The sequence below is a fragment of the Gallinula chloropus genome, assembly GCF_964237585.1.
Source record: "Gallinula chloropus genome assembly, chromosome: 19".
Taxonomy (NCBI): Eukaryota; Metazoa; Chordata; class Aves; order Gruiformes; family Rallidae; genus Gallinula; species Gallinula chloropus.
In genome coordinates, this window is record NC_140104.1 from 4,141,095 (window position 1) to 4,258,065 (window position 116,971).

General features: G+C 41.2%; 2 protein-coding genes across 2 annotated transcripts; one reads left to right on the top strand and one right to left on the bottom strand.

Annotated features, from left to right (window-relative positions):
• Positions 1–3,953: 3,953 nt before the first annotated feature.
• Positions 3,954–78,367, top strand: USP32 (ubiquitin specific peptidase 32; the record flags this gene model as incomplete). The annotated part of the gene is made up of 34 exons (XM_084273333.1): positions 3,954–4,011; positions 26,065–26,192; positions 32,936–33,041; positions 33,635–33,753; positions 36,703–36,862; positions 46,536–46,667; positions 48,150–48,257; positions 49,050–49,165; positions 49,546–49,608; positions 51,409–51,492; positions 54,197–54,258; positions 54,380–54,482; positions 56,179–56,371; positions 57,238–57,413; positions 58,167–58,307; positions 61,171–61,288; positions 63,539–63,693; positions 64,394–64,475; positions 65,479–65,553; positions 66,139–66,277; positions 66,547–66,652; positions 67,203–67,376; positions 67,889–68,063; positions 68,695–68,846; positions 69,597–69,708; positions 70,264–70,475; positions 71,892–72,076; positions 72,655–72,741; positions 73,571–73,691; positions 74,363–74,554; positions 75,130–75,421; positions 76,075–76,508; positions 76,839–76,931; positions 77,844–78,367. 34 exons carry the CDS (start codon positions 3,954–3,956, stop codon positions 78,015–78,017), a joined length of 4,827 nt encoding a protein of 1,608 aa, XP_084129459.1. The 3' UTR covers positions 78,018–78,367.
• An 18,472-nt stretch (positions 78,368–96,839) lies between these two features.
• Positions 96,840–113,565, bottom strand: CA4 (carbonic anhydrase 4; the record flags this gene model as incomplete). The annotated part of the gene is made up of 8 exons (XM_084273241.1): positions 96,840–97,028; positions 98,051–98,214; positions 98,716–98,779; positions 99,048–99,140; positions 99,719–99,876; positions 102,258–102,428; positions 103,174–103,227; positions 113,508–113,565. 8 exons carry the CDS (start codon positions 113,563–113,565, stop codon positions 96,840–96,842), a joined length of 951 nt encoding a protein of 316 aa, XP_084129367.1.
• Between the last annotated feature and the right edge of the window lie 3,406 nt (positions 113,566–116,971).

Consider the following 116,971-nt stretch of genomic DNA (forward strand, 5'->3'; position numbering starts at 1 on the left):
GGCAGTTTCAGCTTTAGATTGAGGATTCTGGAAGCTTTCATCTTTGTGATGAAAACCCCTTCAGCCCTACTTTCTAGTATTGAAATATTAGTACAAATATTAGTTAGCTTAATGTTTTGTGTCTTTATATCATTCCCAACATCAGGATTACAACTATTCTGGAGAACAGGGTGCAGCATTTAGACAGAATAGGGTAATGCATTTATAGGTTTTGAAGTAGTTTGCAAACATTAAAATTAATAATATCCCAGGGTGGGGAGACAGATTCTGGGGAAAGAGAGGCAGAGATTTAGAGGTAAAGAATAGAGCAGGGCCTAGAACTTGCATTTTTGGTTTCTGCTTTTAGTGAATTTTGAATCAGTAAAGACCTTAGGGACTTGTACCATTCTCAGAATGGCTCCTCATTCATTGCAGCAGTTCCACAATTACTTGGCTTATCTCTTTTGAGTTCAGGCATTTTCAAAGCACCTCAAAATGCTTTCTCCTTAGGAGATGCCCACTTCAGCCTGAAATCTGAAATCATTTGTGGTAGCCTTATGGTCTGCCAACCACCCTCCCTGGCTGGCAGCTGCTCTGCCAAGAAGGCAACATTGCTGCAAGCTGCCTGCAGCTTCCACACAGCAGTAAATGTCTGTTTTTCCACATACTTGACAATAATGCAAAGACTCTTAAAGTTATTTGCTTTGTGTGACTGGTGAATAATTAAATAGATCACAGCATCAGAAGGACATGTGGCCAGTTACAGTTAGATTTGCATATATAGCACTTTTCCACCAGAAGACAGGAGCTCCATTATCTAATAGAAATCTTAATTTGATTTACCTCTGACATAACATTTAAATAGTAGGAACATCTGTAACCTTACGGTCCCCAATAAGGCTTCATTAAAAACTTACTGCCAGATCTAATCCACGGTTAGCATACAATGTCTTATCTCTAGGTTCCTGCTTCAATGCCTTTGAGAACATGCTTAATTTAATCTGAACAAAGACACTGCCATCATAAGCCTCCAGTCTGATTTTCCAATCTAGAATATCTTTGTTATTAAATCTGGTGCAAGCCATGATGCATACAATGGGTCAAGTAAATGATTTTAAAGCACTTCTCAAGGAAAATTTGACTGCTTCAGACATCATTTGTATCTCTGCAACACAAAAGAGATGTCACTTCAGTTTTTGGATTTTTTTTTTAAAGTGTCATACAGAAAAGCAGTTCAAGTCTGAACAACTTAGCTGCAAGCTTTAATGTAATACACATTTTCAACCATTTTGGAAAGAGCATTTTTAAAAACATGGACTGGTAACCATCATTCCAAATCCATTTTCCTTCCTCCAGAGGAAGGCCCTCCTCACTAGAGGTTTCTGCTTCCTTGTTTGCATCAAATACCAACTCAGTTGTTTGTGCCTCTAAGCTGGTGGCAGCATCTGACTTGTAATTACAAACTTATATTCATTTTTTTATGACTTGGCAAGTGAGCTAATGGCCATTAAAAAGCCCCTCACTGCCTTAATAATCTCTGCAGCCTGAGAACAGGGTTTTCAATACGAGTAGAGACTCTGTCAGGACATAGCTGATAAAAATGGAATAACAAAGTGCTGGTGAGGCCTCAGCTGAAAATGGAATAAGAAGCTGGTTATCCATACTTGAAAAGGTTGTCTGCAACTGGCATAGAGGCAGTCTGATAAGAACTGGTGGAATGATGTACTTCAGAGGGGCAACTGTAGAAGAACTGAATGTGTCAAGGTTTTTGGAAAGCTGAAGAGAGAGATGGGTTTCTGTAAATATACAGAAAGGGACGTGGGTAATTCATCCATATTGCAACGTGGAATTGGGTGGATGCAGGACAGTTATAAACTGGGGGGGTTGCAGTAGCATGGGATGGGAATCGTCATTGTGGCAGGCTCCTTCACTTTGGTGTGTCTGGAGTGCGCTGACAGTGCTGTGGTGTGCCATGTTACTCGGGGTTTTGTTGTTGCTGTTTAATAACATAACTTACCAAAAGTAAGAGACTTAAGGGAGGTGAGGCAAGGATAAATAGCTGTGGAGAAATCAGGATGAAAGCTAGAAGAAATTGGCGTGAAGCTGTCTTACAACACCATTGTGGTTGCTTCCTGCTCTAATTGCTTTCTGTAACTGCTCTGCCAGTCAGGGTCTGGCTGTGTCCCAGTGCAACTTGTTCCAAGTGAAATGGGACTCTCTGTGTATTGTTATCTTTGAAATTCAGAGAAACCAAAACATGAAAGGGTTATTACTGGGTGTAAGGTCACACAGGAATGCCACAGTGAAGTGAGGAATTAAACCACGTCTCCTCCATCGTTGAGGGTTGAAATACTTCATTTAATCACAAGATAAAATGATTTCTTCAGCTGTTTCTAGTACTGCCAGGTTATGCTTTTGATTGACATGTTGCCACATTTGTCAAATTTATTCTCTCAAATATTTTAAAGAGTTTATATTGTATCTAAGTTGAAAGCCGCTTGGGAGAGTGACTGTATTGAGAAGAGACATAAAGGTAGCATAGGAGGATTTAGGGGAGCTTATATCTACTTTAAAAGGTAAGAATGTACGAAGTGGGTCAAGTATGTTCCCAACTATTTTATTTATATTTTTAAAAAGCACTTAAGCTCTGCCTTTAGCTCCATAGTCTGTATTGCACGGATGCAAAGGATCCTTTATGGCAAATCTTATGCTTGAGTGTAATAATTACATTCTTTCTCACAAACCTGAGCTAATAAACAATTCAGATGGCATCGGGAAAAAATGTAAGGAGGCTTTACAAAGCTTAATTCATTTGTAGTGTCTTTGCGCTTGAGTAGTGTTACATGAGGAGAAATTTGGCCTTCAAGCTAGCTTCTCTGCAAATTGCATTCCTGGCTTTGCATAGCAGATATGAAATTTGTTTGGAATGTTTGCTGTAAAAATACCCAGGAGTGAACTTACATCAGTGAGAAAGGAACTTCAGCATGACCTTTCTCCAGCTCTGCTGTGGTAAGACCAGAAACTGTAACTCGGGGAATGACTAGCAACTGCTGTTTTCACAAGCTTTTTATTTTTTTTGCTGTGCAGGAGCAATCCTTGGAATGAGCTGCCCTTGGAAATCAATGTTTTCTTTCAAACTCCTTACTTTCTGCTCGGGAGTGACCCTGGGCACGTTACCAGGCTTAATGTTGTAACGAAGCCATTTGGGAAATCCTCCTGTTCTAAGTATTGGACTGAATACTAAAAGCAAACACGCTCAAGAGCAGCAAAGGACAGAGGTATCTTTTTGATCCTTTTCAGTTCAGCCCGTGTTTCTGTTTCAGACATTGGAAAGACATTTTTAACGGATCAGGAACCTCCTCCTGTCACCCCCTGCTTGCAGTACTTAGAGGGGTCTGAGGAGAGCTGCTGCCCCCTGTGAGGTATGACGGGGGGCTGAAGGGCCGACACGCAGGGTGCAGACGCAGGGCCAGTGCAGGAGGGGCCGTTTGGCCCTGTACACCGTGGCCTTGTTCCTCTCGCCCCTCTCCCCGGCTCTGTCAAGGGAAGGGCCCCGCCGCTGCTCCCGGCAGCCGCTGAGGGAAGGCGGGAGCAGCGCAGCGCACGCCGGCGCCTTTGGCGGGCAGCGCGTGGGAGGCGTGCGCTACCGCCTCACGTGACGCGGGCCGCTCCCCTGTGGCGGGAGGCGCGCGCGCAGCGCCCAGTAGGAGGCGCCGGGGGGAGGAGGTGTGAGCGGGTGGCGGTGCCGGACCGTAACCGCCCTCCCCGTCACGTGACGCTCCGTGCGGACTCCTCACGTGACCCGCCATGGAGGCGGCGGCGGGGAGGGCGCCCGGCCGCCTCCTCCCCCCGGCCGGCCCGGCCCGCCCCGCCTCCCCCCGCCCGCGCCCTGCGCTCCGGAGTCGCTAGCGGCGCAGCCCGGGCTCCGCGGCGCCGAGCCGGCCGGCGGGGGAGGCCATGGACTGAGAGGCATCATGGGCGCCAAGGAGTCCCGCATCGGCTTCCTCAGCTACGACGAGGCCCTGCGCAGGGGTGAGGGCCGGGGATGGGGAGCGGAGGCCGCGGAGCGAGCCGCGGGCGGGCGAGGAGGGGGCGCGCCGGGCCTGCGGGGTGTGTGGGGGGGGAGTGGGTGTTGGTGGCGGGAGCCGGCCCCGCGCTGCCCCTGTCAGCGGGCGGCGCGGCGCCTGGTGGCTCCTCGCACCACCATGACAGACCCCGGCGCGGAGGCACTTGCGCCGTTCCTCTACCTCAGGCTCCTTCCCCGCCCCCTTCCTCTTCTCCTCCTCCCCCCCCCCCCCCTTATTTATTTATTTATCTCCCCTGTCTTAATAATGGGGCCTGGGCAGTACCCGCGGGGAGGACCTCCTCTCCTAGCCGCCTCCACGCCTTGGCAGCCCTCGGCGGTACCGTCCAGCTCCCACCGCTCAGCCGGCAGCCGGGCGGGGAGGGCGGCGGGGGCAGAGGCACCCGGCGGGCGCTGATGCCGCCAGACCCTCCCGCTGCTTCTCAGCCGTCGGCCTTGCCTTTGCCGGCCCTCAGCTGCCCAGGAGAACGGCGTGGGGAAACGAAGCCGCCCCCGATGTGACAGGAGTCGCCGGGCTGGTCCTCTCCCCGCGCTGCCTGTCGGCTCACGGCTTCCTCGTACCTCCTGAACCTCATGTTTACTTACTGCCGGAGCACGCATCTGCATCTCTGGGTTGAAAGATGGATGTAGCTTTTGCGGTTTATTACACACCTTGCTGCTTTAGTCCGTTCCTAGATTCCTCCTGGAGAATTTAAAGACGAACTAGCGAAGGGAAAACATAAACAAGCTAAACGCTGAGTACTTGCAGCTGCAGAGCTCCAAGGCGAAAGGCAAGCTACACCCTGTCAGCTACCTTGCTCTAGGACTGATATCCAAGTCCAAGGACAAAGAGGGACAGGAATTTTCAACAGTAAATGGCTCTCAGGGAGGATAGTTTTTATAGTAGTGGGTCGGTTGAGAGTTAATGTTGTGTAGCACAGGATGTTAATGCAGTTCACCTGTTTGATATTTAAAGCATTGGTGAAATTCATAAGCTCAAACCAAGGGATGGCTGCCCTTTTTATTTCTCCTTAATCTGAGTGTGCGGTGATTAATAAGGGAAAACTGGGAGGAAACATTGAACATTAGTTGAAGGAGAAACAATTTAATGAGAAATAGGATTTTTATTAAATATTTTCTAATATTTTTTAAATGGTTGAGCCTCTGAGGGATGCCATGTCAAGTAGGAAATGGAGCAATGTACTGTCAAGCAGAAGAAACAAATATGTGATTCAAAATCACTTCCATTACAGATCTTAAGTGTAAAAGCCTTCAAGAATTTCACTTCTAGTGAAAGTATAGGAAGGCTTTAAAAGCATTGGTGTATGTATTATTAGAGGAGCTGGAGTTATAAATGTACCTTAGTAGAGATGTGAATTTGCATGTAACAAGAAGCATTTGGAATAAGCTCTTTGGTAGAAAATGCATTCATTTGAACAAGAGGTACATTAGAAAGTTTGTAATTAAGCAAAAAAAAAATGTTTTTAGCTTTGAAGTTAGGTTTAAACTTACCCTGCTTCAAAATCTAAGAACTTGATCTGGATGTTTTGTAATTTAAAAAAAAATCTTATTTTTATGTCAACTAAACTTTTAAAGTTACTTAAAATTATTTCTTGCACAGCGTATGTAGTGTTTTCCTTAGTGTTATTCTATCCATGTGAGGCATTTAATACTGTTTTTCTGTAGGAGAACAGAAAGGTTGTTTTAGGCTCTCTAATATAAATTGATGTTTTGCTAAATAACTATGTAGTTTACTTAACCAGTGAATCATTGTATGTATGAAACAGTGTAGTTATCAAAACATTAATTGTTAGGCCATTCTTGCACAGAACTGTGCTGGTACTTGGGGCATTTCTGTGGACCCAGATAGCAAACAGGTATAATGGATGAGCATTTAAAAAAAAAGAAAACTAAATATATTTAAGTCCAATTATATCTATTTTCTCTAATACTGTGTCCTGGTCATTAAATGCCAAGAAAGTTTTATGTTGGATGATACTGTACAAATTCTTCAACGGAATTCTTCATAGGTAATCAGTAGTGGTTGAGTATACTTGTAGAAGTATTAATCATTCAGAATGTTATGATCATATTTTTGGGACACTAGTTTTAACTTCAGACTATTTGGAGAAATTCAGTGAGTGCTGCTGTTTCTGTAAGCTCTGGAAAATAAGGCTGACTTCTAAGTTGTGAATCACTGCAATTTTATTTACTGCAGTTCCATTTTGGGAGTAACCAAAGGTTGTGAAGATGAGGAGAGTTTTTGTGGTTAAAGTCTCACAGTATAAATAACTGTAGCTAAAATGTAACTTCTATTCAAGGAGAAGAAAATGTGAGAGCAGTCTAGTGTTAATGGCCTTTTTCACCCTGGAGCATGAGATAGTACTGCAGTTTGACTTATTTTTTTTTTCCTGCTGGTTGGCACAGGCAGCTGACTGACTGCACTGTGGATGACGTGGCTTTGTGGATGGGCATGATGGAGCTGTCTTGTGTCCACCAGTGCAGGTCACACTGAGTCTTTTTAGTCTCTTTTTCCCTCCTGTGACCTGTAAAATCTCTTGTCTGGTTTCGTAGTTTGGGAGAGAAAAGTAAGGGATGCTATTTTAGGCATCTCTTGACCATAATTTGGCAATATTCATAACATCTTATTTATAGTAGTAGCCAGAGGCTCAGCTTTGCCTGTTGCTGTGGGAAAGGTATGGGCTCTGGACTTGCAGTGAGAGCTTTTCTCAACCCTGTAGATCACCTTCTGTGGATGACTTCTTCGTAAGGAGGTGAAATTCATGGACGGGTCATAAGTAACAGCAATGCTTCATTCCAAACTGGGCATAATTATTGGTTATTTTATCAAACCCAAGTTTGTGATAGCATAAACTGGTAATGTGACTCTTGGCTTTGTCGCTTTTCTTTGTTTTTCCTCCTTAGCCCTAAGGTCCAGCAGCACCTTTCCTCCTAGGGCAGAGCCACACATCAGGCAGGCTTCAGTGGTTATAATACTCAGTGGGTATTCCTTTTGGTTTGGTGCCTTTTCCAACATGTGCCTCTGATTTCTGACTCCTCCACTACCCTTGTGTTCATCAGGCTGGCAGGCTGCTTGCTCTTCCTGAGACGTGCCCAGCGTTAGGTCTTGTGTTATGCCAAGGAGGTTGCGCTCTAAAGTCTTCCTTATCTTTTACTTGTTCTGCCGGCAGCCTTGACTCCCAGGTCCTTAAAGAGCTGCCTTTGGGCCAATAAAACCTGATAAGAGGAAGAACATTGTATTGCTGTTGTATCAGCTCCTGCACTATGCTGTGCTGTGTGTGGAGTATTTAAATAAGGATTCCCCAGGAAAGAGACGGCTACATGGTATTGATGGCCAGTTCATTGCAGATCCCTAGGGACTGTATTTTCCAGTGACTGTTCGTGTGTTGTGCTAAAGTAACTTTCATCATGTAATTGTGGACTGAGCGTAAACTTATGAAGGTGCTTGAAAATGATGAAATTATAGAATCTATAGGCAAAGTTTCTGTGAGCACTGCTTAGAGCATGTCATGCTAACTCAGGCCATTTCCAGCTTAGGTATGCTAAATATTCGGTCACGTGACCACTTAAACAAAGTAAATGTCAGTGAATAACCGTGGATCTGTCAAACTCGTGACAGAGAGGAAGGGAGCCTTTTCTTTCTGCTTAGAGGAAGGTAAATTTTGTTTGTTGCATGTATGTTGGGATGGAAGAAGGGGGAACTGCCTCAACGTCAGCGTGGCCAGTGAGTAGACTGGAGAAATGAGTGGCTGCTGATAGATCCGTGTCATTCTGTTTTGTTTTGTGCACAATGATCTCTTAGAAAAGGGGTGGGGGGAGAGGAGGAAGGAACAAGAAAGATAGTGCTGTCTATCAGAAATGTGCATACTATTAAAATGCCAGGTAATATTGAGGAAAAACCTGCAGGTGTATCAATTTCAGAGGCTCTGCCTCTGGAGAGGTCATGAAACAGTCATTTTTAAAGGCAGTTTTCTTTCCTGTGTGTGCATCTCAATTGGAGATACAACTGCCAGTTGGTAAACAACAAGCCTGTCAAAGCAATGAAAACCTGCTTTAATCCACAAAAGTGTTAGTTTGTGTATTTTTCAACAGTAAGTAGTGTTAGGTGATGGGCAGAGGATATGTTTTGCAGAGGATAATCTTTTGTGTCCTGATTGAATTTAAAAAATAGCTACATGTGTTTTATTTAAATCAAGGGATGTATTCCTGGTGTCTGATCGTTAACATCCTCAAGCATGGAGATGTAATAAATCTGACAAAAGGATGCTAGAGAACTTGTACATATATATATATAATCATCTATTTGAGGTTGTCTTGATCTCAACCTGGTGACAAAATCCACAGACTCAGCCCTTGAGCCCACAGAAGACTGGTGTTTATTACTCCAGGTGATGAAATTAACTTCTTAAATCCCAGATGCATGTTTAGGAAAAATTATGAGGGAACCATTCTACAGATTTTTTCTCTGCTTTCTGTGTCCCACAAAGCCAATTGTTCTCAGTTCTGTTCTCTAATTTCTGAAAAGCAGTTCTTGAGCGTTATAGGTAGGTGAATGTTCTTCAAGATATGTTGTTATTTAGGGGCATAAACCCATGTACTGCTGTTTAAGGAGCTTTGAGTTTTCAGGTTCATGTGATGAAAATGCCCAGATTTTTCTCAGCATTGTGGCATGGGGGTTTTTTATTTTTTGTGTGTGGTTTTTTTTTTTAAGCAATCAGAATGAATAGGATCCACTGTTGAGACAGTCTAGATTATACAGTGAGACTTGCTTTGTCAGCCAGTATTTGATGGCTTTAGGGCTCTGTCATATGATTAAAGCAGGTATGAATGCAGAGCTTCACACTTCCTGTTTATAAATCCATAGAGCTGCAAGTAGCCGCTCAAATTCACAGAGCAGTAATTATTTCACAACTTTGGCATTCAGTTCTGATGCTTGTTTTGGGAGGATACCTCAGCAGTCTCTGCTGACCATGTACTACAGTGTGCAAGTGACTTGGGGAATTCTACTTAAGCTTCCACGAACTGATGAAATGAGGCTACTACCAGAAGAGGGGTTACTGATCTGCAATTCTTCATCTGCTCAGTTGCAGTGACCACTTTCTTTTCTTTTACTTCACGTTCCAAGTTTAGAGAAGTGCACTCAGTGGTTTTCAGCCTCTTCTTCCTTGTAGCTGCCCAAGTTATTTCCTATTGGAAATGCAGAACATTTGTATAGTGAACTTAAGTCAACCAACTGTGAGCTTCCTTTCCTGAGATGCCTTTTGCGGTCTTTAGAAGTTCTTTATGAAATGCCAGTTGAGAACTTGAGAGCTAAAGGAAAATGTTGCCTTCTGTTTAGGCTTCTGGGTGCTGTGGTTCTGAGGGAGCTGACTGTATATCTTTGAGGGAGTTTTTAGTATTTCTTGCATGTTTCCCAAGTCCAGTTGTACCAAGTGTGACAGTAACTTGGTGAGTGAATGCTCAAATGTTGGATCTGCAGACACTGATGTTAGTCTGATAAAAGAGGGTTTAAGAATGTAGACATTTCTTAAATAAGACATAGTTGAATGTCTTGGAGAAAAAGCCCCCAAAACCTCAGAATATGATTTAGTCTGTGTTGGGAGTCCTCAGGTTACTCACTTGAACAGGTGAACTGTGTGTAATAGTAGTGTCGTTAGATGCATTTTTGTCCTGTGAGCGTGTTACTAGAGATTGAAATCAAAGTGGTTAGGAAAGCTGCCAAATGAGTGTAAATAGGTAATATCATTCCAGCTATGGTGGCTGGAAGTTAAAGTAGAAGGGGAACAAATACTCACTTTGAGTGTTAAACATATTGATGTAAGCTAAAAGTACAAGTTGTTATATATAATGTATTTTCTAGTATTGATGCAGACTAAAACAGTACTCAAAACATTTGTTTTATAGATTATATGCCTATATATCTCATGGCTCATCTAGCTCTTGCTTGTTCTGCTTTATTTCTTGTATTTTCATCAATGAAATTTGTTAATTTCCCGGTCACCTCTTTCTAATCAGTTTCTGGTTTCACAGCACACTCTTTCTTTTTTAAAATTTTTTTCTTTTTTTAATTTTTACTATTATACATGCCCAGGTCAAGTATTGAAGTTTCATCCTTAGTTTTACAAGACCTGTCTGGAGTTCACTGTTGACCCAGTTTCAAGTGCAAGGTTGAACTAGGTGACTTCCTGAGATGCTTTTCATCCTGATAGATTCTGTGAAGTATTTCTGTTCATCTTGAATTGTGTAAAGCCTTGTTTTTATGAAACATAACATCAGGGTCCTAAATCTACCTGACAGTGTCTTACAGAGAAAATAAAATAAGAAAAAAAATAGGAACTAAGAAGCTTTTGAAAATTATATGAAGCATCTCTAATGAAATGTGAAAAGGAAAAAAAAAAAGGGGGGAGGGGGGCACACTTCTTCAGTCCTGTTGTACTTGACCTGTAATATTATCAGGCTTTGTGGCTGCTGGCACTGTGGGAGAAATGAGTAAAACCACCCTCACCCCTTCTGCTCACAGGGAAGCCAGCGTACTGTCTCATTGCATAAAATGAGGAAGGCATTCAGTTCTTTAGTACTCAAAAAAATGAATTCACGTTCAAAAAATGGCCCTGTGAAGGGATGACAAGCTTTGTGAGCATAAAAAAAGAACACCGCGTTAGCAAGTTATGTGATTAGGTGAGGCATGAGATGTCTATTTAATTCTATCAATTAAGGTTATTGTACAACTGCTGCTTTGTGATAGGACTGATTATGATTTTTCTGTATTTGAAAAAAAACAGATGTTACCAATGTCTGTCATTTTACAAATGACAGGGTATCTTCTGAAAAGCAAGGATATTTTTGGTTAGGCTGTGAATTCATGCATTCGTTCTAAATAATTTGGTATATGGGGAGCGCTAGGTAGGTCTAATGAGTTGTATGTCATTCAGCTCTTACCGTGGCGTCTGTATGACTTAACTACTAATTATTTTTAACATTATACTGCTCTTTTTCGCTCCAAGAAGAAATTCAACATACAGTGAGCATACAAAAAAAACAAATGGAGGGAAGGGTAGAACAAGGGTTGCATTTTCAAATAGCAGAATTGTTGCTGTCCACTAAGTTATTTCAAGGACTGCTGGAAACCAGAGCTACCCAATTGGGGTTTTTATGACCTCCTGGGTTATTTAACAGCAGCCTGTTAATTTTGAAGATTTGCTTGTTGGGGAGCTGTGCACCCACCTGACATCTGCTGTGTTCCTCCTTGGGTTGGGAGCTGCTGTGTTGTCTCACTGCTGCTGACTGGGGGACTGGGAGTGCACCAGCAAATGTCTGATGTTTCACAAGGTATTTACAGGTACCGATGGGCTCTGAACAGGTAGAAGGCTCCAAACAAGTGAGCGTTGTTCTGCCTGTCCTTGAGTCTTTTCCTTTCTAACGAGCGTGGTGGTTGCTGTTTGCTTTGTTACTGCATCCCTAGGTAGCCAGCCGTGCTAAACTATTTGCTGGTAACTTATAAAATTATTGTGAATAATCTGTGGAAGCCTCAGTGGAGGCTACCTGGCAGCACACAGCGTTTGATTTGAACTCCCCAACCTCTCTTTAGGTGAGCTCTGGTGGGGTATTCACTGCTGGCTGGGTTCTACAGGGACCAGCCAGTGAGGTGGAAAACATGCTGAAGGTCTATAGGCAGGACCTCAAGCTCTGCATGCATACATGTTTTCAGAAGTGCACTCTACAATCTAGCCTTCAGTATTGTTTTTAATAAAACTGATAAAATACTGTTCATTGTAAAACTGATTATTTCCTAGTTTAAGTTTCTTTATTGGCAAGTAAGTCCTGGAGGTTAATTCTAAATAAGACTACCAATTTTTAAGTATTTTAAAACCAAATTATTAATTTGTTAGGTTGCTTGAAGCAGTTGCTTTTTCTTTTAGTTATACTTAGTCTGAATTACTGTGAATGTCCATGTGATATTTGCAGTATTGAATAACTACAAAAAGCATCCTTAACATTTAATTTTCATATGAAAAGGTCATTTGCATAATGAGACAATAAAGCCTTTGGGCAAAGATGAATGTAGAAGAAAAATCCATTAATGTTGATTCTGCCTAAGAGTTTGAAAGGGTCTAATTCACAAAACTTTGAATACTATATTATTGCTAGCACTTACTGGAATAAAAATACCCTGCTTGCCTAAAAAGTGGCAAAATCCTAATGCACATTCTCTTTTGTGATTCCTTCAGGGACATCTTACTTTTGTTAGTGATGACTGTGTCTGTATCGCTTTAGTGTCTTCAGTTTAGCTATGCAATAATACTTAGCATTTCTTTTTTAGGGAATGCATTTTAACACCTCTGAGAAGTGGGGTTTTTATGAGCTTGTGTTTGCAATTGTTCAGGATTAGCACAGCCCTTATAGGTGGGAACATGTTTGGAAAGAGTGCATGTCTCTTAGCTGCAGTTTTATTAAGCTCTTCTGGATATCTGATTCATAATGGGTATAAGCAGGGCTCAGATCTTGGTCTGTAGTAAAATGTGTCTGCAGATAGCTTTTGTAGTGGTTCACCAAATCTGTATTAAAAAAAGATGCAGGTTACAATCAGTCACAGCATTTTTCTGTGTAGATTGTGAAGCCGTTTGTCACGACAGTAAAAAAAATCTTTCATTATTTTAGTGCAATATGTAAAAGTAGGAGCCAGAGATGTGTGTTTCTTGAAAGTAATTTCAGTAAACTGTTTAATCTTTTAAAAATATGCTCACATTTCCAACAAGGCCTTTATTTGGTTTTGAGGCAAAATAAGATATGCCTGAGAGAGGTCTGGACAAATGATAATCAAGGCAGTTTGTACTGACCAGGGGTTATTTCCTGGTGTATACATTACTTAATGTAAAAAGGGTGAAAGCACTGAATTAGTTACCTGAGTCATTACCTCCACTAAAGTGATTAGCTATCACAGGTAGGGTGACTTGGTGTATCGAGTGACATGCCGTGATCTCTAGGATGTGTAAATCCTCCTCTCCCTTCTACTTTTAGCCTATCACAACACATAACAAGCCTCTCCAGTCACATGGAAATGTGCTGATGAGCCTAACAACTCATTGTGCTTAACCATGTGGTGTATTTGGGGTGGAATAAGGATCTCTTTTCTGGAATGGTATTCATAAGCTGCGTGAATACCAGTGTGGTAAGGTGGAATGCACTGTAAACTTTCCAGAGTTTCTGGGACTAGGATGCTGTTGAAACAAAGAAGACAGCCCTGTAATGGGTAACGCTGGACAAACTGAGAAGACAGGCAGAAATACCTGTCTGGCTTTACATGTTGCCATACACTTAAATTTTGATGTCTTAGAATGATTTTAAACAGTCAGGCATTCTGTACCTTAAGAAGGAATTTGACTTCACTTCTGGTCAGGTTCTCTACAAGCTCATGGCATGATACAGGAGATCTGGAGTGAGGTGGCCACATGAGTTCACAGTGCTACGTGTGCTTCTAACCATCAGCTACAAGAGGCAAACAAACCTGTACTTTCCAGTGTCCTGTATAATGCTTGTTTTGATGACTATTTAACGTCCAGATCTGTTGGAGCTCTTTTACTTAGCTTAGAGTCTGAATTGGACCCAGAAGTTATGTGAGGTCATGTCACCAGGCCAAAATTAGAGATAATTGCACTCTGCATAAAAATGTATTCTTCATCTTTTAAAAATAAAACCCACTGTAAACCCTTTAGAATTTTTCCTCATCAGCTGTGGGTTTTATTTCCATTCTATTTGTCTTTTGTTACCTGGTCTTTCTGTTGTCATCCACTCGTGCAATTTAATTTCATGTTAAGTATTTAATATAGGATGTATGCTTACATTTCTCTTATGTTATGATTGATATTCTTTATCTTAATTTATACTGATAGTGGAAATGCTCAGGCAGTGCAGCAAGTCATGAACTTACATACTCTAACAGGTACACGCTGCTGTCTCAGTGGAACTTCACAAATGACCATAGGACTGGTTTTGTTGGGTTTTTTCCACAGTGGTTTTACGTGATCAATCTTACTGCATTAGTTTGGAAAATTGTTCTTTTAAAATTCTGAAACCTTAAATGAAAAAGTGGGAAGAAGCTCAGAAGTTTAAGCAGAACAGGAAGTGCCAGATTTAATAAGTGTGGATGTAGAAAAAAAGAACTGAAAGTATTGGGATAGTAATTATGAGAACTTGAGTTTTGCAGATTAAATTTGGTCTAAAAATGAACTTGAATGTGGCATCATGAATCTATTTTGGGCTGAAGAGGCACTTCCTTTCAATCCATGTTTCTAGTTGGTAGGTGTTATCCAGAAGCAGAATCGTGTTCTGCACTGGAAATTTCCTAGTGTTGTAAAGAAAACTGTTACTGTGGTTTCCCTAACAGTGTGTGATACAGGTAAATCCTGGAGCTGAGTTTTAAAAATGACTAAAGTGAAGCAGCATTGCTTTAACAAAAATCAGCAGTCAGTCCAGCCTGCTATGTATTTCACAAGGAAGTTAACGAAGCTGTTATCAGTGGAAAAGTAATACCAGCACCTTTTGGTCCCTGTTTGCCAATCTTGCAGCTAACACAATTTTTTTTTCCCTAAAGAACTATAATCGATCTTCTTGCTACTAACAAATTCCCCGTTTTTGTTGTTACCTGCAATTCAGTGTTGTCTTCTAATCACCTTGCTTAAAGCATTGCTGGGGAATGTCTTGTGCAAGCTAATCTTGCTCTTTAAATAGTGAGTAGATTGCAATGTAGGTAAGTTAAAGGAGGAAGGAACTGTAATATACACGAATTCTAGTACAGGGCGCTGGCTAAATATCTGCAGAAACCAGAGTATTAGAAGAAGAGAGGTTAAAAAGCAGAATATAAAATGCTTGATAAATTTGTCTTCATGCAAAATGTTTGCAGCTTGGTATGTAAATGTACTGCTTCTAATGGGGACTGGAATGTCCTTGGGGTTATCTTGGAGTCCCTTCGGGGAGACGTTCTCCCTGCCGACGCTACTCACGGCATTGTAGTTCTTTGGTGTTAAGGCATTCTCATACCTCTTCTGTTTTTGTATTTCTCTTCTGTGAAGCACTGGACAGTGTGTTTATACAAAACCTTGAAATTTGAGTCCTCACATCAATCTAAGCTGGTCAGTGTCAGTAAAATGACTGGAAGACGTTATTCCATACAGCTTGTTACATGGTGTATCTAAATAACACTGCTTCATTCTTTTGAATGTAGCACCTTAGGAATACTGTACATCTAATGATGACTATTTTTAGAGATATATTTTGTAATGGAGCACAGTTATAATTAAGACTAGTATGGATATTCATGGCGAATTCTCTTAACAGGAGAATTAACAGCAGTGGAAATGGAGTTTGGAAATAGTGATGCTAATTGTTTGCTATTGTCTGTTAAAAACCATCTCAGAATCAGTTCTTGATGTCCTACCAAACATGTAATAGGGTCCCAGAACTAACCACATGTTAGTTTTTATTTTATTTCTTGCCTGGCTAGGCTAGTGTCTCTATTTGTGATTCTGCTTTTATTTTTTTAGCCATTCACAGATTGCTTTGCAAACTTGTTAGTGTGTAACAGAAGACATTAATCTGTGACCCGACACAAAAATAGTTCCCTTTGGATCTGAGTTTGAGATTATATTTTGGACAGATGTATCCCCAAGAGTTGAGAACAAGGAGGCTTGAAATACAGAGCCTTTTATTGTCCTTTAGCTGTATGGATACATACGTGTGTGATGTTTTTGTGCCAAAACACTTGCCAGTGTTTTTCTTCTAGCTTTAGAACTTAAGATTTAGAAGTATATAAATATTATCTGAATCTTTATTATTCTTTACTTATCATGGCATTTAAGTACTACACTTAACTGGAGTTAGTTGTTTTAGCTGCCAGAGACATAATGCTTGAGTAAATACTTGATCAAAACCATACCAGGAATTGTGAATTAGAACTCCTTGTCTTTTGTCCTCACTAAAGGCTATAGGAAAGATTGCTTTCCCATGCAGAAGTTGTGGATTATGTTTAATTTTCAGGCGTAGACTATATATGTTTTTTAAAAATTGAAGAGCAATCCACAGTGTAGCTGCATATTTAGTATCTTTGACTCTGTTGGGAGATGGGATATGAAATATTTGTTACATTGCAGTGTATTTTATAGCAAGGTCCTTACGTGGTGTTTGCATTTATGTAGTTTGCATGTTGCCTTTCAGTTTAGTAGGTTGTTTATTTCTTGGAAATTAGTTATATAATGTAATTTTGTATATCCTAACAACCATGAATGTCTAGGTGATTTTTGTGGTGGTAATAAAGTGGAAGAAGCTTTTCCAAATTGTGACAGAAGCTGTTCAGCTCACCTGTGGCAATATGGTCTTGCAGAGTATTTGCCAGGAAAATTGGAGGGACACTCAGAAACATGAAGGAGGTTTGTTTCTAATCTAAATCAGACTAAATATCCATGCTAAATACTGCAAGGATAAACCCATCACCCTGGGAAATCATGTACAAACTATGTAAACTATGAAGAAGCGTCAGAAGAAGATAGTAGTGAAAAAGGGAAGAAAAATGAGGAATGAAGGGGTTGGGAACTGGGCAAAGAGGGATGACTACACTCAGGTTAAAGGTAGGCTTCCCAGATAGGGCAGCTTACTTTTAGGACTCCCCTAACTCCTGGTTCGTTTTTGTCCATACATGTGTCATTTGGAGGTGGAGTTCTGGGCTCTTGTTGCTTCAAGGTGATGTATGGTCTATGTTTAAAACCACTTAAACTTTGTACCTCTGCCTCCTTTCCATTCCCTTCTTTGTACTGTTTCCATGCCTGGCTGTGCTGGTCACCTAGCTGAGTGTTCTCTCATCCCCAGGGTCTGCAATAATTTATTCAGAGCATCTGGAGCAGTAACAGCACCTCATCTTGGAAGAAGCAGTAGGTGCTCTGACAGGGGTCTGTGGCCAGGAAAGGTGATGTCCTGCAGTGAATCAGGGCTGGAAGTAGCTTTGCTCAGTTATTGAGAATGAGTGTACCAGTTCTTTAACTGGTAGCAGTAATTACTTCTTCCCCTAATATTGCAGCCTATCACACTTAAATTTGTGGTCATAAATACAGTAAAAGTTATTTTAATCATCTGCAGAGGTTTCTGAATTTTCTGCTTCTTTCAGGTTTCTTCTGTGGCTTACAGGGTTGGGGCTGGTAAGCATATAAAACTAGGCTCCCTTAATTCCAAGGATATAAAATATAGCCAATAAGATTTAAGTGTTCAGATGGTGGGAGGATTATTTCACTGTTGGGGCTATTATGTAGCAATTCCTATCCACACTAGTCTTACGGGGAGGGTTGTCACAGAACCTGGACTGATTAGCTTTGCTTGAAGCAAACGTAATCCAAATAGCAATATGACAGTGTGTGCCCTGATGGAGATACTTTATAGATGGATAAAACAGGCTAATAATACTTAATGGCATTCTTTTTGAGGATGGTAACTATGAGAAGTAAGCTCTTTGAAGATTAAAAGCATCACATAAATGCTAAGTATCCGTGTTACAGAGAATTGGCAAATCCTATTGTAATAACTAAATCTTCTTCCGCTTTCCACACACAAGATGTTAAACCTTTGATATGCATTATGGTTCGGCCTGATAGAACCAAGAGAAGCTTTATCCCAAGATGAGCCACTACTATCAAAACCCAAAGAATAGGTAGGAGGAAAAAAATGCAAATGGATTGAATTATTTTTTTTAATGCCAAAACTGTGTTGCTGTTATTGTTAAACTCCTGGTATTGATAAATGTCACGTTAAGACTGTTAAGTCTTTATTGAGATGCACAGTTTAATTTGAATAGGGCCATTTGTGATACTCTCTTTATGAAAGATTCCTTCAGAGTAGAGTAATTTTTTTTATTAGGTGAAGCAGAACTTCTTTTGTTTGTGTTTTCCCCCAAAATGATCTCAAGTGGATTCCTTTTTGGCAGGAATGGGTGGGTGTGGAGGTTGTATTTTTGGTCATAGCTTGTTCATTTATCTCAGTTGTATTTTGCAGTTTCTTCTCAATATTTGGGATTGTTCCCAAACATACTTCAGGTTCATTTGCACATTTTACCTCTTTCAAGGTTTTTAGTAATTGCTTTGGTTCTTGACAACTTCATAACCACAGCCATTAAGTCACAATAAAGACTAATGAAAAAAGTAATAAAATTTCCATGTATAACTAGGATGAAGATTCCTCAGGGAAATATTGAGCAAGTGATTACAGGGAAGATAATTGTCTGGTTAGAGAATTATATGCCCTGTGAGTTAGATATTGAGCCTGTAAAATTGTCACTTAAAAATCAAAATAGTAGAATTATTAAAACCCGAGGTGAAAGTCAGGAAGAGGTTGCGATGGGTGAATTTTGCTTGTTTGCTTAAGGATGATCAAGTTGTCTGTTTTATTAAGATTCAAGTTTGGTTATTTTTAGTGAAGAATAGATGCAATGTTATGCTGATGGTTGCAAATTATTGCTTGTTCTGTATACTTGAGATCTGCAGGGCTGATGGGGTTTTTTTTGTTGGTTGAGTTTTTTTTAAGGCACTGACATAGCAAGCTGTTCCTCACCCAGTAGTGACATTGAAAAGTCAGATTCTGAGGTTCTGTTTGTAGAGTATTATGGGCATATTTTAATGCTTATAACTCTGGGAAAGAGTACCAGCCCTACTAGATGTGCTGTAAGATACTTTAGTCAGATAAGCTGTTTCTTGACCCTTCACCTTAACTGAACTTTTTATCCTCTCCATTTTTTTCTTCCTGCTTATGAAGTAATTTGTTTCCTGCTCTAATTTTCAGTGTTGTCAATACATTGTGGTCTTCTGTCTTGATTTGGCTTTTTTGTTTTGCTAGTCATCTCTCAACTATAATAAATAATTTATTTTTGTGTAGTGAAAGCTTTTTAGACATAAAGATTTTATCAGCTTTTTGGTGCTGGTACTGCTGCTCATACTAATGGAAGCAATGGGTTGCATGTTTCTTTTGTGATTCTGGTGTAAAGAGAGGTTACCAAATCACTGATCTGTTTTCAGCAGTCACTACTCTTCTGTAGTAAGTTGAAAGGAAAGAAAACCTGCATTGTTTTGGTATCCAGTTCATTGTATTAACTGGCTGTCAGTTTGTAGTAGCTGTGCAGATTAACTCCACCTACCCAGAGTTTATTTGGATTCTATCCTTTTCACTGATTAAATCAGCTCCTTAGTGTTAGCTTATAGTACTTTTATTGAGTATCTCTGCTCATTTATCAAACATCTGTCTGTGGCAGACTAGAATTGATATTCATTTTGGTGTTCAGACAAGTAACGCGTGGAGAGGTTAAGTGTCTCTTGCTTGAATGTCTCGTGCGGTATTAGAGGAGTTCAAATGTTGGGCTTTTATTCTTGTCCTTTCCTTCCACAGACAGCTGTATGCTTTTGAAAGCTGCATTTTGTATCTCATTCTGTATCACCACAGCGTTTTACGTAGTTGTGCTTGGATTTTGAAGGGTAGAGGAAGAAGCATGGTAAAGGAAGGTATTTTTTGTGGCTGATTTGACTTTCTTAATAAATATTAAATAGAATGTAAAATACATTGACTGTGCTCACTCTCTCTGCATGTCATAGGCAAGGTATGTAGTAATTATCTTACATAAGCTGTGATAAATCCATTATGCCTGACTAACCACTTCTTTTAACCTTTAGACAAGCTCCCTCCAAAATGAGCATTTCATTCTTACAGTGTTTCACATTCATGTGCAACTGTTGTGGTTTTAAGCAGCAGTGCTTGCTTGTAAATTTTGGTGTTGCTTTTCTTTATCTTTGAATCTTTAAACTTGTTTGCAAAGGTGAGGGAGAGCAGCCACATGCTGAAAGATGGGAAGATAAGTTACTCTGGTTCTTGTTTTCGGTGATAGTTACTGGTGCATGGCAGAGACTGTGGTGCATGGCATTTCTTAGGCTCTTGGACTCAATCATGTTCCTAATGTTGCATCATTAAAGGAAACCCAAACAAAACCCCAAATGAACAGAAGAGTTGAAACATTCTGTTACAGTATGTGCATAAAATGTACTATTGAGGTAAGATACACAAACCTTAGCTTAGATTCATTAGTCTCTTGCCCTGGTTTCGGAATCTCTAAGTATGGTAGAGTATGCAGTTTAGCTACTTAGATTAGTGAGGAATTGGCTTTGATGTCACCATTTTCTTCTCTCTTTTGCAAGACCGGAAGCAAACACACAAAAGTACTGGTATTGGGTATACTTAGTTATGTAGTCATATTTTTATGATGACTCTTAATACATTCACCAACAGCCTTGTAACAGCAGAATAACTTGCTGAGATGGGTTATTTTCCTCTCTGCTTGCTGAGTTTTGCACAGGTATTTGTTCTATAATGTCCTGTGCTTTTCAGTACAACCTTTGCTTCGTAGTGACAGACGTTGAGCCATATGTAACTCACAATGCATTTTAAAACTTTCCAAGATAAAGGCAAGAAGATGGGGGTGGGATTAGTGCTACAGGATGTAGAAAGAAAAAAAAAAGTTTCTAATGTGAATAGAGAATGTATCTGCAAAGCTTGCCAAAGCTCTGCTTGTGAGGGCTTATTTCCTCCAGCTTAGTTAAATGAAACTTAAGGTACCTCTGAAGACAGATGTAATGTTGTGGGATGGGTAAGCAAAAAGAATGGTATCTGCTGCTGGAAGAGAAACTCGGGGATATGTAAATGATGGCTTTATGTACAAAACATGGGTGACAATTTTTATAGAAAACAGACTTTAAATTTGAGAGTAGTTGATGGGGCACATGCAAATATTACAGAATTTGAGTACCCGACAGTAAGTCCTTCAGATAACTAACTTTGGTTTTGCACATCCCCCTTAGTTTTAGGGAGAAGGGCAGTAACTTTAGCCGTGTTCCCTGCTAAGGTTCAGAATGTAGCCAGCACTAGGCTCCTACATAAAAGGAGCGTATTTTTTCTGAGACTGATTCCCTGCAGATCCTGTTTATATGAGTGACACGGCTGGTGGGGAACCCCTCTGACATTCAGGTCAGTTTGATGTGGGTGGCAAAATGAAGCTTCAGTCTCAAGTTAGGCCTCTGGGCTTGCCTTGTTTGAGCTTCAGATACAGTTTTATTCTAAATGAAAAACTCCAGGATGACTCTATGTGCACTGAAAACCATACAGAGAGTGAGTTTTCCAGCACAGGACTCATTTGGAAAGCACTGCACAAATCATTACCTGGACAGATGCAAATTTAAAAATAAATCCATATAAACAGCATTAAGTTTAAGTAACGCCATTAAACTAAAAATATCCCTGGCAGCAGGGACGAGCTGAAGGTTTGTTACAATTACTGTAAGTTGTGGTGACATTTTTAGCAGAGGTTGCATGGTTTCATTTAAACTTTATTAAACAAATGGGAACTAGAATATTCCCTGGAGAGTTAGATGCAGCACTAATCTTCTGTTAAACTGTCTTTAACTTTATTGGAAACCATCCAGCTAGGGTGGCATTGAGGAGGTTTGTATGAGTAAAGTTACCTAACAGAGTGGCAGACTTTTCATTTTGTGGAAAAGACACAGTGGTGGGTTTTTGGAGGTATGTAGGCACAGTTTTAAGAATTAGAATACGGTATCTAACCTACTGAAACTTGGTTTTATTAGCTTGAATTACAATCTCACAATAAAAAGCTTCCATAGTCCTGACGTGTACAGAATTAGGTGTGCAGATCCAGTTGCGTTGCTTTCACTCCCATACTGCTGAGGTTGTGCCACCTGTTATTATTGGTAGGAGCTCTGTGGACGTGGCTTTTGCTGTGTTGGCTTCCATAAGCTTATTTTGGGAAGTCTTACGCATTCTGTTTTTCACTGTCAGGTTATGAATGCAGCAGCAGTGTGTCCGATAGCACAGTGTCTGTCTGTCTAATGAAAGCAGCTTGTGAATGGCCTTTTCTTAAGGGTTGGTAGACAGCTGTCTGATGAACATGTCTGGTAGGACCATGCCTCTGGAAAAAGTGAATATACTTAATGAAGCAACTTTAGTCAGTGTAGGAAGCAGGGTTATTAACTACATTTACATCTAAAGGTAAGATTAAAAATATCTCCATGGTCTGTGACACTTCCTGCACAGGACTTGGGGAGTTGGGAGAGAAAAGGGAGCTTGTGGGTGTGTAGGTGTTCTAATCTTTAGTGTTAGTATAGTAATAGATGTATTGCTCCTGGAAATGTTACTTTCATAATTTAACACTTAGTTTTATTTCCTCTCAACACGCCACCATGTTCTATTGCTGTGTTGAGTAATTGGTACTTTGGTGTTGGGATTTTGTATTTGAATATTTTATTTGTCCTCCAGAGCCGTAGTGAACATTGATAATATCTTTGATTTATACTCTGCTCATTTCAGTACTTCTTTCATGTGCCCGGATCTAAATGTATAATGAACTTATTTTTACAGAGCTTTGCAGATGATTTTAAATCACCAGCATCTGTCATTTTAATGTGGCCTGGGGAAGGAATGGGAAGTAATTACCATTCCTGTAATTCTGTGACCTGTTCTGCAGTTTGTGGATGAAAACAACAATAAAATTACATGGTCTCTAACACTGATAACTTGATTTTGGAATGTAACATGGTCTAGCAGTATCAGCTTACCCACTGTTAAATGATACACTGACAGTTCTTTTTGAAGGTGTTTGTAATATTGCCGCCCAGTCCTCTCCTCACCAACCCCTCCTTCAGGATTCACTTCTGTGTTTCATGGCAGACAGATCTGCATGGGCTTTTCCTGTTCCTGAACACCACCTAGGATATGCTCTTGGCGGTCTTATGTGCTTGAGGAAGAGCCACTAACTGTTGCCTGCAGCACTTCTGGGTGTATTGTGCATCTCCAAGATGTAGTTGGCCTGTTCCAGCGTTGTGCCTGTTGTCTTGGCGTGTGATACAGTGAGACCTATTTATTTAGAGACCTTGTCTGTCCTGTGAAACTACAAACCAGCCGCTCTACCAAGGTTCAATTAATTCATCACTCTGCGGTACACCAGAGCTTAGCACAGGAGAAAATGCTGCTCCATGCAGTGCTGTCACTGGAGAGGTGGCTGCAGTTTGGTGACTCCCAGAGCTGTGTAACTTTTGTGCACTTAGGGGTGTAAAATATCCCTGGAGTACTACTATGGTGTCCAGTTAAGGTTGTCAGGTTACAAATTGCTTTAATTTCTGTTAATACAGGTAAATCTCATAAAGGAAGGGCCAGTAAATTTTATGATTATGGAAGTACTTGACTGACTAAAGTAAGTTTATATTCCAGCCTGTTACATATAGTCAGTTTGCATTTATTGGATTAATAAAATTTACTATTAAACCAGTAATTGGAAGTTTTACTTGACTACAGACTGTTGTGTTTCTTTTAATTAATCCTAGCAAAAAAATAGCTCACAAGTATAATTCAGGGAGATTGCATCTGTGCTCCTGTTGAGCTGCTTTTGCAGTAAGCGGCCTCGGCAGTGCCAGAGGTGTGGGAAGCTGCTCTGCCCAGGAGCAGTGAGCATTGTCCATACAGCAGGAACACAGCACTGTGCTGGTGTGCAGCTGAGTTTGTATGGAGCCCCCATCACCCTTCCCACCGTGCTACTGTGCTGGGGAGAAACTGTAATGAGCTGGTGCAAGGGACACAGAATCTGTAGCTAGGATTGAATGCTGGCATAAAAGGCATTTCCTTCATAATTCTTTATTAAAACTACTGAGTTTTCTGTGCAGCCAGGAAACTAAACCTAAAAATGTTGATAATAACACAGTAGCTGTGTATGTTCTACCTGTTTCAGGCTTATTTTTGCAGTAAGCAGTAATGAGGTTACTGCAAAGTCCGTTATGATGCACGTAAAGCTGTAAGCACCTCATTAGTTAATGCTTTGTTTGTGTATAAACTTTTTTGCTCAGTGACCACAAACCAGATTGGATTAACTGGTGAGGAGTTAAAAAAAATTAACTGAGGGGGAGAAAAAACCAGAATGCAGTCTATTTTTGTTAAGAGCTTGTGCATATGAAAATGCAGTGCATTAAAATATTTTCATGAGAGTGCTTGTCTAGGATCTAGTTTGTTTTGCTTTACCTTGCCAAACTGATGAAGCCAGTAGCATCCTCTTTTCATGTCCCCTTAGCAGTCCCAAGCTTTTACTCATTAAACACGTGGTGGAGAGTGGTTGCTACTGGCTGGAAATTTGTATAAGAGGTATGGAGATGAAGCATCCCTCTGATGTGAAGCGCTTCTGTTGATTTCTTGCACATGTTTGGAGGAAAGGCTGGGGCGTGAGGGTTGGTTTCTTTGCAGAATCTTTATTTTGCTTTCTGTTTCCTAATTCAGAAGAGCTGAGAGTGTGGAGAAGGTCACAGGTTGTAATATTGTATCAGAGAGTCTATTTCTAGTTAGCTGGGGAAAATCTTGGAAAAAACCTTAAAGTGGTGTGCCTGATGGTGTTTGAGTGTTCATTAAAGTATCACATGTAAAGAAACAAGGACAGAAAATGTCTCTGTGGACAGATGGTGATGTGAAATAGTGAGATTTAAACACCATACAGACCAGGTAATGCTACCGTAACAATATTCTTCCTCCACAGAGTTGAAGTATGCTTGTTTTATTAAAACAAGGTTATGTGGTGATGGCACCTTCAGTATGTTCTTTGCCAAACCCATGTTAATTGCTGGCACAAGTGTATGGGTCATGCTGTAGGTTTATTGCTTAGATACTTGGATTACTTTTTTTCTGGTGAAAAGTACCCGGAATCTGTAATAAAATTTGAAAAGAAACATGACCCAATTTCTTTTTTTACCCACAGTTGTTCACTGGAGCTGCTAGTCCGTTCCAGTGATGCCCAGGATTAAAATTAGGGACGAATGTTTCAATGTGATTTACTTTCAGGGAGTGATTTTTCTTTTGATGAATGAATTAATTGAAATGTAGGAGTTGAGAGTGCTGGATTAAGCTCTCAAGTGTTCTGTTTTATTTTGGCTGACAAAAAGCTTGCCAATCTTTTGGCCATGTCAGTGTTGTTTCAGCCTGGCTTGTTATATCAGGGTAAAGAAAATACCTTACTATAAATAGAGTGGAATAGCTATCATGTACAGCATCCTCTTGGCTCCTGGGTGGTAAATAGCTCTTTCTGCACTGCGTGGTAACTTACACGTGATCCGGGTTGCGGTGTGTTACTCTCTGCAGTTTGAGTTTTGACCCAGTACTCCTTCTGTTCCCTGAGATGCTTCACTTGGGCACTTGGTTAGAAAGTTACTTTATGCCTGTAAAATCTGGAAGCACGGCCTGCTTTTCAGGAAGCCAGTGTGCAAGTGTGAACGGGATGTCATTAAACTCTTCACGTTCCCAGACTGTGGACAGGTTTAAGCTGGCAATCAGATTTGGACTGTGCAAGAAAATCTTAGGTGCAGAATGATGTTTAGCCCGAAGTTTTACTGTAGTAGTCCTGTTAAATTTATGCTTCACTCTACTGCCCTGGGACTGTGTAAATGGTGATGAATTTTTATTTTTTAATACCAAAAATGAGACCCTTTGCTCGATGTAAACGGTTGAAGCATGTTGCTGGAGTTTTTCTTAGTATTCACCCCTGTTGGTTATAGATCATTTTTTTGGCTTACCTGCAGTGTAAAACTGATAATAAAGTTAATTTATTTTGCTTTTTTGTGACAATAATGGTGTTTAATTGCAACAAATTATAATACACTGTTGTAGTCAGAGAAAACTTAAGCAGTGAACTGTTGTAATAATTGATATTAACTTCAGGGCTACTTCACTCTTTTGGGGGGGAAGATTAACTAATTAGATTTCATTTCCTCATGGACAGATTTTCCCACTATTTAGGTGAAATCATGCTTTTAATTTCATCCTATCTTTTTATTGTAATGGTAAATGTAAGGTGTGTAATGTTTTAAGAGTCCTTAAACCATTACATTTCGAGGATGTCCTTACTGACCAAATCTTTGTTTTTCTCTTCTCACTCAACACAGTTACAGATATAGAGCTAAAGCGACTGAAAGATGCTTTCAAGAGAACTTGTGGACTCTCATATTATATGACTCAACAGTGCTTCATCAGGGAAGTTCTTGGTGATGGAGTCCCTCCAAAAGTTGCTGAGGTAATATATGAACTTGCTGTTTTTTTGGGGAGGTAGATGCAGTTGATGACCTGTGTCTATAGATGTGCATGCACAAATCTGCCTATACAAAAAGCCCCAGCTAATTCAATTTCTTTTCCATCTTTAATAAATTATCACGGTGAGTTGGATCACAGGTCGTCACTGGTGTGCTTGACTGAGCTACTAATTCCAACCTAGATATTAGGTGGTAGATGATTTGGAAGTAAACCTGAATATCTGGATGTAGATTTGGGGAAGAAAAGGTTTTAATGCTAAAAACTTAGGTACAATAACTACAGGATACGTAGGCATAATAAGAGAGGATTTTATTTACTCTGGAGATGCATTTTGCTGCTGGTTTTTCTGAGATTTAATTGGCCTTTACTTTGTTTTCTAAAGAGCTGGTTAATCTTTCCAAATTCATAAAAGAATTTTATGTATAAGAAGTGTATAAATTAACTGAAAAGTATCCAGAATCAAAATGTGCTACATGGACATAAATATTATGTGTGTATATAATGTTTAAAAAAAAACCACAAAAAATCATCCTGCACACGTGCATGGTTAAAAAAATGTTTTCTTTTATAGTCCTTCCCCTGTCTTGAGAGAGAAATTAAAATATTGTTGATAGAGAAGGAAAAGATTAGCCAGACCTTTCAAATGATATCTTGCTCCATGTCATATCTAATCACAGCTTCTATTTCTAGTATCTTCAGTGTTGTTGACCTCACAGGCAGCACACAAGTCTTCCAGTTTTATTTAGATAATGTGAGTAGTGAAGTGTGTATTGCAAAAGGTTTAACACTGTAGTGGAGAGATACTTTCTTCTCCAAGCTTAATCTTTTCTCTGTTATTTTTCCCATTTTTTCTGAGGAGTTGACAAAGGGAAGGATATTACTTGCAGTAATGCAGTTGGCAGTGTGATTTTTATGTGGGTATTCAAGCGCTTAACAGGAGAAATTGCAATGTGTGTTAGCACTATCAAATCAAAGTATGTCACTTGCCCATAGCCTAAAGCAGTATTAATTTCTGTATGTTGTCTGGATGCTGTGGCTGTTAGTAGCCCATAAGATTAAACAAAAAGAAAAATCCTACACTGTATATGATTAATTTGAAATAATATGAAATGGTGACAATTTTACATTATGAGTTAACATGTATATATATTTTTTTATTCCCTTTTATGCCAGCACTAAGGATTAAATAACTGATGTGGACGAAGCAAACTTTTGGTCATAGAGACTCCAGGTTTCAAATGTCTGCTGGTTACCTTCTACTTTATTTTTAAGAAAACTGCCTTAAAGACAAGAGTTTTGGTGATGACTCTCTTGTTGCCATTTAACCCAGCTGGCAGCTAAAACAACCACACAGCCATTTGCTCCCCCCCCAGCCCAGTGGGATGGGGGAGAGAATCCACATGTAAACTTTATAAAAAAATTATGACTGCACCATGTAATTACACTAAATTTTACATTCTGAAATTTAAATTGGTATGATGCTGTCTGGGTGTGGCAATAAATAAAGCTGCAATGGTATGAAATAATTTTGGAAAATACAAAATTGCATCATATTTTAACATAGTTTGTATTTTATTGGAAGGTTTACAAATAACCTACATGAAAAATTGTGGGGCTCCCTCCTTAGAAATGCAAACTTAATTCTGTTACATTGTGTTACATAACATATTCCCTGTTTATAAACTGTTCCCAAAGAATGATTAAGCAGCTAAATCAAATTAAAGCCAGCTGCTAGTAGTTGTTATTACGTATGTTAAATACTAATACCTTGGGCATTATCTGTAGAATTCCTTTTCTGTGTTTAGATCATGAACAGTCACTGTGTTGCTATATAAATGTAATGTTTGACATGCAATTGATATCATAGCTGAGATGTACAAAGTTCAACAGTGAGTGGAAAAACTCTGAAAGGGCTTTGAATTAGAAATACACTTTCAGATTGGTGAAGAAAGGAAACAGCTTTATTCAAGATAACTTATAAAATACCTCTTAAAAAGTTTGGAAGCACAGAAAGGTTGAATTTGAGTGATGGAGAAGAATAAAGTCTAAAGAAAGATTGTATGTTGCTAAAATTTGTGAAGGAAATCCAGTGACTTCTATTTTGTTTATTCACATATATGTTTGTCTTACGTCCTGTTGATCTGAAATGTAAGAATTCTCTTCCTTTGTGTGCTCTCAGTGGGGATTTTTTTGTTCAGAAATGGTTATATTAAGACTTAAACTATAGTGTTCAGCAGAGCTAAGTGCTTATTAAAAGAAAAAAAAAAAGAGAAGTTAATGATTCCAAGGTAATATAAAGGTAAATTGCTTGCCTACACAGTGTAGCCTTGAAGGCATCTTGTAAAATCAGAATGATTGCAAGGAGAAAGTGTGGAATTCAAATCTTTGCCATGGCAGTGTCCATGAAGCATATACAATTATTGTGTCCAAATAGAGCACAAATTTAGTTCTAATAATTTAGCCCTTCAAGCATTTGTAAATGGGTTAAACTTCAGTAATAGGATGATTTGAGCACCCTATGGGAACTTAAGGTATTTAGGTAGCACTGAGTCTTATGGTATAATGAAACTGCAGGTTCTACATTATGTTTTCTGTAGAATTAGGTCCTCCTATGTTATCAGACTCATTTACATTCACTTGCCTTCAGACATCATTTTATAGTCCCAAATTGATAGCAGTGAAAGTGCTAGCTAGATGTGTGGACAAGGAGCAGATTTACCGCAGGTAACACACAGAACTTTGTGGAGGTGTCTTGAGGGAATCTGGCTGCTTCAGTGTGTCTGTCTGGAAATAGCTGGGAGAGTAGAGAGGCAAATAAAAATGCAGGAGTTTTTTTTACTCCAAAGTGGTACTTTGGAGCTGGTCTAGAACATGTTCTGCAGATGAGTCCTGCTAGTCTGCTTCTCATTGCTGGACAGGCAACAGTGGTAGAGCTTCCACACCTTGTTACACAAAGCACACAGGGCAGATCCTGTTGTCAGTCTGACATAGCCGGTCTGTCCCAGGCATTTCCTTTTCTCCTCTCTGCCACTGCAGCACTCTGTGGCTTAGCCAGATCTGTCCAGTGCCCTTGAAGGCCTGTGACTGGTTTTGTTTGGTCCCTCCCAGTCCTGGCTTCATTCTTGGTTGAGGTGGAAACCACACCTGAGATAGTAAGAGCAGTGACTCATCCACATGGCTCTGGTGTTCAGCCTTCTTTTTCCATCCTTTCCTTGTCCTTGAGGATGAAGCTCGGTTTTGATCCCCACAGAGTCATCCTCAGGAGACCAAAAGGAGACGTGTGCCAGCCTGTGCAGATGTGATAGTCAGGCATGTAGTATATTCTTTGGGAATTTTCAAGTGATTCCCTCTCTCTTTTTTTTAAATAGGAAAAACTGCAGGTTCAGAGCCTTATAGTGATCTTGTTGCACATACTTGCAGAGGTTTTCTCTTACTGATGTCTGTTTGATTCACCTTTACAGAGAGCTGTCTCTGAAAAGGGTCAGATTAGTGTTAGTTTGTGATTTACAAGTAATTCAGTAAGACGCATTATTGTAAGTGATTAAACTACTAAGGAAGCTACATTTTCTTTTGTTAATGGCAAACAGTGGTCAGCAGGTGATCTCAAAAGCTGTTCTTTTTAACAGTGTGGGATGATTTTATTTTCTCTAGTGTCTGTTTCCAGGTTCAGCTGTTTGTTTGAAGATAAATCTTTTTGGCAACAATTCTGTTATGTTTTGCTTTATCAGTGTAAAAGGCACACATTCTTAACTGATTTTATTGATTTCTTCACTTACAGTTAAGAGTAACAAATACTTACCTTTGTTAGGTCTTTAGTAAACAATCTCCTGGCACAAAGACCTGGGTCAGTGAGATGCTGTCTTATTTTGGGAGACACGGCACTCACATTCTGCAAAGGGATTTCAGCCTCTTGCAAATCGTTTTCCATCTTACTATGCTTCATTGTAATATTGTAATGATAATAGACTGTACTTGACTGCACAGAATCTCCTAGGTGGCTGTGGTAGTGTATAGATGTTCTCTTGTAATATTTGAAATATCATTTATGTAGATATTTCGTACCAGTTTCATAGTTGGATTAATCCTGGCTACTTATTCCCATGCTGAAGTCGCCCACTTTGAGCTGGATTAGTGAAACTGGATAACAAAAATGGTTAATTCAAACCCAAATTGGTTCCCTGATTTCATAGTCCTGCTGCATGAATGCTTGCTTTGGCATAGTTGTCAGGATTGTGGTTGGGAATGAGTTGGTGGGGACAGGGTAATGTCTAGCATTGAATTAAACCAGCATGGCAACTACAGTGGTAAGAGAGAAGATGGAAAGTGCTTACAAAAAAAACCTAAACCAGAAAAGCTATAGGCTGTATTTGTCTGCAAAGAAACAGGCAAAATTCTAATCCTGCTTAAATGTAGTTTTGATTTATTATTAAGATCTGGTTTAGAATTATTTCCATGTTTTCTCAAAGATAAATTTATTATACTGGAGTGTTGTCTGGATGCAGGCAAGCATCAGGTCATCACCCAGTTGTAGATTGTGTGCTGTAATGACTGTTAGGCTTCAAAACTGAAGTCCTAATAAATATGAGAGTTTGTCAACCCCTTACACTGATTGTATTTTCTGATAGTTTAAAAGTAGATTGTATTGATGGCTTTAAAATTGTAACTTGCTAGGTAGCTTCACAGGATGTCACACAATAAAGATAATATTAATGACGTGTGAATTTTCCAGATCTGCTGATAGTCTAGAAGTGTCACTCCAAGTGCACCTACCATCTCTCACTGTTGTTTTCTAATCAACTGTGAGTGTAAAAGTGTCCAGATGGTTATCTTGGGAGTTTCAAAACATTTAAAAGGGTTTTAATGCTGTAGATTGGTAGATTGTTGTCAGTGGGCTCCAAAGTGTTACGGCTTCTTTGGTGGGCTTGCAAAAAAAAAAAAAAAAGGCTAAAATTAATTATGCAAGTGTTTATAGCTTCAAAGAAAGAAAGAAATGGAGCTTAGGAGGTCAAAACAAGTTAAAAATGCTGCTTTAGCTGTTGAGAATTGTGTCTGGTTGTAGTTCATATGTTTAAGAACAAACAAAATGCTGGGGGAAGGTGTTAAAATCTGTGGGTTTCTTCTCATGGTTTACTCATGATTCGCTCTGCTTTGTGGGGAATACACAAAATAGTGAATCTGTCCACGGTGAGTCTGAAGCGCTGCTGACTTCTGAAGGCAGCTGTTGCTGTTAGGTTATGTTCTCATACAAAGAATATACACAAGGTTTTACTGGGCAAAGATGAAAAAGCAGCACAGAACTGCGTGTTAACATCCTGGGTTTGGTGTTGTTCAGTTAGAATGTAAATCAGGTGCGAGCAAAGGAAATACAGTTTGAAATGTGCACAAGGCTTTTCTTAATGGAAACTGATTTCTATTCCTTTATCTTTCCCTCCAAAAGAGTTATATTTAAAAAACCAAATTCAGCAGATACATCTGCTATCCAAACCATGATCAGTGACAAATCACTCTGCTCTCATCTTTCAGAGTAATAAGTACCCCCATCAGCTAGATTTAATACTTGCTTTTTATGGTTAGATGCTCGGTATGATACCTGTAAGGAAATCAAATTAAAAGACAGAGACACTGAAATATTTCTTCTATGTAAGAACAATTTATAAATTCTGTCTGCTTTAAATTCTTACACCTAATGCAGATTTCTGTCTTGTCACACTAATAAAGTACTGGTGGGATTACGTGTCCCAGCCTATGGCAGAGACTGGGCAGTTACAACTAGGTGATCTTTAAGGTCCATTCCAACCTATCCTGTAATTACAGGAAGAGTCCATGAGCAGAGCAGCATACCTATTTTCCCTTGTGCTCTATGGCGTGGGAGGCAAGGTGAAGTCATCTATTGCAACAAATGAGTTGATAGTTCTTGTTTCATAAAAGTAAGTTGCTGTTTCTCCTAAAATGACTAAGTGTCTTGTCTGTCAGCGTTGAATCACCATTAGATGCTGATAAGGAAGTTAAGCTGCAGTGTACAGACCTTTCATGTGAAAGGTGAAGGCTTCAGCCCTTCCGTTGGCTGCGGTGTTCCTGGTGGCTGCTCTGTGGATATTTGAGTAACTTCTGAAAAGCAGTCTTCATTTCTAGTGCTTTCTGTTGGAAGAAAAAATCAAGCATTTTTGTCAGAGCAGGCTGCTAAACTGGAATAGTTGTTCTGGCTACAGTGGCAGAGTTGAGTGAAGGTGTAGTTGGTGGAAAGGAGTTTGTGTGTGTGAGTGTGCATCGCATATTTTGAAGCAGCAATTTTTGATGGCTTGCTGGAAGTGTGTTTCCTGTGATTGGGAGAATGAAACACTTGATGCTCCAGCAACCTCTTGAAGGCTTTGAGAGTATCGAAGCTTAGTCTGGGGGAAATTTTGTCTTCATTGCCTTGATAAAGAAATCTGGGGAAACAGTACTATTGAGCAAGCAAGAAGCTGTCTTGGAGGATTCTAAAGTTTATTTTATATTGCTCTTTATGATAAGTACCCATGTTCCACTAAAAAAGCCCCTGGAAAGGCTATTTTATAGCTACTGGAAGAGCTACAAAAGTGTAAGAGAATATATATCAGATGTTCATAGCTGAATGTGAGGTCACTAGCTGAAAAACCACAGAGTCTCAGTGTAAGTTTTGCTTTTGGTTCTGAGATCTCCATTCTCCCTGTTAACTTTTTGGTTCACGTCTCTGTTTTATTCTCCTAGGTTATCTACTGTTCATTTGGAGGAATATCCAAAGGGCTGCACTTCAATAACTTGATAGTCGGATTAGTTCTACTTACAAGAGGCAAAGAGGAAGAAAAAGCAAAATGTAAGCTGTGTAACTTATAACAGTGACGTCAGGGTAGTGGATAGTGAGTGTAAAATGCACGTAGGCAAATCAAAGATAAAATATGGGATAGTAAGTCATTTTTATATGTAACAAGGGCATGCATTTGCCACTGGATATAGTATCTTTTTAGGTGGTTTTAGCTGTGTATTTTGAAATTCAGTGCACTTCTGTTTTCTATACTTACCAAAATTAAGTATTTGATAAGTCATCGTGAATGTAAATGTTAGGATCCTACAGAAAGACTGTTGATCATGGTATGTGGGCAGAGGGAGGGGGACGGCATCGATGGTTTTCAAAACAAATGAAAGCATCTGCCTACTGACTTCTGTTGTTTTGTCTTTGTTGTTAATCTGACTTGATAGTATTTATTTTCCTTTTGGTTAGCAGACAGTGGTAAAAGAAAAAGGACGTGGTTTTGGACCCAAACCTTGTTGAGCTATATTGAAATTAATCAACCTGTGTTATTAGCCCTTTAGTTGTAGCCCAGCCTTTGGCATTCTCAGCCAGTTGTAAACTTGATATTTGAAAAATGTAACTAAAATAGTTGCTTAAACATATCTTTATTTCCTCAGACATTTTCAGTCTCTTTTCTAATGAGTCTGGGAGTTATGTTGTCCGTGAAGAGATGGAGAAGATGCTGCACGTCGTTGATGGGAAGGTCCCAGAGTCACTCAAGAAGTGTTTCTCTGAGGTATTTCTTACAGGTTTTATCCTATTGCATTTACAACAAAGTGAAAATTGCATTGGGTAGTTTGTTTTTCTCTGACATATATATACTCATGCATGTATGGGGACAATTTGACCTAGCTTAAAGTAGGTAAAAGCTCATAGTTTTTTATGCTGTAACATTACATGTAATTTGTATTGATGGGAATAGTAGCTTGGTATAAAATGTAGGCATTCTCTGTGCTGCTTTACTTACTGTGCTAGCTTGAAAGATCATTTCCCAAGGGAAATCATGTTATCAAGTAAATTTAAATACTAATAGGGCTAGTGGAAATTTATTCATTAGCGTGGACATTTTATTGCAATTGGGGAAGAAATCTGGAACACAGATCTGAGAGGGAAAAGAAAATCTTCATCATGGATTTATAAATGCCTGGCAGCAGTGGTTGCTTAAAAATAGTAGTTTTATACTATTGCTTTTGTCTCACTGTGCCTGCCAGGAGCTACAACCTTTATTTATGCTTTAGGTTGTTTGAGACATGTAATCTTTATGAAGCTTGCTGAAGTCCTCCTCTGAAACAGGCTATTGTTACTTTTAAATAGTTTCAGAAACTCTTTGGCAGTAGAGATTCTGATGAATTGTCAGATTTTTGAGCTTTGATTGCTTCATTTGTTATCAGAGACTGGAGATCAGCAGAATCCAGTCGTCATACATTTCACTGAAAAAATGATTGACTAGAAGCTTTATTTGTGTATGTCAGATTACTTAATTACCTTAAATTTTATTGTACTGAATTGAAGATAACTTTGGTTATAGGCATGGCTGAGGCAGACTCATTTAATCTGGCAGTGATACAATCTTGGCTTTGTAGGCAATGATTGCATTCTTCATTCTTGGCTGGAATTGTAAATTACATGTATACTGCAGGCTGGTTTCTGGAGCTGACCCACTTCAGTATTCCCTATTTATAATTTCCCATCAATACAGTGTGATGAATTATACCCTAAAAGTTAATTGCACGCTGTCCAAGAAATCAAGAAATGCTTTATGAAGACTTGCAGGAAGAGAAGTGCCGATCTGGCTTCGTACCGTTTTCCTCTTCAAGAAAATGCCCTATATTGATTTTTCTTTTAAAATGAAAATAGTGTAATAACCTGCTCAGCAGGACTTACTGGCCTGTTAATCATACTGGGTCATTGCTGGAGAGTGAGAACGTTTAATGTTCCTGCTGTGGGTCTTCCTTCCTGCCGTATGGCAGATGAGTTTATGCTTTCAAGGATGGTGTCCATAGGTATTGCTATTCCTCAGAGTTATTGCATGGACTTGTTTAGAAATGTAAGCTCTAAAGTATAGCTGAGTTGTGCTCGCTCTTGTTTCTGAAATACAGGAAACAAGTGCAGTGATACCTGTATCACTCTAGTCACTCAAGTCCCGTTGTGGCTCAGCTGTGAACATTATTTGCTTCAAATGCTTTCCCCCCCCCATCTCATCCAGAGTTTTCCTGTCCCTCTTCTTCCTTGTCCTTCCTCTGACCAGTTGGAACAGTGCAGAGTCTGAGTGAAAGGTGACCCAGCTCTTGCTTTGTTTACAGAAAGCAGTGCAAGAAGCAGAGGGAACGTAGAGTGGAACAGGTAGTAAGAAAATTATCTTGTCCCTGATCCAAGCTGTTAGAGAAATTAAAAAAAAGAATTGTGAGCTGCTTTTTTTCTTGTCTGGTACTGTGGCATTAGGGAGTAGGGTGGGGTTTTTTTTGCTTAAGCAAGTAGTTCTGTAATGGGTTAAATCCTGCAGAGGCCACGTCATTGTGACCCTTTTCCTCACTGTCATTCATTCTTCTACCTTTGTGCTGGCTCAAGTATTTACTCAATGCCTTGATAAACTGGATTGGGAAGCTGCTCTGTCTGAGAAGCAGGCCCTTTTTCTGTAGCTCCTAATCCGTTATGATGGGAGTAGAGGCAGATGTTTTAACAGTGCTGGTGGTGAACCATTTGAGCAACCTGGCGCAGGAAGTAGTGGATTTTCAATTTTCTGCTCTTGGCAGTTGCAGATAGTCTGTGGCCAAATGCAAATTGCTGGATTCTGCAATTTGATTCAGTGAAGTTTAATGGTCTGTGATATTAGGGAAGTTTAAATAATCAATGGCTTGAAACCGCTTTCACTTTCCAGACCCCTGTTTATTTCCCATGAAGATTAGGATCTCCATACAATGAGTTTGTCTACTGATAATAGGTTTGCTTATATTTTAGTTTTTTAGGTCCTGTAGAAATTAGTCTGCTCGTCCCTACGGTTTCATGACCACAGCTTGGAAACTATTCAACTAAATAGATTAAACAGCCTCTCCAGCACTTAAAACTCTGTGAATCTTTGGGCTTTCTGTATTCCTGACCAGGCAGTTCCAGGAAACATCCAGCAAGAGATACTGAGTTAGGAGATACTGTGAACATCATGTTTATGTGTATGCTCCAACGTGGGTTTTGAGGCAAAAAATGGACTTGCTACTGCAGTGATTAATCTTACTATTAGTTATTCAGAAATCTTTTCTGTGCTGTTTGTATACGCGCATAAATATAATAATGTTTATGATTTGATAGCACCTGTTTTTTGGCACAGAAGAGCTTTTATCTATCACAATAGATTTAAAATCATAAAAATAACCTCTGTTTCTTTGAGTTACAAGTAACGGTTTTTCTTCTAATCCCTTTAACCTAAGGTTCAGAATAAATGACGTTCCAAAGGCCACTTGAGTAGGTGGTAGAAATGCAGAGAGCACTGAGGAGTCTAATTTCCCTCCCAGTGCTGTATTTCAGAGTGAATTGGAAAACCAGGCATGGCTCCAAAGAAAAAAAATAAAATAGTGGGACTTACTTGTATCAGAGATTATCCCAGTTCTTGTTCCTACAGCTGGATTGTTCCTGTGTGCTGGTACTGAGAAAGCAGAGAAAAGTAGCTCATGTTTTCTTATTTTTCTTACAGGGTGAAAAGGTGAACTATGAGAAGTTCAGGGTTTGGCTGTTGCACAACAAAGATGCTTTCACGTTTTCCCGTTGGCTGCTGTCTGGAGGTGTGTATGTGACACTCACTGACGATAGTGATACCCCAACCTTCTATCAAACCCTGGCTGGAGTCACACATTGTAAGTAAATGATGCTTGTTACCTATGGTTTTTAAAACACAGACATAAACTGTTGCCTTGCTGTAGTTGTTCATTAAATTGCTCTACTCTGATGAGATACATTCAGTTCTGTTGAGAAAGATACATTTCTTCTCTCTGCTAATTTGTTCTCTGCTTTTTGCGCTGTGACACCTAGGTACAGGGACACCGTGGGTCATTATTTTTATAAAGAGGTAACAATACTGAGATTACAGCACTTCTTATAGCAGAAGTTTGCTGCTGAGCAAATTTTAAAAATGTAAAAAAGAAAATATCTTCTCTTAGACACCTTTGTCTGAAGTGACTTGACGATAATGCTGGGTTTATATTTGGTCTCTCAGATATAGAGGATTGTAAAGCTATTGAGACAGTTCTGGAAATAATGTTTGTTTCAGAAATAAGTATTACTTCTTAATTTACTCTCTGCAGTAAAATAAGTAATATTCTTGGTGTGTGATATAGTCAGGAAACTAAATTAACTAAAGGGAAGCCTCCTTGGGATTTGCACTGAGGAATAATCTCCAAAGAACAAATGCTGCTTATATCTATATTAATGCGAAAGAAGGAGCAGCTGGTTTTTAAAATAAATGCAAAACCAAAAAGCTGATAAATTATACTCAATGTGCAAGTATAATGTAAGCATATATTACACTAAAGCAACTAAGGGGCTTTGGTGTCCCTAGGAGTAGGGTGTTTGATATTGAGTTTTCATTGAGCTGAGCGATCTGGCTGTGGTTTATGCACTCATAGATTTTTCTTTCTTGGTGTCAGCATGGCATTTAATCTCCTTAATGGGTGGGTTACTTGCGTAGAGCAACACACAGATTTTTCTCTTGATTTTAACTATGAGCATTTAAATTCTATTCTGACCATCTGAAAGGAAATGCATAGTAAAATTAAAAGTTGATAGGTAATTTATTTGCATTGTGTGAGAGTTTGCAGTAGGCATTGAGGTTACAGAAGACACCTAAATACTCTGAGCTCAGAGAGGCAAGGTAGAAAAGAAAAACCCAGCCCTCTGAATTTTCTAGACTTTGGTCTTGAGAAAAATCTCTCAAGCTCTATCAAATTGACATCTGCCACACGTCCTAGCTGGTGAAATCCCCATTGCCCAGGGTGTTCAGAGGAAGTCTCTTTTCTATTTAACAACCACTGTCCCCTCTAACTTCTAGTTAGCTCTCTGACATTTTCAACTGTGCAGCCTCAAATCTGGCTTAATTGCCCTTATGTATACTGACACCTTCGTGAAGCCACTGTTTAAATTCTCACAGCATACTCCATGTTCCTACCTTAGCAGAGCCCCACTGTCTTCGGAAATGTCAGTCCTGAAATCTGCTCACTCTGCCTCTTAGCTCTGTCTTGTAATTCTTCATAGTTTAAGGTTAAAAGTTCATATTCCTATATTTCATTTTGATCTCTCTGAACAAGTTGGTTTATAATTTCATGGCACTCCTGTGGCATCTGTGTCCATAAACAGAATTACAGAGAGAAGTGTTTAGTCATCTTTTCTAGGAAACATGGGTGTGTGGTTGCTCTTTTACATGTGCTGCTTCATATGGCTTTGTGTTCTGAGGAAGTTACCAGATTTTTAAAGCCTCATGAGATCTGTTTGCAGAATTTTGCATCTCTGCTGGGTGTTCCAGCACAACCTGTGTTCTCAGGGGAAATAAATTTAACTTCTAGGGGAAAAAAAATAAATTCTGGTGCTACATCATGCATTGGACTTCTGAGAAGTTCAGAGTTCTGAGAGTTGGTGGAGTTCTCTTTTCCTTACTAACAGCTTGCTTTTATAAACCATTGTCTGGGTGTAATGAAGGTAGAACTGAATGAAAAATTAAGTTTTTTGTTAAAGTTAAAAAGACGAATCAAAATATTTGAGAGTATTTGAAGTGATCATTGAATCTTCAAGTGCAGGTCAGATCTGGGGTCGGGTTTTTCATTGTATTCTAGAAAACTCCAAAGCTTCGGTGTTATCTTTGACTCAGTAAAGCCTTTCAAACCGCATACTCTGCACAGGCTCAGTGTGCTTACCCAGATTTGGAAAGTTCATAGGAGAGTTATGTTTGGACCTCTAGATAAAACTAAATTTTACTATATTTTTGTTATTTTCCACTTAAATTTTGCAATAAGAAAGCCAGAAAGTGGTTGTGCTCTGTTAGGATGTCTGAAGCCTGGTATCTTTTAAATGATGGATATGGAAAACTGACGGGAATTTAAGATAGTGGGAAGACAAAGTGGTGAACTAACCTGCTGGTGAACTAAGCAGCCTCCCCCAGCTCTGGACACATACTTTCTTTATGATGTATCCCATGAGTTCCCTTGTGATTTCAGATGGTATAGGAATCTCATACAACAGATGGTGAAGGAAGGAGTGCAAGTAGTCGAGCACTTGGAAGTAATTGTAGTAAAGTATGAATTCTTGGGGCCTTCTGTTTTATTTAAGTTTAATAATTGGAATCTAATCAGGTCAATATAAAAAAGAAGTAATGTAGTATAGGAGTATTCTTAACACACCTGAATGTGTCTCCCTTTTGGGAGAACAAGTAACTGAAATAATGCTTAGTAAACCTTGGCAAAGGCTGTTGGCAGAATACAGTGAAAGACTGAAAGGTTTTCAGGTGTTTGCTGTAAAATTAAATCTAATTTGTGAAACTTGCTGGGTCAATTAGGAATTTCTCACCTGGCTGGTGGACTGTGGCTGGGTCACAGCTCTCCTGGCTCGAGTGTCACATCCTCCTCCCACAGTGTGCCTCCCATTAACCTGCTTCAATAACATGGCAGAGATCTGAGAAACAGCAGTGATGACAAAAGTTACAAGTGATTTAGAAACAGGCAGCAAACTTTACTGCAGAGCACCAGTGACTCTTGAAATTTGCTTAATGAGCTGAGCTATCAGAGAAACAAAAGGAATTCCAATCTTTCATTTGTAAACAACGTTTATTTTGGTATGCAGATGACTTTAATTGTATTTCTCAACACATAATTAGAAACGAAATTTTAAAGTTACAGGAAGTTGCACACGCTGCTTTTAATCAAATTTTGTTCCATTTCATTTAAGTTGTAAATATGAGTAATTTCTTTTGAAAGCCAGTAAAAGAGTTTAAGATTCTCTTGGAACTTAATTCCCAAAAAGCAGTTTCAGGGATATGAGACTGCTACACCTGAGTACTGACCCAGTGCTGAGCAGTAGTTTGGAATTTCTCAGTTTGATAGTATGACTGGGTACCCTTTGATTTCTGTTTTTTTTCAGTAGTGGTATTTTAAATCATCATATTGAATAGCACTGTAGTGGAGCATGTAAATCAAAGATAAATCCTGTCAGGGACTGTTACTAACACTAAAATTCTCTGTAGGGGAATATTCCCCCATATCATTATACATCCTTAATAATTACAAATGAGACTCTGCATCTGCTCTGGAACTCTTAATTCCAACTGCAGTCATTCAATAACACAGCAATTCCCAGCCACTGGAGGATGCCGTTTAGTTGCCTCCTCTGGCTGCTTGGCACCAGACCAGCACTGACTCCATCCTGCCTGCAGAGTGCAGCTTTCGGTACTCGTTTGGCAGATGGACATACAGAACTTGGGACGCAGGGAAGGGTCTCCTGTCCCACTGAGGACAGACACTGGAGTCATAATCTCATTTCGTAAGATTCAGAGACTTAGTGTTTGGGGTTTCTTTTAATCCAGTTGGGAAAATTATTCCAATACATCTTCTACATGTATTTGTGGGCAGTTTGTGTCTGAATTTTCTGTCAGCGTTGTCCTTGGTTTCGGACAGTCTCTGCTCTCCTTCCTTTTTACCATTCAGTACAAGTCACTCCTATATTTCTTCTTGACCTTGTTGTCTTAAGTAACGTGAGCCTGGTTCAGGCCTGTTTCAGACCAGGTGCTTCATCCCCTGTTCATCCCAGACTTGGTGGTACACTACTTCTGGACTGACTCTGGGTGAGACCTCATTGCTTTCCTTCATTTGACTGGAAATACTCCTGCTGCTGCAGCATAGCTGGTGCCTTTCTTGTGAGTGGGTGGTTTTGGTGTGGCTCAGTGTCCTGCCATGGGTTTTCAGTCCTGTTTATCAGAAGGGGTGCTGGTTTCAAATTGACGGGCCGTGTAATTTGTAGCACTTCTCCAGTTCTTGTGTAACTGAGTTCTTACTAAATAACATCCAAACTCTCCTTTGAATTGAAGAGTCTCTTCTGTCATCAGAAAAATTCATCAAAATGCTTCCACTTTTTCAGGCTTTTATGTACTTGGGGTAAGACAGTGCATGGCCAGTGTAGTAATTGCATTTTGGAGCATACAGTTACCACTAATTTAACATAATAAATGAGAAAAGCCTGGATAATGAGGCAGCATGGTTGAAATGAAAGATCTTTTGAAACAGTGTAAGGTAGAAGCTGAATGTGGTGGCAGTAACCTCTTTATAAACCCGTAGGGCTTTATGGTAAGATGAAGATGTGGGTCTGTAAAAGGAAAGTGAAATGAAGTGACCACTTCACTTGGCTCACCTTAAAAGGCTGGCTGGATGTAAATACACATTCTCTAGCTTGCCCACTTCAGCTGTGGCACCCATTTATGAAACACTGTCTCATAAAGATGTATGGAAGGCCACTAGAAGGCAACTCTGAAGATCTTAGATTTATTAAAGGTGTCTTTAACAGCACATTTCACACACTGCTATTTTTTCCCAATTGTTTACAAACACTTGTGCTTTGAGAGGAACTGTAGGGTTTAATACCTCTTCTGTATGTATTCCTGTCTTAAGGCACTGCTGATCTGTATCCTGCTAGATAAACGTCTGGGTAGTCATGTCTGACACACGAGGATCTTGCTTGAAGTTGCAGTATTCCCTTCTCTGTGTGTCCACCTTTTGATTAGGGAAAGAAGAAAAGAAAAAAAAAAGAAAGTATTACATCAGACTAGGCCAATAAGAAGAAGCCTCAGTGTCACTTAATCTGCATCTTGCCACTTCGTTATCCTCTTAGTTCCAAGACTGCTTTATGTCCTGGAAGCAGCTCGCTCTGCCCACGTCCTGGAGTCTTCTCTGTGTGAATTTGAAACGACAAACAAGTGTGTTTAGGCAGAAATCCTGTTTGGTGGTCGGTCGTTCAGGCTCCGGGTCGGGGTTGGGCTCGGCCGTTGCGCTATGAAGAGCGCTGCCTGTGCCCGGGCTGTGCGTGGAGGATCCCATGGTAAATGGTAAACCCAAGTTTTGGTTAAAATGTTGGGAATATGGTATGCTTCTACTGCTGTGAACCAGAGAGGATTGTACCAATAGGTGGGTGAAAATTTAAGTTTTCATGTATATTGAAATACATAGTTAATTCTGGTTGTATGAAGAATTGTAATGAGTAGTGCCTGAAATTAAAACATATTTTAAGAGGTTTTTTCTGAGACAGAAGGTAATTCATGGCTTTCTACCTGTGTTGTGTTTAAGAAGGGCATCCATTTCATGAAAGGGGCATTAAAATGATGGATGCTCCTTTTTAGTATTTATCGCTGTCAATCCCAGTGTGGCAGCAGGTTTTGAATTAACTCATTTTTAGTACATTCAGAGTTTCTCAGATGCATTTTTTTGCTGAAAGTGCTCATCTGTTGATCCTTTAAAATATGAAGACTCTAATTTGAGGTGTACTTGACATTATCATTCCTCTAAATGTACTTGTCTAATTCTTAGAGGGTTGAACTACAAAAAGTATTTGTAATTTTACAGACCTGGAAATTTTTCATATTTTTAATAAGTGAGTGATGAGGGAAACGTAAAATGACACATGGTAGTAAACTGGTAGTATATAGTTAAATTTCAGCAGTGCAGAGCATCTCTGTGTGATCTCAAATAGTCATATCAAATATTGACTTGACAACAGTGAACACTTCCTTGGCCTAGAAAGCCAGTCTGTTCTGATGTCTCAGCCTATATTGTATGTATGATACATTTTTTGTTAAAATAATTGTAAGTTATTTAAAATTTGAACTGCTGGATGAAAGCCCAGTTCACGCTTCCTGATGTGATTTGAACAGGCATTAGGAAAAAAAATTGTACCTTGAAAAGGTAAAATCCTTTATCTGTATAAAACCTCTTTAGAAATGGGCTTTTTCCCCCCTCTCTCTCATTAGTATTTTTGGGTAAATACAGTCTGCTTTTATCACACTTCATTTAAGCTTCAGTAACAAAACTTATATATCAAAAATTGCAAGAGATTTGTTTTAGTTTACATGTATGCAGGAATAGGTGGTGCACTCCATATACTGAGGTTTATGAGATTATGTGCAAAAAAGTCACTCTAAAAAAATCAAATTACATAACAGCTGGCTTTTCAACTGCAGAGTTAAACTTTCACATGTGCTGTAATCCAGTAAATCTGTACTTTATCCAAGTGAACCTATTGCAGTGGGCTGCAATCCATTGGTACTATGAATGAAAAATACTCTTCTGTCACATTGTTACATGTATCCAACCTCAGCTGTGGAAGTCTACTCAGTATGAAGATTGTTGTTTACTAATTGTCAGTTTTACTTTGTAGAAGGTTTGGCTCCTGTGAAGGTTAGTGGGCTGGACCTGCCAGGCTGTAATGTCACCCTTGCACTAACACTTACCAGTTACTCTTTTTGAAGATGATTATTTGAAAATACTTTGTCTTTTAAATGACCGTGTGATTCCAACCGCTGCTTGACAGAAATGCAGATGAGCTGCTTTCTGATGGCCTTACTTCTCTGAGATTAAAGTAATAAAGCAGTGAAGTTGGCACTGTAGGAGCTGTCTGTGAAGCTGCACTCCGTTTTCTAAATTGTACTACCTTCTAGTACAGATCCTTGAGAATATTTCCTTTTAATATACCTTTGACTAGGAAGAATAACAAATGTGCTAGCTGAAACAATGCTACACTAGGTTAAAAAAAACCCATAAGGAAGCACACACTGTCTTTACTGCAGAGCATATCTGCAGAAAACTGCTTTCACTGGAAGGGGCGTTATTTACCTTCAGTAATTAAGGTCCAAAAGATTAGAAAGGTTCTCTGACAAATCAAAACTGATTTACATGCTCAAGCCCAAGAGAGTTAGCATAATGCTTTTGTATTTGCTAATGAGAGCAATAATGTGTATATGCAATTCTTCTAAATGACGGTACAAACTTGCCCTTTATGTGCAGTTGTTTCCCTTAATGTACTTCAGGGTCTGTCTCATAAAGTGGCTTTTACCTTTCATTTCTTGGTTTAGTTTTGAAACTCCACAAATACACTTTTTCTCTATTTCCTGCAGCATACTGGTACTCTCTTCCTAAGGCCACATCTAGTGAGCTCTTTGTTATCAGTACTCCAGCACCCTGAGACCTGTAGAGGCAACAAGATTGAGGGAAAGCCTATTTTATTTCCTTGATTTTTCTCGTCTGTTGGGATGCTGAGCAGTGTGTGTGTGGCAAGTACATCGTTAAAGCATGAAAAGATCCCTGTATTTCTTGGAACATAACCAGATACAGTTCTGCATCACATGACTCTTCTGCTTAAGGTCATGAAGCAGCTTACATCTCTGGCACTTCTGAGCACCTTTATACTGATCTTCGAAGAAATAGCTTCTCTGGTCCTCTTTCTTGATTTCCAGTAGAATAATGTTCCTTTATGGGTATGGATTATGGCTTCCCATGTGTTGGGGACAGACTTTTTGGTAGGGCCTGTGGAGATAGGACAAGGGGCATTGGTTTTAAACTAGAGGAGGTTAGATTCAGACTAGATATAAGGAAAAGATGTTTTACACCCAGTGGTTAAACACTGCACAGGTTGCTCAAAGAGGTGGTAGATGCCCTGGGAAATGCTCAAGGACGGGGCTCTGACCAACCTGATCTAGTTGAAGATGTCCACACTCAATGTAGGGAGGTTGGACTCATTTAACAGTCCCTTCCCACTCAAACCATTCCATGATTCTCTGGTTACCACCCAACCAAGAGCCAGGAGTTGGTAAGCCAGATAAGGGAATTGATCCATCTAGGAAGGAGAAAGGAAATCATTTTACCTTTCCTTCTGGATCAGCTCTTTTATCTCACTTCCAAGGTAAATGCACAATAGCTGATAATGATGCAAGTGAGGAAGCTGCAGCATGTGCCTGGGGTTAAGGAGGAAGATGAACTTTCTCTCAGCCTGAAGGCAGCTTAGCAGTGACCCTAGAGCTGCAGCCATGGTGTGGGTGTTGTGCATGCAGTCTGTCTGTCTAGTGCTTGTACTGAGTGTGCAAAGGAAAAGGAGGACATGTTTTCATGGATGCTGCTTTTCTAGTTAGGCTGCCTAGAAATATTTTATAGGAGGATGCAAACACCTTCCACTCCTGCACCTCTACTTCAGACAGTAATCTGAAGGAAAGTAAGGTATTGTGTAGTTAGTGATGAGTTATGATGTGCCTGCTGGTTAGTTAGAACTAGCAAAAGCTTATTACTTAAGTCATTGATTAAATTACTATTCCTAATTACAGAAAGGGGAAAACAAATCAATACCATTTCAATTTGACATAAAACTTTTTTTGGGTCTCTTCTGTTCTTAAGCCTTACGGGATTATTATTGTTTCTGTGGACTAAACCAGGCCAAATAGCTCAAGTTAAACCTATTAGAAAGCTGGCATGGATTTAAAGGCTCAGAACCATCTGGGAATGGGATCACACATAGTGGTTCTTAATATAGACAGCTTTGTCATTACATATCTATTTGAGAACCAATTAATTTGCACTGACCTAAAGCAGTGTTGTGACACACTTACATATGTAAAAAGGTTAAAAGTATTTTTGACCAGAAACATAATATTTTTATATATATTTAACTTCAAGCATAAAATATAAGGAGACCAGCATTTCTGTGTAAGGTTTTGAAAGAAAACTCGAGTTTTTCCTTTGGCTTCTTTTATGCACCTTTAACTAGCACCTTGTTTTACTCATTGGTGGTTTTGGGGCTTTGGTTTTTTTCTCTTGTTTAAATTAGCTTATAAGTTCCACTGTATGAAATGTCTTCTAGGTTTTTGTAGTCACTCCCCAGTATTGACTGGGACTCTAAATGCCTTTATAATACAAAATATTTTGTTTCATTGTATTATTTATATTTGGAAAAAACTAATGCTGAGATACAGTGTTTAAATGTTGCATAAAAAATTTAGCCTTATTACTGAATAAAAAGGCTAAACATTTCAACTAAGAGTTTTTCAAGAGTTGTCAAGCACTAATTTTTTTATTTCTTTCTATAAAAGTACTGGGATTTATTTAAAATGCTACTTCATGTCCTTTCTGAGGATTTAAATACTGGATACCTTGGGAGAATTAGGATATTGCACATATCTCCCTGCCTGATTCACCAAGAAAGAATATGTGAAAATGAGTGTGCTGGAGTCTTTAGCACTAGAAGTACATGTCTGTATTTCTAAATGCTTGTGATTATGTATTACTGATGTTGAAATTCTAGATGGAGAATGGCAAGATGATTCTGTAGATTAAAAAAAAGAAGTAAAATAAGACCTTTATTTCTCAACTGATGATATATTTTTGTATTCAGGAGTCAGGCATAACTAAGTTAATATCATTTTGCTTTGTGACAAACTAAAGCTGCATTTTTACTTGATACAGAATTTTAACATGGTCTGAATATTACCAGAAACTTGTTTTGTTTTTGTTTATACAGTGGAAGAATCTGACATTATCGATCTTGAGAAACGGTACTGGCTGCTAAAAGCTCAATCAAGAACTGGACGTTTTGATTTAGAAACATTTTCTCCCTTAGTTTCCCCTCCTATTCATCCATCTCTGAGTGAAGGTATGAAACTTCAGTCAAATGTGGGAGGAATTGATCGTGCTGTGGTGTTCAGTACCTGGTGGTCTGCTGAGATACAAAGTTTATGGCTTTAAAAGTGGGGCTGTTTAAAACTGGATTTTAAGCTTAAATTACAGAGGTTGATTTCCACAGAGCTCTGAATGTTTGAAAATGGGAAAAGATGCCTGAGAAATCTCTATTTGTTGGGAAATCTGGAATGACCAAGTGTGTGGCATCCTGCTGGTTGTCAGGAAACATATCAAACTTTTATGTATTTTATGTGAAACTTTATTTGCCTTGTAGCTGTTTCACATGTTTTCATTTGGTTTCTTAACGTTCCATAATGATAAAATATAGTTCTGTCCCTGAATGAGGGAATGAGTTTCATTTCTTAAATGACAACTCAGCCTGCAAGCCAGAAACTCTGTCATGCAGTCAGTGAAACAATTGTCCCTAATAGTGTAAGTTAAGGAAGACTTTGGGAGACGTGATCAAGCGAATCATGTGTTGCAGTGCTGGCATATTAATTACCAAGCTGGTCCTAGAAGATGAAGCCACTCTGGTAACAACTGGAGGTTGGGTTACAGTTGTCTGATCCCCATTTACAATATAGGGAGATGAAGTAACATTCAGTTTGGGTGCCAGTTTTTTGTCTGTAGTCCTAGAGTGACAGTTTTATATCAGCAAATGGTCAGCTTTACTGACAAGTGGCAGCAGTAAGGAGAAAATGGGAAGTTCATCTGTCGTGGATGCAAGCTGCTAAAACACCAGAACTTATGTTCAGTTCAATAGGGATATATCCCCACATCTTTTTGCTTGTGTGTTTTATCTGCTCAGTGATATCATTTTGCACAGCTGCTGTAGGGAAATGAGAGCGCTTTCTGGTCATTCTGTATGTCTTCTGTGGGTAGTGCAACCGAGTTGTCACTAAAAAAATAAATACATAGGGTTTTATGGGATAAAAAAGCAATGTGTTCTGAATGACTAAAACCCTTAAATCATTTGAAGGCTGGTAACTAAAACCCTTATCTCCCTTAGGACCAAATTTGCAATGGTATTCAATGATTTTCATCCATCAGGAACTTTGGAAAAATCAAAGCCTTTGGCATCTGAGTACCTTTGCTATTTCTCAGTCCTTTAGCCTTTGTGGAGATGCTTCTCCTGACCATGCTGGTTTAGATGTACACTCTATAGATCCATCATTATAAGGCAGGCAGGAGAATAATGCTGCTGGCTGGAGCTCTCGATTTCCTCCTCGCCCTGCCCCTGGCTTTGTCCAGCCATACATGAGTCATCTAATTCACCTTTAAAATCATGTTAGTAGTGCTTGCTTATCTTTATTACACATTAGTAAGAATTAGTTACAAACATAAGTGTCAGTACATCTTCCAAATGTTAACCATTAACCCTTCGTGTAACTGCCAGGTGTGACTGTCAGCTGTTTCAGCCAGATGCTGTAACAGGAGATGCTTTTGTGGTTTGCAGGTTTGTTTAATGCTTTTGATGAAAACCGTGACAATCACATAGATTTTAAAGAAATTTCCTGTGGGCTCTCAGCATGTTGCAGGGGACCTTTGGCAGAAAGACAGAAGTGTAAGTATGCGAAATTTTAACTATTGATTTCTGGGAAGTTTTTTGGTTTGAGCAAGGAAGTATAGTTGTTTCCACCTTTTTAGAACTTTTTTCTTCTGAACAAGTCTGTGTATGTGAAAGGTGAGAGACTTCAGAAGTTAAAAAATTAAAGGAATTTTAACTATCAAGGTTTCCTTTTATAAAGGATGATTAAACCTAATTGTGTATATATATACCCATCTAAATATATGTGTATATATCCATATATTTATATGCTTCATATAAATTATCAATGTGTTTGGAAAAAAATATTTCAAAATACTTTTTGCAGTGTTCTGCCTGATAATGCAGAAGTTTATATCTCAAAATCTTAACACTTATCTATTCATTGTCTATAACAAACCGAACATCCTATTTGATTGTCTTGTGGTAAATAGCACGTTCTGGCTTGTTTACTGTCCCATTTTAAGCTGGCTTTCTGCAAGGTGCTTGTGTCTTAAAATACCTTTGTTCCTTACTTTTCCAAAGCATATTGCTGCAATTTAAACACCATCATTCACGGGAGATTTCTGGATGCACATATGTTCCTTTGTGTCACATCAGAAAACACGGCACAGAATTGCAGGAATCTAGATTCCAGTTTATTAAACACAGCTGCTCCATTTCCTCACTACCACACATGCATCCTGCCTCATCAAGACTGTCAGCACTAAATCATGTTCCTGTGGCTCTGCAGACTAAGATTCTGGAGGGGGGTGGGGGAAAGGTGCTGAGTAGTTCTGCCGTAGAAAAGTAATTTCCTTTTTATCTCAGTTTGCTTCAAGGTTTTCGATGTCGACCGGGACGGTGTGTTGTCTCGCACTGAGCTGAAAGAAATGGTGGTTGCACTTTTAGAGGTCTGGAAAGATAACCGGACTGATAAAATACCTGTAAGTTGTATTCATTCGTTTGTTTCTGTTTCATAAAGTCATCTTTCCAAAGTAGGAATAGAAATGTTGTGTGAACGTGGTTTCGGTGAAACACAGGCTTGGTTAAACTACCATAACAGAGTAGTGCTGGTTAACTGGATGTTACTTACCTTCTGTAACTTTGACCTGTCAGTAGTCAAAGCAGAGTGATTTGACTGTAAAGGCTCCTGCTGTGTAGAAAGAAACCTTAGGTACAAAAGCATAACTGTCTGGAAGTGCTCAGTTGCGAAATGCAGAGAGAGATCATCAAGGTGTCTGAAAGTTGTATTTTGATTCTGAACACCTGTGGCTCCAGAGAGTGGTCTGAAAGTTTAACTATGTTTTCTCATCTATTTGTTAAGGAATTGGACATGGATTTGCCTGAAATTGTAGAAGATATTTTGAATATGCATGATACCACAAAGGTAGGAATTACTCTTCTTTCCTTATCATTTCTATACTCTAGTATCTTCAGTTTATTGATGAGAAAGGAAAACCTTGTGCTCTCTGTAAAGCAGAGATGTGTCACTAAAAGCATCTCTTCCAAGAAATGTCATTTGTCATGAAAATTTTCCACACTGTTTTGCAAAAGAACATCTTTGAATTTTAGAAGTAATTTCTATACATGAAACTAAACCAAAAATACATAACCAGATGAAATAAATTTGAAGCATACTACCATTTGCAAGACTTTGCAATGCATAATTAATACCAGTTTTAAATCTGATGCTTGACTTTTTCTTCTGGAGAAACTGTTTTCTTGTTAAAAATGGTCTTATGAAAAAAACCATTAGCATACCTTTTATTTTGTGCTGTGTAAAGCCACATTATCCTCCTATGCTGCAACAGAGCTGTATTAATGGAGTAGTAACTTATCATTATCAAACTGATTTACAATAATATTATACTCAACCAGTGAACTGTTTCAGAAAAGCCAAGTATCTGTGAAACTATGGAGGCATCTGTCATGACTGTCGTGACACACAACAGAAAGTCCTAGTAGTTTATGTTGCACTTAGTTAGCTGTGTGTAAATCTTCCACTGCACTCCTGTTTTTTTGAGATCGGTGCTATCATCTGCAAAAAATACAGGGGAAACTTGTTTCCATTATTTCATTCTTTGCTTCAGTAATTAGGAAGAGTGTTTGGAGACTGTAAATAATTTAGGAAAAACTAGAAAGAATGTCTAGAAATGTTTAATTACTTGTTTTGAATAGTTGTCTTGCCTGTTTGTACTCCTGCAAAGTGGTGGGCAAATACTTCATTGTAATTCTCTCATGACCAAAGCAGTAGAAAGTGCAGCTTCAGCGAGCTTTTTCTTTCACCCTTGGAGGGTTTTCTTGGTTGCTATCTTAAAAAGGGTAGTTTCTGAGCAAGCACATAGCAGTCTCATTTCCCCAAAGAGTTAAAAAAGACAACTAAATCTTCAGAATCTCTTTCATAGTTTCATCATGAACACAGTGCTGGAAGGAGAGCTGATGGTGCAGTAATTATGTAAATTACTTAACCTCCTCTCACATGTTAGATTTGACCTGTGTGAACTGTGGAGAAAATGGTCTGTAAGAAGAGGTGGAGTAATTGCTACTGCTGTAAAAATGGCTGTGAATGATATTACAATAAAAACCATTCCAATTGATCCTACCATGGAATTGTTGAAAATCAGAAGGCCCTCTGACACTGCTCAGTGTTATGTGCTACAGCAGCTATGCAGGTGATTAAGAATTAATAGGACTTGTGTTGTAAGGTGAGATCGTAAGGGCTTGGTCATCCAAAATAGTTTTTCCCAACCCACAAAAGCAGATAGTGGGTTTCTGACTGGATACAATATCTGTATGTGCAGAGCTTATTTGGACAAAGTCTTAGATCCTCTTAGTCTTGTTTGGTTTCCTACAAAGTGATCAGTTCCATACTGCTTCTGCTGGTTTCATAGTTTGAGGAGGTACGCCTGCTGCACTTGAGCATGAATGTTCAATCTGAATTACAGAAAGCAGGAACAAAGATTACATGCCATGAGTTTTTTGATTCTCTAGGTTGCTTATGTTATGCTAAAACTGGATTTTTCCTTCTTTCATTGGATCAAATTTTATTATCAGAGTGATAGATGCTAATTTTAATCAAACCACTGGCTTTGTCATGCATTGTGTGACACATTTAATGAGCATTTTAATAGAAACAGGTTGTTTGATGTTTCTTCCTCCATCTTTCTTTTTCCTCCCTTTAACTAAGCTTGGACACCTCACTCTGGAGGACTACCAGATATGGAGTGTGAAGAGTGCACTTGCCAATGAATTTTTAAATCTACTTTTTCAGGTAGGTGTAGAGGAAATTTAAACTTGGAAATTATGGCAATTAACTCATGAGCTTTTAGCATGGCCATGAAGTGCAGTGTCAGTATTCATGCCAACATGCTTACAGTTCTATCTGTTGTAGAAAGTTACGTGCTTTTGCAGTTGTGCATCACCTGGAAGGAATGATTCTGTGTTTGATTATTATTCCTCTCTGTGTCAGGCAGTGCCTAAAGCTTAATTTGTTAAAGTGAATATAGTGAGTTGTTAATAAAATGAAAAGAAATTCCAAATATTTCAGCAGTTACAGTTTCCATTACAAAAAGACTGTGTTCTCTAATAGTTATTCTTGCAAATCTTTGCCAAGAAGGGAAAGTGGAAATGAGAAAAGATATTGCTACCTCTTTTCAGCCCCTTTCCCTTTGTGTTTTCTGCTAAGGCTGTCTAAGGAAGTTTTCATTGCTTTCTTAGTGAAGCAGTCCTTGAAAGCAGTGCTGTCGTATCACTGTTGGGTGGCAGAAGCTGAGGATTAAGTGTGTACTGAATTTATTTTTAATTGAGCTTGAATTGGATTTTTCTAAATCCTTAAAACAGTTGTATTTTAGCTCTGACTCACTTTGTGCAGAAAATAACCCCCTAAGAGTATTTTCATTCACTGCGGTCTGTTCCTTACCCGTTTTCCATAGAGGTTGATACTTTGAGTTTAAATAATAATAATAATCCTAATGGAGCCTTGCAGATTTGCCCTAATTTAGTATTCACCTCCAGCTCCATATGACAACCTCAGTTCTTCCAGGGAGAGAACCAGTGGGCTCTGGGCTCGTCTTACCAGTGAAGTTCATCAAACTGTAACAGAATAATATTTCACCAGAGAGAAACCTTGTGGGTTTTTAAAAAATAGATAATTGTTGTGACAGGCTACCTGAATAGCATAGTGCTGATTCTCCTGTTCTGACCCTGGGCTGCTCTCTGATTTATATTGTGAACTATGCTTTTCCAAGAAATTTGGAGTGACTGACAGTTTTCTGCAGCCATCAGCTACACCACAGCTGAAGAAGAAAATCAGAAAGTTCTGCAGCTTCTTTTTATCTCTAATTGCATCAGGTTTTGCTTACATTGCAAACTTCTCCAGAAGGGCTGGCTATATTTTTGGACTGTCTGGTATCAGATATCCTCTCATGACTTAATATTGATGAACTAGTATATATCTATGCAATATTGAGGGAGAATGATTGAACGTTCAATGGATTTGTGTCAGTGATGGGTACACATCACCACTGTTACACGTTGCTCATTGGGAGTCTCATTTACAATATTTTTTTCTCCTGGCAGAGTTGCTACATTTTCATTTCAGATTTTTGTTTTTCTTTGCTAACTTTATCACATGAGGTGCCCTCATCTCCTGCCACAGGCTTGACAGGAGCACTCGTGCAGGACAGATCCTGCCATTGATTTGTCTGGGCATTCATTTGAACTGTCACGAGCCTGTGCGTCTCCTCTGCAGACAGAAAAGCTCAGCAGTCTGAGGGGAGCACCTTGGAAAGCTTGTCAACAAATTGGTTTGTTTGCAGTGGGGTTAGTTTGTATGAAGGATCTGATTCTAGCACAGTGTTATGCCAGTTTAAAAAGAACCATCCCAGCCAGCTGTGTTGTGTGTGCTGGAAAATCTGTTGCTTCCCAGCAGCTAATGGCCTTTGTTTTATTCAGAATGTGAAATGGTCTCTCACGCTGCAATATAAATTTAAATAAGATATCTCACCAGTCATTAGAAGTCTCCAGCTGAGATGCAAATTGATAGTCTCAAAAGAGACATAAGGAAAAGACTATAAATCATGTTATGAGTAGCAACCAATTTGAAAAACCGTCTGGGAGAGGAGACAGCTTGACCCTCCTCCCTGCACTGGGAAACAAAGTGGTGGCAGCCTGGTCCCTCACCCATCCTTCCCTTGTTCCCTGCCGCTGCCCCATGGCTGGGGATGGAGCTCCTGGGAGAAACCAGACAAGCCTGGGATAGTTTTTCTAGGAAGAGTGAGAAGATGGGCTGTCTGGGACTGCTGTCTTGTACTAAGAAGAAAACCCCACCGAAATCAAGCAGCTGTCTAGGGGATGGTGCCTTTTTCTTCTGTTTCTTTGCCAAAAAAAAAAAAAAAAGGCAAAAAACCCCCATCAGCCTTTCAGAGAACATTCTACAATTTTGAGAGCGTTTTTGGTGGTGACTGGTTGTCTGGGCTGCTTGAAACGTCTCCCTCAGTCTCTTGATGTGCCCATTTTCCTTTCAATCCCTTATATAACCACTTCTCCCCATTTTTTCCCCTTGCTGATTTGGGGTGTTGTTTTTTTGACCTTTACCTTACCCTCTTCCAGCACCTTCCATTCTCCCAGTTCCTCATTCCCTTTTTCCAGTACATAGAGACTTTTTATATATCCCATCCATGTCCCTTACTTTGTTCTTTCACCAAATATGCTTCAGATACGAGAACAACGAAAAATTTTCTCTTCACCTTCAGCATTTGACGTTCTTGGTATTTTTCTCTTTAACAGTGGAAACAGGTCACAGAATCTCAGAGATCAAAACACTTCCTTTTTTAGTGATTTGTTTAATTTTTGGTAATCTTGCTACATAATTAAAAAGAATTTTCTGAGAAGGCCCATTAGAGCTGTCCTTTCATTTACCTAATGCTCGTTTCAGAGTGGTGTAGTTCTTACTAAGAATTACTTTCTTTTTCCAGGTGTGTCATATAGTTTTGGGGCTTCGACCTGCCACTCCGGAGGAGGAAGGACAGATTATTAGGTATGTGGTTTTGCTCAGAATCATAAATGGCTTTCAGAATCACCTTTTAACGTTGTCAAAAGAAGGACTGTTATTTCCCTGTTTCAATACGTACTTCATGAGGTTCATTCTTTATGTGCAGAGGCTGGTTAGAAAGAGAAAGCAGGTACGGCCTTCAGCCAGGGCACAACTGGTTTCTTATTGCAATGCCGTGGTGGCACCAGTGGAAAGAGTATGTCAAATACGTAAGTATAACAATGATGTATGCTGAGTAAGTGATTTCCATGTGAATGTCTTGATGTAGAGACAGTAAAGCTTAACCAGGGAAGCTTGAAAGGAAGCATCTTCTGTCTCAGAGTGGAAAATACTTGCTTTGCTGAATCACTCTTGTGTGCTTTTCACTGTAATTCCACTGAACTGTCACCTCTTGGTGCTTCATTGTGCTTGCACATCGAAATACTTTTGGAATAAAAACATATTCACATGATAGTACTTCTTTAAGTCATCTAGTCCATTTGATAATAAAACTACCTTGCTCTTGTTTTGATTTTGCTTGGGCAAATGCACAGTGGGCATTTTCTGGACAAATAATGGTGGGAATTGGTAAAATTTGAATTATGGGCAATGATGAAAAGTAGTCCAGTACCTGATGATGACCAAAGGATCCCACTAAAACCTTACAGGGTGCTTTCTAATACTCTCCAAGTCAAATATTCAAGTTAAAGCATCACTATGAATTTTACAAAAGAGAGTGTATTTAATAAAATGAATAAAATTGAATTTAAGTGGAGGTAAATACTCTCTGAGGTTACAGAAGTGAAATAATTATTTCTAAGAAGAGTGATAAGTAATCATGCAAGTATTTTACTTGTTTTATAAATACGAATACCTAAAAATACTCTGAAAACTGCAATGTATTCTTTAACTGTGTAATTACAGCCCTTTGTGCACAGTGAATTGGACAAATGATGGCTTAAATGCCTGAAATACTGGGTAATTTGATCCTTGCTGTAGTAGGGGTGCTCAGATGTGCGCATGATTTCATACCTAACCCTCTGCAGAACAGCCCAGCGCCTTTAGTCACTCTGTCTGCCTCTTGAGCAAAGAACACTCAGAATTTCCGTGAAACTCTAGAAATGATTACTGTAATTCTGGCATACCTGTTAGCCTCACACTTCTGGCTTTACTGCACATTTCTGTTATTTGGCAAGAGATTATGTTCCGTGATGTGGTAAATAGGGGACAGCACAAACCACCTTTTCAAGTGGTGTTAACAGTGGTGGTCACTTCATGGATTTTCTTTTTCTTCTCTAAGGCTCAGTTAATTCCCTTTCTCTTCTGTTTTCTCATTTGTTGATGTTTCTTAATGCCACCAGTGCTTTAAACTGGGTATGATTCCTCTTACATCTTGTCTGTAGTGGACTGGCAAGTTGTGCTTTTGGGGAATGACAGGGGTTTTTTTTCCCGCCTTTTTCTTACCTAAGAGTGAGGCAGATTGCAGCACTGTTCCTCCTTTGTTTCAGAACAAATTTAGGGAAGGCTAAAATGTTGCAGGCTTGAGGACAGAATTATCTTTGTTGCTGTTCCTGTGCTTCCTCTTATTTAACCATATGAAATTTAACAAAGACAAATCTTCAAATATTTATAGTCTGTCATTAATCCAATCTAAAAATCACTGAATTTTTGGTACCTAGATAGTGAAATATCAGAATTATTTTCTCTATTTTTATATTGTGTAGAACAGTTTGATTGGCTTAATTATTGGCTGATTGTTTCTGCAGATTTTTCATCAATAGATCTAGAAAGTATTTTTTCTATAAAGCTCCTTGTGATATGCAAAAGTGGTCACACAGCCCTGAATGTTGGTGATTGATTTGGTTGATGCTAAATGGCTTTGGTATCAGCTTATAATTAACTTTTCTACTTGCCTATCAATTTTAGGATGCAAACCCTGTTGTGATAGAGCCTTCATCTGTCTTGAATGGAGGTAAGAATTCACTCGTAGCTGCAGCAGCCAGTACTTCAGAACAGGGAGAAGACAAAATGGGAGGTCTTAATTACTTCAGTGCAACAGAAGAAAAGTTTTCAGATAATATTTCTACTGCATCAGAAGCCTCAGAGTCTACTAGCAGCAGTAAGCATAACACTTATTTCCTTGGAGGTTTAATGTAGAACAGGTTATGAGAAAACTAGATAGTGCATGGATTCCTCCAGGCGAAAAGATAACACGGTTTAGCTGGCAGGAGTGTCCTGTGTGTGGACAGCGGTGCATTACTGGGATTTTGTTAGTCTGTGATGGATAAACAAGGAACAGTCTTGTTTAAACAGCAGTTTATCATTTTTTAATGCTGTGATTAGTTTCCAGAATTGTTTCTGAGATTTTTGGGTTTGTCTTATTTATTTTCTGAGTGGATTTCCCCCTCCTCCCCACTCCACCTTTCACATGAAGCTGTTTCTAGCTCATACATAGTTGGTGTTGTACTGTGTCCTGCAGTGAGATGACCTCAGGTACCAATAAAGAAGAAAGAAGCAGGAAAAAAATAGGAAAAACATACTTGTAGTTTTACAGAACATGTGTTTTAAGTTAGTTTGTGCAGATTCTAGGAGCCATTGTGATGGGAGAAAAGATTTTAGTGATGATTTTCTGTCAGTTCTGGTAAGGATTTGAGGGATGTGTTTTTTTTTTTTTCCTTGCAAGACAGCTAAATGTTGCAGCTGGTATTTTAAAATCTGTGTCTTGAAATTGTCACTTCAATTTAAAAAGAGAATTTACTGTGCTCACTTTGGGGGTTGGGGAATGGAGGAAGGGCAGGGAGACAAGCATTAGAATACTGGTATACAGGTCACTGTGCACTTTGGAAGAGATGCATGTCTTCCTGAACATATGTAGGACAGCAAACTTCTTCAAGAGGGATACAACAGTTTAATGGATTTGTTTGTGTTATGGACTCATGAACTGAAATAGAGAGGTTTGGTTTAATTGCTTGTATTTTGTTACAGATACCCTTTACCCTGGCACACCAGGGACGGATGTATGTTTTGCTAGGCAGCATAATACTTCAGACAATAATAACCAATGTTTCCTTGGAACCAATGGGAATACTTTGCTACAACTCAATCCTCAGAAACCAGGAGCTATTGATAACCAACCCCTGGTAACGCAAGAACCAGTGAAGGTAAGTGCATCTGAGTTGTGTGAACATAGGAGAAGTATCTTTTTAGCATACTTTTGTCACAGCTTTTTATGTGCTGTTTATTTTTTTTTTTTTTCAGCTAGTAACTTAATTTTAAGTTAACACTGCTTTGTCATAGAAGGAAGTTTGGGTTTCTTACTCAAGGGGAGCAAATTGTGCTCTATTTCTGAGGCTACTGTTGAGTGTTTTGTGAGAAGAGAAACGTTCAAAATATTCTTGAACAGCTTCACAAAATTTAGTAATGAAAAAGACATTTCTGAAAACACAACTTTGAGCATTATCTGTAAAATATTTTAATAATTAAGCACTTTTCTTCAGTGGCTTTAATCTAAAGACAAGAGTTTTTCTATTGCAGAAAATAGTTAAGTAGTAAAACAAGGCTGACAGCTTTTCCAGTATTCATGCAAACAAAATGTAAACCCCAGATCATCAAGATGATGAGTATAGATGGGATTTCTCGATGCAGTATCTGAAGTTGTCATACTGAGTGACACAAGGGAGAAATGTAATACAAATTTTATATTGGGCAGCCTGTTAGAGAAATAGTAAGTAGTGAAACTTGAGCCTTAATTAGCGTTACATTTAAATACCATTTTCAGTATGAAATGCAGTGGCTGATTGCTACTTGAAAGTTTTTTAATAATTGAAGTATTCTGTGTTCACAAACTAAAATCACAGTAGCTGTGTACTGGTTTTTTCCACTTGAGATCTGACAAGATCCCTTTTTGTTTAAAGGCTGCATCTTTAACAATGGAGGGTGGAAGATTAAAGCGATCTCCGCAGCTGATTGAAGGAAAGGACTATATAATGGTACCAGAACCAGTTTGGAGAGCACTTTACCATTGGTATGGAGCAAATCTGTCCTTGCCCAGGCCGGTAAGTTGTGATTACAGACACTGATTGTTTGCCATGACCACTGAGATAATATAAATAACGTAATGTGTCCAAGCTTCTGTCAGTTGCACAGGGTAGTCTTTTGTGGTCATCTCCCACTTGATCCAAAATGGGTAGTCTAAATGAAAAGCTGGGAAAAAACAGTCTCAGAAATGGGCACAAATAGAAAGTTGTGGGATATTTGCCAGGAGGTTTGGAGCACAAAGCCCAGGGGATGTTGGAACAGGGCAGAAGTGCCACTCAACGGATCATGATTGCTAAAGCAGACAAAGGTAAACTTGATATCAGTTTAAAAGGCTTGGCATGAGATCACTCATCTTTAATACCTGAGATAAATTTTCAACTGGTCTGCAAAACCAATAAAATTAGAACTGGGAAACCTGCAGCTTTGAAAATGCATTTCTGCTTTCCAAGGATTTTGTGAAGTGGGGGAAGGTAAAAATTTGAGTCCTTCAAGTTCAGTGTTAGAGAAAACACAGCATGCAAGATTTGGGGAAGATCTAAAAAGCAGCAGCAGGAGAAGGTATTCCTAAAAAGAACTTGTGTATGGACATACCAGCTTTGAGTACTGCACAGGCTGGTTAAATTGTCAAAGGCAACCTAGTCAAAGGCTTTTTGTCTGGAAAGCATTTGTGATAAGCTTCTAGTATTATGATAATTGCCTTTGTTTTTTCTAATGAGTAAGTAAAAATCTTACCAGTGAGGCAAGCGATGATCATTCTCATTCTTCAGCACAAAATCAGTAGCATACCTCCAAATTTTTGGAGTACTCACTTGTCTGCAAGTAATTCATGTACAGTGTGGTTTTTCCTTTCTTACATTTGACAGTGAGCAGAAAAGCCAATGAATCACCATCAAATTATGAAACATTTTCACAATTAGCCTGGTTCCATTGTGTAACAAAATATCTATTTGTAAATTGGTAACACTGTATTTTCATATCACCGATTATCTGTTTGCCTGTAGTCACTTGAAACTTTGCAATGAAATTAACTCATTAGAAAAAGCCTATCAAAGGTAAGGTTGTACTGGTACTTGTTTGCATAAAAGTTTTGTTAAAAGAAGAAACCTTGTAGAACTGGAATTCGCTTTCTGTAACTGACACTAGTACTTTCTGTGTTTAAGCTGTAATACCTTTAATTAAAAAACAATTTGGGGCACAGTACAGAATATTGCAGAATATAATTTTCAAATGGGAACGTTGTATATCTTCAGTGGAGTTTACAAAGGGAATATAATATTTACTCTCTGTTATCCCAATGAGATTTTTTTTGGTTGCAGTTAAAATAGCATCAATATTTCTGAAAAGAAGTCGTAATTATATAGTAATAGTCATTGTTAAATCATATAATTTGCTCACAATTTATTGAGCTATCTCTCTGTTTCTCTGCGTGTAATATCACAAAACGATTAGCAGGTCATAATCATTTGGAGCTAAAGCTGGCATGCCTTGAATTATGAATACTGAATTTATAAACTAGGCTGATTTTAGAGGCAAGAAAAAAATGAAGCAATTTGCTCTGTTCTTTTAGAGGCAGTGGAAACTTCCTGTAATTTCTGTTGAGTACTTGTCCGTATATCGGTTGGTTTATTTGGTGTCAGTCTCTTAGAGGAGCTACACTTGAAAAGAGGAAGTAAGGGTTTATTTTTTTAATGGTAGCAATAGAGATTAGGTGATCAGTGTCACAAATGAAGGAGAATTAGCTGTGTGATTTTGGACGATTTGATCTGTTAGCTGTTGTTCTGGCAATTATTTTACAGTGAAAAACCACTGACTTCTGTTACCCTGCTCCCACACGTTCTCCATGGAAACAAACACCTTTCATGATCCAGAAAAGGCCACATCTCTTTATACCCAGCACAAACTCTGTGCTAGGGTCGGTAGAAAAGAGATTTCTATTCAGAATGAGAGAATTTTAGTTTGGGCATCCTGTGAGCAAAAAATTGGAAATAATGTATGTGTAAACTTCAGGTTTCAGTCCATAGTTAAGGAATATTGTGACACTTAGGTGTCTGGACACTTGAATTATTGAAGGCCGTTTGGTTACTTGCAACCATGTGTACCAACACTTACAGTCCCGGTCTCTCACCCCGCAGTAGGAAGGAATATGTGGTTTCATTCCAGAAAATGCCATCATCGTTTTTGTTGTAACAGAAGGTTAATACCGTGGCACTTGAGGGTGTTATATTGCTTCTCACAACTTAAGCTGAGTGTTTTATTCTGGTTCTCATGGGCATAAAAACAGCAAGTGTGTTTGCTGTTCCTGTATGTCTACATTTGGGCAAATCTAGAGAGCAAAATGTTTGTAGAACGAATGGTGACTGAAAAAACTGTGTGTTCTGGGGCAATTTCAACATATCAAAAGTGAGTTTCAGTCTGTTCTTAAAATAGGAAGGTTTTAATTCAATCCGGTAGTTCGGAAAGTGGAGGATAAATGTCTTATTCAGCATGTGTGACCTTTTTCCAACAGCTGTGAAACTTTTCTATTGAAGTATGCGCTGAGTAGAATTAATGAGGTTCATTGTAATTTCACATATATTTCAGGAATTATAAAACTGTTCTTTCCACAGTGTTGTGCAGGAAGCTATGCTCCACTAAATAAGGTGTTTGCTTTTAACAAGCTGCAACTAACAAGCTTCAAAAAGTGCTTAGAAATCAGTAAATTGTTATTCCTGTGTGTATTTCCCTAAGACCCCATAAGAAGTTCAGAGGATTTTTTTGTCTCCTGGTAAAACAGTTTATTTTTTTAACCATCTGCTTTAATCATTACTTCCTGTTCCTATTGGGATTTCCTGCAGGTTTGGAACAGCAGTCTCTAAAATGTGTTTTAAACGTCTTCACTAGGTGATCAAAAACAGCAAAACAAATGTGCCTGAACTAGAGTTATTTCCTCGCTATCTGCTCTTCCTGAGACAGCAGCCTGCCACTCGAACACAGCAGTCAAACATCTGGGTGAATATGGGTATGATGAGCCTGAGAATGTTTCCTCAGCATTTACCTAGAGGTAACTTAAGAATGCAGCAAGAATACCCGTGTGCAGTTTCTAAGCGAGCGAGACCCGCAGCTGTAGAAGCTTGCTGCCACTCTGCTTGTCCACCGGCTAATCAACTGTAAGGCACAATCAGGGTTTGGTAAAGATTTACAAGCTTTCCTCCTATCTTCTCTGGAAAGGAAGAGGCGTGAGGGAGCGTTTTCAGTGAAGTCAGTTAAGTCACATAGTTACTGCAAATGGATTGGTGAGTCCAATGTGAGAAACGTGCTGCAGGAGCTGAACAGTGAAGAGGGGCAGAGCCGTTTAATCCTGTTGGCAGTTAACTTTGTAGCTGCAGAATACGTGTATCTGTGTGCTGGGGTGGGTGTATAGGATAGTAAAAGAAATTCAGCTGGATCTGAGCTACTTGGGCAGCTAGGCTTTAATGCCCAAAATTATTTAATGCTTTTTGAAAGGGGTTGGATTAGTGGAATGTGAAGACTGTTACGTGATGCAGTTCAGAAAGACAATTCAGTAGAAAATGAAAACACCAACTAAAAGATGTGTGCTGTGACTGTGGTGCTGATGCTCACCAAAAGTGTAAATTCACTATGAGAATAATATTGCAGCTTCACATTTCAGCTGAGAGGTGTTGCAGGGTTTTGTTTGCAGTCACCAGTTTGTATGCAGCATTGTGTACTCCCTTGCACAGTAGGTTAGAAGAAGTGAGTACCTGATGGTCACATACATTTGTGTTTGGATGCTCACAGATGTACGTGGGCAGCCACAGTAACGTATGTCCAGCAATGGGCTCACCTGACTACTGAAAATTAAATCCTTTAGCCTTCCTAGCCTTAGCCTGTGTTTAAAAACCTCCTGCAGATGCTCGGTGTTGCACTGCTTTGGTAGAGTCTCAAATGTAACGTGGAGATAGTGGCTGCCTGCTTGATCAAGTTCCGCCTCAGAAACTGCCTGCTACCCAAATTCATTTCTCCTACCTAATGTAATAAAACGGAAACTGCTTTGTTTGGACATCCTAAAATGCCCAAATTCAAGTAAAAAGAATCTTTGATGTGCCACATTTGATCTTGATTTGGAATTATTTTGCTCTGCACTAATTTATTTGTCCAATCAGTTATTAATCTTTTTGAGTTTTCGAATATGCTTTCTTGCTGTAATCTTACAACTAATCCTCAGATCCCTAATCTCAGAAAATGCTTTTCATTTTCTTTAAAAAAAATAATAAATGAGTACTTGGCTTGGTATACTCAAGCAAAATTCATGCTTTGCTGACTTGTAAGATGATTACAGTGTAGTTTTACAAATTGCATGTAATATTGCATCTTTTCATATGGTAGTATTTATTTTATTTTAATCTTTTGACAATTAAAGTAGAACAATGTCACTTCTCTTGTAGTGTAGTTGCCCAGTTGGGTTTCGTGGATGTTACAGACCTGTCAGGAGGGGGAACTTCCTAAGTTTAAACTGAATAAGCTCAAAAATTAAAGCATGTGAAGTTGGTCTGCTCTCTTGTGCAGACATTTTCTTTAAAGATGAGCTTGTATTGCAGAAAAGAGCAACAATCTCGACTGATGGAATTAATTAGTGTTGCAAACATGAGATTGTTGAGGAATTCTGGTGAAAACCCCAGGCACCTTCACAGAATATGTTTTGAGGAATGCAGTGATGAAGAATGCTTTTATTATGAAACTGCCAGGCTAGTTTCATCTTTGCAGATCAGCATTCATCTGAAGCGAAGCAGAGTCATGCTGTTCATGAGAATAGTCAGACTGATTGGTTTTTTACCTTATTTTTTACTTGTTTACTTTTCCCTTAACAAGAAAATTCTCCTGAAATTCCCAAGTCCTTTATTTTGAAAATTACTGGTGTAATAGCCTGTGATACTGAAAGAATAGTCCAGCCCTTGAAAACTCACTTCAAATTGTGTATTTCCTGTGAGGTTCTTAGGGGAGCAATTTTTCTAATAGATTTGGGTAAGAAGGGAGGTAAATTTATCTGCTTTGGGAAAGCAAGTTTGTTGTCCCAAAGGGTTAGTAACAACTAGCTTTCAATCTAACTCAATATTTTATCCATAAACAAAAGTAGAAGAAGAATATGTACTTCTTTTTCCCAGAAAGTACCTATAGCCTATGTAGAATGTAAGTTGTTACCGCTGTGATTTCAGTTGGCCTGTGGGTATATGCATTATCTTTTTCCTCCTTCTTATGATTGTGAATCCAGGGAATGTTCCTTCACCGAATGCTCCTTTGAAGAGAGTGTTGGCTTACACCGGCTGCTTTAGTCGGATGCAGACAATTAAGGAGATACATGAATATCTCTCCCAGAGGCTCCGTATCAAAGAAGAAGATATGCGCCTCTGGTTGTACAATAGTGAGGTAATGATGGTCTTTTTTTGGGTTTATTCAGCTATTGGAGATTGTATATCTTAGTCTTTTCTAAGAAGCTATTAAATGCACAGGGGAGAAAAAAGGTGGATGTAAGCTTCCTTTGCAGTGTAACTGCCCAGGTTGGAAGATTCTTCCTCCTTATTTTTGAGCACTCCAAACAGTGAAATGGAGATTTCGGTGTTACTGACCTAGGAGACTTACATTCTGTTTTCCTAGTAGCCTGATAAACAATAATTATCCTGTGCTATATGTAAAAAATCGGCAGTTGGTTAACATACTAAAGGGCATGATGAGAAGTTTTATAGACACTGTTTTAAATGGAAATAAAAACATACTATTTCACTGACATACATTCTGTTGGCACAGAAGCCAGCAGCCATCCAGGATCTTTTTCAAATGCATATGTGAACAAATCACAATGAACAAGCAGAGTATATTCCACCAAATCGTTAAGTGCATGCAATTCTCTTGTTCTAAGAAATACCTCATAAAATTAAAGCATAGAACCAGATGCTTCTGGAGATGAGTGAACTACTGTACTTAATTACTATAGGTAGGAATACAGTGCTCTCATTTTTGTGAAGAAATTGTTAATACTGTTTTAATTTCATTTCTTTGAGATCAAAATATTCTCAGGTAATTTCAAATCTAGAAATAATAACTATATGAAGTATTTTTTCCTCTGCAGAACTATCTTACTTTGCTGGATGATGAAGATCACAGACTGGAATATCTTAAAATCCAAGATGAGCAGCATTTAGTAATAGAAGGTATCAAAAGGACTTACAGTTTTTTCACCCACTAAAAACAAATAGCTGTATGCCAGTGTGTGTGTGCATGGTTCATAAATTCTGTGTAGTATCCATTTCTGTAATTGTCCAAACTACAAATATATAGGCCTTCTGCCCAAATATCTTATTTTTGAAAATGTTTTGAGCAGGAAGAGCATGTGTAACTGGATTTCTGTTTCCATATATGTTTGTATCAAAAGAAATAGCAAAGCTTCAAGTAATCCACTACCCCTGCAGTAACGACGAAGTACCAGAGACTGAACAAAAGCTATCAGTCTCAAATTCATTAAGCCATTGTCATAGGTATTGGGGGGCATGGTTCACTGAGTTTTCAACTAGTATGACTTTTTTGCCTAATTTTTTATTAGGAGAAACAGACACATACATACTTAACCCACTCAACTATTGACCCTGCATCACAGAGGCTATATAGAAATCTGGGGCTTGCACCCAGATTGTGTCTGTGCACATTTTATATTGCAACTCAGACTGGTGTGCTGGGTGGATTAATCCTTTCTGCCACTTGGCTCAGCTCCTAAAGCTTGCATTTTTCTGTCTCACTTTACCTTGAAACATACGACATGTGTCCTCCTAATGAAACACACTCAAATCTTTGCTGAGTTTGTAACAACAACAAATATTAGTTGACTGCTCATGAAGTGAACAGATTTATTCAAATCTGGGGGATGCTTATTAAGTATTAGAACACATAACATAGAATTTGTTAACCAACAGGAAACAAAATCTTAAAGCTGCTTCCTAAAGGTGTTACTGACGTGGTTGGAATGGTGACAGTATTAGAATGGTTTCCAATTATGATTGGAAACATTGAAATGAAAACCAGTAAAAATAACTAAAAATAACCAATTTCTTATCTCTGTTAAATATTAGAACATCTTAATTAAACCTCTTCAGCTGTGTAAGCTCTCTGAAGTACATAACAAACGATTTTTATATATCCTTGTAACATATCTCTCTCCAGTTCGAAACAAAGACATGAGCTGGCCAGAAGAGATGTCTTTTATAGCAAACAGCAGTAAAATAGACAGACATAAAGGTAAGTGTTTCAGCATAGTGACTGAATGATGAGAAGAAAAATCCAAGAGGCTATGTTATGTTGAAACAATTCTTTTTAATAGAAGTGCTCTTAACATTGGAAGAGGTCTTTTATGCCTGGGCTGCTTTCCTTGTTCTTTCTGTTTTAGTAACTAGAAGCTGGAAACATGGGTGGGTTGAATACATCAATACATTTGTAGATGTTCAGATGTAGCAGTAGCAAATGGTACATAGCAAATTGTGGATTTTTGGTTTATTATCTTGGATGTATATTATTTTTAAAGGTAAGGAATAATTAAGATTTTAATTAATTAAGTGAGGAATTTCAGTACCTTAATTATTTACCTGAAAATAGTTTGTATGGCTTGTACTGGTAGCTGTGGGGGATCCCAGAAAATTTCTGTTAGCTTAAGTAGAGCGAGCAGATAGTTTGAAGGGTGTCTCTGTGTTCCATCTATGGTAACTGCATTCTTACAACTTGGAACAGGTTAAATAGAATTGGTTAAAGTGAAAACATCATACTAGATCACTGATACACCATTCTGAATTTTTCACATCTGGTATAATTGTGTTTTCTTTCTCTCAGTTCCTACTGAAAAGGGTGCTACTGGTTTAAGCAATCTGGGTAACACATGTTTCATGAACTCCAGTATCCAGTGTGTCAGTAACACCCAGCCCCTAACACGGTATTTCATCTCAGGAAGGCACCTTTATGAGCTCAACAGGTAATTTTCCATTTGAGATCATTGGCATTTTAGGTGCTATAGCATTCCTTTAAAATGTTCTAAGCTTTCAAAAGTCAACAGTATGAATAAATCCTTATAAATTCAGTCAGCTATACAGCAGTTCCTAGACTAGGTACATAAAAATATAGCTTCTCATGCTGCTGAGGGAGTTAAAACACTTCAGTGAGAAGCCTTTGCAATTCCTTATTTATCCTCGTGCTTGAACTTTGTGTAACATTGAGTGTGGTATTAATTACTTTGATTTCTAGGACAAATCCAATAGGAATGAAAGGACACATGGCCAAGTGCTATGGGGATTTGGTTCAGGAGTTGTGGAGTGGAACTCAGAAGAACATAGCACCGTTAAAGCTGCGGGTACGTCTGTTGTGTAAAGGTAGAAAGCAGTCATTTCTTTGGTTAGCAGAAATGTTCTCACACACTTTTTCCTGATGTCAGCTGTATTGTAATGGTTCTGGGACTCAAATCAGTATTTCCCCTGAAGAAAGAGAAGGAAACTTGGACATATATTTGATGTTAAGAGTTGGCTGTGAAGCTGATGCCCACATAATGGGCAGTCAGTTATCATGGGTGTTCCTCCAAATAGGTCACAGAATTTGCACTCTTGCCTGGAAGGCATATAGAGGTGTTCAGGAATGGGCTGTGTAGGGACAAGAGGCACATCTGGAGGAGGCAAGGGTGCATCAGTTCTGGTGCTCAGCACTGGAGCAGCTCTCTGTGGAATATAATCATGGCTCGGTGGCTGTAAGGTTGAAGGAGTTACCTGGTATGAATCACTTTGTAGTATAAGATGTGTTCTTTACAGCCCTTGTAGGGGAAAATATTAAGCATTTGCCTGTAATTTGCCTGAATTCTTGCTACAACTTCTGTTACCTTATGATAAGTAACATTTTGGCTTTTATTATAGTGGACAATAGCAAAATACGCTCCAAGATTTAATGGCTTCCAACAGCAAGACTCACAGGAGCTTCTGGCTTTTCTTTTGGATGGTCTTCATGAGGATTTGAACAGAGTTCATGATAAGCCATATGTTGAATTGAAAGACAGTGATGGTCGGCCAGACTGGGAAGTAGCAGCAGAGGTATGGGTTAAAGATTTTGGATTTGAGGCTGGTTTGTTTGCTGGGTGGGTTGTTTGGTAAGTTGTTGATGAGACTGGGGCAATACTCTTTCAGGAATGTACTATCTTTTGAAGCTCGTTAGATATGTGATTTAAGGAGTCAAGTTCACCTTTGAACTGAACATGAGCTTTAAATATTATAATAACAGTATAAAGAACATACTTCACAATTATTTTAACTCCTCAGAATTATGGAGTATCGAAATTTTTAAAGATACCTGATGATCCTTTCAGGAGTACTTTAAATGATATCTTACCTAAATTACTGTGTTAATTGAAATAACTTTTCTTAACTCATGGTGAAGCTAAATACTTCCATAGAAGCTGTTTACCAGTTTCTAATAAATAGGAAGTCAACTGACTTCCATAGGCCAATGAAACTCTGGAAGTCTTCAAGTGTATCCTCCTTCCTGTCATTTAAGCAAATAGTGTTCAGTTCCTAACTTTGTATTATCTTTTTGTACTTCATTTTAGGCCTGGGAAAACCATCTGAGAAGAAACAGATCCATTGTTGTAGATTTATTTCATGGGCAGCTGAAGTCACAAGTAAAATGTAAAACTTGTGGACATATAAGTGTTAGGTTTGACCCTTTTAATTTTTTATCCTTGCCTTTGCCAATGGATAGCTACATGCACCTAGAAATTACAGGTGAGTCGTAGTGTTTAACCCCATATAAACTCCTCATTGCTAAAATAAAACTGTCTTATGTAGAACAGCTCTAAAACATCCAAATATGGTTTGTTAGTGGTTACTCTTAAAAATAGTATAACCATTTTAATACAGAACAAGAATTTTCATTGGAATACAGTTAAAGTAAAGCAAAGCCTTGGAAAATGGAGCACAGATGGCCTGGTTTTGGTCTTGACTAAAGGGCTTACTACAGAAGCATAGAAGATTGAAATTCTTTTGAGCATTTTCTCTCTCTTCAGTGAATATTTTGTGTTGTGGAAATTGTTCTAAATCCGCCCAGAGTGAAAAAGGAGGACTGTACAAAGAAAAATTATAAGTCATGAACTATACTATGGATACCATGTATTGCTGGCAAAGAAGCAAAAGGAAAGATGGTAAAAAGGCAAAACAAATTTTGAAACTATTTTCTACTGCCTTTGCAGCAAGGGGTTTCCTGATGTTTAGCTGCAGACCTTGAAAACAGGCTGATAAGAAAAGAAAAAAAAATCTTAAAGTGGGAGAAAAATATTTTCTAGTAATGAAGTAGCTCTAATGTATTATTAAAACTCTCCTGCTTTGCTGACCTGAGTGTTTCTTTTCCTCTTTAAAGTAATTAAATTAGATGGTACTACTCCTGTTCGATATGGCCTCAGATTGAACATGGATGAAAAATACACAGGTTTGAAAAAACAGTTAAGTGAACTGTGTGGGCTAAAACCAGAACAGATTCTGCTTGCAGAAGTGCATAGCTCCAATATAAAGGTAAGAAGGGGGGAAAAAATCCATCCTAGCTGCAAAACATCTTTGGTATTGTTGTTTATTTGTGTGCATTGGCATACTGCTTCACTGTTTGTGACATTAAGCTTTGCTTACAAGAACTGTGAAATAATTTTAACTAAAAGTGTGACTACAAAGTCAGCTTAATTTCTATCTCTGTATGAGCTTTAATTTTGTTCTCAAACCATAGTTTGTCTTGCTTTAAATAGACTTAAATTGAACCAAAGTAAACCACTTGTAAACAAAGTTGAGTGGTTATAGAAACTTGCAGAAGTTTAGTTGAGATGATTACTAATGATATTTTTAGAATAAAAAGCATAAAATCATCTTGATATAATAAATGTCAAGTTAGAGTGCTGTGAGTTTAAACACTGTCAAGATACTGGAGACGTAAGTAATGATTGGCTGAGTGCTGTGCTCTGTGTGTGTATACATACATAGTTGTTTTTTTTCTTCTGTCATTGAATAGGATTAAAACTTGTTGAAGCTAGGTGCTTAGTCTAGTTAGAGAACCAGTAATGACTCCTTCTGGTCCTGCTTCAGAGATGTGCAAAGGGGTGTGCTTGTTGGCTTCCTTTTTCCTTCTGGAAAGGTGTAAGAAAGCAGATGGGAGGGGAGGGGAGGGATGAGCTGATAAATACACTGTTTTCAAAAGAAGAAACATGTTTCAAATGTGTTCAGAGTCACAGATAGAAATATGTACATGCCTGATGAACTTTTCCTTTTTTCCTGAAGAACTTCCCTCAAGACAACCAGAAAGTCCGGTTATCAGTGAGTGGGTTTCTGTGTGCATTTGAAATACCAATTCCAGGATCCCCTACGTCAGCATCAAGCCCTGTGCAGACAGGTAAAAGAAAACATACCTATTTTCTTGTTTAAAACACATAGTACTTAGGGTACTGGAGAAATTCAGGAGAAAACCTTACAACTTAGCAAGAAAGAGACAATGAAGATTAATGAAAAGGCCAATAAGTTAGAGTCCTTATCCACACAGAAGCTATGAGGAGTCTGTGTATGTGCTGGTGGTCTGTGGTCCTTTCTAGCATCATGCCTAGCTTAGTAGTCTGAAAATCACTATAGTTATTTTAATTAAAGACACAAGAAACAAGCAAAATATTTTATTGCTTGTGTATTTGCTCGAAGGGCAGGACATGTGAAATATTGAAAGGATGGTGTTCAGTTTTGGCTTTATTGTTTGAAGTTTCACACACAGGTTGTAAACACCTCAGTTGTTCTTGACTCTTGCATGCTCTCATTTTACAGAGTTGTAAGCAAATAAAAGGTTAGGTCTTGGTCTTAAGAAGAGCAGAAGGGATTTCACTGAACAGAATGGAAAGGCTAAAAATCTTCTGATCAGTTCTGGTTACTGTAGATAACTGAGAGTGTAATTGTCTGTCTACAGATGTCTCAACTGGGCCATCAGCTAATGGAACACCCAACATAATGATGAATGGGGACCTTCCTAAACCAACCCTAATTCCAAACGGAATGCCAAATACTGTGGTGCCATGTGGAACAGAGCGTAATCTTGCCAACTGGGCTCTCAACGGTCACGTGCCCTCGCTTCCCGATAGTCCCTGCACAGGGTATATAATCGCTGTCCACAGAAAAATGGTTAGTAGACCTTGCATTTGGTACAGATTGTTCACATAATGTGCTTTGGGAGTCAGCAAGGATATTTTTAATGTCTAGATGATAAATTAATCTTTATTTCTTAAGAAGAGGGAGCATGAATACATTTCCCACTTATGTGAGTGCCAAGTTCTGCAGAAACACAACTCTTGTAAATTTAAATCGTAATGTCTAATGTCAGTGTATTTTTCTTTCCTTGGTACTGGCATGCTTCCCAGTTTTTAATGCTGAGATGCATACTTGAGTGTTCGCTAACTCTCTGATTAAACATTCCAGACTCTTTGAGCAGAAAAAATTCTAATTAGAGGAGCTACTAGAATTGCAATTCTTTCCCATTATGAGGAAAAGCCTCATTTCTTATATGGAAACAGAGTGAAGATGTATGGTGCATTCCTGGGTCGTTCTGTTAGCATTTACTACTCTTTGTAAAAGCATCTGCAGTTAAGTTGAACTCTAAAATGTCAGAGCTGGATGACTGAACACCTCAAATAGTGACACATTCTGTGTGTTCTGCATCCAGACTGAGTCTGTTAATGTTTGGAGGCTGGTGAACGTGGAACAGGAGGCTGCATAACTTCCCTTTTTACTGGGTGATTGTACAAGGCTGCTTTGCTTTGTTCTCTCAAATAGTGGCCACTAACCACTGTCACCACTGTCACCTTGATTCACATTTTCCAGAATCTCATAGGTGATGGGTAGATTGCTTCTGAACCATTACAAGCTGCCACTTATACTGCTTAAAAACCAGTAAAGCTTGGTGGTGGAAGCTATTCCAGGAATCCACAAATGTGAAAAATCTTACCGATGGAAAGGGTTAGCTGTATCAAACCTACACAAGGCAGTAGCAGTTAGGTGTACCTCAGTGTCATGAAGTCAGTGTGTTAAACCTTTCTAAATGGGATGGAAGGTCAGTGTGTTTGCTTGGAATAAGTTGTGTATGAGGCTGTAGTGCCTCCTTTAGGCATAAAGCTTTTCTTTCTCCAGTGAACAGGAGCTGGCCCAGTGCAGAGGTTGTTTTGGGACAGGTATTAGCATTATCAGGTGCATGTCTGCATTACAGTATTATTCTGTGGTGGGAAAAGAAAGAAATACATGTCATAGGAAATATGAAGTATTGTACATGGTTACAATTCTGATTTATATTGATGTGGTCTAATGCCTAAATAGCCTTGCCATGCTATCATAAAGTACAAATAGTTTTCAGGGAGTTCCAAGTTTTGATTAAATTTCCATATTAGAAAAAACGTGCTGAAATAGAGTACTTTTAATAGAATTAATAGTTCATATTAATTGCCAAAGCCTGAAATAACTAACAAGGTCAGCATCCTAGGAGTTACGGTAACGTGAGCTAATGCACCTGAGTTACACCAGAGTCATTCTTTTATTTCACATCTGCAGATGCGGACAGAGTTGTATTTTCTTTCATCTCAGAAGAATCGTCCTAGTCTCTTTGGAATGCCACTAATCGTTCCTTGTACAGTTCACACACGGAAAAAAGACCTCTATGATGCGGTGTGGATTCAGGTTTCCAGGCTTGCCAGCCCTCTCCCCCCTCAGGAAGCCAGTAATCACGCGCAGGACTGGTGAGTTGGGCATCTCAGTCTTGAATTACTTAGAACAGAGGCAAGGTCTCCCTTGCAAGATGTAAATTCATTCTCATCTCTATGAGTTTTGATTACTTCTAATACCTCTGTTGAATGAACATATACTTTTATTGTGTAATGTAAGATTTAAGTGTCAGCAGCTTTAGGAACAATTGTGTGAGCTTCTATGCCAGATGCTTTGTGTCCGCAGATTCCTGCAGTGGGTTATGTTCACAAGAAGTCATTTTGGAGTACTACAGTTTAATAATGTCAATAATGAAAAATAATTTTTAATCCTTTTTGATACAGTGAAGTGTGGTATATCTTCTAGCTGCACTTAAAGGTTGGCTTTACACCAATTGGTTGGTTCGTTCTCATCCAGTGATTGATATTTCATTATATCTGACAAATTTAGGTGATGTAAAGGCCAGTCTTGTTTTAATAGCTTGATCTAAATTGGAATCTTGAAGGGGGGTGGGTTGTTTTTTTGAAAGTAAACACAGCAAACACAGTGACAGAAGGTAACTGACAGTCTGAACAAGTGCTTATGTTTCATGTTGCATTCTCTTCCATTTCAGTGATGATAGCATGGGATATCAGTATCCATTCACCCTGAGGGTGGTTCAGAAGGATGGAAATTCTTGTGCTTGGTGTCCATGGTACAGGTAATTTGTCCTTTTCAGATTTAAGGAAAGGAGTCACTCCAGCAGACACGTACAGTTGTGGGGTTTTGATACATATCAGACTTCAGAGGTGATACCAAGCAATAAGAATCTGGAATCTAATTTAACCAAACCCCTCACATAGCAGACTTTCACTTTAAAATAGCTTCTGTGACTGAAAGCTTTTCTGACGCAGACAATTAGGAGACAGATGTGACAATATCAAAAACTTCTTAACCCCTTACAGTGTCCTGTGTACATGTGTGCCTGTATGCAGACACGTGCACATATTTTGATGATTTGTGGGGGCATTGTAAAAAAGGAACTTCTAGATGTAAATCATTTACTCTGGCTAGTTCCTCTGCCATTTGAAGAGTAAGAACTAAAATGAACAATGAGGCATTCACCCTGGAAGCATGCTTGGAATTTTCCCTAAACAAAGATGTGCTAAGGAAAATACAAAGGCTTGATGGAAGATATTTGGACAGGTCTCTTACAGGTAGATAAACAAAGTACATCAGCTATCATGTTGTAAAATACTTGTGGAGACAGAGCATTGTAGTCTTTTGGTGTTGTGGGTAGGTTTGGTCAGCAATATACACTGGTTTCAGTTCACCCAGCTACTCAGTTTCTTGTCTGTGTTGAATTTTTGTGGTAAAATAGCAAACTGACTCTCATTGTTTTATAAAAACACTTCTCCTTTATACTGCAGGCGAGGCCTGAAACTTTGGGGTTGCACATATTACACAGTAAAGAGCAGAACTGGAGTGAGAAATGGTGTAAGACTCAGATATTGGACAGTTTACTTACCAACTCCTCCTTTTTGATCTAGGTTTTGCCGTGGCTGCAAAATCGAGTGCACTGAAGACAGAGCTTGTGTAGGGAACGCTTACATCGCTGTGGACTGGGACCCAACAGCACTCCATCTGCGCTACCAGACCTCGCAAGAACGGGTAAAGTTTCAGTGCAAACCTTTTGTTGCTTCTTCATAGCTCTGAAGCACAATCCATTTCAGCAAGGGTTTTTTTTTTTCCAATTGGTGCTTCTTTTGTCCATTTAATGTTAAATTTTTAAAGCCAGTAACCATTGGACAGTGTATGTTCTTGATAAATTATTGTCTTCATGTTAGACCTCTTAAGTGATCATACTGTGGAAGAGAAGCTTTTAAGAAACCACAGCAGTGTATGTTCTGTCTGTTGGAGCAGCTTTTTATCTAGCCTCCAAAAATATTAGGAAATATCTTACTTTGATACGTATTTGTAAGCACTCCACTATAAACAGTTACGTGTGCAAGTAAATCTCTTTCCTCCTTGAGTCAACATATGTACAGGTAAGCCTGCAGCCAAGTTAATGTTGAGTAGCTGTTCAGACTTGTAGGTTGAATCTCTAAAATTTTGCTTTATGGCAGACATTGTGAGTAGAACCCAAGAATAAGGACAGCACATTGCTTGCATGACTGCCTCTTCATAATTGAAACAATTTCTGCTAAAATTTAGTGCACCTAGTTTTTTTTATTTAATCCTAAGTATCTGTATGGTATTATTTGTATGATACTGTGAATGGAACCCTCCTTGGAGCAGTTTGTCTATGTTTCCAAGTCAGATATAGTTTTATCTCCCTTTAGATTGTAGAAGAACATGAAAGTGTTGAACAAAGCCGACGAGCTCAAGCAGAGCCCATCAATCTGGATAGCTGTCTTCGAGCCTTCACCAGTGAGGAAGAACTGGGGGAGGATGAGATGTACTACTGTTCCAAATGCAAGACTCATTGTTTGGCTACAAAAAAACTGGATCTTTGGAGACTTCCCCCTATTTTGGTATGATCTTGTGTAATTTTCCTCTACAGCAACAAAACCAAAGTACGTTGATCTCAAATTTGAATTGCTGGGTATGTCTCCTTGTTCTGAATAAGATGATTTGGTTTTGCTTACAGTCTCAGGAGGGGCATGAACTTGGTTTGTTTCATGCATTTCTGTAAAGCAGGCAAATAAAGCAAACCTCAATTCCTTTTTTGAATCTTTTTAGCTGCTACATTGCAGGAAATGGTGGCATTTTGCCTTGTGTCATCTGTTCTGACATAGAATTCACGCGTAGGCAATTGTTCCAGTAACAGGATCTTTTATCTGGTTGTGTAACACCTGCATTTGTTGCTTTTCAAATTTGGTAGGTTATTCAAAACAGAAAGTGCTGATGGCTCAGTTGAAGCCACCTTTCCCATCACTTTCCCATGAAAATATTAGATCCATATTTTACCAGCTTGATCCCAGAGTTGTCATGCTACTGTGTTGTTCCTGGCTTTTTATTAGCACATATAAAATGTGTACGTTGAAACAGTGGAAATACTTTGATGTAATTGTCCTCCTTTAATGTTCTCTGACATATTTCTCTTCAGATCATTCATCTGAAAAGATTTCAGTTTGTAAATGGCCGCTGGATAAAATCTCAGAAAATAGTGAAATTTCCCAGAGAAAACTTTGACCCAAGCGCCTTCCTGGTACAGAGGGATCCCAGCCACCTCCAGAGAAAGCAGCTAACGCTCCAGGTCGACAGCCTTCCTGAACCACGGGCTCTCCAAGGGGAGCCTAGAAAAACAGATCTGCAGATCAGTTCCACGTCAGGAGAAGGAGATACACTGAACAGAAGTCCATCCTCCCTTAACACTACTGTCTTGAATAATGTCAAAGGTAAGTGATAATTAGGGGAAATACTGATCAATAGAGTGGGGAAAAAGTACATTAGGAGCAAAATTGTAATGTTTCTTTGGCCAAAGCACTACATTTATTTTGAAACCCTCATTTCTGATGTTGTTTGCCCTAGAAAGCTTAGTGAAGCTTTACTATTTAAAAAAATGGTAACTCCTTGACAGCAGATACTGGCACTGTCTGCTTGTGTACGTGGGATGGATTAAGGCTGAGGGATGTGAAGGGGAAGTTTTTCACAGAGAGAGTGGTGAGGTGCTGGAACAGGCTGTCCAGAGAGGTGGTGGATGCCCCGTCCCTGAAAGTGTTCAAGGTCAGGGTGGATGGGGCCCTGGGCAATCTTGTGTAGATCCAGACCTGGAGGTTGGTGGCCCCACCTGTGGCAAGGGAGTTGGAGCTCTATGATCCTTGGGGTCCCTACCAACCCATGCCATTCTGTGATTCTGTGATGTGCTCCTGCATGAGGAGTTTCAGTTTGTAGGTGCATGTATGTGTCTGCACAAAGATAGGTTTAGGTTTATATGCCACTCTTTAGTTGCAGTGAAATATAGTGGGTTTGAATGTTTGGTTCTTCAAAACAGTGCTTTAGAGAAAAACAACCTGTGTTTGCTTATCTTAGTCCCTGTTTTCTGTTTTAGCATCTCCATCTTTGGGGAGGAAAAGTGGAACCAGCTGTCCCTCAAGTAAAAACAGTAGCCCAAATAGTAGCCCAAGGACTTTAGGAAGAGGTAAAGGGCGCCTGCGGCTACCACAGCTGGGTAAAAACAAACTGTCAAGTAGCAAAGAAAACCTGGATGCGTGTAAAGAGAACGGTACTGACCAGGAGCAGAGGTTTCCTTCTGATCAAGGCGATGCTCTTACTCGAGGGCAGATTTTGGGTGGTAGCCAGAGCGAACTCTATACTGCTCAGGACAGTGAGATGACTCTATCCAACGGATACATCTGTGAGCAGAACGCCTACAGTAATGGCAGCATCAACGGTCAAATTGATAACCACAGCGAGGACGATACTACAGATGACCAAAGAGAAGAAGTGTGTGTGAACCCTATTTACAACCTATATGCAATTTCGGTAAGTTGACTCTTTGTGCAAATAAACTCTATGTGGAATAAGTGGATTTATTCTGTTGTTTTCATGACAAAAAGTAGGGATCTATTGAGAAGGAGAACAAAGCAGAGCCAGTCAGCAAAATTAATTTCCCATCCAAGTAAGTATGGCTGAAAAGTGCATCTCTGCATCGTGTTTTTTCTGCTGGAGTGTGTGAGCTTAGCCAGCTCCAGAGGTAGAGGCTGTTGTGAACTGTCATCTCCTGCTTGAAGATCTTGAATTTGTGAATCAGTTACTCTGTGAATTCCAAGTTCTGATGTTTCATCCAGAATTTTTCTTCTCTGTTTTCTTCAGTGCCATTCAGGAATTATGGGAGGGGGTCATTATGTCACGTATGCCAAAAACCCGAACAACAAGTGGTACTGCTACAATGACAGTAGCTGTAAGGTAAAGAAGTCCTTTTTCTTAGCAAATAATTTTTGTCTTGTTTACCTAGAGCCCATGGAATTTATAGCTTGTGAGAACTGTTCTTTGAAATCGGGAGCATCTCAGAAGTTGCACTTGATAAATATTAAAATTGGTAACTGAAATTATACCAGAGATGGGTTTTTTTCAATGTAACATCTGTTCATCAGCTGCTGCCACGTTAAGGAAAGATGGTTATTTTGTACAAAGATGGAAAAATGACTAAAAATGGAAGTCCCAAGAATGTTTTTCCCCGATGCTAGCAGTTTTGTGTTCAATTACTGAGTCATGAGGTTCTGACATTTCTTAGTATTTGCATTTATCACTATAAAATGTGTCACAGAATCACAGGGGTTGGAAGGGACCTCCAGAGATCGAGTCCAACCCCCTGCCAAAGCAGGGTCCCTAGGACAGGTTGCACAGGTCGGCATCCAGATGGAGCTGGAATATCTCCAGAGATGGAGACTCCACCACCCCCCTGGGCAGCCTGTCCCAGGGCTCCCTCACCCTCACTGGGAAGAAGTTCTTCCCCAGATTGGTGCGGAACTTCCCATGCTCCAACTTGAGGTCATCGCCCCTCGTCCTGTCCCCACAGACCCTCCGCTGGACTTTCTCCAGGAGATCCCCTGTCTTTTTTATACCAGGGAGCCCAGAACTGTGCACAATACTCCAGGTGGGGCCTGATCAGGGCAGAGTAGAGGGGGTGTATCACACTTCCCAAATAAATAATGGAGCCTGATAGCTACAGTAAGGGCAACAGAAAATGGGATTCTTTTCTTGTAAGCAACCAGTAAAAAAATACCATTTCTAGGGCAGTTGGGTGTGTTTGAAGTTCAGTGACAGTGAAACCATTGTCCCAGTGCGTGTTTCAGACCCTTCTTTTCACTCCTGCAGGAACTGCATCCCGATGAGATCGACACCGACTCTGCCTACATTCTTTTCTATGAGCAGCAGGGGGTAGACTATGCACAATTCCTGCCAAAGATAGATGGCAAAAAGATGGCAGACACGAGCAGCATGGATGAAGACTTCGAGTCGGATTATAAGAAGTACTGTGTTCTGCAGTGAGCAGATGATCTCCATGGTTTGAGAGTGTGAGGGATAACGTCCTGAAACTTAGATTTGGCTAAAACGTTACTGGAACAGATAACCTAAGTGTAGTTATTGTACCCTGTGATCTGAAAGCACAAAAAGGAAACCCTAATTAATTAGCAGTTAATATAAAGATAGTATTGTTTTGTTCTGTTATCTCACTACATGCTCTAAACATTTCTGATGTTAGACATCAGGCTGAGACTGCCATTGGCCTTTAAAATAAAATGGTTTGACAAAAGCCGACTAGGACCAAATAAGAGCTAAATTAAATAGTCCAAATAAGAGCTAAACAGCGTAGTGTAGAGTTTACCAACTGTTCTAACAAACCCCTAAGGCTCTCTTTTGGTTTAAGGTAACGGGGAAAATAAATTGTAGTGTTGTCTTCGGACAACATGATATTGCTACCTCCTTTTTCCTGCAGTTGTATTGCATTATATTGGCAAAACAGGGAAAGCAAGAGAATGAAAAGTGCACAAATTTCAAGAATTACCATTGAGAGTAGAAGTTTCCAGTTTTGCCACCACTGATGTGTGTCAGTTGCTTTCTCTCTGTATGTTGGGAGCACAACCAAATCATAATTTTGAGAAGAGATTTAATTTCTACGCTCGAATGGTTTATTATAACTGTGTTTTCTCCACGTGTTGGCTGTGCAGATCAACATGTTTCAGGAATGGCTTTTCTGCCTGAAGAGTGCTATCTCAAACGTTTGAGGTGCCTCGAGAAGGAACTTCAGGTTGGAGAGAGTAGTTGTGGTTATACGCATGGTGTCTTAAAACGTGCACATTGCACAAAATGTTCCCAGCTCTTGGAAGGAAAGATGCTTGAGCTTATGTTTCATGACTGGTGTTGCTTTTAAATTTGCACTTTTTAAAAAAAAACAAAAAATAGTATAATTCAAAAACATGGTTTGTTTTTGTTGTTGTAAGGGCTCTGGAGTGAATGGCTGTGAATTATCCACTGTGTATTTCAAACAAATAAGAAGCTGTGGCTGTCAGGTAGCTATCGTAGCATTCATGGATGGTTTGGGTTTTTTATCTGTTTCATAATTTAATGGAGTTTCTTCTTCTTTTTTTTTTTTTTTTCCAAAATTTGGTTGCCTTTTCAAATTTCTGCAGCAGGTTATGTGTATACTTGCAATCAACCCAGAGTTGCTTTCTGTGCCCTTGCAACATGCTCCTTGAACACAGTGGGCTTATTGCATGAAAGAAACATAACCCAGGCTGAGCAGAGAAAGGAAGAAAGATGGTTATTTTTTGAGTTGGCATTTCTTTAAACATTTTCAGTGTTAAATTGTTTGCATATCTGAATGAAGATAAAAGTTTCACTCTTTTGGCCTTTTGTTTTTCACCCAAGTCTAAGGAGCTTACTGATGTCATCGGTTGTCATCTTCCAAATCCTCTAGATTCTGTATCTTCGCTGACAGAACTGATGCTTACATTGATTGATCTCTGAAGTAATGTTTGGATTCACTTTAATGTGATTTACAAGAATGCCAAACGTAGCAGTAAGTTTATAATTTCCAGAAAGATCCATTTTAGCCACCAAATAAATTCTGTCGGCTGGCCTTGCTGCCCCTGCTCCGGTACAAGCCTCCCTGCCGCTGCCGGAGGCTGTGCCTCTCTGTGGACAGCACATCACCTCCTAAACAAGTACTGTGTTGCTCCCTATCCTCTCTGGTCTTTTATCTTTAAACATTGAGGCTGAAGAAAAGCAAATTGTGAATTTCTAGGTTGGAAGCTTTTTCAGTACCCCCTTGTCTGCTCCTCCCTACACAAACTCCATGGAAAGTGAAAGGTTTTCAACTGATTTACTTTGAAATGTTTTATTTAAGCAGGTAGCACAATCTACTAATGTTATTTGATCTTCTGTGTTTGTTACATTGGTTGTAATTAATTTTTTTAAATTAAATTAATTCATGAATTAGTAGTAAATTTATTAAGTTAACTATTAACTACATTCACTTTGTAAATTATTGTATAAAATCTATTGACAATGCACTGACTTTAGAAAGATGTTAATGTACATAAATACCTTGTAAATAAAATAGTGTTGATGTACTGGAATATGAGCTGTATTAAAAAAGGTATCGGTAATTGTATATGGAGTGAACCTGTTTATCTGTAACTATATTATTCAAACAAATTAAATACTGTGGATGCAGATGAAGTGTCACTTCTTGTCAGATAATTTTTAATAGCTCTTATTCCTGCTTTGAAGTTCCTGTAGCGATTTCATTAAGCTTAAATGGATTTGTCAACCTGAAAGATGGGAACGTGTAAGTAAGTGTCCAGTGATTCCCTGCAGTTTGTCCAACAGAGGACTTGGGTCTAAGCACCAGGATACTGCAGCTCTTCCAAGGTTTCTGGGTTTATTTTTCATTTTTCTTTTAAGAACATTCTGTTCTGGGGTTGGGGTTTTTTTAGACTTTAGTCCATTTAATCCTATTTAAAATGTGTGCATGTGAGGGTGGTGGAGACTCTTCTTCTAGAACCTTCTCCATTTGTGATGCACTGGTTCACTGGTACTATTTTAACGTATGCCAGGGTACTCCCGTTGTATCCTATTGCTGGGTTTTAGTTGGTGCAAGATGTAAGGCTGATGAAGTAGGAAGCCAAAGGCAGAAATCTTTCACATTGTGACTGGAGATACGTAGGGGGTCAGGTGTGTGTGCCTCCAGGTAGAGCAGTGCCTAGAAGTAATGGCAAACTTGGGAAGGTGAATCCAGTGGTCGGTTCACAGTGTTCCTGAAAGGGAAAGGGTAACGCCAACGGCCCTGAGAAGCAGACTGTGCCTGGACTGGATTTTCATCTGACACTCTTTCTTTGTTTACAAAAGGTAAGATTTTTCTCCCAATTGAATCCCTTGTCCAGTGTGGCTATTAATAGCAGTGACACTTACTTTTAGGAAACAACCCATTTCAAAAGTGAAATGGTCCCTTAGGTACGTGCCTGTTGTGCTGTGGGAAGCAGTGCCTTGGACATCGGGACCCGAAGGTAAGTCGTGTGCAGTCCTGGCATGTCCTGCTGCTGCACTGGTGCGTGTTTGCTCACCTGGGTTGTCCATAGTGTTGAGAGGTTTCCTCTGAGTGGGCACTGACTACATGAGACTACGATTATAATCACGCTCTTTTTCCAAAAAGGAAGTAAATGGGGCTGAGTTGGCAACTGAACCGAAGTCCACAGAAAGCTGGGCTGTCCAGAGCCACATTATCACTTGGGGCTGCTTGGTTATCAGTTTTCCAAAACCACTGTGGTGGTACTTAGCTGGAAATGAACTACTGTTCTTACTTTATGGCCCTTGAAGACACCAAATGTGTATTTAACCAAGGATTGATACACATCAGCATCACCTGGGATGATGCCAGAGAAGCTGGTGTCTCTGGAGATGAAGCCGGATCAGTTGCAGTCAGAGTGTGGTGCAGCATGGAATGAGGGCACTTGCTTGATGCAGTGTCACCTGTGCTGCTGGTGGTAAGTTCCCTGAGCGTTCACAGTGGTCATTCTCCATGAGTGTGATAATTCCACTTGGGCTTGGAGCAATTTGTGCATTTTCCACTATGGAAAATTGAAGTTGGATCAAAGAATATGAACTCTACTTGTTTCTAGCACAAAGTTCTGCTGTTAAATACCACTTTCAATACCAAAACAGCCTTTAAAATGTTAATTATAATTACTAAAGATGTCCATAGGTGCTGTTTTCACTAGTAAAGCTTTGATCAATTCAAAGTGTTTCAAGGGCTGCTGAATAGGTGAAGGGACCGTATTGCTGCCAAAGAACCGCAGCCCTTTTCTGCTGTTGAAGCCTTGTGCTTCCCTGATCACACTGTAGGAGCCTCGGACAAGGACCGTCAGAACCAAGCAGAGCCTGTTTTGTGTGGGAGAGGAGCTGTCCTGTGATGAGCTGCGCTGGGGTTTCTGCCCACGTACCCCTTGGTGTGTCTGAAGTGCTAAAAATGTGTGACCTATGCTAGAAGGTAATTAGGTGGCCTTCCTGTAAACCTTGAGTAAAGTCCATTAACTGAATGGCTTTTGGTCTTTCTCCTGGGAGGGAGAGGGAAAGATGGAGCAGGGAAAGTACCTTCTTATGCAAAAACTTTACTTTCCCCAACGTGACGGGGAAGCACGGATGTGCCAACTCCTGCAAGTGCTCTGCTACCTAAAGCAGTTGACTGCTGCCACTTCCTATTAAATCTTCAAAATCCAACTCCAAAGGTTATTTTTTATCTTCACCCTGTTCCTTGCATCTGTTCTGGAGTCACTGGCTGCGGCCAGAGCACATTCTTCTGTTCCCTTCACTCCTCATGGGTAGCATGGGAGATTGTGTCACTGATTTTACTCTCTACCACAGATTTATGTCATCTGCAGATGGAGGCCACTACATGTCCTGAGAAAGCACATGGGCCATGGGCACAGCTTACCCCAGCTGGCCGAGGACCTGAAGCATCAGCCTATGTATTAATTACACCATTTCTTATGCTTCTGTTTTTCCCTGTAGGTCCAATAAATTGAAGCAAGAAGTTAGTAAAAATGCAGTCATCCATGCTGGCTGATTTATTGTTTCAGGAAAATAAAAACCTGAAAGAAGCTTGGAAAATGGTGCCTTTTGTTTGGGACAAGCCTCCAACTTCCTTGTTCACATGTAAAAGGTTTCCTGTTAGTGAAAATGAAAAGCACCAGTTCGATGATGCCCCTTTAGCAAAACCAGGTACAAACTAGAGAATACATTAAGGATGCTCCTGGTTTTAATACAGGCAATGTTTTCTGAAAGTATTTGCAGAATCGAGCTGTGCTGCTCCCACTGATGGTCGCACACATCAGGTCTCAGCAGCTCACGAAGGAACTAAGACAGATGGGTGTCCCCTGCGCTGTTCTATCACTCACACATGGGAACTTGGGATTCTTGTTATTTGGGGACTAAATCGTGCTCCTCATCGAGGCTTTATCAGCTTTCTTCTTGTTTGTGAATTAGTCCTTTTGTCGGGACAGACAAAACCAGGAGGCTCTGAGCAAAGATAACCCAGCAGGACATCGGGGATGCCGTGGGACACGACGTCTGCTCACCTAACTGTTCACCTAAAGGCGTAGTTGGGAGATGAAGCTTAGTTTCCTGCTTAGATCTCACAAGAAGCAACTTCAGGACCAAAAGTCACAAGGGAAATTTCTAGTAACTTGGTAAACCACAGCTCGTCATTGGGCGTTGGTTTGTGGGTGACGTTTGCACCTTGCTTGGTGGTGATGCCCACTGAACAAGTGTCAGGGATAACACCAACCCAAGCTGCTTTCCTGTGCTTACTCACACTGTGAGAAGTGCAGAGGCAACAAAGGTGGGTATGAATACTTGTTTTAAGACAAAAAAAGGACAAGTAAGTATGACAAGGACATACAAAAGCACAGCCAGGAGGCTCTCACTGTGCAGTGTCAGCACGTGTCCTGGCTTGTGCCTGGGATAGAGTCACTTTTCACCTGAAGCTGGAAGGGGACCCAGCCAGGGCAGCTGACCAAACAGCCGAAGGGATGCTGTATCCCGTATGACATCCTGCTCCATATATAAGGGGGGGGCTGGCTGGGGAAGGGTCACTACTCAGGGCTGGGCCAGGCATCGGGCTCCCACTGCATATCACTTGCATTGTGTATTCTGTGTTGCTGCTGTTGTTTCCCTCTCCCTTGGCTGTCCCAGCAAACTGTCCTTATCCCAACCCCCCCAGTTTTACCTCTCTCTTCCCATTCTGCTCCCCATCCCATCTGGGAGCCGGGAGCAGACACCCCTGTGGTGCTCAGCTGCTGGCTGGGGCTGAACCTGGGCAGCGGAGCAAACAAATGGGGGAAAGCAATGGCAAAACACAACTTGCTTCTGTGTCCAGGATCATTCCAGACAGGTCTCTGACAGTTCAGTGGATGGACTTGAAGCTTTTGGATGGATTTGAAGCTGTTCCTGATAACACTCGGAGTCTGATGTTCTCCTCACTCTTTAACCCATCACCTCCGTGCTGGTTCCAGCTGTTCCTGCCTGTATAAGATGGTAAAAGCAGAGCAAAGGAGCCTCAACCTCCCACCCCACGTCACCCAGCTTACTGAACCTCACTCACCTTGTGGCTTTTCACACTGTATTTAAAGACCATGCCTGTGGAGCACGCCGATGTCCCCAGGTGGGTCTCATGCTGCTTTTGTTTCTCAGAGTTCACGCAGCTCCATCTCCTGCAACAAAAATAAACAGAGCAGCAGCTGCGCCCCAGCCTTTGTTAAAGTGTTTGTCTGATCTCCGACAGCACCGGACTCCCTGTACTGGGCTTGGTGATGTTATTTGTCTTCAGCACTGCTGAATTTTTTCAGCGTGAGATTTTTACTGGGTGCAAAGTACAAGTGAGTTGGCTCACGGAGCTCGTGCAGCCGACTGTGTGTTCCCAATTTTGGAGATGGTGTGTCCCAGCTGTTCTCCTTTCTGTGTAAGGTGCTTCTCCCTTTTCCAGGAGCAGGGAGGCATGGGTGGCTTGCAGGAGGGTGAAGGTAAAGAACGGCTTTACTGGGGCAGATTCTGTTTTCTCTATTTAAAGGCACAGGTTATGCTTCCCTCTTAGTCAAACTGAAGGAGTTGGGGTTGTTTTGTACCACCTGCCTCCTCTGCAGAGTGCAATGCAGATTTAATACAAGTGAAATAATAGCATGGCACATAATTTTGCATAGAACATTGAATCATAAAATAATTCAGGCTGGAAAGAACTTCAAGAATTGATGCAGTCCAACTTTGAGCTCGAGGCAGTGTCAGGGCTGAATTTGGCCACGCCATAACACTTGCAGTCACAGCTGTTTTATAAACACCCAAACACACTAAAAAACATATATTAAAATGTTAAATGAAGATATTTCCTTTCCTGAAATACCTTCTTTTTACTTTGGTTTGTCGGTACTCCCTAAGAGCCAAGTCATTTTCTCTGGACTTTGAGATTTTCTCTGCAAATACATATCTGCTTCTTACCAACTCTTCTTATGTCCTCAAATCATCTTGCTACTTCCCTTGTCTTTACACCATCCATCAGAGAGCTTCTTGGTCAAACTGAGGTGGGAGAAAGGAATGGAGCTGAGAAATAGATTGGGTAGGTGTTGTGTTATGTGCTGGCTGCATTGGGAGTCAAAGAAATAGTTTGAGGCAACAGGCTTAACTCAGTCGTAACATCAGCAGGAAGCTTGGCCAGGTGTTTGTGTGGCTCTGGGTACCTGGGTGACCTTGTTAGAAATAAGTACCCTATAGAAAGCATGGTTTTCATCTAAAGCTTCTTTATGTTTGGCACACAACAGCTGAGATGGTTGGCAGCTTAAAAATTATCCCTTCACTTAATGCAGCATTTTAATGGGGAAAATATTTATATGTCTCATAACTAAACCTCATCATCCTGCTGAGAAACCACAGGGAAACTGAGGAGTGTGTGTTAGCGAAGAGCTGGGTAACAACAAAGGAAAGCTGCTGCTTCGGAGCCAGAAACGGGATCCAACACCACCAGTGGCAAATTAAGAAAGCCCTACAAATGCTGTTTGTATTGTGATGTTTGGAGTAACGAGACAATGCAAGGAACAGTGTGACTGCAGAGGTCTGGCCCCTACATTGTTGGGCAGATCCCACCTCCAAAGCGCTCGGTTGACATGCTGATGGTTGCCTCCCTGTATGGCACTTGGTGCCGGTGTCCAGGACTTGTGGTTCCAGGAGGGTACCGTGGGAGGGCCAAGGATTTGTGGGCAAAAGCTCACCCAAGGTAGGGAGAGAGAGCTTGGCCATGGAGGATGGATGAGGATGTGCTGGTGCGATGTAAGCATGAAGTAAGCAAACGATGAGGACAGCAAGCTTGGCAGGAGTCAGCAACGCGTCCAACAAGGAAGGTGAGGAGCACCCAGAGCCTCGTTGGCAGGAGCCCAGCCACACTTTGAGGGAAGTGATGATCAGCAGAGTATGGAGGCTGCTGCCCCCAACCCCTCGGGTCAAGGGGGACCGGAAGGTAACCACAAAGCTCCCACACACCTCTTTGGCACTGTGAGGTGGGAGGATGGGGCAGCAGGCTGACCATAAGAGGGGTTCTGACCTGATGCATGGAGAAACCTGTTCACTGAGAGAGCTGAGCACAGCAATTTCCAAGAACCTCCTGGATAACACCCCTCCTCTGCCTGGGCTGGCTGCACACCCACCCTGCTTCATGAGAGGCCTCTGCAGCCTTCAGCCCAAGTCCCCCAGTGATCCAAGCCCATTTCCAAACTCACAAGGGCAGAACGGCACTAAGCTGCACCAGGGCAGGGTCAGATCAACTGTTATGAAAAAGTTCTTCCCTGAAAGAGTTGTCAGGGCCTGGAACATGCTGCCCAGGGAGGGGACTGAGTCACCGCCCCTAGGTGTGTTTAAAAAAGGGTAGATGAGATACTTAGAGATACAGTTTAGCATAGGACATGAAGGGTTGGACTCAATGACCTTAAAGGTCTTTTCCAACCTTGTGATTCTGTGAACTTTCTGATGTTCAGACACTAGTGCAGCAATTGAAATCGTGGCTCGACGTTACTTTTTGTCACCCACCAGCAAACAGAGCACAAAGATTGATTTTTGTTAGGTGATGTTTTCCTTTTGCTGTGGACTAAAGCCCCTTTGGAGACATTTCAATCAAAACCACTGGCACTGGATCAGCCCGCTCCTTCAAGGGGCAGGAAAGGATCCCACACAGGAAGGCCAACCGATGCGTGCCGGCCGTTAGCACACACTCCCATTAATGACCTTGCTCCTGAGCGAGTGAATCGTAAATGTTTGCTGGCCACGTGGTCTTGCCTTTTTATCTTCAGGTTTGATTATTAGAAATGTTCCTGTTTAAAAGACACACGGCCGGGAACAAACCCCGGGGCCTGCAGCCTCCCTGAGCACAGGCAGCCCCAGTGCTGGCCGCAGAGAGAAGCTGAGTGGAAGCGTCTTGATAAAAAAGCTGGCAGGATATCAGAGGACTGATTCGGCCACGAGATGCGAACAAAGATGTCACACTGGGTGTTTAAACTTCTTACCTTTCCCTCTAATTGTGGTTCTTTAAATGAGTATGAATTGGATATGGGCTAGGATCTGATTGCCTTTGGTGTAGGTGGTATTCCTCAACAGTGACCCAAGGAAAAGAGGTCCCACAGTGTTTCTTTTAGCGTAGCCCAGACGTTTGACTGCTAACGAGGCAAATTACCAGCGGTTTGAAGCAGTAGGAATTAAGAGTAACCTGAAGAATTATTAGCTTTTAGCACAAAATCCTCAGGGATGAGGAGCTCAGGTTGTTTAACCCACTGGATTTACCTGGGACAAGAATGCTGGCTGCATTGTAGAGCTGCCTTCTCTTGAAGTGTGAGGTGGGCAGTCCAACACAGCGATGGGCAGGTCAGCTGTGGAGATGGGGAGAGTTTAGATGAATAAATCACATATATTAAGAGCCAATTAAAGGAAGGTGGGGGGTACCACCCAGATGCAAACATCCCCTCCTGACTTACTTCCCTCTTAGGTTTGCTCTTGCTTCCTTTGACTGCCAGGCTTTGATGTTTCGGCATAGAAAGCAGACGCCGACTCTCCTGAAGCTTTTGTGTCCAAGGCACCATTGACCCTTTGTCTAACAAGTGCTCAGGCAGGTTATAAATCTGTAACTTTGCACTTCACCTTTTGTGTCTTGCTTAATGACCTTTTAAAAATAAATGCAGGGTAGCTGAAGGAAACCGTATCGGCGATGGAAAAGCTGACACGTCCGCAACCTGAGCTCTGATTTTCCAGATTGCTTCTGCCTGTTAAACAAAACTTCTTTTTCTTTGCTCTGTGGTCAAAAAAAAAAGGAAAAAAAAGAGGGAAAAGGGGGCCAGGGGAGTGTTTTCTTAGCTGGGTTCTCTGGTTTATAACTTGGCTGCAGACTGCTTGTTGGGAAAGCACTGCACCAAGTTGCTAGTCTAAGGAAAGGGGCTGCAGTTGTCCAAATATGAAAGCAGTTTCTTTGCACTAATACCTGCTATTTAGTTTTCAGAAGTCTGTGGGAAGCTGTGGTTCCAAGGGGCTCTTGCAAGAGAACTTTGGGAACAGGTGGCATTCGTTTCTCTTATGGTTAAAGCGACCATCTGAGGTTCTCCTCAGGCTCCGGTTCTGTTTCCTGCGGCACTGAATTCGATGTGTGTAGCCTCAATACAAGAAAAATACATGGTAACTTCTATCTGAACCCCTGAAAATATATATTATCCCTGAGGAATGTCTTACTATAAAATGTTTTCCATCTGAATGAAAGGAAACCTGAAGTTTCCCACCCAACAGGGAAACCAGTACAATCATTTATTTTGGTGATGACTGTAAGGGGTATTTTGGGTCCATTTGTACAATAGTAGAACACTGACGTTGTTTTCTTTTGTTTGTTTATTTTACTTAAAATAAAAGGTTACTCCAAAGGAAGGTATTTGAGGAAGAATACTTGCAGAGAGGGACCAGGTTTGTTTTGGCTGGCTGTTCTGGCCCATCAGCTGGAGATCAACCTGCACCATTTACGGAGACCTTTGGCCTGCTTCCATTTGCTTCTACTGTGGTTACTTTTAGCACAGAACTTCTACACCCCTGAACTGAGTTATGTTGACAATCCCTTGGAAGTTATATCCAGTATTGGTCCAATGATTTTACTGCTTAGATCCCCCAAATAATTGGAATGCCAAAGCCCAGGGTGTATCATTGCAAGTTGCTCTTATTACTTGTAGTTCTTCTACATCCACAGCTGTACGCCCTGGCTGAGAGTGAGGAGATCCAGAATGAAAAGGTTTCTAAGAGTCCCCACAGCCTGTATTTTATCCAGGCTTCTCCGACTGGTTGGCACTGTCTCATCTCATGGTGTGAGTGGAAGCCTTGAGATTCACCTGTGGTTTTCCTCAGTGCCACAGCACTCTGATAAATGCCATAATCTCAGCCTGGAAAATGCATTAGATGCTTTAACTTGCTGTGGTGCACGATGCAACCGCTAGCAGGGGGGCTGCAGAGCTCAGTGCTCTGCTCAGTGGGAGTTCATACCCTTCCATGCTACGCAGCCATCCCAACTTCTGTACCCTATACTGGACCTTGGTTCTTTTTTCAGGGCCCTAATTGGATTTTTATTTCAGAGAATTAGTGTTTTTGTCGAGTCCTTACAGTTATCTGCAGGGGAGCCCATCACGTGGCAGGTTAGTGCCAGGCTGCGCGCTCCAGTCTATCAGCTTTGGGCTTTCTGCAGGCCATCCTGCCTGGGTTTCAGGTTCACACCATGAATCACTTCTATTTAATTCATTAAAAACCATTTAGTGTTCCAGATTGACTTTGGTTAAAGTGGTGTTGGTGCCTTGAGCCCCAGGAACCCGACTCCGCAGACACGAAGGGGGCAGCTGCTTTCTAAAACTTACTGTTTCCCTCCTTGGTACAATGTGGCTGTAGGTTACAATATCCTCCCAGTATCTCATCTCCTTCTATGTTCTGCAAGTGTTACTTGTCATTTCCCTTTATTCCTGCGTTGCTCTGTCCACTGATGGATGTCTAGTCCTACAGTCCTCTTCTGTTTAATCCTAGTCCCTGGAACTCCTCCAGCTGACCAGGGAAGGCATCATTTGCAGATGGGAGCCCTGTTCCATTGCTGGTTTACTTGTAGGAAAGATGGGTAACGGTGCATTTTGCTGTGTCTTTTATAAGGGGGAGGAAAGGATCAAGGGGTGGGAGGGGAAAAAACTACTGTGTGTTATTAGAAGTAGTGTTGCTGATGGTAGAGTACTCTTAGAAACCATCAGTGACCATCAAATTCTTCTCAGCAAGAACAAACTGATGGAGGACGCGCTGCGAGGATCTTCCTACAGAAATGGCGCCATGCGAATTCTACCCCAGGAGCGCAGCGAGCGCCGGGATGAGCGCTCTGCCTCCCCTTCACCCCCTTTCAGGTGAGCCTGGGGGCACGACAACGAAAAAGCAGAGCGCTGCGGGCCGAGCTCTCACCCAGAGCGCGGTGCAGCACCGTATGGAACAGGACCTGCTTGCCATGGCGTATCCTGGGATAATCGAATGCTCTATAATGAGGTAACGAGGGCGCAGGATGTGTTAATCACCCCGCTTCAGCTTTCCTGACAGGAACTTGGCAGTGAGTTACAGCGACACAGGCACTGATACCGAAGGTTTTATTACCGCTGCCCATGCGACCGGCAGGTTTTATTGTTGTGCTGTTCTTCCTGGTTTTCTGAATGAAGAAGTGAGTTACGCTCTTGCTTCTGCAGGCTCTGCTGGGGGCAGCTATTGCAGAGGGACATTTCAAAAGTAAACTTTTATTTTCTCAGGTGTTGGGTTTCTTTTAGCCATAGCTCAGGGTGGGTTGGGTTTTTGGTTTTTTTTTGGTTTTGGGGTTTTTTTATAACCCTCTTCTTTAGCCAGAAAGTTGAAAACTCCAGGCAGGTCTGTCTGCTGCAGAGGTCAAGGCTGACTTACCCATATCTTTCTTAGTCAAAGGGGAAAATGAGCTGTGGGAAGAGTTAATCCCATTTTACATAGCTTGCTGTGCATGCTCTTTCTCTTTTGCAAGTGAATTTTACCCAACAGAGATGTTTCTGTACATACACTTGTGTTGTGCAGCCCTTTTACACACTCCTGTGTGTGCTGCTTCGTGTTAGGAAAACATGAGTTTTCTCTGACGTCTCTTTTTTGCAAGTGAGGCCGGTACCAAGGTCATCAGGTACTTGCCAAGAGAGGGTCTGGCATCAGTTTTCTGTTTAATAAGCTTCATTTGAGGCATTGGTAAATCATGATCTGCAGGTTGGCTGTTGTCCTACCAGCTCTTCTCTGCTGCTACCCCAGAACGTTCCTGTGGTTGAGGCAGAGATTGCACCAGGTTTTCAAATGTATTTCCATGTAATCTGAATGTTTCTGGTTTATGAACTTTAATAGCTGTTTTTAACGTAAATCAATCCTGTTCCATAACGTGTCCGTCCGTATCTGTGGGATCATAAACCCCAACTTCCCGCTTGTGCTCTGGCACGGCAATATTAACAATCAGGACAATAGAAACCCATGGCAGGGTTTTTTTCCTTTATGAGTGACACTGGGCTCCCTCTTCCAGTGCTCAATAAGACACCAACCACCATGTTCTCTGCCAATCAAACTTGTTAAAACCATTGGAAGAGAAACAGAGTTTTGTCCATTTTTCTCCTTGCAGCCTGCTTTTGTAGACTCCATCTGAGCTCTCTGTCTCTCTCAAGCAGCAACTTCCCTTTACCTCAGGGAACTTTCTTGTTTTCTCCTAGGATTATTCATAGGTTCAGCCATGACTGTTGGGTTCCAGGACATAAAACATTATGTTTTGCTGCATGTACAAAAGCATTTTGTGTAATGCTGAGATTTACATGTGCAACGAACTCGACTGATTCCAGGTTTTCAAGGGTACATCATTCATAGGACAAAAAGCTTATGATTTACTTCAGCCTTAATCTCAACATCAGCACAACCAGCAATACTTAAACCTTTCTCTCTCACACATTCTTTGTAACCACCTGTATCTAGAAAGCAATCCTTCAAGAGATCTTTCTCCTACGTGCTGGGAACGAGTAGTCTCGGTGATGTGGGAGGTGAATCAGTGTTGACATTATGAAGGTAATTTCAGTCAATGGAAACTAATAAATGTTTGTGAGGTTCCCTTTGTGTGATAAAAGGAAAGGGCGTGGAAGAGGTTATCCAGGAGCAGATAGATTGTAAGGAAATACAAAACAGTAAGAAAAAGAGTGTCAGATGGTTTAAGCAGAACCATGTTTGAGTACTGGATGTCTCAGTCATTTCAGAAGTTATTAATAGGTGAAGGGCAACAAAATAACTTGGATTGATTACAATCTTATACCTTTTATCGTATAACTCTAAATGCAAATTGCATTTGACTGCACGAAGGGAAGTAACATCCCAAAGGCATTTCAATTAATTGCTGTAGTTAAATACACTCGTAATTTTAGTTGTGTGACTGATTATAATCAGGTTTTATGGGTGTAAATGGATTTATTTCTGGTGCTAAAAGCCCCAAACAGCGGGTTGTTTTTAGGAAATATATTTAAACTTCATAATGAAAACTACATTACATGTTCCCGTTCTCAGCAGTTGGCTTGAGCCTGGCCCCTGCTCCATTGCTCCATCCCTAGTGATCCCAGTTCTCCCATTGCTTTCTGTCTTGTCATGGGCATCACAGTCTGTGTCGGATGTCTGTGAGGCACTTTTGTCTTTGCCACCTGAAGCCTGGGGGCCATTGTGCTCAAAACATGGTGGGGAGGGCAGTGCTGGGTGTTCTGTTCTCCAAGATGGATCCCCGGCACGTGCAAGGGGATCATGGGGCTGCTTGGGCCCCATGTCCCCCCAGGGTGTTGTTTTCTTTTTAGGTGACACTTTCAGTGGCAGGACTGTTCTGTGAGGGATTTGAACCCGACCACAGTGGGTGCTGGAGCCAGTGCCCACCTCAGAGCAGCTGCAGCCCGGAAACCCTCCCACTTCCCACCGCCTGCGAATGGTGAAGCCATTTGTTGGTCCTGTCTGGGATTACAAACAGGGAAACACCACCAAGAAAAACCAGGTGCACCAAGACTTGCCAGGGTGAGCACTGCCCCAGGGTGTGGGACACCCTTATGGGACATGAGCACCCCAGGTCTTTCATAGGATCATAGAATGGTCTGGGTTGGAAGGGACCCCAAGGATCACAGTTCCAACCCCCCTGCCACAGGCAGGGCCACCAACCTCAGGCCTGGATCTACACAAGTTTGCCCAGGGCCCCATCCAACCTGGCCTTGAACACTTCCAGGGATGGGGCATCCACTACTTCTCTGGGCAGCCTGTTCCAGCACCTCACCACTCTTTCTGTAAAAAACTTCTCCCTAATATCTAATCTAAACCTTTCAGCTGCTTCCCTATGGCTGCATTATGCATCTCCTGTAGAAACAAGGAAAGGACCATGCAAAAGACACGTTGTCTGGAGGAGGTGGGATTTAGATGGCTCTTGAGGAAGAACCCAGCCATGGCATCCCCAGCCCCTACAAGGAGCAGCCCCTCAGGCTGAGGATCAGAGGTGGGTGATGTTACACCTGGTCGAACACATTTATTAGACTTCAAAACCAGCCTGGGAAGCTGGATAGGATTCTCTGTGTCTTATTTTTTTTGACTAGAGGTGGATGGATTTGCTCTCTGACTCTTGGTTACCAGGAAGGCCGCTGGCTCTGCCATCAACTGCAGCCTTCGCTCTGAAAAACCCACTTCTGGATGGGCAAGGGAGGAAAGGAAAAAGCAACAAGTTCTATCATTTTCTCCAAGGAAAGAAAAACAAAAGCTGTACCCTTTTCTCCCCAGATTGATTCCTCACAGAAGCAAAGGGTGTTTTTGAGCTCGTGTGTGTCAGCAGGAGGAGCTGAGCGTACAATGAGGCTGGTAAGTTTGTTCAGATTCTTTGTGGATAATGTAAATATATTTCTTGTGAGTAATGGTGAGGTTTCCTTGTCTCTTTCTGCTTCCTGAGAAATGTTTTTCTCAAAACATATTGTATCAGGAATTTTTGTGTCTGGCTGCCCCTCCTGTGGTCCCCCCGCTCCCCGCCGGTTGTCAGATGATGGTGATAAGGGTGAAGCTGGGCCAGTGTCCATAAGGCAGAGCTGCTCCTTGGCCTCTTGCTCAAACTAAAGACTGATCCAAAACTGGGAAACAATTGCTGTTTGGATGTGTTGTATGGCACCACATCACCTCAGCTTGGTGTGTTTTTAGGAATTATCCGAATTTAGATAAACTTCCAGAATGTTTTGGTCTTTGCATCTCTCAACACAGCTCATATGTTGGAGCTCCTGCAATCCAAACACTGCTTGATCTCTGACATCACTCAGACCTGTGTGTCTCTTCGGTTTTAAACCCTGATCATCCATCTCTGATGATCTGGTGCCGCTTCATTTTCTGCCGTGCTCCAGTTTTCAGTTGCAGAAGCTCAACTCTGGCTCCAACAGATGTGAAACGTATCAGCTGAGTTCTGCATTTGCTTTGCTGTACGTGGGAAAACACTGTTCTTTCTGGCTCTTTCTAAACACCCCTGTTCCTTCCCCCGCCCTTTCCTGTGTTGTCACAGCTCGGCCGTTAGTTCTTCAGGAGTTCCCGTCCTTACGTAGCGTCTTCGCGATGTAAGAAGCTTCATGCCAAATGCAGACAAAAAGTCTTGAAAACGGGTGCCTGAAGCTGCCCAGGGAACAGCAAATTACTTTTCCATAGCTGCCTCTGCAAGAGAAAACCAAATGTCCCATTTGAAGCCTTCCTGTCTCTCACTGGGTTTTAAATGGAATGGCTTTTGCTGGAGACGCGCATTGATTGATCACACTAACACTGGTCCTGTAAGTGCCACATCCTGAACCAGAACAGAACGTGTCTGCCAGGCTGCAGAGGGACCTCTGACAAGGAACAAGGTGAATCAGACCACTTGCAGATGCAGCCTGTAGCATGTCCCTTTTCCTCATTGAGTTTCCTCAAATTCGGGTTCACTCAGCGAAAATGATCAATATTTGACTATTCAGATTTTATTCAGGCCTCTGCTTACAGAGGGATAACCATCTTTTCAGCAGGTTGCTTTGTTTCTTGCTTGTAGTTGAGTTTTAATAGAGTTCATAGTAAGTAAGAGCCTGCCTTGTTGAACTCATCACTGTAGATGTTCCTCTCTATCTGCATGGTAAACTGAGGCACAGCCTGGTGAAAGATTGCACCGTGAATCACTGGCGGTGCATTACACTAACCCCCACCTGCCATAGTATCTGCTGACCATCCCTAAGAGAGCTGCCTATGAAATGAGAATTGCTTCATGAATTTAACAAATAATCTGGATGGTGAGTTCTTATGTGTAGTCCCAGAAGATGCAGGGAGCTTTCTTGGCAGTGGAGGCATCCTGAGGAGTGTTCACATCGCTGGGCTCTACAACAGGAGCTCCCAGACCCATGGGACTTTTGTATGCAACAATTCTGTTTATTGCATCTTGAAAACAAAGCATCATTCCTCTTAATTACCTAACATGTTCTCCTCTTGTGGGATGCTGAGGGTTGTCAGGGACACAGCTAACACAGAGGTTCAGCAGATGGGTAGGGAAGCAGCTGTCTAGCCCATGTCGGTACCTTTCCTTCCCCTCCTCCTCACCCAAAACCACAAACCCAACACTAAACACTGGGAAGAAAACAGGGGGGAAATGAGTGAGTGTTGTGTGGATTCCTTCAGCAAGGTTGAGAGCAATAAAAACTCAAGACAAGGAAAATATAGGTCTCTGTTCAACTTTAATCCTTTGTTTGTGTTTGCATCTCAAAAGTTTTTCATTTAGCTAAAAATACAGTTAAAGTCTTAATCATTCCTCTAAACTGAAGAAAGTGGATTTGCTTTCCCATGAGTTTTGGGGGGGGTGGTTTAAGCTTATACTATTGATTGTTAAATAGGAAAATAATTCCCCCACCCCTGCTTCTTCTCCTTTGGTGAGCTGTGGGCAGTGTCACTGCTGTGGTTTTCCTGAACACAGCTGGAGCCAGAGCATGTGCAAACATCACCCCAAAGAAGTCTGTGAAGATGCAATACTAATTTGCTGCTCTGAGATGCTATTTCTGTGTGGCCAAAATCTAAAACTCTAAAAGAAGCTGTAACATGTTGCATGGCATTAGCCAAAGAAACCTGTTGTGTCTGTGTTCAGAGAGAGAGATGGATCAAGGAAAGGATTCATCCAACACGTTTCCCCCTGTGTTGAGCTTTTCTGTGAGTAATGGGGTAAGATCTGAAGAAATCAGTTCAAATCACAACCTTCTTAGGAAAGCTGCGAATCTTAACCCAAGGGGGATGGTGCAGGTATGTTGTTAATTTAAAAAAGGAACTATTCACACTGAAAGGTTTCAACTGAAATTTAAAACCTCCTAAAATATGTGACTGGGAAGAGCTGTCCCATTTCATTAGGCAAATGAAAACTGTAAAGGATTATCAAAAGCTCATGCTCCACATGGAGCTCTCCAAAGAGAGGGAATCTCCATGGATGAGCATCAGTACACATGGTTGAGCTCCCCTTTTTCTTTCTAGCACATCCAGCTGTCCCTGGCCATCCCAGAGAAGGATGCTGCACTGCGCTGAATGGGTCGGCTTAATCGAGAAACCCCAAATCCAGGCTCAAGAGATGAGGTGAGAGGACTCTGATATCCTCATCTAAACATTGACTTGAGATACACAGAAGGGAGAAGGGGGGAAACTGTGTTAGTGCAGATGAAACTCGTCCTGTATCTGGGGTGACCCAGCCATTGCTCGATCGTGTGTCAGCGTTTTCCCTTCGCTCTGATTGTCCCCTCAGGCAGGACAGTGCAGGGACGACATGACATATTCCTGATTTGCAGTGGTGAATGTAAACGTGCTCCAGACCAACCCCTTCGTGGGCACTTAAGAACAGTATTCCTCTTGAAAAAGTCCTCTGTGGAGCTTGTAGGGTGTCCTTCCAGTGTTGTGTTAAAACTACAGGCGCACAGGTAATCTGTCCTAATGTTTTATTTATTGATTTAAATTGGAATCTTTGTAGCTCTATCTTACAGTCCCTTTGAATTCTCGTGACTTAGTGCAATAGGCTTCATTTTTATATAAGAGTAGCAACAGAAGTCCTTGGTCAGTGTCTGGAGGAGGACAAGGTTAAATTCTGTATTGAGATAGGATTCATGAGTTGGTAGTTAGAGAGGCTACTTGATGCAAAGAACCAAGAAGAGTAACAACAACAATAAAAAAAAAAAAACCCTCCAAAAAGCCCAGAACCCTGACTGAGGTGAGAAGTGTTCACTGGGAAAGAGAACTCAGGATGTATGTAAGCATCAGGACCAGCGTTAACGCCTTAGCAGTAGGCAGGAGGCTGCTGGCACTGGACCAGTACACCTTTCGCTCGTTCAGAAACTGAACGGGCCGGAAATTTTCAGCCATGGAAGTTGAGTTCTTCCCATCAAAGTGGATGGTCAAAAACTGCATAATCTGCAGACAGAGAAGGAAAAAAAAAATGAAATTAGACCATTAAGTCATTTTTCCTTGGAATACTGGGAATTGTGATATCCCCAATCTGCAGTGCCTGACTCTGTGGCATTGTTTCCTACTGCATGGATGCATTAAACCCTGCAGGAAACAATGTGATGGAGGCCACTGCCAGAGGTCACCAGCAGATGACTTCTTTTGGCCTTGGAAATCACGGGGACTTCCTTTCTATGTGAGCCAAATGTTTTGTCCAGCTCAAGGACCTGGTTACAGCAGTGCCTCTTGACGCACACCGTGCTGTCCTTACCCATCACGTCACAGTGACACAAAGAGGACTTTGCTGCAACTTCCTCACTGCCTGCAGCATGATGCTGGCCTGGAGCAGGCAGATGCTGGCTCTTGGGCACTGTGCCATGCCGGCTTAAGTGCTGCCCCGTGACCGAGGTGGCTAAGGGTATGTTGCAGGTAAGGAGCAGCAGCCAGGCTGGTACCCGGCCAGGATGTGCTGGGTAGCAGTACTGCTGAGACCTGCTCTGGGATGTCTGGACTGGTTTTAATCATGCACTCAAGGCAGTCATGATTCAGTCTCCTGTTCCCCTCCTCAAGTCAAAACCGGGTTGCTTAAAGCTGATGCTGGTAGACTCAAAGTTTGGGGTCTGGGGTGGTGTGTTTGGGCTTGCTGATGCTTATGACAGGAGGAGAAAAGCAGTGAAATCTGGGGGTAAGCAGCTGGCAGCAGGGGAAATGCTACTGGCAAAGCATTGAGCCGGGAGTTACCTGTGTGTTTGTGTGTGCGTGGGCTTTCTTCTTGCATTGTCATTTCCCCTTCCTTCCCCTTTCCTGCCATGTTTCAGAAGTGATTTGATCAGGTCAGAAAGCTGACCCCAGGGTTTAGGCTATTGCCAAGCAAGCGTGTGCGTCACGGGGGCGAAGCGAAGCGGTGGAACGGCCAACACGGCTGCACTGGGCAGCCAAAGGTCAAGCTAACCAAAGCAAAGCTTCCAGGCTGCCCCCCTGCCACTCACTTGGGAGAAGCTGAGTTCAACTGGCTTCTCAAATACTGTCCAGATGACGCCCTCGTGGCAGTCAGGGGTGGTGAGGGAGCCCTCGTACCGATAGTATTTTCCAAGGTCTTCCTCAGGTGGGAGCAGAGCACTCAGTGGCAAAGGGTCCATCTGTACTGTTTGCCCTAGACAGAGGAACATCACCTGTAACACATGTGCCTGCAACACGCGTGCCCATGGGTATCCTTCAGTCTCCTCTTCAAACGCGGCTGCCTACAGCCTCATCCCTGCCCGCGCATCCCAGCCACCCCGGGCAGCCATGCAGCGATGCTTGTGCGGTCCCTGCCTGGGAGCGGCCGCATCCCAGGGAGCGGCAGGGATGCCGCACACCCCTCATGTTTTCATGTCCTCTGCTTCCTCCCACAGAAGATGCGCTGGCATCTGGGGGGTTCTTCTTGTAGGGTTGGACTTGATGACCTAAGAGGTCTTTTCCATCCTTGTGATTCTGTGATTTTCTCCCACCTGTGATGCTCTGAGCACTTGGCAAACTACCCTTTACCTTTTGGCTTTGGCTTTCAAGTAACAATCTCTACCATCATTAGAGCAGGATTTGACTGGGAACTACCTCCTTGTCTATGTGCTCAAGGTAAATCTATGTTGCATTTCGACTGACACAAGTGTCTTACCTTTGTATTTAATATTGTCGAATTCATTTATTAGACTTGCATAGTTTTTATTTTCTTCTTCAACCTGAAATGGAAATAATTTTATTCTGATCTGTGCATTTCTCCAGAACTGGCTGCTTTAAAATGACTGAGAAGAAACCAGAGAAGAAAGAAGAGGCTAAAAGGTAACAGCGAGCAGGATGCAGAAAAGGATGGAGGAACTACGTGCTAGCACCGAATGCCTGTAGAAGAGAGGGAGGTGTAGACCTGGGACTGATGTACCAGTGGCAATCACTCACTCAGCCCAATTGTTGCTGGGTCTGGCATGGGCAGTTAAAAATCTGGCTACATACCTTTATGAAGAACGCTAACACAGCCACGCCGTCCGCGGCTTTCTTCGCTTGTGTTATATCCGCAAAGTCTTCCCTTATGTGGACAACATGAAGCTGCAACACAAATGCCAAGGCCCATTATTCATTCCTTGTCCTCTGCAGCTGGCTGTCAGTGCAGCCCGGATGCTTCTCTGCCCGTATGGGACAGATGGATGTCTCCAGGGCCCTGACCTCCCCCTGGAAGGTGAAGTGCTCCGTGGGCTGCTGCAGCCCTCAGCCTGTGCAGTGGAACAGGCAGATTTTTATGTCATGGTTTGGGGTGTGGGGGGGTAGTTTCCCACTGCCAACCCATGTGCATCAGCACTGGTGACTTGTCTTGCCTCCAAGAGAATAATTTCTCCCATTGCACAGGTTGGTTCATGGTTGCAGGCCCAGAAATGAGCATCTAATCTGCATAAACTGCATGATAGTGTAATCAACCTGCATAGATTTTGGAATATCTCTCCTCCTGGAAGGCTGTGTAACTCCAGATTCAGTGCCTGTCCTGTCCCCCTGTGATGCAAAACTGGTTCACGAGCAACAAGTCCAACCACCATTGGGGTTTCACAGGAGAACCAGCCAACAGTTTTTGTGCAACAGGATCTTAAAGCCAGAACCCTTGAGTAAAAGCCATAATCCACAACCATGCTTACCTCCATGGCTTGCTTTTCTCCATCGATGCTGTGCTCTGACCCGGGAAGGTATTGCTGCACCCCTTGGGATCCCCAGTGGTAATGAAATTCGATTGCTTTGTATTTTCTTTTCAGACCTCCACCTCCAATTTTAGGGGATGTGCCTAATTTTACTTTAACTGGGGAAAACAAATAAGTTGTTCTTTAAAAAATAAAACCAGCTCAGACATTAATAGTACATGAAGGTTGAGACGTGTGCTCCTGAGACTGAAATTCACCCTTGAGTTCTGGCTGGGGGTTTTCATATCAAGTGTTCCAGAAGTTCAACTCTGCAGAAGCCAGACTCTTACAAAATGCTAGCCACGATTGATTTGGGATGAAAGGGAGAAAAATCACAGCCTGCTTCCTGGTAACATGCAGCAGCATTTGGGCATCCCTCTATGGCAGAGCACTTGGAGCTTCTGCTCCCGTTTCTAAGTAGGATTTGCTCTGTGAACCTGAATGATTTGTGTTGGACCCCACTTGCTGGAGAGTCGAGGGACCCATTCCTTCAGTTGAATAAATAATAAGTAAAAATAAGTTTGGTAATAGTGGTTTCCCTTTGTGAAATGGAGGAAAAGGACCAAGCACTGCTCTGGGGTTAAGGATTCTACAGATTTCCATGGCATCCGTTGACAGATGCTTTGGAGTATCATCTGTTAATTGAATTTTGAAGAACACATCGTTTTGGACGGTCATTCCTTGATTGCACAAAAGGGATTTATTCACTGCCACTGATAACCCTGGGAGCCAGAGCTATTTATCCCTTTCAGAGGACCCTCTATTCCTTTGGTTCTTGTCTAGGAGAACAGCCTCTATCAAAGTATTCTTAAATTTAAAGCCGACCACAGTTTATTTTGGTTTTAACATCAGTTTTCTCTCCTATTGTCCGCATTGTAACATTTGCTTTAGGCAGGGTTTAAAGATACTCTGCTTTAGAGCAGCGATGCAGCTTCAGCCTAAGCATCCGATCCATTATATCTATTTAATGTGATGCTTGATCTCTTCTTAACAGCAATCCAACATCATCTTAGGTGATGTTTTTCTAGCTGTAAATCAGCATCCCTTCCTGTGCTGGGGGCATTTGGGATATATTTTTTTTTAACTTTACGTGTTGAGACCTCTACATTAAGTACAGCACTTTTCTTTCCTTAGGAAAGGTTGTTTTGACCTGGATGGAAGCCCCAGAGGTTTAATTTCTGTTCTGAATTCCAAATGAGCTGGAAGCTTGCGTGAGTCATTTAGCTACTATGCTTTTTTATCTGCAAATGGATGAGTAACATTTCTTTGTTGCCTTTGTTTATTTAGATTGTGGGACCTTTGAGACACTGACCTTTACTATCTGCACATCATCAAACATAATGATAGTCTGCTCTCACGTAGAGCTTCTAATTGCAACCATAATTTAAGCAGTAACAGTTCCAGCGTTGTACTCATAGCACAGGAACTGGTTGCCCTCAGATGGAAGAAATTTTAAAAGCCCAGCCTGAAGCCCTAATCCTTTTGCGTGGCTGGGAAAGATGGGAATGCTGATCAATCCTTATGAATATTAAATTTAGTGTAAATGATATTTCTCTGTGCAGCAGCTGCAACGTGGAGACTCTAGAATGTCATTCTGTAATGGGAAAGTCATCGACCCAGACACTAGTGAGGAGTCAAAACATGTCTTTTTCTTATGGTCTGTCAAAATACTGATGTTTTAGACTAGAATCACCGACCATGAAAGTCTCTCGAGCTGTCTGCCTTCCTACCTGCCCATTTTACCTTAGGAAAACACTTGCTACTTGCAAGTTTCCCTTTTAGGGGTCTGGCAGGTAAAACATAAACCCATCAATTGAAGATTTTTCAGAACGCCAATAGAACATTAAAGATTTGTTGTTCGGTGATTCACCCTCTACCGAATCGGTCCGTAGCTGATCCACAAGCTCACATGAGATGACTTCCACGTGCAGAGAAAACGGGTGGAAATCAGAGCAGATTTCAGCTCAGCATTTAAAGAACTGGTAAGACACCCACGCTGTGAGCCACTGGTGGAATGACTTTCCCAGGCTGTGTTGCCCTCCACTGAGCATCTTCTTTGAGCAGAAGCCAGGGTTGGAAAGGGCAAGCCCAGAAAAGAGGGGTCCAGGAGCATTCGTCATCGACTATATACCTCTGCCCAAACTGTTCCCCTCAACCCCCACCTCCTAGTCCTAGAAGTGGTTGGCTGACTTGGAGGTTCTCTAGACATCTCATGCTCTGTTCCTATGCATAAACAGAGATGATTTCTGCTAAGATGCCCAAGAGTTGTGTCCAGAGTGCAAAAAGTAGATAATTCCCACAAAATTCCCAGAAAACCTTGCTTCAGGTCTCCAGAAAGTTTTGCTTCTGAGCTATAGGGGTGCTATCTTATCTTTTCTTCCTTGCTGTTAGACAGTGGTAGTGACATCTAACACCTTGCCCAGGACATGGGAGAAGTCTATGGGTGGTTCCAAGTGAAGACTCAAACAAATCCTACCATGACATCTGTGACAGTACTTGCCTGTATGTCCATTATTTTCTATGGTCCACTTTGAAGACCCCTTCACATTGTACCCTTCAAAGTTCAGTGGCTGAAGGCTGTTGTCATAAATGACATCTTTGGTGACAATATTGATAGGTGACTGCTTGTTTCCTTTGCAGGTGGCATCTACCAGATACCACTGTCGAGGACCTGTTTAAGGATGAAGAAAGTGATTTATTTCTGTTGACTGCAAATCCTTGATGAAAGCCAAGCCACCCAACAGTCAATATATTCTCACTTGGGAAATTGGAGACATCTCTCATGGAAAGGTCTTTGGGTGTTGGAATTTAATACAGGAACTTGCTTAGGATGTAATTTAAAGAAAAATATTAATATGCTTCCAAAAGGGGGTTTTCTAGGCTTAACAGGAAATTATGTACATGCAAATAGCTGTAAAATTGAAAGTGAGCTATTGCTGGGATTGGCTGAACTATAGGAACTTGGAAATCATAACAACCCCCCCCAAAAAAGCAGTGGTGGTGCTGGGAATGAAATGCCCTTCCCTGCAGTCAGTTCCAGGGACAAGCAAAGGACCTGCTTGCCTACATGAGTACTGCTGGAAAAACGAGGTGCAGCTGTAGATAGACCATTAGGATTTTTCACAGCTGTCCTTAAGAATTTCAATAGCTGTTTGCACCCCACCTGCTGGGGCAGTTACCTCTGGAGCACACATAGTGTCATCCTTGGTTGAAACAAAGCAAGTAGTTGGCACAAACACCAGCATCTTCAAAACACCCTTCTTTAGGTACCCCGTTGAGCACATACAATGTGACCATGCAGCATCAAAAGCCAAATTGTGTGAGTTTTGTGTGAATTATTCCTACCAAGATGCCCTTTGCAAAACAGAAGGGGGGAAACACTAATGGGATTGGAAGAACACATTTTTTAGCTGTACCTTTACACTGTAACAGGTCAGGTTTCTGTGACTGGTAGCACCAGTGACCTCCAACTGAAAAAGAGGAAAAAAAAAACCCAAACAAAGATTAAAGAAAAAGCAGGCATTGGAAATTAGATAAACAAAGCTCTGTATAAACTGTCCCCTCAATAAATAAATGTGGAATGGATCCTCAGAGAGTGATAACCATTCTGACAACTTCTTAGTTTTGTCTGCTCAATTTTCTTAGAGTAAGATGTTTTATTTCTGAAATATAAAATGTCTGGGAAAAGGTGAGTGCTTCAGCTGTAAAGAACTATGGAGCATGGTGTCCAGCAAGTCTGGTTGGGTTCTAGTATGAAGTAATTCAGAAGTGAGCCTAAAATCACTGCAGAGGGAAGCTCTGTCCTCTCCAGAGGTCACCTGGTCTTAATATTAATATTAACCTGTTAACATCCCATTTTTCAGATGGCTGCAAAATTTTCCAACAGAACACCTTGATCTTACTTGTTCCTCACCAGAAGCAATATGGAATTCAGTGGGAGAAGGCTGAGTGAAGTATGTGTGGATCCAGGCAGGAAAGTAAGGACTGTTTTTTTTATCACAGCATGCTTGGGTGGCTGTTTATGATAGTTATAAAGTTTAACTGGATTTAAACAGGACTAGTTGTCTTTGGCTATTTAATCAATAACAATCCAAAACCTCTTAAAATTGCATGCAATGCTATGGTTATTAAATTATAGACAGCTTAACAAATGGCTAATCAATTTTTAGGGATTATTATGGAGGAGCTCTGTCATTAGGTTGCTAATTGCCAGGATTTGTGACCTTTGTAACACTTTTTCAGGAAAGCTCATAACTGTTTTTAACACCTGTGTTGTTGTATTACATGCACAGCAAGATTATCACAAAACTATGTGTCTGTGAAGTGTTTAGAAGGAGCTGTAAATGGAGCTTTGGTTTAAAGCATGGCTAACTGTCAGAACCAAGGGAGAAGGGGATGAGCTGCTGCCAATTAATATAATCTTGAAAAAACTGATCCTGGTTTAGTTCATTGTTCATAAAAATGAAATCTATGCTGAAAGCTGTAAATAATGGTGACTGGCTTTCGAGTTTAGCAAATGCTTAGTGATACTGAGAAGAAAAGCAAACAGCATTGCTGTGTCTGTACTGTGAGAGCTGTGACCATCTCTACATTGTTTTCCCATTAATATTCTGTAATTACAAAACAAATAATTGGTTTCAACAAGGTTTTAATTTTTGACACCCTTCTGAGCACACACAAAATGCTGCAACCGATTGTTTCAGGTTTTTTCAGCCCTGAGCACACGTGATGGCAGCCAGACCTCAGGCAGCACTGAGCCACTTCTCATCTCTGCTGGGAAACAGCAGAACCAGCAGTGCCGAGCACAGAATGTCACCAAGTGCCTTAATCGATACTAAAATCAATAAATGCAGAGCAAATACCAGGTAAGCTGATCCTCCCATGCTCTGTTATGTTTCATATGTGTTGGTGTTTGCATGGGTGAATGACTGGAGGGGTATTTTTGGCAGCTGCTCTAGCCCACTGGGCAGTTTATCCTCTAATAGCAGCTGCACCTCGCGCTTGGGATCGCTCTGGCTTTGCAGTTATACAAGCACAAACCTCCAGGAGAGAAAAAAAACTGTTACAGGAATAACCTGGACACACCTGTGTAGCATGAGAGGATGGTTACCTGCAGAGATCTGGTGTGGAATTCTTTGGGATGTGAGTTAAACCAGAGAGGAAGGTTGTCAGGTGAGGAATGGAGGGCAGTTGAGGTCTGCCTACCATAAATTCTGGGAACAAGGTCTATTGTTCTGGGCTTGTGTATTGCCTTGAACAATGGGAGTGTGATCGTGACTGAGACATCAAAGCATGACTGTAATGCAAATCAAATGTCACGGTCAATATGATTCACAATTGGGAGTAAGTGCAGCAAGTTCATGGTTCGTTGGGTGCAAAGCTCTGGAGCTCTTAGACCGTGACCACAGAACCACAAAAATCAGGGACAGCCACCAGAAAACACACAGGGAAGTGGGATGTCACCAAATCATACTGCCAGGGGTCCTGACACAGTGTCTCAGTCCCAGAGGAGGGTGATGGAAGTGGGTTATGTAGCCTTGGGTTGCCAAGCTGGAGGCCAACCCTTCTCAAACAAAGCACCCGCTGGCTCTCTACCAGCCAACAGGTGTTTGGCAGGTTCTCTCAAAGAAGCTTGTGGGTTTCAATCACATCTTAGACCAGCACCTGAGTGTGCACATCAAGATGACAAGAAACATTTTAAAAATTAAATATTAAAAAAAAAGTAATATTTCCAGCCCTCAGGTGGCTCCTGCTGCCTCCCACCCAGCCCCGTGGGCATTCTTCTGTCAAATGCAACATACGCCAAATCCTTAGCATCTCCTTTCTGCAAAACTCCTGCTATGACCTAACAAAGAATGAGAGTTTTTCTATCGAGCGCTTATCGCAGCTGCAGTTAAGAAAGTGGGATGGTATCAGTGAAGTAGAACCAGGATATAGATTCAGCAGTTCATAAGAAAAAGGTCCTAAAGCTGTTAAACCTAAAACAATGAGCTAACTAAACACTGCAGAATGCCTGAGCAAACAATGAATTAATGTTTATTGTGAATTAGAGATTTTTTTTTTAATGGGTTTCTTTTTTCATTGGAGGCAACTTAGTGTTAGAGAACAGGAGCTTTTGGTAGATACTGCTCAGGAGGAAATAAATCACCATACCCTGTCTTACAAGGAAAATTTGCTTTGGGATTTGTTTTCAGTCAGGTGTGATTCTTCCCTACATACAGGGACGTTGCTTTTACAATGGTCCTTTCTTCCCCCTGGGCTTTGTGGCTTTATTTCTGAAGCAAGAAGGAAAGATACGTGTCACATCCAGTCAGTCGTCTTTGGTCTTAGGCACGATTATGCTCTAAGGTATGTTGTCTAGTCTAGTTTTAATTGTCTGAGCGGCTCCTGCCACTTCCCTTAGGAGACTTTTCCACAGTCTATTAGCCTCCACTGTCAGGAAATGTTTCCTGTTTAATAGCTTACATTTTCCACTTGCTTATCTGCATCCCATCACTCCTAGAAATATCACTGGACCACCCTAAACAATCCTTTTCCCTCCCTGCATTCAAACAGTTCCTTCATAATCTGTAATTCCTGTTCTTGCTTCATCTATCCTTTGTCCCATCCATGACAATGTGCCCTTCACCTTTCCACCATTTCCACTTCAGAGCCTTTTGTCTCTCTGTCTCTGAAGCCCCTTTCCTATGGGACTCAGTACGCATCAGGTATCCCTCTCATGGAGGCAGGGGGTTGGTTTGGGATTTTTCCCTGGTTTCTGCAGCAGAGTAGCTGAAACTACTGCTGTCATATGAGCTGCCCTTGAGGCTTTCATAGCTCACTTCCACACCTTGCTGGTGCAAGTGAGCGAAGCCATGAGCATCCGCACTCGCTCAGGACAATATCAGATACTACCCAGGGTTTCCAAAATCTCCTTGCCTGATTGGCATTAAATAGAGACATTGCCATTGCTCTCACCATTGGAAGTAATATCCTTCTATGTACACGTACATAGCCACCTGGACCTGGAATTCCTGTTATCAACCATACATGGCTCTTACACTGCATTATGGATGCTTGATTTCCATAGCAATGCACCAGATCATAGGAGTCACCTTGACTTTACTGGGTTTTTGTTTAGAGTAGGGCCAAACTGGGCTGAAGGCCTCTTCTTCCTTCACAAAGTTCGGCAGTTAAATTTAGGGAGTCTCTCTTGGCAAGAAAGCAGGCCTACTTATCTCTGTTTCTTCCTTGTCAAATTTACAACTGGTTTCCTGACCAAAGCTGCTTCTTGGCACCAGAAGAGCTGGAAAACAATACAATTACGTATTGTTTTCATTTTATTGTAAATGTTTTCAATTGTTTTAGCTATCAAGCCTACCTTGGAAACTTGAGGAAAAAAATTCCTTCGGCCGCGAGCTCGCTCATCTGTTGACTTACGCAGCTGGAGGGAGGACAGTGCTGCTGGCTGCAGGCCAGGGCCTCTGCAGCTTGCCAATGCGCTATTGTGTGATCTAGGAAAGGACCCTTAAGCTCTTTGGATCATGGTCAGATTGCTTGAATTCCATAAAACCATCCCAAATCTGCTTTGTCCTGCTCCATTCCCTGCTTACTGCCCTACTTGGACCTGTTTGGAAGCCTGAGGCTCCTCCGACTCGGTGCGGTGAGACAGGCAGTGCTTGGGCTAACTGATAATCGCCCTCCTAATTTACCCATCCACCCAAAACAGTTGTTATAACAGGTTTTGTCCTTCAGCATGAAGTGGTTGGAAATCTACTCATTTTCTGTGTAGGTCGTTAGCCATATTTACTAACGACATTTACTCTCCTGAAGTGTGAACGACCTTTATGCTGCTCAACAGCCTGAAGTCCCCAGACTGCAGGAATATCCTCTTTAGTTAAAATCTTTCCCTGACTGACTCTTTTGTCCCTTTAGATCTCTTGTCACCTCCTTCCAGCCCTGTCCTCTGTGAGACACACAGCTGACAGAGCTCCCTCCGCACCACTGCCTTCCCAAGAGCCCTTCCTGCCCGGAGTGTCACAGTCCTTTACCGCTCTGTTGCCCACCGGATCCAAACCCATCCCTAAATCCGACATAGCTGCCAGCTTTGCAGCAGAGGGGGGGCTGGCTGTTTCCATGAAAATGGTGCAGGGGTATTTTTAGCTTTGGTTTATGTTGTGTTGTCTATTCTTAGCTCTCTTTGTGAAACTCCTTATCTTCAGCACAAAGGACCACGCGACTTCAGAGCAATTGGAATTGAAGTCTGCCTTTCTAATTAATGAGATTCCTGAACACAAACTGATCATATATCTATTTATACTTTTTTTTTTCAAGTATTACACATCCTCAGGAAGTCCTGATCAACCACTTTGACAGGCAAAATCAGCTCCAAACATTCCCTTCTAGATTTGTGCATCTTTAACCATGCGAAACCCAGTGTCTGTGACCATTCGTTTCTCTTCCAATAACTTTTACCTGGAAATTTTGTTTTTCCTAATGATGCACATCTGGATGTTTGTGCCTTCCAGCCCGTTACAGGGAGTTAACCTTAAAACTTTAACTTTCCTGTAGTAGAGAAGCATTGCAAGTAACCACATCTGATTTGAGCCTGGTGTTTATAATCTGCACATGCGTCTGTCACTCATGTGCTTGGTGAGTTCTTCAGCTCTAACACTGACCAACTACAGGAGAAATCCAAGGGAACTGATAGGTATCCCAAATAAACACTTGCAAACAACTTCCTTCATGTCAGAGGAGGAGGAAAATGCTTTCAGCCCTGACCCGTGATAGTGCTGTAGCCTCTGTCATACACGTGTCCTCATAAATTTGCTGTATCAAGGGAGGAAGCTGGTCTCCAACAACAACAGAGAGAAGAGTATCCAGGGCTAAGGTGATTTGCTTCTCTGAGGTGTTTTTTCTTTGCTGGCTTTACAACAGAGGCAGCGGCTTGTAAAATTCAGAAATCCTTATGTTTTGGTTTGGTTTGTTTTGGTTTTGGTGTTTAAAAAAATGAATTCAAAGAAATTACTTTGTGGATTTACTGTCCTTTCATAGTCTTTTGTGCTGGGTTTATGATGGCTGATCCTAAGGCTAGAAGCATGGCTAAAAATCCACTAACAGGCCGTTAGCATCTGCTGCAATGCCACAAAGAGGGGAAAAAACCTATTCGTCCCTTGCTGAGGAGCTGGACCTCAGGGCTGGGAGAAACCGTGGCTCTGTGTTTCTGAAGTGTCACAGGGCACAACTTGCAGCATCTAAGGGACATTGCAGGTTTTATGCTGATGCTGTTTGCTATAGGACAAAGGAGAGTAATTCTTAAGCTGAAATAATGTCACTTGTCACCTGCGTACGGCTCTTACGTATGGCTTCTACCGAGCTCCCTTCCTTCCCCCGGAGCTGAAAAGCACTTCAAAGCTCGCTGGCTTGGATGCTGGAGAAGGACAAGGTGATGCTGTGCACTGCAGGTCTGCATGAGGTCAACTAAACAGTGAGTTAATACAAACTGATGACAATGTAGTGTACCCACGTTGTCCTGGCCGGTCCTTCAACGGACCGTTACTAACGTGTTTGGGTCCACTGCATGGAGAATTGCCGGCTCGGTGTGTGTCACCGGAAACAGGCTGCGAGTTAGTGAACAGTGATTTGTGGACTTGGAGCTGGGGTGCCCTTGGATGCATCAGCTGAGTTTAAAAATCCTGCCTGCTCAAGAGCCCCTGACATCTATGGAGGCACCACGCAGATGTATGTCACCTTCGGCGCAGCGCAGATCAAGCAAAGCAGGACTCATCTCCCCTGTGACACGGGGCAGCCATCACTGTGTGCTGTGTGCAGCTGCTCTGTGGAGGGTCAGAGTCGTATGTGGGGTGGTCGTTGGATTCATATGTGATAGAGAGAGCAGAGGTAACCTCACAGCACTTACACATGTCAGTCCTGAAGAGGAAGTCAGGATCTGCAGGGCAATGATGCTCACTGTGAAGTGCCTCTGCAGAGCACAGGTTCTTAACTAGCTTCACACATGGACTGATGTGAAGAGACCCAGCTCATTCCTGTGACACACGTGTTTACCCGTGTGTGCAACGCGTGTGTGTCTGCAGGCCACAGACACGTGGGAAGTTAAAACATTTCAAAGTTTATTTGCTACATGGCTCTAACACTGACTTGTAGCTGCCTTTAGGAATCTTGAAGGAACACCCAATGCAGTTTCTCTGCCTGCTGGGCTTGGTTCCCTGCCCCAAGGTGAGTGATTAACTGAAGAGCTGCTCTCTGGCTCATCTGCTGCCCTGGCACAAGGACTTTTCTATCTTCTGCCGGGTGTTAGTGGCAAAGAGAGAGCAGGAAGGCAATTATTACAATGCCTCACCACTTTGTGCCTTCATCATAAAATGTGGAGGGGAATAAGTGTACTCTAGGATTACAGGATTTGCATCTTCAGGTATCCTGGTCAAGCAGCCCATGTCCATTCTTCTCTCAGCTCCCAGACCCCTCCAGCTGTAAGTGAATATGACCGTGGCTGAACCGTGACAGTCCCTCTTACAGAAAGCACTTCCTAATATTTAATAGCAGGGTCCATGATTAACGGGAAAGTTCGTTAGTTAAACAATCTCAGCATTTCAAAGACACAAAGTACCGAGTGCTGCTGCTGCTGCTTCAGGACAGTGATAAAGCTGGAGAAGTCTCCGCTGCCTGATGGCCACTTGTGCTGCCGATGTGGCTCTGGTGGGGGAGCACGGAGCAGTATTGGGGGGTCTCTTCCCCAGGGTGCACTCAGCAACTTGACAAATGCAAGTCCCTGTTTGATCCTGTGTGCCATGGGTCTGATGGTGATGGCAGACACTGATTTGTACAGGTGATGGTATGAAGGCTCAGATAAGCCTCTGAATCTGTTTTATCTTCCTTGAAGGATTACAAGGAAGAAAGAGAAGGAAGCCTGAAGCAATGTAAGGATCATAACTTGAGATCAAATGTCTGCCTGCACTCAGGTAGTCCAGGAAACTACTTCGAGATAATGTCAGTGATAGCTGGTCAATCATGCTTAATCATGCGTTGGATTAGGTGGGTGGAGAGATGGAAATTCAGGCCATCCATACCTCCCAAAGCACCTATGGACTGCTGCCTGAAGCAGCTAGGGCTTACTGCTGTTCCCAGGTATGACAGCTATTGCTCCTCTTTCTCAAACAACTGAACATGCAACTTTTCACCCAAAGCATATCAAACTGAACCAGCATCCCAGTACTGCCAGCCTTAGCATGGATTTGAAATACATATATAATTATGTGTGCAGTCTGCCATTAGAAGTGGAAATGGAAGAGGTTAAAGCATCTCCCTACAGGGATAGCAGGTATACTGTGCATTGTATTCGAGTGGCCCCGAGGAAACATCAGGCAGAGAATTAATGCTGAGACCAGCAGTGCCAGCACAGGTACGTAAACGGGATGTTTGTGAAAGCTACAAGTAGAAATACAGAAAACCAGAGGAATCAAGCCCTGGATCAGTCTTTGGAGGTGGGCTGTGGGACAATGTCTTCTTGTGGCTGAGTCCTGGGCTGTGGTAAAGAAAAGGGTAAAATGTGCTGGGGTTTGTTCCATTCCTCTTTAGGAAAGGTGGTTTCCATTTGTACTTGGAGCTAGCTGTAACCCCCCTGCAAAGCTTCTAGGTGCACATACACTGCTGTCCTCCACGGCTGTTGTTCCCTGGGTGGCACTGGACTGAGCCTACCACTCATTTGCCCCAATTCTGCCTAGCAGCAGCACCAGAGGGTCAGTGATGTCTCAGATGAACCAGGGAAGTCTTCTGAAGTGCATCCATGCTGCTGGTGATGGAATCTGCTACCCGAGATCCACAGAGGCCAGTGGGTGAGATGCTGGGCAGACATTCAAACTAGATATTTTCCTCTTGCTGGGGCTGGTTGAACCAACATGCCTCAGTTTCCCTTTTGTAGAAGGGGGATAAGGAAGCTTGCTTCTTTCTGAAGCCCTGCAAGGACTACTCCAAATAAACCTACAGCATAAGTCCCATGACACTGGGACAGGACAAGGCTGAAAGTGGTTTGAAATATTAACGAGCAGTCATATCGACTATTTAAGTGTGATGAGCTATGAGGCTGCCCACATTACAAATACAGCACTGGTGGAGGTATTCTGAAGGAGCTGGTAAGTGGGTGACACCCAAGCTAGTTCTGACAAGTGGTCAGATAGAAAGGAAATGCTTAATATAAAAAAACCCAACAAACAAACAAACCGAAAAAAAACATTCCAAATATAACAAGAAGATCATCTAGGCTGATGCCCAAAAGCTGACTTAAACCATTTAGGCTTTAACTTGTCATAATGAGCTCCTACCTCAGGAAAAGGGTTGGAAAAGGAGGTGGGGGAAAAGCAGGTTTCTGTGTATTAATGACTCTGTAGTTTGCCTCTGCACTCAGGGAAGAAAGTGGAAATAATTATGGTTGGGGGGTGGGGGGGAAAAGCAACAAAAATTTATTATATGTGTTCCCTATCTTACCTCTAACTGCTAAACCACTAATTACTAACACTAACCTAATAAATCGTGTAAGGGTTTTCTAAACAGCCTCTCAAGAACCTGTCATAAATCGTTTAATGGAGCAGTAAATTTAGCAAAGTGTTAATCAGCCAGCAATCAATATCAAGCAAACAATAGCTGTAGACTTTGGAAGAGCAAAGGTTCTTTATGTTTCTGTTTACCTGTCCCACACGTGGGAAGCCTCCGGAGACACGATGCTTACAAAATAGGGGCTAAAGAAGAGGGAAGGTGTTTGAGCTGTCAGGTAAGAATCTGGGAAAGGCAACTGAGTCAGGGATATGGGGAATTAGTGAAGACAGAGAAATAAAGCGTGGGGAATCCCCTCCCAGTTCCCCTGCTCTCAGGCTGTGCTCCTCAAAGGACTTTCTGAGCATCTCAGACCTCTGTTACTTTAAATGTGGCAACTGAACCTTGATGTGCTTTAAAACCACATCCCTTTAACAGGCGCTGGGTGCAGCGCTTCCCCCGATACCTCTGATAATGCTGCTTCTCTTTTCTGTCCTTAAGGCAGTCCTAGTCCATGTCAGTGCAAACAAAAGACCCTTCATTGCTATCAAGAACTGTGGTGTTTGCCTTTAATTTCGAGGCTGTGCTGGTATTTACATAGGAGAGGTGATTTATCCCACGTTATAGCATTGCTGATCTAACAGGAGCATAAAAACACCATCTGCATTTTTCAATACTAATTATAGATGGCCATTTAATCTAGTCATCCAAAGTGCAGGCTGTACCTATGTGCAGGGAGTGCAAAAATAGATGGATCTGCTGGGCTGATGCAGCAAAGGCATATTGTTCTTTCCTTCTCAGCAGGGAACAGTAAGGATTTCATCTTATATCACAAATGGCAAAGCGATATGGGGAGGAAACTAAAACAAGCTATCTAAAGTATTAAGAAGTTTACAGATAGAGAATTACTGTTGGATTTTTTCCTAATATTTACATATATGTGACTAGCTGTAGAGATCAGGTCAAACCTCTGTGATTTCTCCTGGAGAAGGAAAGCAACTAGAATCTCTAAAGGTGAAAGGGGAAAAAAAACCCACCCCACTTGCCCACTCATGAGAAAAGTCTCTACTGGATATTTTACCACAAGAGACATAGATAAAACATTCTCCATTCCCTATACAAAAGAGTTAAAGAGCCTGTGCTGTATGCACTGACACTCTGAAACAAATAATAAAGAAAAGTAACCTTGGCACACGGGGTTAAGAAAGAACAGGCAAGGACTTACCTACTGCCTCTGTCTTGAGAATGTGCAGAGAAAACAGGACAAGGAACAGCAATTCCATTATCTATTTTAATCAGGCTCAGGGCTGAAACCGGGATTGATTAGCCTTCTTAGGATGTGATCATATTTCTGCTCTCAGTTTTATACTGGAGTAAGTAGCCCTGGACAGACCTGAAAGCCATCGACAGGGAGGTGAACTCCTCCCCTTTGTAATTTCTCCAGATTTGCCCTAGTCCTGATTTGCCTGAACACATTCATTCCTCCAAAATGAATGGCAAAAGGCATGAGGCTTTCCAGCCCCAAACAAGCACCCCCAGGCAAATAACTGACACTGGGCACTGTTACTAACCCGTTACTCCAGCACTACTTTCTATTTACCAGCAGCTTTTTGCTGACAGCCCCTGCGATATCTGATTAACTCTGAGCCTGTGGGTTAAGGTTAATGTTTTGTTTCACAAAACCCCAATGAAACAAACACAGGAACAGCTCCCTCACCCCCTCCTTCCCCATCCCCACCCTGCCACCCTCCAGGCAGCTCCTGGGGACTGGGGCAGGTTTGTGTGGCTGGGAAATGGGACTTCTCTCTGCCGTAGCAGGAAACATTTATTAGGTGACATACCAACACCTTCCTTCTATGTGCTTTTGCACTTAGCAAATTGACCCAAGCACCCCTTCTGTTTGCTTCTTTGGGGAATCTTTTTTTGGTCTTTTTTTTTTTTTTTAATACCTTTTCTTAACTTTCCTGCTTCTGGTACTATAGTATAATATATGCACTTTTTTTTTTCTCCTGTCCCCTTTGCTTTCCTGTTCTAATGCTTTAATTCCATGTGTCTGATTCAGGGGCAATTCAGGCTTTTTATGCTCAACAAACAAAGGCGTGGACAGAAAAGTGCCACTACTGCGTTCTGCTCTATGCTCTTTATTATAGATGGATTTTCATCTTTCCATTTAGGGCTGGGTTAGAAATACAGCTGAGGGAAACAGAAGCGGTGCAACTTCATCTCCCTTTTCCCCAAATGCCTCTCTTGTCCACGGGGATGCAACCCACGTGCTGGGATGGGTGCAAGAAGGACAACAGGGTGCTTGACCCAGAGCTCCTCTGAGAAGGGATGGACAGACTGAAGTGGCATTGTCCTGCCTGTCCTGAACAAGCCTTGTCATCCAGCAAGGGTTGGATTAAAAGGAAAAAAAAAACCCAAATAAGAAAAAGAAAGGAGCCAAAAAAGTGCTTCTTGCCTTCACCAAGAGCTGTGGGCTCCTGGGTGAACAGTGTGGTCATTCCACTGTCAGTAGTAGGGTCGCCAAGGATCGGGACCTGTAATAACAATGGGAACTCTGACAGCTGACTTGTGAGCAGGACTTTTATTCATAAAAAGGATGGCTATAAATAACCCTCCAACAATGAAGATTTGCTGGGTAGTGTTTTTCCATCCTGGATTAGGTAGATTAAAGCATGAACAGACGATGATTTGCCCAGCACACGGTGCTAAGATAAATAGTTGCTGCAGTGACAAGAACAATAAGGGAATTTGCTGCATTTTTTCACTTCCTAGTTCCTCACAGTCTCAGTGGAGTTGTCAAAGCAAAGTGTGCGCTGAGCACGTGGAGGGATGCGGGGTACAAACTGGGTGGCAACCTCCAAGGGCATCCACAGGGGATTTTATTTGTGGGGTTTAGTTTTTTTTTTTTCCTGGGGGTGATCTTCAGTGGGGGAGCTGAACCAAAGCTCTTTGATTAAATTTTAATTTATTTTTATTTTGTGTTGAGTTCTCTGGAAGCTGAGAGCTGGCTAGAAACCCTCCATTTAGGACTGAAAATTGAAGGTTGGAAATTCTTATCTTGGAATTTAGGATTCCTGGGCTTGTTTGTGGTGGGTTTTTTACCCTTTTATTGCCCTCCCAGCCTGTCATTACTAAATTAGAAATAAATTGTGCTGTAGTTGTGTTAGCTAAGTCTTTCTTTGTGCTGGAAAGCAAGGCAGGCTCAGGGAAAGACATTCCCTTTCCTTATAAAGTCTGTAATCTAAAGAAGCAGGACAGACATCATGTGATCTCATTTTTTTTTTTTTGTCTGGAGAATCTTATCTGACAGATACTTGGTTATCAGTTCTCAATGGCATCCTTTTTTTAAAGGAATTGCACTGGAGGTGAGTTTTACATAAAGGCCTTTGGACGTTGAACCTAAATACATATGAGGATCTCAGTCAGAGAGGCTGGTTCTGCAGGGAGTCACATAGATCCCTGAACTCAAAGCTGGGGTTTCCTGACCTAGTAATTGCAGTTGTGTCCATAGCTGCAGGTGGGAATCACAGAAACAGTGAAAACTGCCCTTATTTTGTGACCTGGAGATCCACAGCAGCCAAGATGTTGGAGGTGTTTCCCCCAGCCCAGTTTCTGAAACGCGTGAGACGCGACATCAGCCTGCAGCGACCTACGGAGCTTCCCGGGAAGTTCAGAGGGGCTGACGTGACATAACAAAGCTCGTGTGTGTCTGAGCCAAATGATCCTACCATGTGCTGAAGGGAGGAAGCCCAGAGCTGCTTCCGACCTTCCAACTGCATGGCTGCAGTCCTCTGTGTCCCAGGCAGGAGGGATGACAGCAAGCTGGGGCTGAGCCTGTGGCACAGATGCATAGGAGTCCCGAAGTCAAGGTGGCGGCACAGCAATTTGTGCTGGGAGGCAGAGCTGTTGCTCTTGGAAGTTCTAAGACTTGTGAGGGTAAGACTGACCTGAGACCAGGTCCTGCTTATGGATGAGCTGACCTGGGAGGAGCTGGCTGGGCAGCAGGAGAGGGAAGTGCTTCCAAGAGACTTGAACCACAGATGGATGTCATGGTTGGTGGCTGGGTAGCTGAGAACCCTGCCCTTCAGAGGGACAGAACACACCAAGTACTCTTCAGCTTGCTGTGTGTAGTAACCTTCTTCACTGGAACTCCCTGAGGGTGAACAGGAAATCTGGAATGGTGTGAGCGGCAGCTGCTGGTGAATCAGAAACATTCTTTGACTTCCATGTGAAAAAGTGAGCTGGCTGTGATTCCTCATGAGCCTGCCCCATGGGGAACTTTGTTCTAATACAAGGTCACTTCCACCTAACAGTCAGAGAAGCCTCTTGCCATGGCTCCTTATTGGCCTCCTGCTCAGGTCTGGTCCATCAACTATTTATGACATATTTTACGCTGTACTTGAGGATTAGACCCTGCACTGCATGACATCATCCTTAGTCAAGTGGAACCTCTTTGCATTTCCCAGTATTTATGTAAATCATGTTCTTTGGATGAATATTTTTTGGTGACCAACGAAGCCCCAGCAACATGTAACTTCGCACGTCCTAGAAGGCCAAGGGTGTTTTCTGGCAGATGTGTGGCTCTAGGCTGGCTCTGCCTGCTCCTCGCTGCCTGTCCCGTGGCTGGACCTGGTTTTGAAGCACACACATTTCTGGCCATGGCTGTCTAGTGACAAGAGTCCTCAC